Source organism: Capsicum annuum, chromosome 10, assembly GCF_002878395.1.
Source record: "Capsicum annuum cultivar UCD-10X-F1 chromosome 10, UCD10Xv1.1, whole genome shotgun sequence".
NCBI lineage: Eukaryota > Viridiplantae > Streptophyta > Magnoliopsida > Solanales > Solanaceae > Capsicum > Capsicum annuum.
In genome coordinates, this window is record NC_061120.1 from 53,740,218 (window position 1) to 53,884,396 (window position 144,179).

At 37.3% G+C, this 144,179-nt stretch overlaps 1 protein-coding gene across 9 annotated transcripts; it reads left to right on the forward strand.

Annotated features, from left to right (window-relative positions):
• Nucleotides 1-5,819: 5,819 nt before the first annotated feature.
• On the forward strand, nucleotides 5,820-116,927 carry LOC107845704 (protein MON2 homolog). 9 transcript variants are annotated; one of them, XR_007045658.1, is made up of 44 exons: nucleotides 5,820-6,121; nucleotides 6,224-6,409; nucleotides 7,093-7,182; nucleotides 7,922-7,995; nucleotides 8,092-8,247; nucleotides 8,807-8,927; nucleotides 9,084-9,139; nucleotides 10,770-10,824; nucleotides 10,895-10,954; nucleotides 11,081-11,182; nucleotides 16,622-16,702; nucleotides 16,852-16,904; nucleotides 19,873-19,942; nucleotides 26,867-26,930; nucleotides 46,333-46,481; nucleotides 46,590-46,717; nucleotides 46,799-46,856; nucleotides 59,009-59,106; nucleotides 63,053-63,137; nucleotides 63,275-63,340; nucleotides 63,421-63,480; nucleotides 69,289-69,375; nucleotides 69,463-69,649; nucleotides 74,873-74,916; nucleotides 74,995-75,126; nucleotides 75,223-75,354; nucleotides 75,473-75,525; nucleotides 75,619-75,667; nucleotides 79,577-79,635; nucleotides 79,904-80,055; nucleotides 80,146-80,294; nucleotides 92,614-92,742; nucleotides 92,820-92,905; nucleotides 93,002-93,117; nucleotides 93,209-93,321; nucleotides 93,467-93,590; nucleotides 94,520-94,641; nucleotides 113,690-113,864; nucleotides 113,951-114,176; nucleotides 114,778-115,087; nucleotides 115,833-115,972; nucleotides 116,063-116,155; nucleotides 116,282-116,483; nucleotides 116,679-116,821. XR_007045658.1 is itself a non-coding variant. In XM_047397911.1 (44 exons), the coding sequence occupies exons 1-44, from the start codon at nucleotides 6,017-6,019 to the stop codon at nucleotides 116,764-116,766; spliced, it is 4,911 nt and encodes a 1,636-aa protein (XP_047253867.1). In that variant the 5' UTR covers nucleotides 5,821-6,016; the 3' UTR covers nucleotides 116,767-116,927. The 9 variants fall into 9 exon arrangements, 8 of the variants coding, with proteins under 8 accessions (XP_047253867.1, XP_047253869.1, XP_047253870.1 ...); XM_047397911.1 differs by having other exon boundaries at nucleotides 5,821-6,121; nucleotides 116,063-116,181; nucleotides 116,679-116,927; XM_047397913.1 differs by having other exon boundaries at nucleotides 5,821-6,121; nucleotides 79,904-80,043; nucleotides 116,063-116,181; nucleotides 116,679-116,927.
• Nucleotides 116,928-144,179: the final 27,252 nt, after the last annotated feature.

Consider the following 144,179-nt stretch of genomic DNA (forward strand, 5'->3'; position numbering starts at 1 on the left):
AATTAGAATTTAATAATAATTGACTTTCTTTTAAATAAGTCCTCAAGTTTTATTTCTTACACTTTAACCTAAATTTTAACTAAAACCCTAATTTCTAAAAGGGGAAAAATAAGATTTTTTTCTCCTTTCTCTCGCAAAAATTTCTCGCGCATTTTTCTTCTTCTTCATTCTTCTTCTTCTTCTTCTTCTTCTTCTTCTTTTTCTCCTCCTCCTCCTCCTCCTCCTCCTACCCCTCCTCTTCCCCTTCCCTCTTCCCCTATTTTATTTTGTTGCTCTCTTCTTGGTGTTGTTGTTAATACTATTATTGTGCTTTTCTTATGTGAAAACTAGAAAAGAAAAAAGTTCTCAATTTGAACTAAATTTTGTTTGTGCAACATTGAGAATTACTTAAGAGTTGATTTTTGATCATTTTGAATTCGAACTTTATATTGTTGATCTTGCCATTGCAATATATGTTTCAGCAACTGCTGCAGCAGGTGCTGAAACAGATGCAACAACAATTGAAAAATATGTAGTAGTTATTGAATGGTTTATCCAGCAAATGCTTCATCAACTACAACAACTACTAAAAATATACAACAGTTGTTGAATATTTATTCAGCAAATACTTCATTAATCATAGCAATTGCTGCATATGTTTTTAGTAGTTGCTGCAATATATTCAACAATTGATGAAATAGAATGTTGTAGTTGTTGAATAATTTATAGCAATTTTTGTATCTTTTGCTGCAACTAATGAAGTAGTTGCTGAATAAATTACAACAATTGTGACATTTTGGTGTAATTATTTCTTCTTTATCATGATCAATTTATTTTATTCTAAATCATAATATCTTCAGGTAACTTCAAGATCATTAGCGATGGACAAAATAGCATTGGGGATTGATTGACACAGCGAATGAGTTGATTCTAATAATCTTTATATATTTGGCGTTGAAAAAAAATGGTCGAGACGATATCAATGATCGTGCATCGAGACTTGTTGTAGCATAATTCAGTAACTGCTATGAAACGTTCAGCAACTAATGTACTTGTTATAGCAAATTTCAGTAATTGTTATGAAATCCTAGCAACTAACTTTACTTGGTATGGCAAATTCAATGAAGATCACAACCATTCAGAAATGATGAAACATTCAGAAACTAATGTACTTGTTGTAGCATATTTAAGCAGTTGTTGTCAAACATTTAACAACTTACTTGCTTCAACAATTGTTGTTAAGCATTCAACAACTAACGTACTTGTTGTAGCACATTTCAATAATTGTTATGAAATTCCTAACAACTAACTTACTTGTTGTAGAAAATTCAATTAAAATCACAATCAAATCTAAATTTTACTCTTAAATTAGACTAACATCACGTCATTTATCATTAAATATGATTGATTTAATCAATTAGCAGTCATTTAACTCAATTTTAATTTATTACATTTACAGTCATTTATTTGATCATCTTGTGTATCTCAAAACACTATGTCATTGTATTGGATAACTATAAAATCTAAATTACACTAATATCACTCTATTTATCATTAAATATGATTAGTTCAATCAACTAACTGCCATTTAGCTCAGTTTTTAGTTGATTACATTTGCAATCGTTTAATTAATCGTCTACTGTATCTCAAATTACTATCTCATTGCATTTGATAACTATAAAATCTAAATTACACTAATATCACCCATTTATCATTAAAACAATCACTTAACTCAGTTTAATTATTTTAATGCAGTAATTGTTGTGGAACGTTCAACAAGTAACAAACTTGTTGTAGCATAATGCAACAATTGTTGTGCAATGTTCAACAACTAACGAACTTGTTGTACCATATTTAAGCAATTATTGTGGAATATTCAACAATTAACATACTTGTTGTACCATGTTTCAGCAATTGTTATGAAATTCCTAGCAACTAACTTACTTGCTGTAACAAATTCAATTAAAATCACAATGAAATCTGTAAATTATGCTCTTAGATTAGACTAATTTCACTCTATTTATATTAAATATGATTGATCCAATCAACTAGCGGCTTATTTAACTTGATTTTTGTTGATTACATTTACAATCGTTTAATTGATCATCTTGTGTATCTCGAAATACTATATCATTGCATTTGATAACTATAACATCTAAATTACACTTGTAAATTACACTAATATCACTCTATTTATCATTAAATATGATTGATTCAATCAACTAGCGGTCATTTAACTCGGCTTTTAGTTGATTACATTTGCAATCGTTTAATTGATCGTTTATTGTATCTCAAATTACTATCTTATTGCATTTGATAACTATAAAATCCAAATTACACTCTTAAATTACACTAATATCACTCCATTTATCATTAAAATGATCATTTAACTCAATTTTAGTTATTTTAATGTAGCAATTATTGTGGAACGTTCAGCAAGTAACATACTTGTTGTAGCATAATGCAGCAATTATTGTGCAATGTTCAACAACCAACGTATTTGTTATAGCACATTTAAGCAATTGTTGTGGAACATTCAGCATCTAATGTACTTATTGTACCATGTTTCAGCAATTGTTATGAAATTCTCAGCAACTAACTTACTTGTTGTAGCAAATTCAATTAAGATTACAATTAAATATGTAAATTACGCTCTTACATTAGACTAATTTCGCTCTATTTCTATTAAATATGATTGATTCAATCAACAAGCGGCCTATTTAACTCAGTTTTTGTTGTTACATTTGCAGTCGTTTAATTGAGCGTCTAGTATATTTCAAATTACTATCTCATTGCTTTTTATAACTATAAAATTTAAATTACACTCTTAAATTAGACTAATATCACTCTATTTATCATTAAATCATCAATAAATATGATTGATTCAATCAACTAGCGGTCATTTAATTCAGTTTTAGTTGACTACATTTGCAATCGTTTAATTGATCATCTAGTATATCTCAAATTATTACCTCATTTCATTTGATAACTATAAAATCTAAATTACACTCTTAAATTGGACTAATATCACTCTATTTATCATTAAATATGATTGATTCAATCACTTAAGGGTCATTTAACTCAGTTTTAGTTATTATAATGCAGCAATTGTTGTGAAACGTTCAACAACTAACATACTTGTTGTAGCACATTTAAGCAATTGTTGTGAAACATTCAGCGACTAACATACTTTTAGTACCATATTTCAACAATTGTTATGAAATTCCTAGAAACTAACATACTCGGTGTAGCATAATTCAGCAACTAACGTATTTGTTGTAGAAAATTTAAGTAATTGTTATGAAATTTTCAGCAACTAATGCATTTGCTGTAGCATAATGCAACAATTGCTATGAAACTGTCGGCAATAAATGTACTTGGTGTAGCATATTTTAGTTATTATTGTGAAAAATTCAGCAACTAACGTATTTGCGGTGAAATTTTAGCAACTAATGTAATAGTTGATGTTGCAAATAAATAAAATTTATACTAATAAAACATCATTTATGAATTCTAGCTCCCAACACATTATAAATACCAATTCAGATATGAGTCTCATTCACCACTATAAAAGTTTAACAAAACATAATTAAAAAGTTGAACAAGACATAACAAATCTATTATTAAAAAACTTAAAATTAGCCGTCATTAAATCAACTGGGAAACCAATTGCTTCTCAGTGATAGGCTCAACTTGTCTCTTTGTTTTTTTCTTGACACTTGACAATGCCTTCGAAATTATTTTTTCGCCCTTTTCGCCTTTTTGTATTTTAGTAGTAGCAGCAATTGTTGCTCTTCTTTTCCTTGGAGCCATTGAATTTACACCACATGAAATAAAATAGAAACATTAACTATTGCAACCAACAACAATAACAAAATAGTTAACATGAATAATTACAGTAAATCTACAGTCAAAAATTCAACAAAACAAGTTTTTGAACTCACTCAACTCAAAACTTAGATAAACATTACACTTTACAGTAAATTTATAGTAAGGGTGAAGTACATTTTTGCATTTCTTCTTCTCTCTTTTGTTGAACTAAAAAAGAGGAAATTCAAGAGGAATGTGCCTTTCAGCAAACTTGCCTCTATTTTCCAGTCACTAAACCAGGCTTGCTGGAGTTACCTATCTATTGTTGTAGGTCAACTTAATTCGATAGTGTGTAAAATCTCTATACATTGCTAATGTATAAAACTCGAGTTCTTCTTACTTTGAACAAGAAATATGCAACATGCATCAATAGTAAAAATTTGGAACACTACCTTGAATGCGCATCCAAGCGTGCATCAATTTACGAGCCAAAATTGATCCTATGAACAACCTCAAGCATTGATGCATAAATAAATTAAAGTAGAAAACTTGTTACACATTCTTTAAAATTGGAATCAAATTAAAAAAGAACATTTTTCTTAACTTTCATCCAAGTCGAGAAAATTATACAACATCTGAAAGCTCCACTCATAACACCATTCAATATTTCTTTAATGTCTAAATTTAGGTAACTCGAGGAAAGAGTAACGTGTAAGAACGTGCCCTTTGGGGAAAACAATAGCTGAAAACGGCAATTAATGATGTTGATTTTCTGATAGATACTATTAATCGAGAAATTCATCTTTAGAGCAAAATGAGTAACATCTCTATTATTCTAAATCAGTTTCTCTTCTTCAGCTGATGATACTAATAGAATTTAGTAACTGTTTATTACATAGAATACCAAGATGCATTTTCGCTTTAAGACACATTGTTTTGTAGATAACAAATTGGCTACATAAAAAGAAGATCGTGAAGAATTCAAAACTGAAATTGCTTATTTGCGTAACCTAACTAAATGAAGAGCCTGAGATAGATTTTTCTATTTACTCCCTTAAAAATTACTAGAATGAAAATTGCTCGAAGTTTTATACTGAATCAAAATATTACACTTCACAAATCATAATAAAACCAGAGTTAAAAATTTAATATTTCTATTAATTAAATAAGTTCTTGATTTCCCAACTCAAAATTTAGACATTATTACATTTCACAGTAAAATTACAGTTAAAGAATCAATTTTTTTGTTAATTAAATTGATTCTTGAATTCACCAAACTCAAAACTTAGGCAAACATTATACTTTTACAACAATGTTACAGCTAAAGATTCCATCTTTCTATCAATTGAACAAGTTGTTCAACAAATCTAAGAATTTAGATTATTTTCAGGTTAATTGGAATGGAAAATTAAAGATTTTAAACAAACTCAAAAGAGGGATCTTTATTTAATTTTTAATATAATCTTGATTAACCATTTCAAAAATAACAAAACCCAAAGAGGACACCACAAATCTCAAAAATCTAAACCCATTTTTTCAAAATCAACACATTCTTATAAATGAATGAAACCCACCATATTGAGAGTAAAGAAACTAATTTTACCTTGGAGAATAAATCCTAACTTAAATCGAAGATAGTGACAGAGATGATAATCACAATACAAGAAAATGAAGATAGCCACGGAGGTGTTTGAGAGAACCGAGAGAGAAAGGTGTATCGTCATTTTCTCTCTGTTTTAGAGAGAGAAAAAGAATTATGACACTAATTTTGAAAAAACTGACAGAGTGACCCATGTATTTTGATTGTTCTTATTTTATATTTTTGAAAAGTGTAAAGAATTTAAAAAATTACATGTTATACCCCAATTTACTTTAATCATTAATTAAAAAGAATTTGTTTTGAGTTGGTCAAACTTGTCACCAATTTTAATTTGAAAACTTATTTGTCACCCTACACTTAATTTTCTCTACTTAGTTATAATAATAATAATATATAATATATATAATATATATGATTAACACCGTAAAGAAAACGGAAAATCTAAAATAGTGAAACGGAGTTTGAATAGTGCAGCACCAATCTGAGTAAAACGACAGAGGATTTGCTTCTCTGCCAGTGTGTCTCACCTCACTGGTGGCATACGAAAGCAGAGAGAAGAGATCTCCAAAGCGTAATTGTTCCTTCAATTCAATTCAATTCAATTCAAGTAGAGAGAGACGAAAAGAGATGGCTTTAATGGCAGTGTTGGAGTCAGATCTTCGAGCTTTATCGGCAGAAGCTCGCCGGCGATATCCTGCCGTCAAAGATGCTGCCGAACACGCTATTTTGAAGGTTCTTTCTTCTTATTCATTTTCAGAAACATAGCAAACTTGAACACCAAATTGATGATAGCGTTTGTTTTTTTGTTGCATATATATGTGTGTATGTATGCAGTTAAGATGTTTGTCGAGTCCGAGTGAGATAGCGAATAACGAGGATATACTAAAGATATTTCTGATGGCATGTGAAGTTAGGACTGTAAAAATGAGCGTCATTGGACTTTCTTGTCTGCAAAAGCTCATTTCTCACGATGTAGTTGCTCCTTCAGCTTTGAAGGAGATTCTCCACACCCTCAAAGATGTAAGTTTCTCTTACCTTTTTCCATATTCAACTTGATAACTTAACATTGCTAGCCTACCTCAGGAAAACATCTATACTAGAATTGACTGTCAAGTTGATTGCAATATATCTGTAGTTGATTTTGGAGGAGCAAGGGTCATGTTAAAAGTTATCAGTGGAAATACAAAATCCGAACAAAGAATGTCTCATTGTAGACAAATCTTCAAATATGGAACTCCAAAGAGAATATTGTTGAAACTAATAAATAATTCCCGAGTAGAATCTATATTAGAAAAAGAAATTAAAAGCTCTCAAATTCTGCACAAGATTAGCAAGGAAACTCCATATTGAGCACTAATGTGACATAAAAGGAAGTCCCTTCTCAAGAAAAAAGAGAACTTTTTTGGATCAAAGAAGTATAAAAAGCAAATTATGCTGGATTTCAGGTAACCTAAAATAGTATCCCTGCTAGTTCTTCCCATGCAATTCCTGACACAATTAGCTTCCAAATTAGAAACCAATGCCGTAAGTGGATTCTGCGTTCAAACATAAAAAATTGCTCCTATACTACTATATGTTTGTATCATACCAAATTAGAAACCAATGCCGCAAGTGGATTCTGCGTTCAAACATAACAAATTGCTCCTATACTACTATGTGTTTGCATCATATATAAGTTGCCTCTTTTCTAAATCTTTTCACAGCACGGGGAAATGGCTGATGAGAGTCTCCAACTTAAGACCTTGCAGACAATCCTCATTATATTTCAATCTCGTTTACAACCTGATAATGAGGTAATTATTTATTTCTTGCCTATCTTGATTATTATCTTGATTATGACAGTAATTGGTTGGCTGTTCAATATGTGTTGCTGAAATATGGCTGAATCAGCGGTATAGGACATTGAACAACTAAGAGATTGCCTGAATATATTGAAGTAGAAAAGTGCAAACTTCTTATTCATGTATGCTTAATCTAGTTTTGTCTGTTCTTTTGAAAATAAAACTGGAATTTTTCAGACTTTTGAAGGCCTGTGATGGAAAACAATATCCTTTGTGGGCATCTTTCTGTTGCATCTCGTCTGTAAATATTGACTCTATGCGTAATATGGTTAGCTTTCTGTCTAATGTGAATGGCAGTATTATAAAGACATATCTTTGTTCTAACACCTCTTTTGTGAGTATGGAGTGTTGCTCAAAACTTATGTTCGTGGTTAATGACTTCAAAACATTAGTTTGATTGTGAAACATGATATGTATAAGTATGTATAACAGAAAAAACATACTGCTGTATATTATTTCAAAGAATGATGAAAAAACCTAGGTTATAGCTAGTGAGTATGTGATAACATGTAATACACTTCCTGGGAAGGTAGGGAGAGAAATGAAGGGAAGCAAGGTTAAGAAAATTCCTTCTTTTAATTCCTTCCACAGTTCCCGGTTTCCTCGTAAGGTGGGAAATGTTATTTTGAGAGAGTTCTGGTTGGTCTTCCTTTTCGAAATGGATATGCATTAACTTTTCTTTAACTTTCAGGAATATACTGCTCAAGCTCTTGATATCATTCTTCGCCTTCTTGAAAACAATAGATCCTCTGATAGTGTGCGAAAGTGAGTTTAAAGGATGAAAGTTCAATGCTTTCAGTTGGCTGTTCCCTTTCTATATCTGTTTTATTTTGGGTGCTCATACTTGACAAATTGTTTCAGTACTGCTGCTGCAACTTTTCGGCAAGCTGTGGCATTGATATTTGATTGCGTGATTTCCGCTGAGTCGCTTCCAGCCGGGAAGTATGGTTTTGGAGTGTACATTTCTCGTAGCAGTTCAGTTACTAGTGATGTCAACCGCAATATAAATCATCTAGAGTATGTATGCATCTTGATAACTATTTTTTTTTCAATGATTAGTACACATTCTGATAGAATAATGAACTTATTTTTTTCGGTCCTCTTCTCTGCATGTCTAGCAACTCATTGCTATATTCCACTCATGGTCATTCAGCAACTTAATAGATGTTTATTGGGTGGTCTGGCCGGTCTTTGCTTCTTGAAGTTGAACATACCTACTACATTAACTGTGTGTTATGTTCCCTCTGTCTATGCCTGCATATTTAGTCATTATTAGTATTGCACCTACACTAATCCATGAGAGATCATGAAGAACTCTTTCGTTTAAATCTTATATTTCAAGTATTTTGCCTCGAGGACATCTTGTCCTCTTGTTGTACTCTTCCTTCTTATCGACTAAATCTTCCTTTCTTAATGAAAGTACGTCTTTTGCTCTGTGTAAGCTATTTTACTGGCATTTAAAAAAGTGTATGCTAGTGGTTGATCTACTTGGGTAGTTTAAAGAAATTGCATACTTGTCTTATGAAGTCTGATGTTATGATTTATGAATTTCAATTTCTGCAACGTATTTGAACAGGTCATTGGAGCAAGAGTTTCCTTCCGGAGGTCCATCATTAATGAGGGATATCCTAACTAAATCTGGAAAGCTCGCACTTCGGTTGCTTGAGGACCTGACAGCTCTTGCTGCAGGTGGATCTGTATGTGGTGATATGAGTGGATCTTCTTCTTGTTTGAAAGATGTTCAAAATCTTTTGATTGTCTGCTTTCTGAAAGTGATCCATTATAATTGTGATTTCTGTTGTAAATAGGAGTTTTAGATTCATCCCTGATATTATGTCTGTTTTATACTTCAGGCTGTCTGGCTACGTGTCAGTTCCATTCAACGGACATTTGCACTTGATATACTTGAGTAATAATCTAACCTTTTGGATATTATACTTCTGTCCCTTAGATATGGATTCTGATTGATGCCTGTGAAGTGTATCAACATGAATGTGGATCCTTAATACTTTTATCCACATAGATATGGATTCTGCTTGCTGCTTGTGAAGTGTGTCAAATGAATGTGGAGCAGTATAATATTTACAACAACAACATACCCAGTATATTCCACAAAGTGGGGTTCGGGGAGGGTAAAGTGTACGCAGTTCATACCACTACCTCAAATGAAGTAGAGAGGGTATTTCCAATAGATCCTTGGCTCAGGACAGACACTAGTATAACAAACAAAAATATAAAAATACACAACCGAACGATACAAGAAACAAGACACCCATAGATTAATATTATAAACTATCTCTCCGAAATCACTAACAATACCAAAACTCCAGGAACAAGAATCTACAAGGCACATGCATAACACTATGACTATAGGCACAACTACCCACAAAGCCCTCCTCCCTACTAGTAAGGACACACTCCTACCCCCTAACCCTCTATCCTAATCTGTAGCCTCCCACATCTTCCTATCAAGGGTCATGTCCTCCGTAAGCTGCAACTGCTACATGTCATGCTTAATACTTACCTCTTCTAAAAAATGCTATACTTTCTAAATTGAGCTTGTAAAAACTGTTACTTTTTCAACTGTTGAGAAATACAGTAATTTCCTACTTCCTTTAACTAGTAGAGTTTTGAACGTCGATATATATATATATATATATATATATCGAGAAATTGTGGGCCAGCTGACACACTTTTAGAAACTCGGTGGATAATGGTCCCGTCCCTCACCCTTCTGCACCTAGTTGATTGATTTGAATGTCCATGACTTGAGAATCATGATGCTATATAAGAATAGCCCATACTTTAGAGCATAAGCCTAAGTAGAAGCTGTAGTATTTTGAGAAATACATTAATTTCCTACATCCCCTAGCTAGTAGAGTTTTGAAAGTCTGCCATTCTTTTCCAAAATGCAGATTAGGATTGAGTTATTGACATAAGTTGTTCTGTGTACACCATATATTTATATCGAGAATTTGTGCGCCAACTGATGCACGTTTCGAAACCCGGTGTATAATGGTCCCATCCTTCACCCTTCTGCACTTGTTGATTGATTTGATTGTCCGTGACTTGAGAACCATTATGCTATAGAAGAATTGGCGCACAATAGAGCATGAGCTAAAGTAACAGCTGTAGTATTTTATCTAGTCTAATGCAAGTGAATGAATCCCATCCCCTAGCGAGTGAAGTGTTTACGCCCCTTTAGAGATAGGGGTGAGCGAAGGAACTCATTCTTCCATTTTGAGATCTTTAGATTTGTAAGATCATAATGGAGCCCCTTTACTTTCTATTATGTTAAAGCACTAGTCCCCTACAAATAGCATAGTACAGCAGAGCAGCTAGCTTCAAAGCTTACCAGATTAAAATAAGAAGTATTCTTAAAAGAGAGAAAGGTTGGGGGGGGGGGGGGGGGGAGGAGGCTACTAAGGGAACCTGTTTATGTAGATGGCCTGAATGAGTCTGAAAGAGTTTGCTGTAGCTGTTGAGTAACTTATATAATAGGTTTCTATGATTTTGATTCTACTTATGTTGCTTTTCAGGTTTATCTTATCCAATTATGTGGTGGTGTTCAGAGCGTTGGGTCCTTATAAAGAGGTATAGGGATATCATCTTTTGTTCTAGTTTATTGATTATATCCATTCTCAAATTAGTAGCTTCTTAATAGCAGGTTCTCCGTTGCCAGATATGCTCACTTCTAATGACATCACTTCGTACTGACACTGAGGTGATAGTTCTTCCATCCGGAATTTAGTCTCAGTGAAACAGATTTAAGCATAAACTTTAAGCTGATGTCTTCGCAAGAATCTGCCTCATTATTTTCATTGTATCTTATGCATTATCCTGTGAGCAGATTGAAGGAGAATCTGGAGAACCTTATTTCCGGCGTCTGGTGTTGCGTTCAGTAGCCAACATAATCAGGCATTACAGTTCTTCACTTATCACTGAATCTGAGGTGGAATTTAAACCATTTTATGACATTTTCTGTCCTTTGTAGTGGTCATTATGGATTCTTTCTGATACGAAATTCCATCTATGCTGACAGTCTAATCACCTTATGTTAAGATTATTGTAAAGGACATTATTACTGTTTTTTCGTCTAAGAAAAAGAATATTGTACATGATACTGTGTATCAATTAGGACTAGTCAGAGTTAATCAGACTGTTTTGTTTCCTGTAGTTAGGTAGTCAGAGTGCTCTCTTTTTTATTGCATGGTTCTTACTTTCACTATTATGAGAAAATGACAAATATGGTCCTTTATGTTTGGGGTAGGTTCAACATGGTCCCTTAGATATACACCTAAGTAGTTTTGGTTCTTTAATTTCCTTTTTGGTTTATATCTGGAGTTTGGTGTGACATTTTAAGGTGCAGTTTCTGCTACTTATCTATTTTGGTGTCTGTATAGTTTTTGGTGTTGCATTTTATGATATTTGATGAAAGATGAGACTTGTCTGGAGCTTTTGATTAATTTTGTTTGACATTTTCCATAAAATCTAACAACCAAAGTTTGTGAAATATTTGACGGAGATCAAAAGGGCTCTCTGCTATGTTTCCATTTTATCCAAGTTGGTCTATCACATGGTCCAATTCATGCGATAGTGAACACATTGTTGATCTTTTTTAAGTATCCCACATTGAAAAAAGGATGGGTAATTGATCTCTTTATATGGACTTGGGCAATCCTCCCCTCATGAGCTAGCTTTTGAGGTTGAGTTAGGCCCAAGATCCATTCTTTAACATGGTGTCAGAGCTTGCGGTTCAAAGATCCAATGGTGTGGTGAGATGATTAAACAGGTTTAATAGCGGTTTCAAATCAAGATGCAACCAATTTGATGATAATGAAGATCTTTGTCTAGCTACATGTGGAGAAGGATTTTAAAACATATTTTTAACATTCCTGCCGCTGCATCTTTAAAAATAAAAATAAGATTTTTTTAAACCATTTTTAACTCATAATATTTTAAACTTTATTTTAACCATAACAAGCAACAATGATGAAGATTACGCAAAGCAAAAGATGATGATCAATTTTGTCAGAAAATTCTTGCCAAGGGGAGATTTGTCATTCTATCATAATTGTGTTTTACTTCGGAAAGGATTTCTTAGTGAAATACCCAGTAGGAAAAAATCTCCTTTCTATTAGGTTTATTCTTTCTTAGAGGAAGAGTTTTGTATCTCTATAAAGGCAAAATGGTTTAGTGAACCCCTGTACTAGGTCGGTTTTGTAAGTTGGGACACTTCTACTTACATGTTTATCATCTGGACCCTTGAATCCACTAAAAAGCTATATTTTAAACACTTTTTTGGCGAGTGTAACACTTTCGCCACGTCAACTGCCACATCACCTTCCACGTCATTTTTTAAAATAAAAAATATTAAATATTAAAATAAATAAATAAACCCCTCCCCCTTCCCCTCTCTTCCCCATTTTTCTTTTAACTGATTTGCATTTCTTCTTCTTCTTTTTTTTCGTATGGTTCTACCTCCTCTTCTCCTTCTTCTTTTCCTTCATCATTTTCATCTTCTTATTCTTCTTGCTCTGTGAAAAAATTGAAAAGAAATGCTCAAAGCACTAAGAGGCCAAAAAAAAGCACTATTTTTTCCTTTTGTTGCACAATTTCTGGCGGTTCTTGAAGCTTTTCGTTCACCTGGTTGTCTGTGTTTGAGCTTTTGGTTGTTGTTGAAGATGATGATGATCTCAGGATCTGTTTTAATTTTTGCCGAATTTGTAGTTTTGAATTTTTATTTTTTGCTTTTTTTCATGGAATTTGAAGTTGTTTTGGGTTTTGTATGAGCTGAATTTGAGATTGGAGCTGGCTAATGGTTTTTTGTGCCTTAATTATTGCATTTTGATGCAATTTTGAAGTATTTTAGGGTTTTGTATAAGCTGAATTTAGTATTGGACCTAGCTAATGGTTTTATTTGAATTTAGTAATCAATTGTAGCAAATATTATCTAGGACAATAGAGTGATAGTTCATCCGCTAGTGCTAATGAGTATCGTAGACCATTACAATAGAGTTGATAGGGATTCAAGGAAGCGTGTTGTTGGAGTTTTGCTTGGTACTTCATTCAAAGGCACTGTTGATGTTACTAATAGCTATGCAGGTATTATTGCTGCAAGCACTTTCCAGATCTGAAGGATTTTTTTGCTGAATTTGAAGTTTTTTTGGCTTATCTTTTGCTTTTTTATGGAATTTTGAAGTTGTTTAGGGCTTTGTATGAGCTGAATTTGAGATTGGAGCTAGCTAAAGGTTTTTTTAGCCCTAATTATTGCATTTTTATAGAATTTGAAGTATTTTAGTTTTTGTATGAGCTGAATTGCATTTATATTGCAATTGTGATTTTACAATGGCCATGGCAGCCGGTGGGGGTGGGGGATTGGTGGACGGCGGTGGGGTGGGGTGGGGGGTGCTGGACGGGGAGGGGTTAGGGGAGGGGTCTTTTTTATTTTATTTTTTAACTTTTAAAAATATATTTAAATTTAAAAAGTTGTAGTTGGAGGATTTTTTAAATTATTTTAATATAAAATTGGCTAAAAATTGACCCCCACTCGCACCCCAGGCGAGTGACTACACTCTCCTTGTCCTAGTCAGCCATTTAATGCCACATAGGCAAAGTCAACGGTCAAAGGGTTTAAAATATAGCTTTTTAGTGAGTTCAGGTTCCAGATGACAAATATATTAGTAGAAGTGTCCAACTTACAAAACCGACTAGTATAGGGGTTCATCGAACCATTTTGCCCTCTATAAATAGACAATAACATCCACAATGTAATCTCTTAAGAGTTTTGTTTAGGATGAGATTTTCTCTCTCATTAGTTTCTATGTTTTTTAATATTAGATTTTATATGTAGGCCAATTGACCGGAAAATATAATAATATTAAGCTTTTTAGTATTGTTTTACGTGTTTTCCGAATTGTTACCACAATGGTTTGCAACTAATAGCTTTCGCATGACGCCCTCTCGATTTCGAACCCAACAAGTGGTATCTGAGCCAGGTTCATCACAAGTCTTTATTCACCGATGTTGGGTTTCTGTATTATATATTGTCCACGCTTCAGTCAACGAGGCCTGGCGTGTGGAGGAGGCCTGGCGTGTGGAGGAGTGTTATGTATCCCTCATTGGAAAAGGGATGGGTAATTGGTCTCCTTATATGGACTTGGGCAATCCTCTCCTCATGAGCTAGCTTTTGAGGTTGAGTTAGGCCAAAGATCCATTCTTTAACAATCCTCTAAGAGACGGTAGATGTGAAGGTTCAGATCGAAGATCTTTGCGAGACAGCCTGGGTACCATGGCATGTCAGGAGTAAGAGGGACATAGTTGGCATAACCATTGGCCGTGATTCTCCTGTCCTTTCAATTTTTTATTTCCTGGGTCTTTTAGTGTGGTTTTGAGCAAGCGATTTTCATATTTTTAACCGATAAAACAAAGTCATATTGAAGCCGCCAAGAAGCATAATTGCCACCACCATCTAACTTTGTTGTAGTAATTGTAGGTGATGATGTGGAGGAAAAGATCGACTTTCCAACAATCTGATTTTCAACTCCCTTATTATCACCCATTAGAAGGAGAGAATGCCTATTCTTTGTAAAAGAGTAATGAAGAGAAGCAGGTGGAGAAGTATTGTGCAACTAGAAACTAGAAAAGTCATAAAATTCTCAAGTGCCGTGTGATATCAAGTACCGGAATAGCGTGAAAAGTAACCAACAACAAGAGAAATCTTTGCCGGAAAAGTGTACCTAACTGGTAAGTGGATTGACCTTCTAGGGATAGAGCTCTGGTGGTCAGAATGTTGTGGAAGGTGGATGGGTTGAGGTAGACCAGAGTGACACCCACAGTATAAAGAATCTCGCCGGAAAGTGGTCATAAGGGCTCACATGCGCTGGCCCGTGAGATAACTTTGCTGGAAAAGATAGAAGACCTCTGGGTTCACTTTGAGAGTTTTTAGTTTGTATTGCCATTATAGATGTATCATATGAATCTACTGCTTGTGCAGATGTTCGAAAATTTACATCTCGTTATCTCTCAAATTAGCTCGGGGAGCTACTGACATTGCTCCAACCCTACTCACTGATGAAGCCCACTTCATCCTATTAAGCCTCCTTTCTCTACTTCCAAATAAAAAAGACCAAATCCATGTGTAAACACTAAAATCTGGTTACGCGCATTCGAGGTTGTTAGAATATGCTACACTCGTTCCACATTGGTTGTGTAGGGGATTTCAAAGGAGTTATATGGTTCTGAGCTGCTCCACCCATTTTCTTGTTTTGGGTAGAATGCTCATATTCTTTTGCAAGTCAGAACTAATTAGATTTGATTCTTTCTGACAATTAGTTAGTCAGAGTAGTTTCTTTTTTATTTTAGGACTTGTACATTTACTATTTAAATACAATAGCTGGACGGAATCATCATTTCAGTTTTCTCAATATTCTTTCCGATGTGTTCTTTATTTCTCACACCTTAAAAGAAAGAGAAAAGGATAATGCTGATGTTGGGATACAGAGGAGCTATGTTGCTCGAACTCTTCGAAAATGTCAGCGGGTGCGTGTCGGATTCTCCAAAACTAGTGTATTTTTGGAGAATCCGATACGGGTGCGGCATCAAAAGTGAAGAGTTCGTGCAACTTAGCTCAGGAGAACCTAACAGAGAATACAGTATTGATAAAGAAATAGAGAGTAGTACACAAAGTGGAAGGAGGTTAGAACTTAGGATAATGAAAAGAGCTAGAAAGGGGATAGGAGGAAAGCATAGAGAACTGATGTAGAAGATGTGTGGCAAGATTTTGATTTTCACCGACTTGCAATATCTTCTATAATCGTGAATACCGTCCTACAATTGTGATGCTTAATATTAGATAAGAGGGGAAAGATGAAAGTAAATTACAATTAACCTTAAATCCATTATTGGAAACAAAAAAAAATTTAGAACCCTAACCTAAATCTTGTATAATCGTGAAGACTGTCTTACAACTGTGATGCATAATGTTAAGTACGAGGGGAAAGATGAAAATAAATTGATTAACCTTAAATCCCTTTTTGGAAAAACAAACAAACTTAGAACCCTAGCCTAAATCTTGGTAGATCTTTTTGATGAAGTATATTCATTCATTAAAGGATTTTCGACATGCTAGCACACAAATTACCAGTACTTGTGTTTCTTTCTTTCTTTCTTTCTTTAGTTCTATACTCCACGCTACTATGCACTTCTTATACTCATTCTCTAGTTTTGCAAAATGCATGCTTACTTTATCTGATGTCAAATTTATTAACAAATCTGCTGATCTTTTAGTCTTGCTTTATTTAAGCTATTATTTGTTATTTCTGATTGGCAACTTTATTTACTATTTATGAGTATCTTTTATCGCTAAACTAGGCAATCATCTTTCGGACAGGTATTTCTCAGCATGTTGGTGAGGGTTATATCTCTAGACTTACCATTGTGGCATCGCATTCTCGTTCTTGAAATCTTGAGGGTATTTCTCAAATCTTCTTCTTCTTACTTTTTTTTAAAAAAATAATTCTCCTGTTATTGCTTCCAACCTTTACATTGAATCTATGAAGTAGTCAAGTGAATACTAACTTCTATCTAATCTAATTCATAATAACTTTGCTTGTTTGGCAGGGTTTTTGTGTGGAAGCACGCACTATGCGAATTCTCTTCCATAATTTTGACATGTAAAGTTGACCACATTTTCATGCTTGAATTTTTCTTTGCTGATAAGTTTTTGGGTGAAACGTACTTTCACAAATATTTTTTTTTTGGATGAAACCTACTTTCTGCACATAATATGATCATGCTGTTATTTTTTTGCTTCACCCCCTAGATTGTGAAATTATGTGAACTACCTGTGTTTTTTCTGCACCATAAAGTGTGCATGGTGTGGATGTGTGGGCACTCTAACAGAGATGAGTTTAGGAACGAAGATATATGGGGCAAGGTGGGAGTGACCTCAATGGTGGACAAGATGCGGGAAGTGAGTCTGAAATGATTCGGGCATGTAAAGAGGAGCACATATGCCCCAATAAGTAGGTGCGAGAGGTTGACTATAATAGGTCTGAGAGGTAGAGGTAGACCGAGCAAGAATTGGAGAGAGGTGATTAGGCATGACATGACATATCTTCAATGCATCGAGGACATGATCCTAGGAAAGCGTGGGGGTTGAGGATTAGGGTAAAGGGTTACTATGTAGTCGAGCAATTTCTCTCTTTTCTATGGGAGAACAAGGTTCTAGCTTAGAGCACATTGTTTGCCCCCTCCTCCACTTATCAATATTATTATTATTATTATTATTATTTTATTATTATCCTATTCATCAATTGTATTATTACTGTTGTTTCTTTCAAGTAGGCTATATTTGCTGACTTTGTTAGCAATAATTTTCTTTCTACAATATTTTCACCATAGCTTTTACTCTTGTAATTGTCAGACCTATTTTTTTTCTTAGCCGAGGGTCTATTAGATGCCACCTCTTTACCTCACATTAGGTAGGGTAAAGTTTACATACACCTCACCCTCCCCAAACCCCACTTATGGGATCCCCCTGTGTGTGCTATTGTAAAGTATGTGGCTTTTGCATTTGTTTCACTAATCACATTCTCGTTTTGAGGAAGTTACCATTAACAAAAAAATCTGGTAGATACATACAACAACAACATATCCAGTGTATTCGCACAAAGTAGGGTCTGAGGAGGGTAAAATGTACGCAGTCTATACTACTACCTCAGATGAAGTAGAGAGGCTGTTTTCGATAGATCCCTGATTCAGGACAGATAACAGTATAACCAACTAAAAATATAAAAGAAAACCACAAAAAAGGATAGCCCTTCGGTAGATAATAAAGGAAACAAGACGCCCACAAGGTAATACTATAAACTAACTATTCGAAATCATTGACATCACCAAAACCCCACGAATAAGAGTCAGGGTCTATTTGGAGAGATTAAAGATGAAACTTGTGCGTGATAATGAGGTTGCACTTTACACTGCATCGACTTCAGTGTTCCATGAGAGGACCAAACACAGAGAAATTGAATGTCATTTTGTCGAAGAGAAGGTACATGAGGCATCATCTCGAAGTTCGTGTCAAATGATCAGCTTGCAAACATATTCACCAAGTTCCTAGCAGGTCTTATAATAAGTTGTATGTGTTTTAAGCTTGGTACATATAATTTGCATGCACCAACGGAGGGAGTGTTAGAATCCTTATACAACAACAACAACAAACCCAGTGTAATCCCATAAAATTGGGTCTGGGGAGGGTAAGATGTACGCAGTCCATACCGCTACCTCCGAAGAAGTAGAGAGGCTGTTTTGGATAGACCCCCGGCTCAAGATGAAGAACAGTAAACAAAGGGATGGATGGCATAATAGAGAAATCAGGAATAAGAAATAATAAAATAGACATCAGAGAAGCACGAACTACGAAACATACGGGCGACACGAAATAAGAAAAGTACTAAGACATAAGACAAAGGATACTTACCTAGTAGTAAGCTACACTAACATAACACGTCACCTATGAACACAAACCTAGGTTTACTAACCCGGCTACAAAGGAACTCACCTACCTGCATGCTGCACCCCACGCATACACCTTAGCCATCTACCCTTATCCGCGACCTCCACATCTTCCTATCTAGGGTCATGTCCTCAGTCAGCTGGAGCTGCTCCATGTCATGTCTAATCACCTCCCTTCAGTATTTCTTCGGCCTACCTCTACTCCTTTTGAAGCCATCCAAAGCTAGCCTCTCAAGTGTTAGAATCCTTATATTCTAGAATATATTTAAATATGGTAAGTGACTTTAATTTAATCCTATTGTAATTAGGTTATGATTTCCTTTCCTTTTTGGAACATGTAAACATAAACAAGTAATCCCAATAGCTTGAGGGAATAATTAAGCCAAGTTATCTTCTATTTTCTCTTCCATTTCACAAAAACAAATGATATGTGCCCAACTCCTCAAATCCACTTCTCAGTGCTCGCTTCTCCTCTCTCTTCTATTGAAAGCCAAATCAAACTCCTCCCGTCTCATGATACCACAGAAATTCAAAAAGTAGGTTGCTCAGTGGGGAAAAAGCGGAATTAGATTGTTTCATGCATCTCTTTTGTGGAGATCATGGAAATCGAAGTTGCAAGGAAGCTGCTTGTTATCTGGCTTTCGTCTTCTATCGTCGCATAGAGGTGATCACTACATGTAATATCAAGAAGCTGATCCTCCCACTCCTGAAGACTCTGAATTGGTTTGAAGGAATGTTGTGCCGTTGAGTTATCAACTGCATGGTTCACTTTATGTGCTGTGAAGTTTATGGCAAGAAAGCAGCAATAGGTTTTATGAATGGAAGTATGAATCTATACATAGTCTAACATATAATTGTTTAGCTTATCACTATGGTGTAAACAGAAAGCTACATCTGAATTGAACAATTTATTAAGAACCTTATACCATTTGCATGCCCAGTTTAGATTGTGTAAAAGTTTTGTAATCCTAGGCACCTACTTGGTGCTAGCTTCCATCATTAATACTGTTGATTTTACATGTTTAAAAAGTTACCATGTTCCTCTATTCTTCAGTTCTCCTTTTTATATATGTGTGTATTTTTTTTTTTTGAAACTTATGTGTTGGTGTATTTGATTGTTTGCAGGCATCCGAAAAACACAAATGTGGTTGAGAGTATGGTAAAAGCTCTTGCTCGTGTCGTTTCTAGTATCGAGGTACACAATATGGGCTCTACAATTCACTTTATTCCTAACCCATTTTTATTTACTTGTTTTATCTTTCTAATTCCGCTATCCTTAGAATAGAAAGAATAATGGTTAGACTCTGAAAAAGGGCAACCCGGTGCACTAAAGCTCCTGCTATGCCGGTTGGTTCCGGGGAAGGACCGGACCGTAAGGGTTTATTGTATGCCGCCTTACCTTGTATTTCTGAATGGCTAGACTCTGCTAGTTCAAATTTTCAATATTGTTTCCGTTACTATTGTTGCGTCATCCTTTTAAATTTGGTAATAGCCTAGCAATCTCTCCTTAGAGCTTATATTACTTTTATAAGTAGTGTGCGAGTTTTATTATTTGTGGCTTCAAGAGGGTGCCTTCCTTTATACACTAACGATTTCAAATACAAGGGAATGTAACATGTGGGCATCATTTACAGAAAAATTAGAAACAAATATCAAATTATCGTTTGGATGAGGACCATCTTTCACATACTATGTTAATGACATTTTTAATTTGAAGTTCTAATTCCTCTTACTCTCTCCGATTCTATAGTATGACTTTTCAGATCCTTCCACTTGTACACCTGCTTGGTTTGCATGGTTAGCATATCATTCTGAATTGTAGTCTTTGCCTAGATTGGATATACTTCTAATGTCGCCCAACTTTGCTTCGGAATCGAGATAAGCAGTCAATTTTTTTTTTTAACTTGAGAAGCAATCAATTGCAAATGTACATATTATTACCAGGTCCATTCTCTACCGGGAGCAAAATAAGTGAAAAGTTGGTTGTAGTTAGAAAATTCTCCTAAAAGCGCCGGTCAATATGGATTGAGAAGTGAATTTGTTGACTGAATTAAAACAAGTAAACTAATAACAAATGACAAAACTAAGAAATAATCGAAATGTTCATAAGGTGCTAGGGTAGATTGTTTGCTTCATTAGTGTGTCAATCTCTTGAAAAAGCGCTACCTGGTGCACTAAAGCTTCCGCTATGCACGAGGTTTGGGGAAAGACCGAACCACATGGGTTTATTGTATTAGCCTTATCTTGCATTTTTGCAAGAGGCTGTTTCCACGGGTTGAACCCCTAACCTCCAGGTCACAAGGCAATAACTTATTTTAGGCGAATTTATTTTGGATAATTAATATGGTTTCATGTTAAATTACTCAATAAGATTTTCTAATCCTATTGAATCTATCTCATTTAGCTTTCCCAAGTCAATTGAGATGCATTAAGACTCAATTGAGTATGCCAAGGTAGAAATTGGCTATTCCTGCTTATTTCCCCTAGTTGGATACTCCCTTTGTACTACTTTATGTGGTACAACTATTTTTTGGAGAATCAAGTTTTTCTTTTGTCGTGATTTTTTCATTTGCCTTTTAATTATTTTGAGTTGTTAATTATTATGACTTATAATATTTTTTATGTAGTTTCTAAATATATAAATAAAATGATCTACTGGACCCTTGTACTTGTCTGAGTTCGTATTATGGACACTTTTACTTAGTCCTTTGTCATCTAAGCCCCTAAGCCCTTCATAACACAGTATTTTAAACCCTTTTTCGACTACTTTGTTGAGCGTGAAATAATCCCAAAATAACACGTTGGAAATAACGTGGGATAGAGTTAAAAGACCTCAAAACCTTTTCATCTTCTAATTCATCCATTGTTCATATAGGCACCCCAACTTTTTATTTTCCACTTTCCCCTTCGTTTTCATTCAACTGTTCGAGTTTTTTTGTTCGATTTTCAAGCTATCTATGTAATTTTTTCAACTTATTTCCTAATTATTTGTTGTTCGAGTTTTGTTGTTTTTTTTCCTGAGTATTTGTATCGTTCTTTGATTTTAGGGTTGTTGATTAATTAACACTGATTTTTTTTTTGGAATTTCTTGGGGGTTTTGCTTTATTTCGTGCCTAATTTTAGTCTAAGATATTTTGTAGCAGTGTTATGCCTTCAATGGCATAAAGTCCACAATAGCAAAAATAAATTTTCATGGTTAAAATTGAAGGAAAAAATTAAACTGAAAATGCATGAAAAAGAGAGGTGTATAAGGACAAGCAAAAAAATTAATGGTGAAGAAATTTGAAGAGAGAAGATCGAGAAAGAGGCAAGAAAAAAGTTCAAAATTGTCCAACAATGTTGTTAGATGCAAATGGAGAAGAAAACGGCTGATATAAGGGCTTTAAATGACCATTGGGCCCTTTTTATAATGTCTCACGCTCCAAAAATGTTTGTAGCACATGCTCCTTGGCTGTTTATGCCACATAGGATGCCAAATCAAAGAAAGGGTTTAAAATAGTGTTATGAAGGGTTTAGGGGTTCAGATGACAAAGGGCTAAGTAGAAGTGTCCACAATACAAATTCAGACAAGTATAAGGGTCCAGTATATCATTTTGCCATTTTATTTTTTAAACTTGAAGATTCTATGGCCGAAATTAGATAAGAAACACACTTTTTTTCTCTTTTGGGAAATGAGCCATTTTTCAAAAATTTCACTTTTTCGGCTAGAGTTTCCCTTCCAGAGATTCCTTCTCCTCAACAATAGTGGAGAAGATATTCTTTTCTGCCGAAGAAAAATCTTGTGAGCTTCTTGATGTCAGCAAGATTCAGGTCCGATGGTTCCAATTTTACGAGCGAAGCAGGAGGTTCGTTGGAAATATTAGAGTTGGTGAAAACAGTCTAACCATCTCAAGTGGTTTTCAGTCTCCGACATTGTCGACAATCTGAATCTTCATCAGAATTTTCTCCTTTAGTCCTTAACTCTGATCCTTGCCCATCTCAAGTGGTTTTAATTTCCGTCTGTTCTTCAGTTTCTAACCAGCCCCAACTTCCGTCGCCTATTTTTTCCATCACCTTGCTGTTCCAGCGCTGTAATGGAAGCACTAGCATCCTTATCCAAAACCAGTCAAACTTTGTTTCATCAGGGAATGCTGCTTTTGTCGGTGACCACCAGTCAAGCTTCAAGATTGTATCTTGTCTCCTTTAATCACCTCTAATAATATGTTCAAAAATCTTCCTGGTGTGAAATTTGAATAAAATTAGATAGCCATTCATGTCATACACCTGAACTTTCTGAGCCCCCTTCAATGTCATACAAGCTTGACACCTGCGTAGAAGGCTGCTGTCATCAATGTCTTCAGCATTGAGTTCTCCTTAACTAAATCCATTTCTTTCTAGCTCCATTTACCCTATGTAGAGTTTCCTCATAGTTTCCCTTCCCAATGTTTGTATTGAGTTTAGCTCCCCTTATGTAATAAGTGCCTCCTTTTTGTCTGCATTTCTCTTAATGAAGTTATCTACTTTCGTTACAAAAATCCCCCAATAATAATCACTAATCTACTCTGGTCCTTCACAGAAATCAGAGATTTGATTCAGCCATATTTATTGAACTACTGTGTACAATAATCACTTTGTGGGAATACATTGGGTATGTTGTTGTTGTTGTTGCTGTGTACAATAAATGTTTGTCGAAATATCTTGATGTCTCCATGATTTGAAACTTTTTCCACTGAAATGTTTGTCGAAATATCTTGACGTCTCCATGATTTGAAACTTTTTCCACTGTTCTGGTGCTTCCTTTAACCTTTTGCATAGCCAAAGTAAAGGTTCCCTACTCAAAACCATACGTCTAATTGACAATCTAGCACTCTCCACCCTCTCAAACCATGCCTCTGAAGAAGAAATTGTCTCTGTTAGAAGAAATTTAAATGATTAGGAGATGGAGAGGATAGGTGCTTTCTACAATACTATGAAATCGTTTAACAATCTAACAGGGGAAGAGGACACAATAGTATGGAAGATTGGCAGTAAAGAGGTTTTTAGTGTAAACTCTGCATACGAAGATCTCATCATCTCACAAATAGGAGAAGAACTCTGGCAATTGAAGATGATATGGAGGGTCAAAATTCCTTACAAAGTCAACTGTTTCTCCTGGTTGTTGGCTAAGGAAGCAGTGCTAACACAAGAAAATATGAAGAAAAGGGATTTCCAACTATGTTCTAAATGCTATTTATGTGGGGAACAAGCTGAGACAGTTAACCATCTCTTTTTTACATTGTAAATGGGTGGATCAGCTTTGGAGGATATTCATCAGCCTAAGGAAGATTACTTGGGTAAAACCAAGGAACATTGAAGGTGTTCTTAAGTGTTGGATCAGAGTGGGAAATACTAATACTACAGAAAAGGAGGAGAGATGGTAGATTGTCCCAGCATGTATCTAGTGGACAATATGGAAAGAAAGCAATCAAAGGTGTTTTAAGGGAAAACAGAACAATTTACAAAATTTTAGGATGAATTGTTTAGCTCTTTATTATTTTTGGTGTGAACAGAAAGTGTTAGGATAGAAAGAAGATATTTTTGATGTTCTAGACTATTTGTAACAAAAAATACAAATAGGAATCAAATAGTTTCTGTAATACTTTTGGAAGGGGGACTACACATTTTTGATGTAGTACACCTATGGGTATATAGATAAAAAGTTATCTTTCTCACAAAAAAAATCGTATGATTTCCTCCCGTCTAAGGGACAACCTGTTCTCCATGGACTCTAAACAACCAGAAAAAAAGAAAGAAAAAATAAGGAAGATGATGTGCTGAGTTGCTCGGACACAGGTGCAGGTGTCCGATATGAGTGCGGATCTAGAGATTGGATTCTTCGTGGTCTCGTTTTTAAGATTAGGGGATATCAATCCGGGCATAAATACGGGTGAACATAATTCTAATACGCAAAAATAGAGTTATAAAACCTAAATTATGCGATATTATGTGGAAAACTTGAGAAAATATTGATCAAGAGGAGAATCCTGGAAAGAGATAAAAGGAAAAACAGTAACATAGGAATTTCTATATACAAGGCATTTCATTTTCTTTAATTTCACCTTAGTTTTTGTCTTGATTACAAAATTCATTAAATCTATCAGGATTTTTCCAGCCGATTTTGGTCAAAGTACCCAAAATTGGTTGATCAGATCGGGTACAGATCCCACACCCACACCCATCTCATGTCCACATGAGTGTGGCATCGAAAGTGAACAGTCCGAGTAACTTAGATGATGTATACTTCGATGGTAGAAGACCACCAGAGAAAGAGCTCTAGAAATTCGGAAGAAATCTCTAGAATCCACCTGGGAACAAATAGATTTACACAAACCCGATCAAACTATTGATCAGTATATCACGCTATTTAGTGTTGTAGGGCGTTGTAATTTCATATTAGAGCTTATACAACAACAACAACAACAAACCCAGTATATTCCCACATCGTGGGGTCTGAGGAGGGTAGAATGTACGCAGTCCATACCACTACCTCTAAAGAAGTAGAGAGGCTGTTTCCGATAGACCCCCGGCTCAAGACAAAAGACAGTATACAAAAAAACATCAAAAGCATGGGACATGATAAAATAACATACGCACGACATCCACAAAAATATTGTACATTGCCAAACAAAGGACACCAAAGCCTTCCTAACTACAGACTACGACTCACCCACGCACCTTAACCCTCTATCCTAATGTTTTTCCTCCCTACCTTCCTATATCTAGGGTCATGTCCTCAGCCAGCTGTAACTGCTCCATGTCATATTAGAGCTTATAATTTTGATAAAAGTTACCTTGAATTGCATCATGGGGATGGCTTGACCAAGATGGCCGCCTACACCTTAAGATGTCCATAAGGAGGTTAAAAAGATTTTTATCCTAATCGATGTTTTCTGTGTAGCAATTGCAGAAAGTGCGTAGCAATTGCAGAAAGTATCCACGTATTGTTGCATTCTGGAGATTTTCGTTGTGGTTATCTCGTATATTTGAGGAACCTTGCATCTTCCCACTGTATGTAGGAGATTTACTTCCACCCTATCGTGTTTTGGAGCTAAAATGGAAGTTTTGAGTTTTTCGTGCATATGATAGCACGTGGAAATTTGGTCAAATGTAGGAGGAGGTGTGAAAGGTTGGTCGATTTGAGGAGAAGTAGAGGTAGACCAAAGAAGTATCGGGAAGAAGTGATTAGACAGGCTATGACACACCTTCAACTTACTGAGGGCATGACCCTAGATAGTAGGTTACGGAGAGGTCGAGGATTAGGGTGGAAGTTTAGTAGGTAATCAAACGATTTCTTGCTTTCCTGTGCGAGAGGCATGATGATAGTTTGGAACACCTTGCCTGCCCCTTATTTTCCATATCAGTATTACAACAACAACAACAACAACAAACCCAGTGTATTCCCACACAGTGGGGTCTGGGGAGGGTAAAATGTACGCAGTCCATACTTTCCATATCAGTATTATTCTTTATTATTACTCTTCTATATCTTATTTTTCAATTTTTACTTTTACATGTTGTTTTCTTTGCTTCGGATATCATATTATTTTGCTGTTACTGCTCTCCATTATTTTCATTATGGCTTCTTCAATACTGCATTTCCTTTTCAAACCTGCTTTGAAATGGTTTACTTGAGCCGGGGGTCTACCAGAAACAACCCCTCTACCTTAAGAAGGTAGGGGTAAGGTCTGCTTACAAACCACCCTCCCCAGACCTCACTTGTGGGATTCCACTGGGCATGTTGTAGGAATTCTCAAATTCAAAGTTTTCTCCAATTCCAGTGCTTGCTATTTTGCGTATACATACATTGGTTTTCTTATTACAATTGTTGTATAAGGCAACACCTAACTTTGGTGCCTTGCAGTAATTTTTTTTAGTCATAGGGAAAAAAGAAACTGGTGGCCCTTCTCAACATCAATGTTTATGTGACTTCCTTTTTGATGTATAGATGAAGGTTGTCTTGGGGTCTTTTTTTGTAGACTAAACAGTCACATTGTTTGATTTTGCCTTCATTCTCCTTTCTTTGCTCATCTCTGATGTTGTCTTATATCATTATGGTTTCCTTGAGAATAGACTTTAAATTAATTCTCTCTTTTATGTCCAGTTTCGAGACACATGTGAGGAGAGTCTTGCTGCTGTAGCTGGAATGTTTAGTAGTAAAGCAAAAGGTAATTGCATCATTTGCTCTCTGATTGAATTATTGGTGGAGAATGGTACATAAAATCTATTGGACAGTAACAAATTTCGACTCGTTTGGCTTGTTGATTAGTTCAAATGAGTTAGACAGGATTAGCGATTACATTAATCATCTTTAAAGCGATCAGTGGACTCACTGGTTTGGTGATTGTTGTAAATGATTACGTAGATATGGTGAAGTAATATTACTTGGAAAAACAAAATATCCATTACTTCACCATTTCTGAGTCAAGAGAGAAAACTAAGAATGCTCCCAGGCACTTTTCCCAAGAATCGTCTCTCCTACTTCTTAGGAGGGTAGACCTTTTCCGGCAACTCTTTCAGCCGGAAAATCTTTCCTTCTATTTTCTCAGACCAAGCTAATACCTTCTGTGTTAGCTTTAACCGTTCTCTTTTTTTACCTCTTTCAGTTTATAGAATCGCAACTTTTCACATGGGAGAAGATGGGATTTGTTTTCATGCCGGGTTTAAATCTTGTGACATCTCTAAGTTCAGTTCTAAAGCAGAAACTTGGTTTGAATGGAGCGAGTGTAAGCAGGAATTTAATGAGGAAAGTAACTTTAAGTCTTAAAGTTATGAGATGGCTAGTTCATGTATTTATTGCAGCTTCGAAGGAGCAAAGAATGTCTGTCAGAAGATGGAAAACAAGAGACCACTATGCTGAACTCTTTTGCACTCTTAAATACAATGAAAATGTTAGCTATAGCAGTTTTATTGCATTACAGATCAGTGATTATAATTCCTGAGATTACATTAACTGCTGGATGGTCAGCAATAGCAGAGAGAATCTCAAAGTTCATTATTGTTCCAGAGAAGGGAGAGAGAGCAGCAGCTGTCAGACCCCATCAGACCCAGTCTTTGTTTGCTGAACCCATGAGAAGCAACAAATGGCCACAGAAGCATCAAAAGGGTTCACACCTCAGATCATTAACTCCAGAATCAGCATCCCCGGTAGTTCTATGGTCTCAGAAGATGATGTGCTGGGAAGATGCATTGTGTGGAATTTTTTGGACTCGAGCCAAGAAATTCCAACTCTGAATGACATCTGAAGATGGATATGCAGTGTTTGGAACTTCTCTCATGGAATCAATATTTATGTGATGAACGACTCACACTTTCTGTTTGAGCTTCCATCCAGAAAGGAGGCAGAGCATGTGCTTAAAGGAGAATGGAGATGGAAGAAGTCCAAGCTGACACTAGATTGGTGGTCACCCATTGTAGGATGCTGGCCGAAAAATGTGACAAGAAGTTGGGCGTGGATCCGTGTATATGGTTTACCTTTGAATTTGTCGTCACAAACCACATTCAAGCAGATCGGAGATGCATGTGGTGGATGGATCGAAACAGAGGAGGAAACCACACTCAAAAACCATCTTCACTGGGCCCGGATTAAAGTTAAAGGTGATGGAGATGTCCCAAGAGAGGTGGAGATGGGAAGCGATGGCTATATCTTCAAAATGCCGATTTGGTGTGAAGTTCTGGCAACCGTGAAAAGGAAAAAAAAATGATTGGAGAGGAAGAAACCTCAAGACCGTTGGGTAATAGAGTTACCGTGTGTCTTTTTGAAAAACGCAGTACTATATTGATGGATTTCACGCCAAAACAGGCTTTTGGGCACGTGGGTGCATCAATAGACTGCTGGAGCCAATTATAAAAATCCCCCACGTGAGAGACACACTGGAGCCACAGAGATCTTTAAAACAAAAGATCCAACTCTGAAGAAAGATTTGGGCGATAGAAATTAATTAGGCCCAGACCCAATTCAATTATTGAGAAACAATACTGATAAACTCAAGCCCAAGGAAAGAGACTCAATGATTTTTGAACTCCAGGCATTCAGTGCTAAAAACAACCAACTCCATTCGATACCTCTAATTTCCTACCTGGAGGTAGTCGAACACTAACATGAACATCATTGCAACAACAGTGCAAAGGGTACAGGGATTCTGGCAGGGGGAAAAGGACACACTTTGACAAGTGAAGAAGCAGAACAAGAGTACAATAACTCTCCTATTTCTATCATGCAAGCGATGGATTTTTCTGAAGAGATTGAAGAGATTCCTTTGCTGTTAAAGGATGCCGAACCAGTAAATACTCTTTCTTCAGTTTATGGCATGGATATGACCTTTTAGGGATGTTCCAAATAATACAACAACAACATACCCAGTGTATTCCCACAAAGTGGGGTCTGGGTAGGGTAAAGTGTACGCAATCCATATCACTACCTCAGATAAAGTAGAGAGGTCGTTTTCGATAGACCTTCGGCTCAGGACAGGTAACAGTATAACCAACCAACAAATAGAAAACATAAAAGCACACAACAAAAATGGGATAACACACTGCTAGATAATAATAAAAGCAAGTAGAGCTGTCAATACGGGTCTGCCCAGCCCATCTGGGCTTTGAGTTTGACGAGGCCGGGCCGGGCCGGGCTGACCCATCAAAATGATGGCCAAAAAACACCAAGCCCACACCATTACTCTATGGGCTGCGGGCCTCACGAGCCAGCCCACTTTTTAAAATAATATATTATAATTTAATTTTAGAATGTTAATAAACATAAATATTACCAAACAATATTACATAGTGTTAATACTTGTTAATCAAGTCTCCAACACCCCAAAAAATACTCCTAATAGCGAAATTAAATAACTTTTGACATGATATCCTTCGAACCAAATAAAAATACTAATAAAAAATCTAAATAGTTGCATGTATTTGACTTACGGGCTGGCCCATGGGCTAGTCCAACCCACATTGCTCAAGCCCCACAGGCCATGGGCTTATTCGGACCGGGCTAGAAAGCCGTGTTCTTAAATGGGCTGCAAAAACTGAAGCCCAACTCCATCAAATTACAGGTCGGGTCGGCCCAGCCCAACGGGCATAGCCCATATTGACGGCTCTAAAAGCAAGGCACCCACAAGGTAATACAGTAATACTGTGGACTACTTTTTTTTTTTAAACTGGTAACATTGTATTCCTTAGCATAAGGGATATGCTGGCCACCACCAAAAGTATTACAAAGAAAGTAAGAGAAGAAATACTTACAGAGCTCCTATAAAGTCCACTAATTGGATCTCATCATCTATATCTTGTTCTTTACACCAAAAACCTAAGGAAGTGATAACTTTCCATTTAATATTTTCTATAGTACATTCTTTCCCTTCAAAGATTCTCCGGTTTCTTTCTTTCCAAATGGTCCACCAAATGCTAGTTGGGACTGATCTCCACCATTTCTTCTAGCTCTTACTGCCCCCCGTCCTAATCCGGCAGCTTTGTAGATCTGCTGTGTGTTCTGGCATGATCCAATTAATGTTGGCAATGCTAGTAAAAAGGGACCAGACCTGGGCTGTCACTTTACAGTGAAGGAAAAGGTGTTTGTTGGTCTCTAGGGCCTCTATGCACAAAAAACATCTTGAGGCTATGTTAATGCCCCTTTTCTGCATTGCTTCATGTGTCAAACAAGTTCTTTTAGCAATTAACCAAGTGAAGCATTTCACTTTGGTTGTAGCCACACTCTTCCAGATTGCCTTCCGTGGGCTAACAGATCTGCTTGCCCTTCCAGACAACCCCCATTTATAATATTTATTTACGGAGAAACTTCTATCTTCATGATGTGCCCATTTCAGTCTATCTGATTCTAGATTAGCACCAGGCCCTCCATTTATCATCTTTAAAAGTTTCGCAACCTCAACTATTTTCGAGAAGTCCTCTAAAAACTATGTTCCACCCTTGGGGAAACCACATCTCCTCTTTTCTGTAATTTGGATTTGAACTTATAGAATAAAGTCTAGGGAACAAATTCAAAGTTCCTTGATCACACCACTTATCCGTCCAAAACTTTGCCTTATCTCCCCTCCCCACAAAGATCTTAGTGTTGTCTTTTAGGTCTGTCCAGAGATTTTTAATGGTCTTCCATACTCCTACTCCCTAAGTGTTTGTCACCTCTCTAGTGCACCAATTATCTTCTTGCCCATATTCGTGTCGTATTATCTCTTTCCAGAAAGCTTGGTCCTCATGAACATACCTCCATAGCCATTTGGTTAACAAACTCTTGTTCTGTAACTGCAAGTTTTAACTCCCAGACCCCCACTTTCCTTGCTTTGTTGAGCTACCACCCATTTTACCAAATTAAAACCCTTCTCAATTTTGTTTCCTTGCCACGAGAAGTTCCTTCTCAGGGCATCCAAAGCATTCACCACCTCACCTGGAATTGGGAATAAAGACATCACATACGTTGGCATAGAGTCTAGCACTGAATTGATCAAAGTTACTCTCCCTCCCAAAGACAAATACTGGGATTTCCATATTGCTATTTTTTTCTCAGATCTTTCTATAATCCCATCCTAAATCTCTAATGCTTTGTGTTTTGATCCTAATGGCATCCCAAGGTAAACTGTTGGCAATTTTTCTATCTTGCACTTCAAGATGTTTGCGAGAGTTTTAATCTGCAAGACCTCCTTTATTGGAAAAATGCTACTTTTCCTCCAATTTACTTTGAGACCTGAGCATGCTTAAAAAATGATCAATATTACCTTGAGATAACAAATCTGCTCCTGTGCTGCTTCACAAAAGACTATTGTATCATCAACATACAGTAGATGAGTCATATACATGATTTCATCTGCCCTGTTCTTGATGCCAAACCCCCTTATCCAGTTATTTAGGGAATCCAAACTTTCCATGGCTATTATGAACAAGAAAGGGGACAAAGGATCCCCTAGCCTTAGCCCTCTTTCTGCCAGAAAAAAACAGCTGGTTCTCCATTTACAAGAATGGAGAACTTAGTGGTTTTGATCCAAAAAGATATCCATTTGAGCCATCTCCATCCAAATCCCATCTGCCTGAGGGTGTTGATTAGAAAATCCCAGATTAGGTGATCATAAGCCTTCTCAATGTCTAATTTGCACATTACCCCAGGTGTTGTTCCTCTCATTCTGGTATCAACACATTCGCTTGCTGTTAGAGCAGCATCCATGATCTGCCGCCCCTTGATGAAAGCCATTTGATACTTGTTCACTACTTTACTGATAACCTTCTTTAACCTCTGCCAAAACTTTTGCAATTATTTTGTATACTTCGGTAATTAAACTTATAGGTCAAATCCTTCAGCTCATCAACCCCTACTTTCTTAGGAATTAATGCTACAAAGGTAGCATTGAAACTCTTCTCAAATACTTGCTGGGAGTGAAAGTTGTGGAATGTTTGCCTCAGATCCTCTTTTATCAGTTCCCAAAAAGCTTGAAAAAATGCCATAGTATAACCATCTGGATCGGGTGCCTTGTCAACTGCACATAGCCTAATTCCTTCCCTTATTTCCTCCTCTTCAAAACCCCTTGATATCCAGTCTTGTTCCTCCCCTGAGATAGATTGAGCTTCCATCATGTTCAGAGAAGGTCTCCATCTTTCAATTTCTCTATACAAGTTTTGATAGAACTCCACAACTGAACGTTTGATTGCCACAGGATCTGAGGTCACTGCATCATTGATCTTCAGGGTGTCAATGGTATTGATCCTTTTATGAACTGTAGCCATTCTGTGAAAGAATTTGGTGTTCTTATCCCCACTCTTAATCCACTGGGTCCTAGATCTTTGTCTCTAGTGAATCTCCTCATTCTTTGCAACCTCTTCATATTCTATTGCTAGATTAGCTCTCATCAGTTGTTCATCATCAGTTAACGGACTGAGCTCCTGGATAGCCTCTAAACTGCCAATCTGCTCCATAATCTTATTTTTTCTCACTCTCCTATTACCCTTATTATTTTTGCTCCATTCTTTGAGATTTTTCTTAAGAAGATTGAGCTTAGTAGCAAGCTTGAAGTCAAGTCTGCCAACCACATTAAAAGAATCCCACCACTCCTAAACTTTGTCTCTGAACCCTTCAACATTCAACCACCAATTCTCAAATTTGAAATATGATTTTTGAATGCATCATCCCCACAAGTCAGCACTACAGGGTTTTGATCAAACCCTAAGTTTGGTAATATGCTTTGTCTAACTTGAGTGAACAATTCATTCCAAGGAAAAGAATAAAGGAACCTATCTAATCTTGAAGCATTCCTCTGATTTGCTCCTCCCCTCCATGTGTAGGACCCCCCAAATAAAGGGGGTCTATAAGTTCCAACTTATTTATGCATCTGGAAAAATGACATAGCTCCTGATATTCTGCTGCAATTTGTCTGTTAGGAATCTAGTGGTATTGAAGTCCCCACAAACAACCCATGGTCCTTCATAGAAACTTCTCATGGCACCCAATTCTTCCCATAGCCCCCTTCTTTCATTTCTATCACAGGATGCATAGACTGCGGTAAGAAACCAAGTAAAATCCTGATTTATGCTAATCAGCTTGCAGGTGATACATTGTTTTCCATATTCCACCTCTCCGTTCCAAAATCTCTTATCCCACATCACCATTATACTTCCTTTACTTCCAATGGACTCAAGCCATACACCCCCATCCACCTATTCCCCCCAACTGTTGTACATAGTCTCTTGCTACCCCTCTCAACTTCGTCTCTATTAACACAATGATGTCAACCCCCTCTTGCTGAATTCTACTACTCACTAGATCTCTTTTATTCTCCCTGTTAAGCTGTTAAGCTCCCTTACGTTCCATGAAAGAATTTTCATCTTCACGATGAATGAACGGATGAATTCCTCCCTCTACTTCTTGATTCACTCCTTGGTTCCTTTTCTTTAAATTTGACATCAAAGATCAGGTTTCTAATTTCTTTTGGGACAATTTGTTTATCAAATTTTTCAACAGTAACTTTTGTTAAGTTTACCTCCCTTTCCCTTTCCCTTTCCCTTTTCTGGTCAATCTTGAGAAGTAGAGTTTGAGCCTCATTTGTGCACCTCTCAAATGTTGCTCCAAACTCCTTGTCGAAACTTAAAATATTGTGCTGCACCCACACATTGGCTCTCCCCTCGGCTTCTTCGGAACAATCTGAAGCAACAGACTGAATGGGAGTTGGGTCTCCCAGCAGAGTAATTTGTTTTCAAACTTGCTGCTCCCCCAATTCAATATTTTCTTCCGTAACTGGGATAGGGACCGCGATCTCTGCATGCATCGAATTATCATCTTCCTCAATAATTATGTGGCTCTGTAATCATTCTCTCAGCTTCCTCCATTAAAATACAATCTGTTAAGGAAAAGAATTGCTCTTGGGCCTTATCCCAAGAGTTTAGTTCATTTAAAAAAGGTTCAGGTCCTTTCTTTACATTACTAGATATTTGGGACAGCTGTTGGCCCAAAATAAGAGACCCATCTTTTGAAATAAGTGGAATATGAATCTCTGCAGATGTGGGGTCCCTGAACATGTGCTCCCCAACGTGACTACTTTCACCTTTTTGACCCCTGACTTCTCTGCATAAATCCTCTAGCTGCACTTCAGTTCCTTTCCTATCTCTGAACCTTAAAACCTCTTGACCAGTCTGCTTCTCGAAGACCACCCCTTTCTCTTACCTCTTTTGTACTCTCCTCCACCTCTGACCTCCTCTGATATGTCACCGGAGTTTCCACCCAGATGGGTAAAGAAAAAATAGTGTTCTCATCTGCAACCTCAATAGATGTCGTAATTTTGTTCGCCGGTCCTCTTACTCGGATTCTGGCCCATCGGAGATGATTTTTCTATTTCATCTCTTCTTCAGTCTCAATCCAACCCCCACTCCTCTCTCCTATCTTCTTCAAAACAGATTGATACCAAAGATGGAGCGGTATCCCTAGAATTCGAATCCATAACCATTGAAAATTATGGGACTTTGGAAAAGCTCTTGCTTTTGGTGTCCACCACTGCAAATTTAGTTTGCTTCCTTGTCTCCACCATTCTCCTATCAGTACGTGTTCAGTTGCTTTCCTTGACTGGAATTCAAACAAGAATAGAGATTCGTTGATGTCATACACTTGAATTTCTTGCGATCCTTTCCAAGTCTGGTGAGCCCAACTTCTGACTTCATTTCTTGTGGGAGCATCTTTTTGCCAGAAAAGTTCCCAACCAAACATCTCCCCAAAAGATCTTTCTCCTCCAACTAAGTTTCTGCTTTCAGAACTCCATTGTCTCCCGTTTCTTTAGCGGCGCCTCTGTCTCTCTTCGTGTCCATTTATTTTTGTGCAATATTTGTAGATAATTGCCTTTCTCCGTGTTTGCAGTTAGATCTGCCTCCCTTTTGCATTTAATTTCCATAGAGATGGTTGTATTCCTATTAATGAATGTGTCTATTTTCTTTGCTAGTCTCTCCCAACCTTCATTAAATGTGTTCTCTGGGATGATAATAGATGATAATAACTGCTCTGTCGCTGCCTTTAACTGAAATCAATGATAAAAACCTCCTATACTGATTGTAATTTAAGGATAGGAAAATGCTTGTGGAGAAATCTCTGACTCTCCATGACTTAAATGTCCTCCCTTTGATCCCTGATGCTTCGGAGAATCTCTTGCAAATCCACATCAATGCTCCCTTGCTCAACACCATTCTCCTCATGAGATTTCTAGTACTTTCCTCCCAATCGTAGCATATTTCTGCTTTAGAACTCGACTCCGTGATATCGTAAGACTTCCCCCGATCGGAGATATATTTTGTTGTCCAACATAGTAGCTAGGCCTAATACTGTAAACTCTCTATTCGAAATCGAAGACAACACTGAAACACCGCGAACAAGCAGCATAGGCGTAGATACAAACAAAAGCACTCTTACCTACTAATACGGACGGACTCCTGCTCACTAACCCCCTACCCTAATCTGCGTCCTCCACACCTTCGTATCAAGGGTCATGCCCTCCATAAGCAAAATATTAGCAAAATATGCAAACAATTTGGGGTCAGTTATAATGATTGTGAGAAAGAGACTCAAGCATTATTTTTGAAGATTGATAGCATGAGAACCACTAAGAATCTTCTAACGATTCCAGAAAGCTCTGGAACACCAAGATGGAAAGGAATACAGGAAATCAAAGACCTAATCTTTGACATGAACTTCAAAAGCAATGGTAGCAGAGCTAGGGGGAGATTGACACTTGAAGGTGGATCATGAAAATAAATATCATCTCACGGAATGTGAGGGGTATTAATGGTAGGGGAGAGAGAACTACTTTAAAAAGCCTTGTTCACCAATGGGGAACAGACATTTACTGTTTTCAGGAGATAAAAATTGTTGGGAACATATCTTCGTATGCGAAAGAGATATGGGCTAAATATATGGGTAAATTTTGAATGTTTGCAAGCAAAAGGCACAAGAGGGGGAACTCTCTTCATGTGGGATAGTCGAATTTGGAAGGGAGAGCTTATCTGCACTGGAGTACATTCTCTGACGTGTGGCTTCAAGGATTAAATCAAGATTTTGTGTGGAGCTTGACTGGAGTTTATGGCCCAAACTCCAGGAAAGATAGGTTGGAACTTTGGGAAGTGATTGGTGGATCCAGGGGATTATGTGAAGACCTTTGGTAGCTTGTGGTGATTTCAACACAACTAGGTTCATCTCTTAAAAGAAGAATGCAACCTCCCTGTCTAGAAGTATGAAAGATTTTCCAACTTCATTGAAGATGCAGAGTTGGTGGATCCACCTCTCAGTGGTGGACAATACACTTGGGCTAGGGGAGGCACTCAGAATCCAGCTCCAGGATAGACATATTTCTCTACTCCCTTAAATGGGATGATAAATTTAGAAACATCAAGCAGACAATCCTCCCATATGTCAGTTCAGATCATTGGTCTCTTTCTCTAAGATGTGGCAGCTTGGCAGCTGGGATGTTTCAAAATCTTATTTCAAGTTTGAAAGTTGGTGGTTAAGAGTGGATGGTTTCAAAGATCAATTTAAGGTTTGGTGGGGTTCTTTTGATGCTGTAGGCATGCCAGACTACATATTAGCAAGTAAGCTAAAAACCTTGAAGCTCAAGCTTAAAGAATGGAACCTAACTACACATGGTAACATAAGAATGAAGAAAATCAGCATCCTCAATCAAATTGAAGAACTGGATATTCTTCAGCAGTAAAGAGGCTTGGGAAGAGATGAAATGGCATTAAGAGACAAATTATCCATTGTATTTGAAGAACTGGCAGTAAATGAAGAGATTCATTGGAGGCAAAGGTCCAGAGTCCAATGGTTAAAAAAACAGGACAAAAATACAAAGTTTTTCAGAGAACAACAAATGGCTGTTTTGATTTGTGAATATTTAAGATTTGATTTTTGTAGGATCTTAATTGATCTGATAAAATCAGATCTGATTTGCTATAGATAGTTTAGGTAATTAGATCAAAAGAAAATCATATCTTGATTGCTTTCCTGTACTATAAATTTGTAGCTCTTAGATGAATAAAATGTACACTTTTGGTATCAATCTTGCACAGTATCAAGCAACTTTCTTCCTGTGTTGCTGATGAAAAACAACATTTACTGGGCTACGCCACCCAACGACATTAACAAAAGCCGAGAGTTCTGTTAACAAAGTTTCGATCGAGACAACAATGAACCAAGACGGCAATTCTTCTTATAAGAAAAAGAAGCCGTGGTGTGGTTTTTGCAAAAAATACTGGCATGTGAGACTTGCTGGAAAATTCATGGAAAACCGCCCAACTTGAACAAAAAAAGGACAAAAAACCATGGCAACCAGGCTTTTCAGTGTACCAGTGAAGAACCGGGGCTGGAATCTTCTTCAGAAATACCATCATTCACCAAAGAACAGCTAGAGCTACTGCACAAACTTCTCTAATCTAGTAAACCTAATCCTTCTATTTCCACTTGTTCTTTTACCCAATTAGGTAATGTGCCATGTGTTTTCTTAGTACAGATTCTACTAGTATAAGCTTTTAGATCTTGGATCCAGAGGCTAGTGATCCCATTTTTTCTTGACTCATACTCCTTATACTCCTTTAACAAGAAATAAGAAAGTCAAAATTGCTGATGGTTCCTTCTCAGCAATTGCGGGGAAAGGGACAGTCAAACTAACCCTTTTTTGACTCTTTTTGATGTCCATGTTCCAAAAGTGTCTCATAATCTTTTGTCCATCAGCAAGACTCAGAACCTTAATTGTCGTGATATCTTTGACAATATTTCATGTGTATTTCATGACAAGGTCTCGGGAGGATGATTGACAATGCTAAAGAGTGAAGGTCTCTATTTTCTTGAAGGTGGCGGCAATTCTGTAAATTTCAGTTCAACTCGTTTGAACTCTGTTCTAGTTGATAATAAAGTCATATTATGGCACTATAGACCTGGGCATCCTAGTTTACATTATTTGAAACTCTTGTTACCACAGTTGTTTATAAATATACCTACATCCTATTTTCAATGTGAGTTCTGTGAAATGGCTAAACACAGAAGTTCATCTTTTTCATCCCAAAGTTACCATGCCACAAAATCCTTTAAGTTAATCCATAGTGATGTTTGAGGACCTTCTAGGGTAGTAATTGTAAATGGAGAAAGATATTTGTGAGTTTCATAGATGATCACACTAGAGTAAATGGAGAAAGATATTTGTGAGTTTCATAGATGATCACACTAGACTAATTTGGGTGTACCTATTGAAAGACAAGGGGAAGTAGAACATATATTTGAGGCCTTCTATGTTATGGCTGAGACACAATTTCATGAGAAGATTCAAATATTTTGGAGTGATAATGGGAGAGTTTTTTAATGACCACCTAAGCAATTTTTTCACTTCTAATGGAATAGTGCACCAAAGTTCATGTCCTGATACACCCCAACAAATGGAATAGCGGAGAGAAAAAATAGGCATTTTATGGAAGTAACTAGAGCCTTAATGTTTACAAGCTGAGTTCCTACGTTTCTTTGGGGAGAAGCTCTTCTGACATCTACCTGTCTTATTAATAGGATGACTTCCCGTGTTCTAGGTTTTAAAACCCCTTTCAGTATGTTCACTTCTTCCCTACTTCTAGATTGACAACTGATCTATCTTTGAGAGTTTTTGGGTGTAGTGTATTTATTCATGTTTATTATCATAATAGGAGTAAATTGATCCACTTGCTAAAAAATGCGTTTTTGTTGGCTATGCCCCTAGTCAAAAGGGTTTCTAAGTGTTATAACCTAATTACTAGGAAGGTTATTGTCACAATGGATGTCACCTTTTTTAAATCACAACTATTTTTTGAAACTCATCTGCAAGGAAGGAACATAATGAAGATTCGAGGGATGATAAGGATCTTCTTGACCTCACATGTGAGAAACAAAAGGATCTAGGTTTTATGATATATATAAGAAATAGTTTTCTTTTGGTAATAACAACTAGATAAGGTAAGAGATCCCAACTTAAATAATGAAAATAAGGATACTGAGACAATAGAGCATTTTCATGATACAATTAGTGACAAGAATAGGGAACAAACAAAGGAATTACAAATTTACATGAGAAGAAACCGAAACCAAGAAAAAGAGATTAAGGACTCTCATCAGAACCAAATGTCCGCCCTGCAAGATCTCACTGATACACAAGGTAATTCTCTAGAATCTAATACTGATTTACCCCATTGTTAGTTTAGACCTTGATCTTCCAATTGCCAAGCGTAAAAGGGTAAGAAAAGTCACCTAACTATCCCATGTCAAATTTTGTGTCATATAGAAACTTGTCCTCTTCCTATATAGCTTTTCTTTCTTAATTATCTAGAATGGAGATATCGAGAAATGTGCAGGATGCTTTGAACGATCCCTGAGTGGAAGGAGGCAGTTCTTAAGAAGATGAATGCTCTGGAGAGAAATGAAACTTGGAAAATGGTGGAACTACCACGTGGAAAGAAAACAACAGTCTGCAAGTGGGTGTTCACTGTCAAATTTAAATCAGATGGGTCCTAGAGAGGTGTAAGGTATGTTTGGTTGTGAAAGGATTCACTTAGACTTACGGGATTGATGATCTTGCTATATTTGCTCCAGTTGCCAAATTAAATTCAATAAAGGTTTTTCTCACATTGCTACCAACCTTGATTGGCCCCTTCAATGACTAGACGTGAAGAATGCATTCTTGAACGGAAAACTCGAAGAAGTCTACATGTGAACCCTCTTCTAGGTTTTGAAGAACGGTATGGAACTAGAGTGTGCAAGCTAAAGAAATCTCTTTACGGGTTCAAACAATCTCCAAGAGCTTGGTTTGACAGGTTTACTCAGTTTGTAACAGGGTACACTCAAGGGCAAGCAAATCATACCATGTTCATTCGACATTCTCTTGATGGAATGACAACTATCCTGATAGTGTATGTCGATGATATTATACTTACAGGAGATGACTTGTCCGAAATGGAGAATTTAAAGAAACAGTTGGCCTTGGAGTTTGAGATTAAAGATTTTGGCCAATTGAAATATTTTCTTGTCATGGAAGTAGCGAGATCAAAAGAAGACATTATGGTGTCACAAAGGAAGTATGTACTAGATCTTCTAAAAGCGACAGGTGTGAGTGATTGTCATCCAGCTGAAACACCTATTGATCCAAATATAAAATTTGAAAATAAAGAAGGAAATTCAGTTGATCACAATCAATATCCAAGACTAGTGGGGAACTCGATCTACTTGACACATACTCGATCTTATATTGCTTTTTTTGTAAGCTTAGTCAGTTTATGCACTCTCCAAAGGAAGAGAACTAAGAAGCGGTCTGCTTCCTACAGGATCCTAAGATATCTTAAAAGTTCTTCGGAAAAAGGGTTGGTTTTCAGAAAAAGACAACATAGGGGCATTCAAAGCTTTACAGATGTAGATTGGGCAGGTTCTACTACTGACGTCATTTATCTGGGGAAATCTTGTGACCTGGAGGAGTAAAAGCAGAATGTTATAGCCCGCAACAGTGCTCAAGCTGAATACCGATCTATGGCCCATGGGATTTGTGAAATGATTTGGCTCAAGAAGATGATGGAAGAACTCATAAAACTGTTTGGTTTACCAATGAAGTTGTACTGGGACAATAAAGCGGCCATAAATATTGCTGTCAATCCAGTTCAACACGATAGAACAAAACATGTCGAAGTGGATAGGTACTTCATAAAAGAGAAGATTGAAGAAGGAAGTGTGTGCATGCCTTTCGTCCCAACAAATTATTAAATTGCAGATATTTTCACCAAAGGCTTATTTAAACCAAAATTTGAAATTTTTGTAAGCAAGTCAGGCATGATATATATTTACGTGCCAACTTGAGGGGGAGTGTTGATTTGTGAATATTTAAGATTTGATTTTTGTAGGATCTTAATTGATTTGATAAAAACAGATTTGATTTGCTATAGATAGTTTAGGTAATTAGATCTAAAGAAGATCATATCTTGGTTGTCATATATGCTAGAATCAAGCGATTTGATTCTGTGTGTGTTTGCTTTTAGTACTATAAATTTGTAGCTCTCAGATGAATAAAATGTACACTTTTCGTACCAATCTTATAGCCCACAAAAGAAATAACAACATTGACCATTTAGTATTTGAAGTAGTAGACGAGCCCAGAGTTATTAAGGAGGAAATAATCATTTTTTGTCCTTTTATTTGAGTTCATAATAATAATAACTGGCGGGTTTCATTAATGAAAAGAAAAGCGGAGGCCCGCCATCTGCTAATTCTTTAGGCAACTTTATTCAGAGACAGAAAGATGGAGAGCAGATTTCAATCAGATTGAAGGTCCTGAAATCAGTTCAAGAAAGAGATTGGCTACAGCGACCTTTTGAGGAACAAGTTGTTCTTTAGTATTAAACTTTGTGCTGTTGATACAGCATCAGGGCCAGATGGTTTCAACATGGGTTTCTACATCCACTGTTGGGAGGTGATCAAAGCAGACATAATGTGGGCAATCCAAAATTTTCACAATCGAGACTATTTTGAGAAAAGTTTTAATGTTACTTATATAGCCTTGATCCCTAAGAAAAATGATGCAAAGGGGTTGAGGGACTGTAGGTCTATCAGTTTAATAGGCAGTGTATATAAGATCATCTCCAAATTATTGACAGAACGACTCAAAGACAGTAATGCACACATTGGTGGACTCACATCAAATGGCTTTCATCGAAGGCAGGCAAATCAATCATGGATGCTGCACTAACTGCAAATGAATGTCTAGATTCCAGAATTAAGGAGAAGAAAGCTGGGATCCTTTGCGAGCTAGGCATATAAAAGGCCTTTGATTATGTGAATTGGGGTTTCCTTCTGAATATGCTGAAGAGAATGGGGTTTGGCTCAAAGTGGGTGAATTGGATTAGCTTTTGTATCAGTACTGTCAAGTTCTCAGTTTTGATCAATGGATCCCCGAAAGGTTTTTTCCCCTCACACCGAGGACTGAGGCAGGAAGATCCTCTCTCTCCATTCCTCTTTCTGTTGACCATGGCTTGAATAACATGTTACTTACAACTCAGAGGAATAGTTGCCTCAGAGGGTTCAAGGTCAATAACAAGCAACGCGATTGCATGGAAATTACACATTTATTGTATGCTGATGATGCAATCATCCTACGTGACGCAGATGCGGAACAAATGAAGATGTTGAGAATTACTCTAACTATCTTTGAAGGGGTTTCCGGATTACATGTTAACTGGAGAACAGTTCTATGTTTCCAATTAATGATCCTCAGCAGTTCCAACAATATGTGCGAATATTAGGAGGAGAAGCGGGATCTTTGCCTACAATTTACCTTGGCATGACACCTGGAGCAAATAGTAGATCCATAGAAATTTGGAATGAGGTGTTAGAGAAATGTGCGAAGAAACTTACCAGATGGAAGAGCCAGTATCTTTCTTTAGGTGGCAGGCTAATTCTCATAAACAGTGTCCTAGATGCTCTACCTACCTACATGATGTCTCTTTTCCCTATTCCACCTAGGGTTGACAAGAGAATGGATATGTTGAGAAGCAATTTTTTGTGGCAAGGTAACAAAGATAAAAGAGGCGTCCACCTTGTCAAATGGAAAATCCTGACACTCAGCAAACAACAAGGGGGTCTTGGTGTAAAGAGTCTAAGGAAGCAAAATCAAAGTTTGCTCGTGAAGTGAAGCGGCTATGGAGATATTCAAATGAAGACCAATCTCTCTGGAAGAAGGTGATTAAAGAAAAGTATGGAGAAGAAGATGCATGGAATACCAAACAGTTAACACTGTATATGGTGTCAGTGTCTGGAAGACTATTAGAAATCTATGGCAGATTTTCGGTATCAATATTGTATTCAAAGTTAGGAATGGTCACAAGATCTCTTTTTGGGAAGATAACTGGTTAGGATCTGCCCCCCTCAGACTTCAACACCCAGATGTTTTCTTACTAAATCAACAACAAAGAGCTAATATTAGTGATGTTTGGAATAATCAAGGTTTGGACCTTAATTTCAGGAGGCTTTTAAGTGATTGGGAGATGGACAGATCATAGGATTCCTCAACACTCTCAATCTCTTCAATGGAGTCTCACTAGAGCAAGATAGATTATGGTGGCTGAGAGACAGTTCAGGAGCTTTTTTGGCCAAAACAACATATCATACGAGGAGCCATAACAACAATCTTAATGTGCAGTGGCCTTGGAAGCAATTATGGAAGACCAAGATACCATACAAAGTGGCTTGTGTTTCTTGGTTGGTGTTAAGAGGGCTTGCTTGACACAAGACAGACTGCAGAGGAGGAGAATACACCTTTCCTCTATCTGCCATCTATGTGGAAGAAATGCAGAAACAAATAGTCATTTTTTTTTTTTTTTTTTGCATTGTAAGGTGACTTCTCAACTGTGGGATATATGTCTAGCAAGGACTAGTTTGAGCTGGACAGTGCCAGTGAATACACTAGATATGCTATCTAATTGGAGTAGGAAAGGAGGAACAAAAGCTCAAAAAACCAGTTGGAGTATGATCCCAGGCTGCATATGTTGGACTATCTGGAAGAAAAGGAATTCAAAATGTTTTGGGAACAAAAGCAACCCTATCCAAAAGATAAAACTTAATTGTATTTTGCCTTTGCATTTTTGGTGTAAACAAGAGTATATAATTAACGCAGAGACTCTCATGCAGTTCCTAGAGTCTCTATAGCTATCTAACAGACTTTTCTGTAGCTTTTACTTAGATTTCATTCCTTGTAACTTTGGCCACAACAGGCCCTGTTGACTTCAATACAAGAATGTTACCATTTCAAAAAAACCATGGTGAAGTAAAATGCTGGAGTGCCTGATGAGTGACCTTTATTTGACAAGGTAAATAATCTTATTAATGATGGAAATATTCCTCATATTCAAGCAGTAAAAAGTATGTCATCCATCCACTTTTTACTATCCTTTAGCTTGAGCCGAGGGTCTATCGGAAACAGTCTCTCTACTTCTTCGGAGGTAGCAGTATGGTCTGCGTACATCTTACCCTTGCGTACATCTTACCCTCCCCAGACCCCACTTTTTGGGAATACACTAGGTTTGTTGTTGTTGTTGTCAAGCAGTAAAAAGTAGAGAATCTACCACATTATGATTCTCCAGGAATCGATAACCAACTTATATACGCTGAAGAGTGATCTTTTTCAGTGGATCTTGTAATAAAATAGTTAACAGTAAAGAGAGTAAAATGGTAGCAACTTCTTAAAAAAGCTGGAGTGGCGAAGGCATATTTTGTTGCGGAATGGTTTTATGGTGGGTGTTAATTCTATTCGCGAGAACGTGTTGGCTTTTGTTCCACAATGTCCTGCATGGTTATCTATATTTTTGAAAATAAAACATCTAGATTAGGCGTGAAATTATATTAGATCTTCCCATAAGGATGTATAGGATGGACAGGACAACAGCGTGAACAGTTGATGGTAGGGATAAATAGAAAAGCTTTTCCATGAAAAAACTGTACCAGGAGAGCATACAAAAAAAGTGATGGTAGGGTATGACTAAACAAGACATACCTAGGAATAGAGTAAGAAAGACATGAGAAGAATATCAAGACTGAGAAAGTGACTTGTGAATAGTTCAAGTAGTTTGGCACTCAGCATCTGGTCTTTTTTATGCATAAAAGGAATAGTTACATCTTAAATTTGGACAATTATTGTTTCCACTGCGACACCAACTCCTATATGCTAAAGAATCATTTTACGTCAATTGTATATTCACTATTATCATCATTTCTTGTTCTTATGTTATATTAACTCTTCTTGTTCTTAATGACATATCAATTGCTAATGTCATGTTCAACACCCTATTTATTGGATAAGTGATTCTTGGCAAACTAGTTCAGAGATGGAAAATATGAACCAAATTGTTCATACTATGTCCCCAGGCTGTTTTAACAACATATCTTTTAGCATTTTTTTTGACACGTTATAGGAACTCAATGATGATTGATTTTCATCTGAAGTAATCTAAACTATTCCTTCTGTAGTTGGCTTGTCAAATTGTCATGATAATCCATTTATTCCCTGTTTTGATGTTTTAGGATAACCCTTGCCACACGACTCCTACCTATATTATCTTCTTAACAACTGGTGCACAGTTAAACTAGCATGCACTCTGTACTTTAGTCAATTGTCAGGATTTCCAATATGATAGGCTCTATGATGAATCATCTCTTCACTAACTTGATAGAATATTTTGGCACATCTATTTTGCATTTTTATTTAATAACTAGGTTCTTCTCTTTATAGAAAGTTTAGGCACAAACATTTTTTGATAACCATCTTATTTGATAATGATGAGAGTATCGAGGGGACTAGCTATAGACCAAAAGTAGAGAATCTTGAATTGTAAAATATGTATTCAACAGGCACACTGTCAAACCTCCTTAGTTGAGAAGCCACTGTAGGTTATTCCTACAACAAAACTCCATTCCCTTCGTTCTTATTTTATGTATTTGTTTTCAAATAAGTTACATGATTTTATCCCTCCTTTCTATGATTTATCGCTAGTCCCTCCTTGGTGTGCTAGGTGTAGGTTGAACTCATTGAACTGCAGTGCATCAATGAGAATATAGCCCCTGATTATTTTTCCCATTTGATAACTGTAATAGAAGACTGAATTCTTAACAGATGTTATGTACCTATGCTCTTGAAGTACAACTGCTGAAGCTTTGTTTAAATGCCGATACCACTCGGACTTCTATGGTCGCAAGCTCTAGGGAGTTCAGATATATACCTAATTCTGTTCTTGGTGGGAAAAGGAAATGGATGTGGATTTAGTTGAGTATCGTTGTAGTTAATGATGCAAAAATGCTACTTGATTAAATATCCTTTTGAATCCTCTATGAAAACAATAAATAGGTGTATTAGGTTTTACTTGTCTGTTTTCTCCTCTTTTTGATAGGTTGGGTAGACTTAGGAGCTCCATTTTGAAGGTGGGGCAGGGGATTATCTCCTCCTGTTGTACTTTGCTAACCTTATCACTGTCTTAGAGTCATATCTTGCAAAACCTTTATCACTAGGATATGTTCATTTTAACTAATAACACTAATCACTGAGCAATATGTTATAGGGATTGAGTGGAGCTTAGACAGCGACGCATCGAATTCTGCTGTTTTACTTGCAAGTGAAGCACATGCAATAACTTTAGCAATCGAGGGCCTACTAGGAGTTGTTTTCACTGTGGCTACTTTAACAGATGAGGCAGTTGACATGGGTGAGGTAATTAGTTGAGTTGCTGTTTTTCTCTTTGGCATTTCTTTATATATCTGAAAGGCAATTAGTCACATGACACACCTGCTATTTCATATTTTGTCTTGGAGTGACCAGCTTGACTCTCCAAGATGTGAGTCTGATCCACCCGCGAAATTGACCGGAGGAACTGCACTTCTTTGTGTATCAATGGTCGACTCATTCTGGTTGACTGTTCTTGATGCTTTATCGTTCATCTTAGCAAAGTATGTAAAATTTTTATATGTGTGAATGAACCTTTAAAAAATGCTATATGTACTTACTTTCGTATACGATGTACATTGAAGGTCTCAGGGGGAGGCTATTATTTTGGAAATACTAAAAGGCTATCAAGCATTTACTCAGGTAATATTTGATCAAATTTAGATCTCCACCTTTTTTTTTTTTTTGAGAAGGTTACATATTTGTATAGTTATATAAAGACTACACATAAACTGTGTAGTACCTTTTTTTTTTTTTTTTTGAGAAGGTAACATATTTGTATAGTTATATAAAGACTACACATAAACTGCGTAGTACCCCATAATTACAGATTACCAAAGTATAGAGCATCTGATCCTGTGTCATCTCACAAGGATTCTAATACATCGCACATTGTTTCTTGATATTCTAAACCTATTCTTTACACCAAAGAAAGAACAGCCCTAAGCACTTCATCTTACTCGTTAGGCCATGAAAATAATAATTTTCCGGAGTTGGAGTTGGTGTTGTGTTTGACCATGAATATAAATTGGAGTTGTTTTTGAAATTTTGTGAGAGAAATAGGAGTGAGAAAAATGAAAATAAGTAAAACTTGTTTTCACTTTTCCAAAAACAATTTTCACTAAAGTGAAATAATTTTTATAGCTAAACACCACTATTTTCACTTTTTTCACTAAGGTGAAATAATTTCCGAAAAAGTGAAAAAATTTCCATGGCCAAATGCCTACAATCTTCTGGAAATGGTTGGCTTTATTTTCAAAACATCTTTGGTTTCTTTCTTCCCAAACTGTCTACCAAATGCACTCTGGAATAATCTTCCATCTCATTTTTTGAATTGCATTACTGCCTTCTCTGTTCTAGCATGCTAGCACATCAACTATATTACTTGGCAAGGTCCATAAAATCCCCCTAAAGTTGAGGAACATCCTCCATAATTGTTTAGGCAGTTCACAGTGCAAAAACAGATGATTAATTGTCTCAGCTTTCTCCCCACATAAAAGACATCTGGAACATAGGTGATGATCCCCACTTGCAAAGATTGTCCTGTGTGGTGCTTTTCCTCTAGCTAATAGCCAAGTAAAAAAAGATGCGTTACGGGGAATTTTGACTTTCCACATCATCTTTCAACGCCAACACCCAACTGATGGTTGAACAAATTGAATTCATTGTAGGCTGATCTGACGGAGAGTTCTCCTTGATTATTTCATTGCCACTTGATGCTATCCTCAGAAGTTGTAATTCTTGTAAATAGCTCTAGAGTGTTGAGGAACTTTGTTAGCCTATCAATTTCCCAATCATTCAAGCATCTTCTAAAGATCAAATTCCATCCCTGGTTGCTCAATACCCTCCTATTGTTGCTTCTTGTTGTTGAGATATAATATGGAGATCTGCAAAGAGTTGTTTCAGAATTCCTCGACCTAGCCATTTATCCTCCCAAAAGGATATGTTCATGCCATTTCCAACTTTAAAGCTTACCTTGTTCATGAGTTTAGGCCACAGGTTCCTGATTGACTTCCACGGACTAACCCGATAAGGACCTCCAGTCTTGGTTGTCCATTTACCTTCCATGCCATACTTTTCCTTAATCATCTCTTTCATAATGATTCTTCATCACTAGCAAATCTCCACAACCATTTCAACATCAAACTTTGATTCTAGGATTTCAAATTTTTAATGCCTAGTGCCCCTTCCTTCTTGTTGACGATGATGGATGTTCATTTAACCAGGTGATAATTCTTTTTGTCACTGTTTCCTTCCCACAAGAAGTTCTTCTCAAGACATCTAGCTTACTTAAGACATTCCTAGCTATTGGAAATAATGACATCATATATTGTAGGAATAACATCAAGGACTGAATTGATCAAAATTAGCCTACTACCCATTAAGAGATATTGAGTCTTCCTAACTTGTTAGCTTCTTTGTAATTTTCTCCAAGACGCCATTCCAAATTTCTATCGACTTACTTTTGGCCCCCGAAAGCATCCCTAAATATAATGTTGGTAATTCTCCTATTTTACTTCCAAGGTATCAACCAAGGATTGAATCTGGTTTACCTTATTAACTGGATAAATAAAACTTTTGGTTCAGTTAATATTTAAACCAGACGTAGCTTCAAACAAAATAAAGATTACCCTCATTATTGACACCTGTTCAGAATCGGCCTCGTAGAATACAACAATATCATCAACGTATTGTAGATTTGAAATCTCTAACTCTCAGTACTTAACTTTACCTTGAATCCCCATATCCATTTGTTTGCCTGACCCCTCCTAGCAATGACAAAAAAGAAAGGAGATAGAGGATCTCCTTGTCTCAAGACCCTCTGAGATTGTAAAAATCCCGCTGGTGAACCATTGATGAATATTAAGAATTTTACTGTGCTGATGCAGTACTTAATTTGGCTGACCCATCTACCACCAAATTGCTACTTCCTTAAAGTTCCTAGTAGGTAATTGTAATGTTTTGACCTCTACATGAATCCCTATGGACAACAAAATTTTCTTCCGCCTTGGGGGCAAATCCTATGACATCACAGAATTGAAATCCAAATCAGGAACTTGGTATGACTGGATCGAAAGTGCATGATACCACATGAGTAGGCTAATACTCAGTTTGGAGCCATGTCTTGGATTTGCAAAAGATTCAGGGAAGCGACGGGAAACAGGGGAAAGACCTTCAAGTCTTGGAAATGCAAAGATAAAACAACCAACTTTTTTTTAGTGCAAAAGTTCAATCAATATAAGTGATTACTGTCAAAGGAAATGACATAGCAGTAATTATCTTGCCAGAAAACGCATTGAATGAGGGTTGGAATATTCTAGTTTCAAAAATAGAGAACTTCATTAATAGGAATCGTACAACTTTTAATACAACAGTGAATACTAGTGAGCGACTTAGACCCTTGGACCATATCAGAGGGAAGAAGAGCTACAAGGAGATACTATACAAGGGCAAATGGACCCGGAGAAACACCGAGGATAATGGACTACTAGATAGATGTTTGGTTGGGAGTTTCACCGGAGATGAAGACGTCCCAACTCGTAATGACGTTACAACAAGCTTGGAATGGAGCATAGGGAGTCCAAGTCTACGACATGGATGAATCTCAATTCCTATTCGAATTTCATTCAATTGCAGCAACAGAACATTTCGAACATTGCTTAATGGGGAACTGGCCAATGGTGGTATCCAACTGCCAGAACCCTATCTAGTAGCAGAAAAACTGACTGGTTATGGATTCGTGTTATGGGCCTACCTCTACATCTTTGGTTCAATTCCATCTTCAGGTAGATCGGACAGAGATGTGGTGGATGGTTAGAAACAGAGGAAGAAACGGAGCTAAAGAACCACCTACGATGGGATAGGATCCACGTCAAGGGCCCACATGAAAAGATTCCGGCGATCATCGATATTGGAGATGAAGATCTGATCTTCTCACTCCCAATTTGGCCGGAGCTATCGCCAACCCATTGGAAAATGGAGAGAGGAAAAAGGAGCTCTGTGGAAGAGAGTGAACATCGTACTTTTCGAGGCGAAGTACAACCTGCTATGTTAGCAAGGTATGATGGCAGTGGACCTTCCATGGAAATGGAAACTAGATCTGAATGTATTAAGGTCAACAATGACCTTTATGCTGGAAAAGGAAAGGGGATAACTCACACACCCATATGTGACTCTCCGAAAAGGGGGTCCACCTTTTTTCCTCTTGGGCCTCTGAATAAGGAGAGGGTTATGGGCTTCAATGATGGGCCAACTTTTGGCCCAAAAAAGCTTTTCCGACGAGCCCTTTGTCTCTCTTAATTTCCAGAACAAAGTGCCTGAAGCTTTGTAGAAGAGAGAGATCGACTCTTGCATGGAAATGGAATTGGAAGGCACAATCCAACACAATAAAGATGATCGAAGCATAATTCCAATAGAAGAGGTGGGAAATTCTCTTGATAGTTCAATGCCTCTAACTGTGAGCGATGGGAGAGACGAAATAAGGGAGGTTTTAGACATACAATTGTTGAATTACGATGAGCCCATTCCAATTCAATCCTACTTAAGTGAATGCTGCCTGGAGGTTGAAGCCAGGTCAACGGAATGGGTCCAAAACAACATCATCAAGCTTAGCAAAGAATTTGGAGTTTTGTTTAACGTCTGCCACAAAGAAACAGAAGCATTGTTTATGAAACTGGACCAAAGAAGGGGGGCAGAAAAGACACTAGCCATCACAGCTGCGCCAAATAGCACCAACCAATAGGTCCCAAAAGAGGTCAGGAATTTAATTTGCGAAATTAGATGCAAAGATGGGGAGCCAAGGAGTGAATCAAGAAGCAGGGGGAGAACCACAGCTACAATGCAATCATGAAGATAAAAATCTTAACATGGAATGTCAGGGGGTTGAACAACGAGGACAAAAGGAGACAAATAAGATCCTTAGTTCATCAATGGGGAGCAGACATCTGCATGTTCGTAGAAACTAAATTACAGGGGTCAGTGGAAAATTATTTTCAACAACTTTGGGGCAGCAGATGGGTTGGAATGGGTCTGGATGAACTCCATTGGAAGAAGTGGTGGGATCATTGTCTTATGGGATAAGAGAGTGGAAAGGTGAACTCATTGATAGTGTCAATCAGATGCTCACTTGTAAACTATCCGAGATCAACCAAGACTTGAACTGGTACCTTACTGCTGTATATGCAGTGTGTGACAGGAAAGAAAGAAAGGAGTTGTGGTGGGATCTTTCAGCTATCAGAGGAATAGAGGAATATGTGAAGGGCCTTGGGATCTCTGTGGGGACTTTAATATCTCCAAATTTCCCTCTGAAAGGACGAACTGCAATAGAATAAGTATAGCCATGGCTGATTTTAACCATTGCATAAATGATTTGGAACTTTTGGATCCTCCTCTTTCTGGAGGAAATTACACATCAAAGATTAATTTCTATCTAGATTATATATCTATATTAAGTAGATTGTAGATTTCGATGTATATCTATCAGATTGTGGCTTCATGTAACAAATATTTCAATATCGTTGCATCCGGTATCATAAATGGGTTGCCTCCTCTCTGATGATCTTTTCTATAGGTAGAACTACTGTGAGCGGTCTAAACTTCTTCCCTTATTTCTTTCTTCATATTGTAAAGGGGATCACATTGGTGGGAATATAGGCCGATACGTCTCCAGCTTGTGTTTCAATGACGGGTAGGAGAGGTCAAAATCATAGCTGTGCTTCGAATAGATAGATTTGTATTCTCACCTCAATGGGATGAAAGTTTTTCCAAAATCAACCTAAGTGTCCTTCCACATCTTGGCTCCGATCATAGCCCCATTTTATTATCTTGTGGTGACTGGAAACACAGGAAATTCTATTTTAAATTCGAAAATTGGTGGCTTAAGGAGGAGGGATTCATAGACAAGGTGAAAGACTGGTGGAGCAGTTTCAATGCTATCGGCTGACCTGATTTTCAACTGGCTTCTAAGCTTAGTCAGTTGAAAGTCAAACTTAAAGAATGGAGCAAAGCCAACAGGAACAACGGGAAGGAAAGGAAGGATCAGATTCTCTCCCAATTGGGAAATCTGGAATCCATCCAAGATCTTAGGCTTTTGACAAATGATGAACAACTGCAAAAAATTCATCTGGCTATGTAGTTTGATAAGGTGTCTAGAAATGAGGAGATTGCTTGGAGACAGAGATCCAGGGTACAATGGAACAAAAATGGCGATAAAAACACCAAGCACTTCCACAAGATGGCCAATGCCCATTGAAGAGTCAACTCTATTGACATGCTGAAGGTGGAGGGGGTAGAAGTCACTGATCCTGAAAGCATAAAAAACTCCATTGTGAGCTTTTATTGGAAACTATACAAGGAATCCGAGAGAACTGGAGACCTGATTTCATCCTTCAAAGGAATACCGGGATATCTACAAGAGAGCAAGTATGATTGGAAAGGCAATTTGAAGAAGAAGTACTAAAGGGGCTTAACCAGTGTGCATCAGACAAAGTTCTAGGCCCTGGCGGGTTTCCAATGTCATTCTTCATTATTTCCTGGGAACTATTGAAATCAGACATTCTACTCACTCTATAGAACTTTCACTCATGACAGGTCTTTGAAAAGAGCTTCAATGCAACATTTGTAGCTCTAATCCCAAAGAAGGTGGGCGCTACTGAATTGAGAGATTTCAAACCAATAAGTCTCATCACTAAAATGTACGAGATTATTGCCAAGGTACTAGCTAAAAGGTTGAAGAAGGTGATAGACAAGCTGATCAACCCACACCAAATGACCTTTATTAAAAGAAGGCAAATCATGGATGCAACTTTGATAGCAAGTGAGTGTGCTGACACTAGACTGAGAGGCACAGAACTAGGGGTGATGTGCAAACTAGACAATGAGAAAGCATTTGATCATATCAATTGGAAATTCTTACTCAACATTCTGGGGCAAATGGGCTTCGGAAGAAGATGACTAAATTGGATTAGTTTTTGCATTAAAATCACCCGGTTCTTAATTTTGGTGAATGGAGAACCAATTGTTTTTTTTCCAGCAAGAAGAGGGCTAAGACAAGGGGATCCCCTTCCTCTTTTCTATTCATCATAGCCATGGAAGGGCTGAATAACATGATAAAGATTGCAATACAAAAAAATGGCTAAAAAATTTTAAAGTAGACAGGGACAGAGGAGGTGCTGGAGATACGTCATTTACTTTATGCGGATGACACATTAGTTTTTTTGTGATGCTACCAGTGAGCAAATCAGTTTCTTGAGACTAATGTTAGTCATATTTGAAGCAGTCTCAGGCCTAAAGATAAACTGTACGAAAATCAACATCTTTCCTATAAATGAGGTTACACAAATTCAGACTTAAGCCAATATTTTGAGCTGCAGCGTAGGAAAACTTCCTACGATTTACCTGGGATGGGACTTCCACTTGGGGCAAAACACAAAGGCATTAGAGATTTGGGCAACATCATAGTGAAAACAGAAAATGAGCTTGCTATGTGGAAGGCACAATACCTATCTCTAGGGGGCCGACTTATCCTAATCAATTCTGTGCTAAATTCTTTACCAACTTATGTAATGTTGCTTTTTCCAATGTCTACTAAAGTTTTCAAAGCTTTAGACAGGTTGAGAAGAAACTTCTTATGGCATGGCAACAAGGAGCACAAAGGTTTCAACCTGGTGAAATGAAACATTGTTCAACAGATCAAAAATCATGGAGTTATGGGGTCAGGAGTCTGAAACTACAAATAATAGCCTACTCAAGAAATGGCTATAGAGATATGTTTAGGACAGACCCACCTTATGGAAGAATGTAATACAATAGAAATATGGTCAAAATGGTCAGTGGTGTACTAATGAAGCCACTGACTCTTGTGCAGTTGGGTTATGGAGAACCATAAGATCTTTTTGGACCAGCCTAGGGAAAGACATTACCTTTCAAGTGGGTATGGTAGCAAAATCCTTTTTTGGAAGGATAAGTGGGATGTACATGGCACATTACAAGCAGCTTTCCCCAACCTATTCATCATCAGCACCAACCAAAACACCACAATAGAGGACATATCTGGACAACTCAGGGATGGAACTTAATTTTCAGAAGGCTTTTGAATGATTGGGAAGTAGAACAAGGGGCTGCTCTACTTGGTAGAATAGGTACCTTCACAGGGAGTATCAATAAGTTTGATACCATCAGATGGAGGCACAACATAGATAGCAAATTCTCAGTTAACAAAGTTTACAAGATGAGTGTAACCAGAAGAAGTAGTGGGCCCTGGAAAACCACTTGGGGAAGCATGGCACCTGCAAAAGTGAGATGCTTTTCCTAGCTGGTAGTGAGAAAGGCATGTCTCATCTATGAGGCATCACAGAAAAGGAAATTTCATTTAGCTTCTATATGCCCTCTTTGTATGAAAGCCAATGAAACAAATAACCACCTTTTCCTCCACTGTAAGGTGACCTTTCAAGTCTGGTCCCTATTCATCACCTTGGCTGGAGAAAACTGGACAATGCCAGAACACACTGCTGATTTGTTGAGTTACTGGATTAGAAGGGGAGTAGCAAAAGCCAAAAAAGATGGTGGAAAACTGTTTCGACGTGTATATGGTGGACTATATAGAAGGAGAGAAATAAGAGAATATTCAAAGGAAGATCAAACTCCATCCAGAAGATCAAAGGAAAATGTATTTCTACTTTATGTTTTTGGTGTAAAGAACAGTGTATAGTAGATGAAATACAAATAGTGGATTTCCTAGGTCTTTTGTAATTAGCTATCTATGTAATCACACTTTTGGAGGTGGCCAACATGCCCTTAATTCTGATGGATACATGCTACCAGTTTCAAAAAAAAAAATTGTAATTCCAGTTCAAGTGATCATGCGCTTTTTCAATGTCAATTTTACGCGCAATTCCAGGTTCTTGGCTTTTAAATCTTGCATCTACACATTCATTTGCAATTAAAATTGCATCCATAATTTGTCTACCTTTGATGAAGTTCATCTTTTGGGTACCCACCGATTTGTTCATCATTTTCTTGAGTCTTTCGATTAGTATTTTAGCAAAACCTTGTTCATAGAAATTTTGTATTGCCGCAACCACTTCTGTTTTTACCACCTCTTAACATTGAGTAGAAAATGCCTTGGAAAATCCATCGGGTCCTCGAGTTTTGTCTCTCGCACAAGACTTCACACTTTCCCAAATTTCTTGTTCACCGAAAGGGCTTTGTAACAACTGATTCTCCATTTGAGTAATTCTAGGGCAGTTACCAAGATTACCTAGTGGTCCCCAATTCTCCTTCTCAGTGTAAAGCTTTTGGTAAAAAGAAACAATCTCCCTTGTAATATCAACTAGATTGTCCACAATATTCCTTTCAATTATCAACCTGTCAATGTTGTTATATCTCTTGTGAGCATTAGCAGTCCTATGGAAGAATTTTGTGTTTTTATCCCCTTGTTTAAACCAAAGAGGCCTAGATCTTTGTTTCCAGGCTACCTCCTTATGTTTTGTGATTTCCTCAAATTCAATTGGTAAGGATGTTTTTGCATACAACTTTTCCTTGGTTAATCTCCTTTGATCATGAATCTTCTCCAATTCTGCAAGTTGATTGAGTACGCTAATCTTCTGTAATATAAAGTTTCCTTGTAGTGTTTTGCTTCACTGCTTAAGCTTGTCCTTCGAAGCTTTTAGTTTATAAGCCAAAACAAAATCAAGCCTCCCTTCACGCACAAATGAATCCCACCACCCTTTTATCCTATCATTGAAGCCCTCAGTCTGTAACCACCAGTTCTCAAACTTAAAATAGGATTTGATAGCATCCCGATTACCACATTGCAGCATCATAGGGAAATGATCAAAATTGATTTTGTGCATTGTTGATTGTTTTATGTTTCTAAAGCCCTTATTCCAATCCATAGAAATCAGGAGTCTGTCCAGTCTGGTAGCGGTTGCTTGTCTATCATCCTCTCTCCAAGTGTATTTTCCTTCAAAATCATATATATTATCTGCTTTTCTCCAAGAAAAAAAAAAGTCTATCAGAACCGTATCTTCAATAAACTCAGAAAAGTCATTCGTTGCCTTAGTGATTCTGTTTCCATTCTTCTTTTCCGATGGGAGTCTGGCAGTATTAAAATGCCCACACACCACCCATGGCCCGATACATAGTCCTCTATCACCTGCTAATTCCCATCAAACCTCCTCCCTTTCTGTGATGTTGTTTGGAACATATACACTGGACAAATGCCAATTGAGTTCTTGAGTGCCAGAGAACTTGCTTGTTATGGAATATGAACCCAAGCTGCTCCTAATATTACAATGCCCCCTCTAGTCCCACTAGCCTCCAATTGTACATACTTGCCCCATCTATTAGGCCATAATTCTTTGATAATGGCACTAATATCCCCTTCAATCTTTGATTCTTGAAAACATAAAATATCAACTTTCCACATGTGAATTAACTTTTTAATCAACAACCTTTTTGATTGTTGATTCAACCCCTTAACGTTCCATTATAGAATGTTGACTTTCATTGATCTTGGTTAATGAAACACCCCCTTTTACTTCTTTTTTCAGTGCTCACAAAACAGCTCCCCCTCTCAAGGCTTTTGAGTTCTTTGATTGATTCCTTTTCTTTTTGGAGTTCCCGGTTCTTGTGTTACTGAAACTACATGTCACTTGCTATCAATTTCCATGAAAAGCTCCAGAGTTTCCTTCTCATTATCTATGAAATACCAACCCAAATTCCTTAACCATTTTGATTATAATTTGGTGAACCCTTATTGTCGCATAAAATTCCACATCCCTCTCATCTACCACGTTCGCAGAAATTTAGGTGCCCAACCCACTGTTTTGTTGAGATTCTGTGGTTGCATGTGCATGTTTCCATCCACCTGAGAAGCTTATGCCTGTTTTCCCCTATTTTCAATTAGCAATATTTGATTTTCTTCCTTTGCGACTTGTTGGTCTTCTCCAATTTCTTCACTCTCTGTATCCATTTCTTTATCATAAGGACTGACTTCTTGTCTTGTAAGTTGTGGTTCCAGAATTGAAGTAAAAGCGTTAGCTTTTAATTCCTCCTCTAATGGGTCAGTTCTAGGCTCATTGTAGCATGGCCTCTTAATATTCCAATCTGCATAACTTTGGGCCAACCGATCTGGGCTCAATTTCTTTTTAAGGGCAGCCTCTTTATTAAAAAAGAGGGGTTTTGACTGCTTACTATCCCAAGTGGTAAATCATGTGAGTATTCCAACCTAGGGAAAGCCTCCTTATCTGTTGAATACCCCACGTGCTCCATCATGCTTTTAACACCTTGAAATCCTCCCCCTGTACGATATGAGTCTTTTGTTGCCCGTTTTTTCATAGTTCTCTCTTGTGTGCCTTCTTTTACCCGCTGGTCCGTTATTCTGTCTCTTCGTACAACTCCGGTACTGGTTCTCACCGGAGCTGCTCACGAGATATGGATTTCATAGATTAAACTTTCACTTTCCACCACCACCACTTTTGGGACGTTGTCACTGTTGCCCAAAACCATTATTCTCGCCCATCTCAAGTGGTTTCTCAGCTCCATCTCTTCTTCAGTTTGAATCCAGCCGCCACAAAAGTCTCCGATCTCCTTGAACACCTTTTGGGACCATAACTGAAGGGGAAGGCTGATCAATCTAACCCAAACTTGATTTACCTTTTCATGTCTTGAAACAGATCCGACTGTCGGAGACCATCATTGTAGGTTGAATTTGTGTTTCTTCCACTGCAAGTCGCCTATCACAACATGCTCTGCAGTTACCTTCACGGAGAATTCAAACAGGAATTAGTTATGACTGCTTCCTGGAGCTATTCGCCCCATCTTCGTATTTCACACAAAGTAGGGATGTTGGGAATGTCTTCTGTGAGAGAGCCCAGCAAGCTTCTGCTTAGCAATTCATTCTGGTTTGGGTTGTCCCCTCCATCTATATGGATGATTCCACTTTCTTCTTGGACTGTGGCTGAGCTCATTTCTCTAGATTGGCCGTTTAAACTGTCTGACTGACTGTCTCTGAATAGAGAAGGTCCTCCGTATTTTAAAACACATTAATGTCTGTTTTGTTGGGTTTTGTAGTTAATGAACCTCTCAATCTTGACTGCAATACCCAACCACCCTGCATTAAATGCCATTTCAGGGATGATGAGTACTGATCTCCTCCTTCCTTGAATGCTGATAATTGTTATGTAACGCCCATATTTGTTAAACTTTCTTGCAAATAAGTACTCTGAAGAATGATTGTGGAACTTCCATCTTTTTAAAAATTACCCTTAACTTTCGATGCCTCATCAGCGCATAGCCAAAGCATTGTCTTCCTGCTGAAAGTAGTTCTTCTGATTAAGATCTGTCCTCGTTCAGTCCGCTCAAACCATTCCTCTGCTCTTGTTACACTTCTGATGATTTCGTACAACTTAAACCCCATCACAAAGTATATTGTGTTATCTTGCATTACCCCAAATCTGGAAAGAGGGAAAGAAAAAGAAAGAGGAAAAGAGATAAAAGAAAGAAGAAGATATTCAACAGAAAACACAGTGGGTGAAATCTGAGCTACCAAGCAGCCTGAAGTTCGGCGAAAGCACCAGTGGAAGGCTGTTCTGTAATCTAAGAAGTAGGAAAGAGAAAAGCCTCGAAGACCGTGCCTAGGAGCATTTTTTACCTATTGTATTTGTTCCAGCAATATTGACCTTTAGTCTACTTATGTGCATTTTTTGAGATCAAGAGAATTTGGTGTTTTGTTCTTTGCAAACTACTTAGTTTGCTATGATTCGTGATGATGACCGGAACTTCTTGTTGCTTAGGCCTGTGGAATACTTCATGCCGTAGAACCTTTGAATTCCTTCCTTGCATCCCTTTGCAAATTCACAATTGGCGTACCTGTTGAAGTAGAGAAGAGGAGGTAAGTTCTAATGCAAACTTTTCCATTTTTGGCCACGACTTTCTTTACTTGTTACAAAATGAATTTACTGAACCTTCTCTGCCATCATCATGATTGATGGGGTAGTGGATCTTGTAATTTTTTTTTTTTGCATATATCAATCATGCTTTGTAATCTTCTGTAAGTTGTCAAGGTGCTTGCCAACATTTGCACTTGCTGTATGCTTTGTTCTTCGGAGAGTTGTATGTGCATCCTAGTTAATTGGTTGCTTACTTCTGTATATCTTACGCCCAAGCCCAAGTGTCTCAAAGGTGTCTTCACTTGGAAAATGTCTTGCACAATATCCCTGAAAGATTAATTTCCATTGTATAAGAGGTGAAAGGAAGAATAAAATTGGGGATGAATGTACAATTTGGTTATCGATAATGGATCAATTGGATAAAATTTTGCATCTCAATTGTGAAGCTATCCTTATTAATGGGGCTCCAAAAGGTTTTCTTTAGTGCACACAGAGGGATTAAACATAAGCTCAACATTGGTGAAATCCTCAAATCAACTCCAAATCAAACCAAATTCGAGATTCATAGTCCAAATGAGGTGGAGAACAAATCTCAATCACTTTTGACCCTTGATTTTCACCCAAAAGCTTCAGATCTGAAAGCTCACTTTAAAATCTCAAACTTAACAATGGTAGAAGGCTCAAAACAACCCGGAATGATTCGTAACTCAAGATCTAGACCTGAAAGCAAATCTAGTATTAGAAACTCAAGGACTCAAAATCAATAAAATATTTTTGGATTTTTCTTTAAAACGTTTTAAACTTTTTTTTTTTGCTTTTCAGATTTTTAACACCAAAACCCCAAGATAGATTCGTGGGAACAAATTAAACCTGCCTTTTATACCAAGATGATAATGATCCCAGTCGAAGGTGACTAAAATTAATATCGGAACGCGGAATTAAACAACAAATTAAATGATAGTTGAGAAATAAGAGATGAGAAGTGAAGAAAGAAAGACTCGATTGAACAACAATTAAGCCAAGGGAGAAAAAGAGCTTAATCAAATGCACAAGAAACCAAATCGAATCCACGATATGATAACTCGATGATCAATCATGCAATGAAGAAAACACAAGCAATTAGGTAATCCACCCCAATCACTCGATCTAAGCTAACAATTGGAATTGAATCTAATTACTACCCTAACCTAGAGTAACTAAATATCAAGTGTATTCAAGACAATTTAATCATCAAAAATCTAAGTAATGTAAATGGCTAAGAAAACTATTTATAGCATTGTCTTTACAAAAATAGCCTATTACAAAAATAGCCAAAAAGTGACTATTTTACAAATAACCCCGAAGGGACCTTCTTGATTGCCCAAATGACATCTTGGTTGCCCATGACCTTATGTATTTGTTTGTTCATGCCTTCCTACGGGTTCCAAGCTATCATCCACATATGGAAGTCCCTCTTAATGTGCTCCAAGCTAACCGTGCTCGTATCAGATCTACTATCATCTGTGTCTGTTAGGAACACAAGAGAAGCTCTTTCTCATCCAGGCTAGCAACAAGCTATGATTGAGGAGATGTCTGCCTTGCACTCTAGTGGTATTTGAGATCCCGTTCCTCTACCTCTAGGTAAGTCTAGTCTACAGTTGTTTGTCGCTGATTATATACAATAAAGGTTTCTCGAGGGGCAGATTGATCGCCTAAAGGCTCGACTAGTGGTCAAGGGTTATGCACAAATTTTTGGTCTTGTGGTGATACATTCTCTCCCGTGGCTAAGATTGTTTCAGTTCGTCTCTTTTTATCCATGGTTGCTGTTCGCCCTTGGCCTCTCTACCAGTTGAATATAAAAAATGCCTTTCTTCAAGGAGACCTCAAAGATGAGGTATTTATGGAGCAACTGCCTGGTTTTGTTGCTCGAGTCTAGTAACATGGTGTTAACTACGATGAGTACTTTGTGGCCTGAAGCCGTCTCCTCGAGTATGGTTTGGGAAGTTTAGTATGGTTATTCCGGAGTTTGGCATGGTGCGAAGTGAAGCAGATCATTATGTGTTTTATTATCACTCTGCTCCAGGTTTATGCTTGTATTTGGTGGTGTACGTTGATGACATAGTTATCACAGGTAATGATGATGAGGGAATTACCAAATTGAAACTTCACCTTTTTCAACACTTTCAAACTAAGGATCTTGGTTGATTGAAGTACTTCGTGGCCATGGGGGTTGCTCAATCCGAATCAATTCTTTGCCATTTCACAGAGAAAGCATGCACTTGATATTCTTGAGGAGGTAGAATGACAAATTGTAGGCCTATTGATTCTCTAAGGGATTCAAATGTTAAAGTCAGGGGAGCCTCTTGGCGATCCCGGAATATATAGAAGGCTAGTAGGAAAGTTGAATTATTTGACAGTGAGTCGACCTGATAGTACCTTCCCGGTTAGTGTTGTAAGTTAGTTCTTGAATTCTCATTGCGGCAGTCATTGGAATGCAGTTATTCGCATTCTTCGATACATAAAATCTGTTACGGGGAAAGGACTACTTTACGAAGACCGAGGATATGAGAAACTTGTTGGATATTTAGATGCAGATTGGGCAGGGTCACCCTTTGATAGACACGATTCACTTCTGGATACTGTGTTCTAGTTGGGGTAAATTTGGTGTCTTGGAAAAGTAAGAAACAAAATGTGGTTGCTAGATCTAGTGCAGAAGCAAAATATCGGGCTATGGTGGTGACAACATGTGAACTCACATGGATCAAGCACATAGAGAATGACTACTGCAGGAGTTGAAATTTGGAGATACTAAAGAAATGGAACTCTTATGTGATATGAAGTCACCAGAGGACCCACGTAGAGAATGATTGTCATTTTGTCAGAGAAATTCGTGCGGTCAAATGATCAACTTGCAGTCATATTCACCAAGTCCCTAGCCGGTCCTAGAATGAGTCATTTATGTAACAAGCTTGGTACATATAATTTGTTTGCACCAGCTTGAGCTTGAGGGAGAGTGTTAGAATCCTATGAATATTCTATAGCATATATAAATATAGTAGGTAGCTTGATTTACTTCTGTTATAATTAGGTATTAATTAGATATTGATTTGTCTAATTAGGTATTGATTTCCTTTCCTTTGAGGGCATCTAAGCTATTTAAACCCCAATAGCTTGAGGAATAATCAATCTGAGTTTTCTCTTATTTCTCTTCCAATTCACAGAAGTTTTTATACCTCCCTCTTTTGTAAAAATGGGTTTTCCAGTACTACCCAAGTACTAATTTTAATACAAATGTTACCAGTTTCCAAAAAAAATAAAAAAATAAAAAAATTTGGTGTGTAAGTTAACTTTACCTTTATCAAAATAAAAATAAATTGGTGTGTAAGTTAGGACAGTCGTAGTGTTCCCCATAATCAATCCTCATAATATGCAATTAAAGAACTGCTATTGTATAGGAAAGCTGATATTGAAGAGCTTTCCTGTTGCAGTGATACTTTTCATATTCTCCTATCTTAACCTGGATATTATTTATCCTTCCTACCATAGGTAGATACTTTTCTTTATAATAAAAAATCAGAAAATAAAATTTTTGCTTTTATTTCCAGAGGGCCTAGTGTTCTAATCTGAAAACATTTATCATATTCCATCCACTGAACCCCTCAGTAACTGTGTAGGTAGCCGAGTTACTAAAGATAATGATGAACTATCCTCTCCCTCTCCTATGTTTGTAGAGAAACAGTTAATGTAATGATTTATCGGAACCTACACTAAGGAGTTTCACTCTGTAGCCCAAAGGCTTCAGCTGCTCAACTAAATGCACAAGTTCATGGAGAAGTGGTTATTTATTTATATTTTTGGTTGGCACACATTAAGCTGGATTAAATTAGGATGATGTACGATGATATTTAATTTTTCTTTGAAAATTTATGTGCTATTTGTTGGATTAACGTGCTCATTAACAATCTACAGTGTGATGCAATCTCCTGGGTCTAAGCGGTCAGAGGCATTGCTTGAGCCAAGGGAAACTGTTGTTCTTACGTCTAAGAATGTGCAGGTTTTTGTTGTTTGTCGTGTTTGTAGTATCCATTGCAAAAATTCTTTTACAGTTTGCTTTTGGAGGACCAATTTTATTTAATGATATATGGTTTGTGAGCAACTTATGATTTTATTATTAATGCTTCTGTATCTCAGGCACTAAGAACACTATTCAACATATCTCATCGGCTGCATAATGTTTTAGGTCCTTCATGGAGTTTGGTGAGTTGGTCCACTTTCTGCATCTACCGGAAGCTTAAAACTATATGCTCTTAGTATTTGCTCTCTCTAAATATGTACAGGTACTGGAGACTCTGGCTTCTCTTGACCGAGCTATTCATTCTCCACATGCAACTACACAGGTAGCGTTGGGTGTCATCAAAAGAAAGGGCTAGTTGCACTTGGGTTATAGTTTTTGCCTTTTGGAGAACAATTTAAAATAAATTGACCTTCTTCAACAATGGTAGGCTAGTTCCCTTAAAAAGTTACACTGTAGTATAGAAAAGCTTAGGATTAATCAATGAAAATCTAGTAGGAAATTGTAGTTCCTAATGTTTACTTAATTTCCTTTTGGTCTTTGTCCTGTTTTGCTTTTCATGGGCTATTTCATGGCTTGTAGTCTAATTATGAGTAAAATATGGAAAAGATAAATAGAATGATATAATGTCAATTAAGATGGGAAAGAACAGCAGATTTCGGTAGCTCTAAGGTTCTCTGTATATTTTTTTTTTTTTTGGAAACTGGTAATGTTTTATTCCTTAGTATTAAGGAGTATGATATGCTGGAGACCGCCAAAAACGAACAAAAGACAAGATCCTGATAAATCTATAATCACATCTACATTTCTATACATTGTTCTTTACATAACAACATAACAACATACCCAGTGTGATCCCACAAGTGGGGTTTGTACATTGTTCTTTTCACCAAACGTAAAGAGATAAGATACAATACTACTTTACTTTCTGAATGGAATTGGACTTATCTTCAAAACATGATGGAATTATCCTCCTCCATTTCTTTTGGCGCTTACTTCCCTGTATTCTAATCCAAGCAGCTCAGTTCTGGCATTGTCCAATTCACTTTAGTAAGACTAAAAAAGATTGCTCAGATTTTGGGTGGTGAATCGGCAATCTAGAAAGAGGTAATTTTTTGTTTCTATAGCTTCCGTACACAGGAAACTTTTGGGAACAAGTGGTAGACCTTTTTTCTGTAATACCTTCTGAGTAAGGCAGACCCTTTTGGCAACTAACCAAGACAAGCATTTTACCTCGGTAGGTGCTTTGTTTTCCCATATATTCCTCCATAGAACCTAGTAATGCTCGGCACCACCCTTGAGAACTCTCATGTGAGGCCTGTTGACAGTGAAAAATCCATCACTGTTGTGTCTCCATGTGATAGTGTCAGCCAAATTAACTGTATCAGTATCTATCAAGAGCTTGGCCACTCTTTCTATCTCCCAGACATTTAAATTTCTCCTAAAATGTAGGTTCTATCCTGGAGGAGACTAGCAGTCATTCACTGTTTCATTCTTGTTAGAGCATATGGAGAATAAATCAGGATAAGAGTCCTCCATGGAAACTTGATCTAACCAAACATCCCTTGCCATCTTTGTTGTCCATATTTACACTCGATTGCATCCCTAAGTAGAGATAGTTCTTCATTATACCTCGATAACTACTTCATCAACCAACTATTACTGTGTATCCTCAAGTTTTGATACCCACCTCCCTTGTTTCATGCTAAGTTGGACTGTTTTCCATCACAGATTGCCATCTTTGTTGCCTTACCCCAGAAATTGTAAGCAATGATATCTTATAAGTAGGCAATGAATCTAGAACAAAGTTGATCAGTGCGAGTCTACACCCTAAAGAGAGATATTGGGCCTTCCACCTTGCGAATTTGTTCTATGGCTTCTCTATGATTCCGTCACAAATTTGCACTGCCTTGTGTGTTGTCTCTGTGTCTCAGAGGCATCCCAAGATAGAAAGCTGGCAGTCTCCGCCCTACACCCTAAAATGCCAGCCACGCTTTGGATATTAGGAACTTCCTTAATGGGGAAAAGGTTGCTCTTTCACCAATTCACACTTAATCCAGAACAAGCTTCAAAAATAACCAGAATCATTCTGATATACATGGTTTGTTTAGCCTTAGGTTCACTAAAGTGTGTCATTTACATAGACTAAATGACGATTACCATATTGTCTTCTTCCTGGCTTGCTAACTTGAAGTTTGTCACCCATCTGATCTGAGGGGCAATTCGCATCTCACTGTCAAAACCCTCCATAATTACAACAACAACAAACCCAGTGTATTCCCACCTAGTGGGGTCTGGGGGGTAAGATGTACGCAGTCCATACCTCTACCTTTAAAGAAGTAGAAAGGCTGTTTCCGATAGACCCCCGGCTCAAGTCACGAGATACCACACAAACTCATAGTAAAGCACAGAACTAGATTACATAATATAAATGCAGCACCCATAAGTATTAGAAAACAGTGGAAAGCACCCAGATTCGTAATAAAACATGGAACACGGAATCATAACAAGAATAAAACCCCCACCAAGTAATTCCCTACACTAGCGACCCAAACCGGCCCTAGTCTTCTGCCCTAATTCGCGTCCTCCGGACCTTCCTATCTAGGGTCATGTCCTCGGTGAGCTGTAACTGCTCCATGTCCCGCCTAATCACCTCACCCCAGTACTTCTTCGGCCTACCCCTACCCCGCCTAAAACCATCCAACGCTAGCCTCTCACACCTACGAACCGGGGCATCCATGCCCCTCCTCTTCACGTGTCCGAACCATCTCAATCGGGCTTCCCGCATCTTGCACTCCACTGGAGTCACACCAACCTTCTCCCGGATAGTCTCATTCCGAACTCTATCCCCTCTAGTCAGCCCACACATCCAGTGCAACATCCGCATTTCTGCCACCTTCATTTTTTGGATGTGGGAGTTCTTAACTGGCCAACACTCCGCTCCATACAACATGGCCGGACGGACTACCACCCTGTAGAATTTGCCTTTCAGCTTGGGCGGCACCTTCTTATCACACAACACCCCCGACGCGAGCTTCCACTTCATCCATCCTGCCCCAATACGGTGCGAGACATCCTCGTTAATCTCACCGTTACTCTGGATCACGGACCCGAGATACTTGAAACTATCCCTCTTACCTACCTCCTGTGATTCCAGCTTCACTACTACCTCATTCTCCCGCCTCACGTCATTAAACTTGCATTCCACATACTCTGTCTTGCTTCTGCTCACCCTGAACCCTTTAGACTCAAGAGTTTGCCTCCACACCTCTAATTTGTCATTCACACCCCCTCGAGTCTCATCTAGGATAAACAAAAAAGAAGATAAAGGATTTCCTTGTCCGTGCCCCATTCCTCCCCTTCCTGAGTGAAAGAAACCAAAAGGTTCCCCATTTACAGTGATTGAGAACCTGACTTTCTTGATGCAAAACCTGATCTATCTCACCCACCTCTTACCAGAACCCATTTTCCTGAGGATGTTGAGCAGAGAGTTCCAGCTAAAATGGTCTAGGCCTTATCTATTTCCAGTTTGCACATAATTCCAGGAACCTCTCTCCTTAGCCTAGGCATCCCCATTAAGAGTCAAAATTTCATTATCCTCTCCTGAAGATAGGGATAGGAAATTCTGCAATGAATTATCTTCAAGCACCAAATTGTCTTCGTGCTCAGAGTCCAGACTTGGAATCTTCGCCATCACAATGAATGTTTCCAAGGCCTCCAAAATCGATGTGAATTTTGATGGCAAAATAGATGGACTTTGGGCTACATTGATGAGCTCAATAAATGGGGGCTAGAAGTAGAGCAGGCCCAAGAGAGTTTTTTGACTGGTCTAGATATGGTAGCAATGGTGAGTTTAAAAGAGTTGGTTTTGGCCCCACAGGCTCTTTTAAGCTAGCGTTTGGCCATAGATTCCCAAATATTTTTGGCAAACCAGTTTTGGTGAAGTTTCAGTGTTCGGCCATATTTTTTTGGGAATCATATTCCACTCTTTTTATAAAAACATGAAACATGATTTATACCCATAAGTACTAAAAACTTTTAAATACCCATAAGTTTGACACAAAATTATCATTTTTATAATGAACTAGATAATACATTATGCAAAACTCATCACACGATATTTTGATAAAACTACTTATACAATTACCAACTATTCTAATTTGTCAAATTACAATTAATTACAGAAATCCATTGATGCAAAAAACAAATAATAACAACGGTGGTAACTAGATATTCTTTAATATAATCTTCCCATATTTCACGACAATCTCTTTAATAAAAATGCGTTTAATGAGGGGTTGGGTAGATAGAATTATAGTTGAAGTCATAATTGATGGGCTTTTAAATAAAATATATAAGTTTGGGTCTAAAATTTTTAGAAGAACCCAAAAACTAGATTTTGGCCTACAAACCTCTTTTTCCTAGTTTTTGGGATGTTGGGGTTCTTACTAAATTTTTTTGTATGGCCATGCAAAATATGCCAAGAATATTCCTAAAAGCTACTTGCAATATCTATGGCCAAACGGGTCCTAAATTTGACAACTCAGCACTACTTGCTACGTGGCCTGTCTCCATCACTTCTTGCTGAGTATCCAACACAACAATATCTGTTGGATAAAAATCTTCAGCTCTTTACCTTTTTGTGAAAAGTCTGCTCATGCTTTCCTCGAGCTTTATCTTCTGATACTCCCCTTTTCCTTCAATTAGCAGCTGTCACCTATATCTGGTACAATGCCGGTGACTCAACCCATATCGTCGGTGAGAAAATTAAAGGCCCATCATTGACATCAATAGACAAAGTTATCTAGTCCTTCGAACCCCTAATCCTACTGCACGCCCATCACAAGTGGTTTTTAAGCTTTGTTTCTTCTTCATTTTCTAACCAGCCTCCCCATGTGTCACCCATCTCTTTCATGACTTTCATGGACTATATGTGTAAAGGAAGTTCATATACTCTAATCCAAAACCAGTCAAACTTGGATCGGGAAGGAGGCCTTCGTCGAAGACCACCAGTCGAGTTTCAAGCTGACCTCCTGTCTCCTGTAGTCACCCATATAAGAATTTGTTCAACTGCTTTCCTCAATTGAAACCCAGAGAAAAAGGAAACCATTTATGTCATGGACTTGAGTGGTCTGAGTCCCTTTCCATGTCTGCTGATCCCATCTCCTCACATCATTGCGAGTAGGGGTTTCATCCCCACCACATAGGCAACCAACTAGAGAGCTTTGCAAGAGATCTTTATCATCCTCCTAAGATTTCACAAAGAGCTGGTTCTTCTCCACTGCAATTTCAGTCTCATTTAATATCCATTTGCTTTTATGAAGAGCATCTTTGAAGCTGCCTTTCTCCTTTAATAGTTTCTCTGTTGTAACTCCATTCATAATAATGTACCTCGAGTGCTAGTTTTCACTGTAATAAATTCTTCAATCTTCATAGCTAACAGTCCCCATCCCTCAATAAATGAACTTTCTGAATGATGATCACAACTCTATTTGAACCTCCCATACTTGCTGAACTTTTGAGAAAAATAAATGTCGGTGGACAAGTCTCTGCACCTCCATGCTTTAAAGTTCTTCAGCATATTTTCTGATGCATCCCTTATTATCCGGCAAATCCAGAGTAAGGATCCTTTACTCAGAGTTGGCCTTCTAATAGAGCTTCTGGCATTTTCCACCCAATCGAACCGAAATTCTGACTCTGATGAGTACATAGTAACGTCGTATGTCTTGTCCCCCGATCTGAAATAAAGCCTATTATACTTTGAAAAGGTTACTGGGACAAAGACAGAGAAAAGAAAGTAAAGGAAAATCCGGTGATCTAATATTGCTGTTAAAAGGAGTATAGAGGCCTCTCAAAAAAGTTACCTAGGGAAAATGCTTGGGAGAGAAAAGGAAAAGGTCAAGTTTTTTCTTATCTATGTTTTCTCTCTATTATTAGAGCAAACAATTCTGAGTAAGAAGCGAATGAATTCTGGAAATAACGTAGTAGCCAATAAGCATATTGTATGAGTTAATTTACAACTCGAGCCTGTAGAATTTTTTTAGTTCTCCTTATCATGAAGGCTTAATCTGTATTTGTCACCATTAAAAGTTGAACAATCTACTGATTTATACTCATAAATACCGTGATGCAGGAGGTCTCCACAGCTGTGCCAAAGCTCACGAGAGATTCTTCTGGTCAATATAGTGATTTTCATATTCTTTCTTCCCTAAATTCTCAGGTGCTCAAGTTCCCCTTTTCTTCTCATTTTCAACGTTAACTTATTATTTATTTGTATATAAAGATAAAATTTCACTTGTTTATGTAGCTGTTTGAGAGCTCAGCTCTGATGCATGTATCTGCGGTCAAGTCACTGCTTTCTGCTCTACGTCAGTTGTCACATCAGTGTATGTCCGCAGCTATGAGTGGCTTTGGATCAGCATCAACTCAAAAAAGTGGAAGCATCAGCTTCTCAGTAGAAAGAATGTTATCAATCCTAGTCAATAACGTGCACAGTATGTCCTGACCACTATGTTCCCCATGTTTGTTGTTTCCTTTGCTGTTGTTACACATTAAGGTGAAAGTAGCCATCAAACATGCACTTTATGGTCTGAATTACTACTATCTGTTTCAATATTTTGGAAGGTGCCATCAAGTATAATATCTCACTTATTTATTAGTTTATTTATTCTTCTGAAATTGTTTGATGTATTGTAGTTGAAATGCTATAAGATCATATATTTTAGCTATCTGGTAAGATGTAAATGATTTTGACTTCTCTATCACTATCTTGGTTGTTGAATGTATGATGATTAAATAAAGAAGTGTATTTTTTGTAATACTTTAAGCTTTTGGAAAACGTGGACCATTCAATTTTAAAGTGGTGATAACTTGAATGCAATGATAATATTATTTAGTAAGTACGTGTGTTAGAATATGAGTAGGAATAAGAATAGTATATAGAATCCTACTTAGAAAACGATTGTAATGTAGTGTCGTATTTGGAAAAGGATTAGAATGTGTAGTGTCTATAAATAGGGTCACAGTCTAATAAAGTAGTTACAACAATTCAATAATGTTCTTCATCTATATTTCTGATATGGTGTCTGAGCCTGTGCAATTTGGTAGAGTTTTGCGTTGTCGGGCGGCTATAACCCATATATGCACCCATCTGACCAATGATCATCTCATCGAAGAGAAGCACGGTGGCCCAATCTTTTGGTAGCATGATCATTGGCCAGACGGGCGGCATATATGGGTTATAGCCGCCCGCCGGCAGCGGAAGCTCTTTGATTCTCTACCAAGATCGTAGAGGCTCCGATACCATGTAGGGTTGTGCCGTCATTTCGACTTGTACTCCTAATTTCTCTTTTACAGTAGGGTTGTGTCGTCATTCCGACCCATCCCATATAATTTCTCTTTTTTAATAGGGTCGTGCCATCACTTTGACCCTACCTATATAATTTCTATTTTTCAGTAGGGTCGTGTTGTCATTACGACCCTGCCCATATAATTTCTATTTCACAGTAGGGTCGTGCCTTCATTCCAACCCGACCTATATAATTCTCTTTCTCAATAGGGTAGAATATGAGTAGGAATAGTATATCGAATCCTACTATGAAAAGGATTGCAATGTAGTGTCCTATTTGGAAAAGGATTCGAATGCCGTGTCTATACGTAGGGTCTCAGTGTAATAAAGTTGTTACAACAATTCAATAATATTCTTCACCTATATTTCTCAGAACATGCATAATTCTGTGGAATATGCAGTTGTTTCACATTTTTGTTTCTAGATTATTATTAGACTAACAAGAACCAAAATAAAGTTTACATGAGCTATGAGACATATCTCTCGAAGAGCCTACTGTGGGAATGTTCAGACTTCACCCCTTATAGCTTTCTAAATTGATTTCTTGTTCACCCGTTATAACTTTCTAAATTATTTTCTTATTCACAATCATGATTACCCAATACACATGAGTTGGCCTGATAGTTGAAGACTAGGATATATGTCGGAAATCCAAAATAAAAGATGGGCTTAAGTCACTGACGACCCCTTAGAGCCGTCCGTAGAATTCACAGATACCTCAACCCAACCTTTTACCTATTAGACACTCCATCTTAAAAAACTGTATACCTATTAATCATCTCATACATATGTGTCACAACAAGTGAAATTCACTTACTGTTGAGTGCGTGAAATCAATTTTATAAAAGAAGAGAAAGAGGAGTTTCCGTGGTCCTTCTCACCGTATTCTTCTGCCTAAGATGTGGTGCCACGATGTATTTGATTTGAGAGTACCTATCGGACAAAGGGTTTTTATTGAATATTCCTCTCTATACCTGAATTCAATCGCTAAGAAAAGAAATATGGAATAAAGAGTGAAATTCCATAAAACATGTTCCACAAGGCACCTGTTCAATAAATCAAGACAAACCGATTGATTTAGTTGGGAGCGTAGCGTAGGAGACATGTAAGATGACTATCAACGGACAAAAGCCTCTCATTATTATTATTTCAATTTTATGTTTCAATCAGGTCTATGAAATGAAACATGACCATTTAAAGATTTAGTCCTCAACTCTGTAGCTCGTATCGACCTAAAGGCATCCACAGACTGTATGGGTCCGGCTCCCCCTGTCAGAAGGGCCCTGATCCATGTTAGCCCCATGTAGCAAGGAAATGGCTAAAGACACCAAGGCGATAGCCGTCCAAAATATACCGTGTAAACAGACACTATAAATATTATTATAAGAAAGGTTACTACTATGAGAAAGGTAAACAAGTACTCTTTGGAGAAAAAATATGAAATTCCATAGTATATTATCCCTATGCTTTCACCTATTTTTAGTTTTTATTGGTCAATAGTTATAATGACATTTTACCTTTTTCTTTTTTATCCCTCCTTATTTCATGTGTTGCCATTTTTTTTTTGGGTTCGTCTAAAAAAAATGTCATCTTTCCTTATTTTGTAAAGTGCCATCATGACCCTTGGTTTTTGGGTCATGACAAATAGGTATCAGAGCAACCAGGTTCATTGGTCTCATCAATGTAAGAACGGGGCGTCTAGTAGAGTCTCGTGAATCGGTACGTAGCCGTTCACATCTGTATTCGAGAGGCTATAAGATATCTTTAAGGAGCTTTCCTATGTGGGAGCTCTCTTCTCCAACTTTTCAACCCCTCCCCCCCTTTTTTTATTGATTTTTGAGAAGAGAAAGGTATTTATGAAAAGAAAGGACATGTTCGAACTGAAAATCCGGTGCAGTATCTGGAGAAAAATCCCCAAGTACCGATCTAATTGGTATTGATAGAAAATTATTGGTTGGCCATGACACTGAAGGTGAGGGAGAAGGGAAGTAGGCTGTGAAGAAGGAGGAGGAGTCTAATTGCGACCGTAGAGGTTGGAGAGAACATAGGAAGGAAAAGAGGAAGTAGAGGGAGCTATTGTTCATTTCTATGAACAGTTATTCAAGATAAAGCAGACTAGAGGCCTAATTTTGGGGGGGGGGGGGTGTTTCTATTATATTGTAGAGGAAGGTCCTTCTAGCATCGGGGACTACATACCTATTAGTCTAGTGAGAAATATATATAAGATTATTTCTAAGGTGCTTTCTAATAGACTTAAGAGAGTTTTGGACTAGATTGTTTCTTCATCACAAAATGCTTTTGTCAAAGAAAGACATATCATGTTTGAAACTTTGGTGGCTAATGAAGTCGTAGGTTCGAGAATGAAAAAATGTGTGTCGTGTATTTTGTGCAAGCTAGATCTTGAGAAGTCTTATGACCATGTAATTAGAAGTTCTTAGATTTCATTTTGTTGAAGATGTGTTTTGGGGAGAAATGGAAGAAATGAGTCAGTTTTTGCATCTCTTTTGTGAGATACTCGGTTTTGGTGAATGGCAATCCATGTGGCGTTTTAGCACGAGGGGTTTGAGGCAGGGGAATCCCTTATCACCTATGCTTTTCGTCTTGGTGATGGAAGCTTGTGAGTAAGATGATAGACCTAGCTCTTTTGGGAGATCATTTCAAGACTTTGTTTAGTGGTGGTGGAACCATGTCGGTCACCCATTTCTTATTTATAGATGATACTTTGGATGTTTGATGATGCTAATGGGATCCAGCTGGACTACGTTGGACAAGTGTTAACTTGGTTCCAGGGCTTAAAATTACGTTCAGTAAATGTGAGATCATGCCGGTTGGTGGTAGATAATATGGACATGCTTGCCCAAGTTTTGCAGTGCAGGATAGGGACTCTCCTTACTACCTACCTAGGATTACATTTGGGCACGTCGAGCTAGGATTGGACCATTGAGAATCTGGTCTTCTAGAGGTGAAGTTGTTGGCAGAAAAGATACTTGTCCAAAGGAGGCAAATAAGTGCTTGTTAAGAGAACGTTATCAAGTATCCCTACATATTACACGTCCTTATACAACACACCTGCCTAGGTTATAGATAAGATAGAGAGTTGCAAAAAAATTTTCTTCGTGATGCGACAGACAGAAAGTAGTTTTAGTTAGTTTGATGGGAGTCTAGGACATCTCCTAAATGGTGGGGAGAACATGGGGTTAAAGACTTGAAGACTTTCAAAAAAACTATTATGGGTAAATTATTGTAGAGATTTGGGGTGGAGGGGAATCTTCATGGGTGATAACGGAAAAATATGAAGAAATGGTAGGGGGAAGGAGAACAAATGTGATCAATACTCCTTTCAGGTTTGGTGTGTGGAGGAATATAGTGGAGGAGTGGAATTCTTTCGTTGATGACACTACTTTTAGGTTGGGGAGGGGAGCAGAGTTAGTTTTTGGGAGCAAAAGCGTTGTGGAAGTTAATTCCCTGTAATTTATAAGGTTTCATGCCAAAGGAAATTATCTGTTCAACAAGTTAGGAGGACACAAATGGATGGGACTTTTTGGGATTTGAGGTGCAAGAGAAACTTCCAACTCTCAAGTCCTATGAGAAGCTTTTGGTGAAGGAGGATGATATTTTTCCCATATGGTGCGGAATGGATATCAAAGGTGTCGAGGAAGGTGTGCTTCTTCATGTGGTTAGCTACTAAAGGGGTGATTTTGATGTGTTCAGTCTATAGTGACAAATGGAACGTTTCCATCGGAGCCATGGAAAAAGTATTCACTACTGCTCACAACGCCTTCATTCACTCGTCTTGCTACTTCGGAACTGTTAGCGAAAGGTTGTCTACATGAGTTGGTGTTTCCTATGTAAGGAGACTGGTGAGGATGTGATGTGAATCATATTCTGTTACATTGCAAATTAGCCACACGTTTAGGGGTAAGGGGTAGATATGCTTACATGGTTTGACGTCACTTGTGTAATACCAAGATCCGTGAAGGAGTTGATATTCAGCTAGAGAGTCAAGCTAGGGAAAGGAGGCGAATGTTACTCCTCAAGCTCTAATGTTGGTCGTTTGGAAAGAGGGTGATAGGAGAGTTTTTGAAGAGGTGGAGATGAGCTTTGCTCAATTGAGAAGTAGTCTCCTATCCCTTATTGTCTTTGGTACACCCATGTAGTTCCTGTTTGTATAGAGGATGGGTGTCTTTTCACGAGAACCATATTTTGTAGGCCTCTCTTTTGGTTTATCTCGTGTACAACCAAGATGGCCTTGTTATTATCAATGAAAAGCCTTACTTGAAAAAAAAGGTATGGTTTGTGAACATTAAATTTTTTTCTTTTCTTTTATTGCTCGTTGCTATGGCTAAATTATGATCGTATTCTATAACAGGGGTGTGGCCATTGTGGGATGAAGTAATTGGCCACTTTATTGAGGTAATCTAAGCCCAAATTTCATAAAATATTATGGTTGCACTTATTATATATTTTTCTAATATCTTCTTGTTTTTGTAGCTTACTGATAGTTCAAATCAACATGTGAGAATTATTGCACTGAATGCAATGGATCAATCTATTTCTGCTGTTTTAGGATCTAATGAGTTCCAGGAATGTGCATCATCCAAGCTCCGGGGAGCATTCGATGATGTGAGAATTAACCTTCCATTGAGAGTTCATGAGTTTTTGCATGCAAGGTGGTAGTATTCCTTAACCTTGACAAATTAACCTTGACAAACTCTCTAGGTACAAACTGAGAATACAGAGTTGAGGTCACTGGAGTGTGTTGTCATATCTCCACTGAAAGTGCTATTTTCTTCAGCTCAAAACATTGATGTTCGTGCTGCATCTCTGAAAATTCTTCTTCACGTTTTAGAGGTAATGTGATCCAAGTTACTAATATACTCCATAGCATTGATACAGAGATGCAGAACTCTCTTCTTGTAATCCTCTCTCACTACTCTTTCTATCTTTTTGATGATGTATATTTTCTCAGAGACATGGGGAAAAGCTCCATTATAGCTGGCCTAATATTCTTGAATTGTTAAGGTGCTCATCCAGTATTTCAAATTGCTTTTGGTCTTTAGAGCCATAGATTTTTCCATTTAAGAGAACTCTAAAATCTTGGAATGATGCTTTCAGGTCTGTAGCAGATGCGGCTGAGAAGGATCTCGTTACTCTTGGATTTCAGGTGACAATCCTAAACATTCATCAAAATTTAGGGTGCAAGTGATCTAGGCCATCGCATGAGATATGCGAGCCTGGTCGAATTTTTCTCAACCTGCTCTCCATTTATTTTGCTTAATGTTGATCGACTCAAGCCAGCTCAAGTAACAGGTCATCCACCAGACAATTTTGTTCTTTTTTCCAATACAAAAAAGAGGATTGTTGATGTAGTCTCTGGGGATCTCTTTGAAAATTATCATTAGGAAATATTTAGTGACCCGGACTATGTTTGCATTTGGTGGATTGTGGATCTTGGGTAGAGGTTTACCAAACAAACCAAATATTAAGTACAACTTGATATTTCTCATTTTCCAGATTCTTCTCATTCTTTGACTAAATTTCCTTTTTATTGTCCTATATCTTTTAAAGGCATTTTGGGGGAAATTAAAAATCTCGACCCAAAATGATTACCCTTTCATCTTTTCTGAAATACTACTTGAATGTTTAATTTATGAAGATGGGTGGTGTACTAATTTCCCTTTTTATGAATGTTTAATTTATGTTCAGTACATATAATCTCAATTACTCCCTCTGTCCTGTTTTATGTGTCGTCATTTCCTTTTTTGTCCGTCCCCAAAAGAATGTCACCTTTCCTTATTTGGTAACTATTTAAACACATAATTCCACTTTTATCGATATTGGTCCCACCTACTTAATTAAAGATAATAATAGTACATTTTTTTAATAGGGACAATATGGTTGACATCATCAAGTCTTTCCTTATTTTTTAAACTCCGTTCCTTGTCAAACTATGACACATAAAATTGGACGGAGGGAGTATATTGCTATCGCTCCTACTTGCTTCATTTTGGGTCCGATAGGAGGAGATTAATAAGGAGCTTTTGATGGAGTTGGGACTACTTTGTACAGTTAAAGAATAGCCTCTTCTTTATAATTGCTTTTTGATGCACCCATGAGGTACCTATCTGTATGGAAAATTTGTTGTATTTTGTAGAGAACCATTGTTTGTATAGGTTCTTTATCTGTTAGTATACTTCTTGCTTTCAAGAATTTCTCCCACATCTATAGAACTGCTTTATAAAAATGAATGGGCGTATAACAATATTGAGAGCTAAATGTGGGTGGGGAAACTGTCACAGATCCTGAAGCTATAAAGATAGAAATAGTGGACTTCTACCAAAAATGATATACTGAAACTGAGACATGGAGACCTTCAGGTGGGTGCAGGGAGGGGCACAAAATTTCTGAAGAAGATAATCTTATTCTACAAAAGGAGTTTTGAGGACAAAAGGAGTTTGAGGAGCAAGAGATATGGGATAGTATGAAGCTTTGTGCTGGAGGCAAAGCTCCTGGGCCTGATGGCTATACCATGGCCTTCTATATTCATTGCTTGGAGGTAGTAGGTGTGGAGGTGATTGTTGCTATTAGGAATTTCCATGAGAGATATGTTTTTGAGAAAAACTTCCGACTCTTTTTGTTGCTTTAATTCCCAAAAAGGTGCATGCAAAGGAGCTCACTGATTTCAGACCAATCAGACTAATTGGTAGTATGTATAAGATCATCCCCAAACTCCTCACTGAAAGACTCAAAAAGGTGATGCACAAGTTTGTGGAGACTCAACAATTGGCCTTTATTAAAGGAAGACAAATAATGGATGCTATCCCCATGGCAAATGAATGTGTAGATTCTAGAATCAGAAGCAATGCTCCAGGTATTGCTAGCTGGACATACAGAAGGCATACGATCACCTTAATTGGCAGTTTTGTTGGAAACCCTCTCTAGAAGAGGTTTTGGCGGCGGATGGCTAAGATGGATGAAGTTCTGCATTACAACTCCCAACTTTTCAGTTCTTATTAATGGCTCTCCTACCGGCTTTTTCTGGGTTCAGAGAGATTTAAGACGAGGTGACCCGCTATCTCCTTTTCTTTTCATCATTGCTATGAAAGGACTAAATGAGATGTTGAAGATTGCTTAAGAAAACCTTTGGTTAAAGGGCTTCAGAGTATCAAATAGAGTTGGATTTGAATTGGAGATCACACATTTACAATACACGGCCGAATACTTTCATCTTCTGCGATGCCAACAGTGAAAATTGAGGATTCTGAGAGTAGTTTTTATTCTTTTTGAAGCAAATCTGGACTTCATATTAGCTGGAACAAGAGTTTCTATTATCCGGTTAATGTAGTTCCTAATCTACCATCTCTGGCCAGGATCCTTGGTGGAAGAATTGGTGACCTTCCTGCTGCGTATTTGGGGATGCCTCTTGGAGCTAAAAGTGGGTCTATGAGTTTTTGGAATGGGGTGATTGAAAAATGTGAAAAAAGATTGGTGAATTGGAAGAGTCAATACCTGTCCTTGGGGGAAAACTAACACTAATCAATATTGTCCTGAATTCTATACCCACCTACATGATGTCCCTTTTCATATTCCTGGTTATGTTATTGATAGACTGGATGCTATGAGAAGAAACTTTCTTTGGGAAGGAAGCAGTGAGACCCAAATATTCCATTTGGTTAAATAGAAGGTTTTGATTGGGAGCAAACATGCTGGAGGTATGGGGTGAGAAATTGAAAAATCTAAACCATTATTTATTGATGAAATGGCTTTGGAGGTTAGCATCAAATGAACAAGCTCCGTGGAAGGAGCTAATCCAGTTAAAATATGAAATAGAAGACCACTGGTGTTCTAAAATGGTTACCGGCACTTATGGAACTAGTCTTTGGAGATCCATAAGAAATCTCTAGCCAAAGCTAAGAGGAAACTGTAGAATCAAGATTAGAAATGGTGTGAAGTTATCCTTCTGGGAAGATAGTTGACTGGAATAGGGCTCTTTGAAAGACCTTTATCCAGATATATTTAACATCAACCAATAGCAGAGGGCCTCCGTGGAAGAGGTCTGGTCAAACCAAGGATGAAATTTGAGCTATAGAAGGTCTTTAAATGATCGGGAGATCCACAGATTAGTAGATTTCTATAGAACTTTGGAACAGTGCAGAGGTGATAGTACTGTCCAAGACTGTTTGGAAAGGCAGCGTCACAAGCAAGGTAGTTTCAGTGTCAGAAGGGCTTACAAGAAGTTCAATCCTTGTATTAGTCTGATCAATGGGTGGCCCTGGAAACTGATTTGGAAACCCAAAATTCCCTATAAAGTGTCTTGTTTTACAGGTTACTTGCTAAACTGGCTGTTTTGACTCAGGAAAACCTCATGAAGAGGGGTTTCCATTTGAGTCCTAGATGTTTCCTCTGTGGGGAAGAGACTGAGACTGTTACTCACCTGTTTCTTCACTGTAGGATTACCAATCTTTTGTGGGATCTTTTCATCAATGTGAAGGGACTGAACTGGGTGATGCCAAGGAGAGTAACACAGACCCTGAAGATATGGAGTAGTTATGCCAACATCTCTGGAGATAAAGATAGATGGAAAATCAATCCTGCTTGTTTATGGTGGTCAGTGTTGCAAGAAAGAAACCTTAGATGTTTTCAGAACAAGAGCAACACTATCCAGAAGTTGAAGATGAAATGCTTGGTGTTGTTTCATTTTTGGTGTAAGCAGGAGTATATGGAAGATCTAGAGTTATGAATGTTTTAGGCTCTTTGTAATATTTGCTATAGGGTTGAAGATCTTCATGTATACTCTTTCTCTATTGTAATTAGGAACCTGTAACATGTTGTGGCAGGTTTGTTTTTTTTGGAAATAGAAGTTCAAGTTGTTACTCTATCAAAAAATAAATAAATATGAATGGGTTGGACAGAGTGCTTCACATAATTGATGGTTGCTCACTGATGCAACAATCCGTATTGGTTATGTTCTACCTTCTCAATGTTTATACTGTGAATGGTGCTACATTCTTGAACACGAAGCTTTAGTTTACATCTATATTAATGTGGATTGACTGGTGTAATTGTTTCGCAGAATCTTCGTGTCATCATGAATGATGGCCTTTCAACAGTACCTGCTGACTGCCTTCACGTGTAAGCTACTTTATGTTCCTCGACTTTGTCTATTTCTTCTCTTCGTTTTTGCAGCTTCGTCAGTACGTTTGAGCACACCATGCGCATAATTTCTGGAAACTGTGATCAATATGGAAACTGTGGTTTATGTGTTAAAATGAGAAAAAAGAGGAACTCGTTGGAGAGGCTCTCAGATGGCACAAAGGAACAAACTTTAAAACGAGGAATGAGCAAAAGAAAACCAGTAGCAGTAAAGTACTATTATATAATAATGTTATTTCCTTTGCAGATGCATTGATGTGACTGGGGCATATAGTGCTCAGAATACAGAACTGAATATCAGTTTGACAGCAATTGGCCTTTTATGGACTTCCACTGATTTCATCGTTAAGGGGTTTCTGCATAGACAAAAAGAAGAAAAAGAATCAGGTAGAACCACAGGTTGGTTCTCCTCTCCTATTAAACGAATGTACTTAGTTCTTTTGTCTCTTCTAACTGCTAGATGAAAACTGGATGTTTATCTGCTTCCAGATGGTAATGGAGTGAAGGAAGAACAGGGTCACAGTTTCTCTGGGAAAGTTAATGACCAAGCACTCCAAATGAATATTGTTGACCGTGACAAATTGCTCTTTTCAGTTTTTTCTTTATTACAAAATCTCAGTGCTGATGAAAGACCAGAGGTATTCATATTTTCTTTGGAGTTAAGCTTTTCATTTTTTGAGCAAACAATCTGCTATGCAACTAATTCATAGGCTTTCAAGACCGTTTCTTGTTTCTTCTCAATCATCCGTAGGTGATTGATCAGAAACTTAGTACATGATATCATTGGGGAAGATATGGGAGATACAGAAATCTGCTTTGCGGCAGGTTTTAAAATCATATTAAATATGTAAAACAGTCACAGGGAATGAAGTCTGATTTGAATGGGTGCAGAGGAGGAGACAACAGATGCGGTGAGTGCCTTTTAGTGCTAATATAATGCAGTGGATAGTGGGGATATTAAATATGGCATCAAAGATACTAGGGGGAAGTAATTAAGAGATGGAGGTTGCAAGATCGTTTTGCAGCCATATTCTGTTCACTAAATAACAGATATGGGTTGAAGGTATATTAGTATAGTGGTGAATGTTAATCAATCCTGATAGTGCCAGAGACAACATTTAATGCAGGGTGGGGGCATATAGCATTAAAGATCGGAAAATTTATTAATACTAGAAGGAGGGATGCATCAATTACTTTTCTTGTCTTTTCTTTATTCGTTTACTTTTCTTTTGAATATTATATATTACACTAATTAATCCCTAATTAACCATTTTAATTCTCCATAATTATATCCACCCCACCCATCTCTCATCTTACCGAAAAAACCATGTGCGGCCATTACCACCATATCACCTTCAATTCCTCTTCTTATTCGCCAGCCACCACCGTTATCACTGTTAATTTATTCTTCTTCACCACCTTCAATTCCTTTTTTTGCTACCCACCACCAACAGACCCACCACCATATTTTATTTTTTAAAAAGTTTAAAAAAGAAAATCGAAATTCGGAATTAGTTCATAGAAGAGGTGGGTGTAAAAATCAACCATAGTCCCGTTATTTTCAGATTTCAAATATTTTATTACTTTCTATCATCCATTATCCTGGTTCTCTTCGAATAATTCCAAACAATATCACGACTTCTTTTCCGTTTGACGATTGGAAGGTAAAATTTTTTTAATTACGATCTTTACCATTTCTGGGATAAATATACAGATTTAGGGCTTAATTTTTTAAATTGATTAAAGAGCTGAAAGGACGGGATGGTGATATACAGTAGTCAAGGTGGTATTCCGATGAAAATGGAGGAACACAAAGAAGAAGAGGAAAAAAATAGAGAAAGACGGGAAGAAAAGAAGTGAACAGAAAAGTATATCCCCCAAAAATGTACTTTGCTAGAGTGACGATGAAGAAGAAGAAGAGGAGGGAGTGGGATATCCCAAAAATATGTATTTTATAAAGAAAAAGAAGAAAAAAAGCTCAACAAAATGCGCCTCTTTTTAAATTGTTTTTATTTTTTGTGCCACATCAACTTGTAGGACGGTATTAAATTCACTTTTGACATGTATAGGGGTGGGCGTAATAGGTTGTCGGATTAGTTTGTGTGTGAAATTGACTTTTCGGGACAAGTTCAGGGTGTATTTGATGTCTTTTCTCAAATAATAAATACTAAAACCTAACCCGGAAACTTTTAAATCAGGAAGCTTTAAGCTAGGAAAACATGTAAAAATAATATCAAAATTCTTCTCTAACTAAACAAGCAAAAGTCGCCAACTAAGTTTCTCGGACTCTTCAAAAAATGTCTACGGTTGCGTGTCGGATCCTCCAAAAATAGTGTATTTCTAAAGGATCCGACACGGGTGCGGCAACATTTTTGTAGAGTCCGAGCAACTTAGGTCGCCAAAACTTCTACCATAATATATAAAAGAGGGGAATGGTTGTTAGGGTGATGATGCTATATGGGAATGAATGTTGGGCCTCTAAGGTCCTATATATCTACAATATGAGTGTCATAGAATTGCAAATTTTAAGTGAGATGTGCAATCCTATATAATTAGACAAAATTTGATGATTCACATTAAACATTGGATTAATATAGCGCATAAGGATAAAATGAGAGGTCATTTGAGATGGTATGGTCATGTCCTTCTAGACCTCCAGAAAAACACGGTCCTTGGGAGTGAAGCCATGATTGAAGATTTTAAAAGGGAATGAGCTAGACCTAAAATTCACTTTGTTACAGAGTCGCAACAAATATGTATAGGATTGTATATGATAGCGTAGCCGATTTATAAGGATTTCACTACCTAGTTACTACCCAGTGTTGGATCGTCATTTCTAGCATAGCCCAAGTATTCTCTGATGTTGAATCACTATTTGGAGGGTTTTTCGTCACTTTTGGGTTAATTTTTCCCTGTAGCTTCTTCACTTAGATCTAGTCTTTTGTTGCAGATTTGGTCTTGTGTTTGTTCTGCTGCGATTACTGATTTCTAATTTAATATCCAATTAATATTGCTTTGTGGATGGTTGTTCCTCATTGCCAGTTCCTTTGTTCCTTGTTGCTTTGTTTGAAATCTGGTATTTGAATCTCGACCGCAATCATTTCGTTGGTATTGGCTATTGGTTTGTTTGTTGGCATCTGTATTCTTTTGGGAATTTGAGTTGGAAAATATAACTCAAATAATTACAAAGGAAGAAATATGGCTACAAAGCAAAAGGGTAAGACAATTTTGGTTTCGGTTAAGGAGTTTATTATATTCTCTCAATAACCACTTCAGTTAGTACATTTTGCTGGGTCAGATAAATCATGTCTTATCTCCTTTATCAATAAATGGGTGATTGATTCAGGTGCCACAAATCATATGACAGGTAATCCTATTTTTTTTTAGCTTTCAATCACACAAAGCACCCTCTCCGATTATTGTAGCTGATGGATCAGCTTGTAACATTGTTGGATATGGAACTATTCAACCTACCTCGTCTATAACTCTGTCATCTATATTGAGTCTACCAAAACTGGCCTTCAATTTGATTTTAGTTAAATTATCAGAGGTTAATCGTTAGATTTCATTCTTTCCCGATTATTGTCTGTTTCTAGTGGCGGAGCCACCTTTGCTCCAGGGGGCTCATCCGAATCCCGTTCGACGAAAAATTATACTGTTTTTTATACTATTTTTACATGGTTAAATTTTTTTTTATGCATATATAGTAGATGTTGAACCCCCTTTGACTACTTTGTATATATACTTCGGAACCCCTTCAATGAAAATCCTGACTACGCCACTGTCTGTTTCGTGATCTTGTGAAATCAGGTTATTGGTAAAAGACATGTGGCATATGATCTTTATATTCTTGATGAGTGAGAGTCTCCGTCTGTTGCCTGCTCTAGTTGTCTCCCTTTAAGGCACATTGTCTACTAGGACATCCTTCACTACCTTTGTTGAAAAAGCTTTTGTCTTCAGTTAAATATTTCTTCATTGGAATATGAGTCTTGTTGATTTGCAAAACACCACCGCAACTCAGTAGGTCCAAGGGTTAATAAGCGAGTTGAGTCAGCTTTTGAATCAGTTCATTCTGATGTTTGGGGACTATGATGTCCTTTTGTTTTGAAAACTGGACATAAGTACTTTTGTCACTTTTGAAGATGATTTCTCTCAAATGACTTGAATTTATTTTATGAAGAATCACTTTGAAGTGTTTACTCATTTTTTTGCTTTGCTTCAGTACGTACTCTGAGAAGTGATAATGCTAAAGAATACATGTTAGAATTATTTGGGACATGCATGAGACAACAAGGTAAGGCTGCGTACGATACACCCTTGTGGTGGGGCCCTTCCCTGGACACTGCACATAGTGGTAGCTTTAGTGCACTGGGCTGCCCTATGTATGAGACAACAAGGTATTCTTCATCAATTTTCATGTGTTGATACACCTCTCAAATTGGGGTTGCTGAGAGGAAGAATAGACATCTACTTGACACATCCCAAGCTCTCATTTCTGTTTTGTAAACCATTTTGGGCAGATGCTGTCTCTATGGCTTGCTTTCTAATTAATTGCATGCCATCTTCTGTGTAGGATGGTGATGTGCCTTATAATGTTCTTTTTTCAAACAAGTCACTATTTTTGGTGGAACCTAAGGTATTTGGAAAGATATACTATGTTCGAGATATCCGATTGTTTGTTATCAAGTTGGATCCCAAGGCATTGAAGTGTGTTTTTCTAGGTTATTCTCGCCTTCAGAAGGGATATTGGTGTTATTTTACTGAACTTGGCAAGTGTTTGGCGTCAACTGATGTGGTATTTTGAGGGACTTCACCATTTTTCTATGCACCTCCTATTTCTACCTCTATAAGTCAAGAGGAGGAAAATGAGTGGTTAGTCTATCATGTTACTCGTACTTCGATAGAACAATCATATGATGTTCCTGTGTCTCTTAGTTCTTCCATTGAGTCTCGATCGACTATTATGCCTTTAGCACCTCTTTCAACTGCATCAACAAGACCTCTATTTTGATGAAGTTTACTCGAGGAAGAAAGAGGCTAACAATATGTCTTGCACGATCCTCTTCCGGTTGATCCTTCAGAAAATCCTGACCTTCCTATTGCTCTTCGCGAAGGTATACATAATTGCAAGTCCACATATTCCATTGCTAATTTTGTTTCCTATGACTGCTTATCTTGTACGTCTAGATCTTCGATTGCATCTCTAGACTCCATTTGTGTACCCCAAAACTGTGAAGGCGGCTTTGAATCATTCTGAATGGTCTGATGCAATGCTTGATGAAATACAATCCTTAGAGGAAACACACGTGGGATTTGGTGGATTTACCTAAAGGAAAGAAACAATAGGATGTAAGTGGGTCTTCATAGTTAAAGTTAATCCAGATGGTGCCGTTGCAAGACTTAAGGCCGGACTTATGGCCAGACTTGTGCTCAGACTTATGGGGTAGATTATTCAAACACCTTTTCCTCGGTTGCCGAACTCGCGTCTATCGCCTGTTCATTTCTCTAAGTGCTTTCAAGAATTGGCCTTTACATCACTTGAATATCAAGAATCTGTTTCTTCATGGTGATTTAGGAAGTGTATATGGAAAAACTATCCAGTTTTGTTGCTTAGGGGGAGTATGGGAAAGTCTGTTATTTGAGAAGTCCTTGTATGGCTTGAAAAAGAGTCATGGGCTTGGTTTGGCAAGTTCACTGAGGTAGTTCAGGATTTTGGGCTGAAAATGAGTAAATGTGATCACTCAGTCTTCTATCGACAATCAACCACTGGTACTATCCTTCTTGTTGTATATATTGATGTCATGTCATCACAAGAAATGATTTTGGGGGGATCTCTTCCCTCAAGTCTTTCCTGCATATTAGGTTTCATGCAAAGGAGTTGGGTCAGTTGAAATACTTTTTGTGAGTGAAAGTAAAAAGAAGCAAGAAGGGAATTTTTCTGTCTCAAAGAAAGTATATTCTGGACCTACTTGCAGACATGGGAAAGTTAGCAGCCAAACCTTGCAGTACTCCAGTGACTCTCAATGTGCATATTTTGAAAGACGTTGATGATCCTTTGATGACCCAAAGAAATATGGGAGGTTAGTTGGGAAGCTAAACTACCTTACTGTGATTTGTTCAGATATTGCTTTTGCGATAAGTGTTGTTAGCCAGGTCATATCTGCACCCACAATCAATCATTGGGAAGCTTTAGAATAGATTCTATATTACTTGAAATGAGCTTTTGGACTTGGCATATCGTATAGCAATCATGGTCATACTCGTGTTGAGTGCATTGCAGATGCTGACTATGCTGGATCCAAGATTGACAGGAGGTCGACTACAGGTTATTGTGTCTTCGTTGGAGGGAACCTAGTTCATGGAGGAGTAAAAACCTATGTCACAGTCTACATGTGAGATTATGTGGATAATTATGATGCTTTATGGCGGGAGGTGGGGAATAATGTAATGTTCTCAGTCAAGTCAGGTAGGGAATAATGTAATGTTCTCAGTCAAGTCTTTTTTATGGAAAACTTAGTCAAGTCTTTTTATGGAAAATTTCTGGTTGGAGAGGTGGATGTTTTTCCTTGTAATACTGTTTGAATTTCTAAGGCACTGAGGAAGGTGTGTTTCTTCGTTTGGCTAACCACTCATTGGGTGATCTTGACAGCAGAAAACTTAGAAAGCGAAAGGTTGGTTGCATCAGTTGGTGCTATATGTGCTAGAAAACAGGTGAGGGTGTGGATCATCTTTTTCATTGTGATTTACCGTGAGGTTATGGTGGGATATGTTTAGGTGGTTTGATACTTCATGGGCAATGCTTAGAACTGTGAACGAATTGATGATTAGTTGGAAAAGCGGGAGAATGAGGAGAAGACGTAAGGCTTGGAACGTGGTTCCACTCGCGTTGATGTGGGTGGTGTGAAGAGAAAGAAATATGAGTGCTTTTGAGGAGGTAGAATCGAGATTTTCTCATTTAAGGAGTAGCCTCTGGTTCCTTATTTTCTTTTGGTGCACCCATAGAATTCCAACTTGTATAGGGGATTCGGCGGAGTTTGTAGAAAATCCTTTATTATTGTAGATTCTTTGCTTTTTGTGTACTCATTGTATACAACCAATTGTGTGGCCATGATTATGAATAAAAATACGTTTACCTGATGAAAAATGAAAATTAGTCTAAAGCATCATACACCAAAACTCTGGTGTGATAATCAAGCTGCTCTTCATATTGCCTCAAATCAAGTGTATCATGAAAGAACTAAACACATTAAGGTTGACTGTCATTTTGTTTGTGAGAAGATTCAGGAAAATTTTATTTCCATTGGCTTATTCTTGTTGGTACACTAACGTTGAGTCAATATTTACTAGGACCTAGGAGGATTCTTTATCTTGTTTGGTTTGTGAGAAATAATGGAAAAAAATATTATTGAATTATGTATCTACATAATTACATTGAGATCCTATTTATAGACACTATATTACAATCTTTTTTCAATTAGGATTTTATATACTATTCCTATCCTGCTTATATTCTAACACTCCCCTTAAGCTTGTGCAGACAAGTCATATGTATCTAGCTTGTTACAAGTATAATTAATATGAGGACTAGTGCGAGACTTGGTGAAGATATCTGCAAGTTGATCACTTGACTTTGCAAATTTTGTAACAATATCTCCTGAGAGTATCTTTTCTTTGACAAATTGACAATCAATCTCTATGTGCTTAGTCTTTTCATGAAACATTGGATTTGATGTGATATGAAGGGTTGCTTGATTATTACATACAAGTTCCATTGTTTGATCCAAACTAGCTCACAAGTTGCTACAACCGTTGCTCGATATTCTGCTTCCGCACTATATCAAACAACCACACTCGATTTCTTACTCTTTCAGGAGACCAAATTGTCTCGTACTAAAACACAATATCCGGATATAGAACGTCTATCAAAGGGTGATCCTGCCTAATCAACATCCGTATATCCAATGATATGCTCATGACCTCAATCCTCAAAGAGTAGTCTTTTACCTAGAGCTGATTTTATGTCGCAGAATACAAACAACTGCTTCCCAATGACTATCATTGGGGAAGTCATAACTGACTTACAACACTCATAGGAAAAGTTATGTCAGGTCAAGGCACTGTGAGATAATTCAACTTTCCAACCAACCGTTTATACCTTCTTAGATCACTGAGTGGCTCCCTTTATCCTAGCAGAAGTTTAATGGGTATGCATCCCATCATTGTTGTCTCCTCAAGAATGTCTAAGGCATACTTCCGTTGAGAAATAACAATATCTGATCTGGATTGAGCCACCTCAGTACCTCAAAAATATTTCAGTCTGTTGAGGTCTTTAGTTTGGAATGTTGAAAGAGATGTTGCTTTAAATTAGTGGTACCATCTTGATCATCACCGGTGATAACAATATCGGCAATATAAACCACCAAATAAATACATAGATTTGGTTTAGAATACCGATAAAACACTTGAGTGATTAACTCCATTACGAATCATGGCAAACTCCTGAATTACTGTGCTAAACTTCCCAAACCAGGCTCGAGAGGACTGTTTTAGACCATAGAATGACTTGCACAATCGACATACAAGGCTACTAGACTCCCTCTGAGCTACAAAATCGGGTGGTTGCTTTATATAGACTTTTTCTTTCAATCAGTGTGCAGAAAAGCATGCTTAATGTCCAATTGATAAAGTGGCCAACGACGAATAACAACCATAGATAAGACAGACATATGCTATTTTAGCCACATGAGAGAAAGTGTCACTATAATCAAGCCCAAATATCTGCGTATATCCTTTGGCAACAATGCGAGCCTCAAGTCTATCAATCTGATCGGCAGGACCAACTTTGTCTGCATAAATCCAATGACAACCAACAACAGATTTTTAGCTGTAGGAAGGAAAATAAGCTCCTTAGTACCACTCATATATAAAGCAAAAATCTCATCAATCATAGCCTGCTTCCATCTTGAATGAGAAAGTGCTTTACCTGTAGTCTTAGGGATGAAAATATAGGACAAAGATGATACAAAAGCATAATGGGTGATGATAGACGATGACAACTCAAAAAAGTAGGTTAGCATTACGAGTGAAGCGTATACCTTTTTGAAGTGCAATCGATTGGCTAGGAGGAGTCAAGTCCATAGTAGGAGCAACGTCGACGCATGGCATGAATCATCTGGGACTAATATTGGATGATGACGACGATGATAAGTGGTGGCACTGCTGAAGATGTAGAAGTAACCATCGATTCCTCAAAGGCTGGTGTAGGTAAGACTGGAGGTATGAGTAAGACCTCAGAGATATCATGATATCAGAAGATGTGTAGTAAGGTTTAGTAAGGTTGAGATTCAAAGAATGTATCATCGACAGATATAAGGTAGCAACGAAGATCAGGTGAATAATAACGAACCTTTTTTGAACTTAAAAGTAACAAAGGAAGACACATTTGAGAGCACGAGGGGCTAATTTATCATTTCCTGTGGCTAAGTTATGAACAAAACATGTGCTACCAAAGACATGTATGGGAATAGAGTAAAGATGTGACTGAGGAAATAGTATGGAATGGGGAACCTGATTCTGAATAGAGGATGATATAGGAAGATGCGAGGACTGCACCGCCCAAAAAATGTAATGGAACATGTGATTTAATTAGAGTAGTGCGAGCAGTCTCAATGATATGCCTATTCTTCCTTTCAGCTATGCCATTCTGATGAGGGGTGTACGAACACGATGTCTGGTGAAGATTCCGTGGCGAGTCAAAAACTCGTGAAACTGGGAGGATAAATATTCTAAGACATTATCACTATGAAAAGTACGAATAGAAACACCAAATTGATTTTGTATTTCAGTACAAAAACTACTTTTGAATGTAGAATATAACTCAAGACAATCTGTCATTAAAAAAACAAGTACATTTTGAAAAATTATCACTAAAACTAACAAAATAACGAAATCTCAAGGGTGAACTGACTCTACTAGGACCCCAAATATTAGAATCAACTAGTGAGAAAATAGACTTTAAACGACTCTCAATACTACATGAAAACGTAGCAAGGGTGTGTTTCCTAAGTTGACACGACGCACAATGTAATGTGGATAAATTAGACAAACTAGGCACCATCTTCTGTGGCTTGGATAGACTCGGATGTCCCAAACGTTTGTGAATTAGGTTTGGAGGGTCTATAGCGGAGCATGCTGTGAAGGAATTTGAAGAGGTAAGATGGTAATAGCCTTGTGATTCATTTCCTGTGCCAATCCTTAGTCCCGTACTGTGGCCTTTCACTAGAAAAATAATCATAAAAAAAGTAATACTACTATTAAGGGCGCATGTCAAATGGCTAACAAATGCAAGATTAAAAGGACAATCAGGGACAAAGAACAGTGTAGAGAGAAGACAAGGGTTTGGCTTGTCCAACTCCTTTTGAATTTTTTTGGATCCCATTAGCTAAAGTAATAACAGGAAGAGATTTTTAAACAATAGCAGATAGAAGTAAGTGATTTGTTACCAGAAATATGATCAGAAACACTTGAGTCTACGACCCATGATCCAAGAATACTAGACTGTGAAACACAAGCAAAAGAATAAGCAGCAACAAAAGCATCAGAGGCTACTTGTGGAGACGTTTGCTTACTTGCTCGATACCGAAGGAAATCATCATATTCTTTCTGTGCAATATGAGCATTATTGGATGGTTGATTAGGCTGTGGAGATGAGATGTCTGCTTAGTCGTTCGATTCCGAAGGAACTCATTATATTCCCTTATAGCAATAGATCATAACTGGGTGGTTGACCATGCAAAATATGACATATATCCCTAGTGTGTCCACACTTATGACATTAACTACATTTAGATCGAGATTTTCCAGAACGACCTCCTCCTCGCCGATTTTCTATAGGCTAATATGTTTGTTTTTCTGTGGTTTGAGATGCGAGGATAGAGGAGTTAACAATGGGTGATGAAATTACTTTGTGACTAGGAGGCACAACACGACGAAGTAGACGAGAGAATAACTCATCAATTGTAGGAACTGTAGGACTAGCTAAAACTAGTCACGTATTAAATCATGGTCAGTAGAAAGTCTAGCAAGGGTATGAACTAGAAACAACATTTATCTGTGCTCTTGTTGTTTTTCCACATCTTCAGTGACGGGCATCAATGTTTCAAATTCCTCCTTGACTGCTTGTACCTGTCCCAAGTAAGTAAAAATATCGGATTCTTGTTTCTTTAAGTTGGTCATTCAAGATATTGTATCATAAGGACAAGATATGTCATCAGTGTATAAAGCATGGGCCTTTGCCCAAATTCAATAACATGTCTGGAATGGGCGAAACAAGGGTATCAACTGGGAATCAATAGATCGCCATAAGAGACTACATAATTGAGTGTCAACCTTCTCCCATCATTCTTTGGCTTTCACATCTTCCTCACTAGATTTTGCCTTTTCATCTACCACACTAGCCTTGATCTTTAAGTGATCTTGGACACCTTGACCTTTGCACCACAACTCAATTTAGAAAGCCCAAGCTAAGTAATTTGAACTTCCCATTAATGGTTCAGAAGTGATCGTAGGGCTTGAACTTTTAATTCGTGTATTTTTGGAGCCAAAAATAGCACGCCCAAAAGACATATTGTGAAATTTGCCTAGAAAGCAACAAAAAATAGTAATCTTGTAAAGAAACAGTAATGAATGAGTTCTGAAATAAGATTGTAATCTGGAAAGAATTCTAAAAGTTGCTGGAAAAATTTCTGAATGTCGCCATAATCATAATTTCGGCGATTGGAATCTGGAAAAATACTGCCGGAATCTGGAACTGTTGTTGGAGTCTGGTCGGAAGATCTGGATGACTCCTGAGAGTCAACAAAAGCTTAAAAAAACGATTGGAATCTCTGGTGCGTGACACAGATCTTGCTGGAAAATTGCACCGTCTCCGGCGTGTGAGAGCACGTGAGATGCTGTTTTCCAATGGTTCTTGTTGGGGTTTCATCGCCTGAGATTTTCTAGACTCGCGTAGTGTTTGTTTTTCACACAATACTGACCAAAGAAGATGACACATATCAATCACCGGAAATTGACGCGTAGTGACTGACGAGTTTTCTTTTCCCTGAAGTTCCTCACCAATGCTCTGATACCATGTTAGAAACAATGGAGAAAAAATATTATTGAATTGTGTATCTACATAATTACATTGAGGCTCTACTTATAAGCATTATATTATATTCCTTTTCCAAGTAGGATTTTATATACTCTTCCTATTCCTACTCATATTAAATAGGGTTATCGTATGCAACTTAGATATCCATGCAAACTTAGACAAAATAAACCACAATGGAAGCAAATAAATCCTTATAGGCAATACCAACCAAGTGAGGTTAAGGCTTAGTCTTGTTGGCACACCAACATTAATTCAATATTTTCTAGGGACTTGGGTTATCTTCATTTTGTTGGGTTTTTGTATGTAACTTAGAGAATGTTTTGAGTTGAGGAACCTAATTTATTGAGTGTTCGAATGAGATGGGTCTACATGGACCACAATGATGGTGAGGGTTAGTATTGCCGACCTGGCTACCTTGGATTGACACTCAGTAATAGTAGTAGTTGTTATTGTAGGATGAAAAATAAGAGTTCCCTGCAGTAAATTATGGTACCTAATTCTTCTCATGTGTTCTATTTTGGCCTCATCAGCCATTTCTTGGTAAAAGCTCTTTATGATGTCTCTCTGTGAATGTTGAGAAAAATCCTAGTGTGTAACTGTTTTTAGGATTTCAGTGCAGCCAGCTAATTGAAGGTTTCCTTCTGTTCCTGTGACTCTGTTAAAGTTACATTATAAAGTCATACTTGGTTACTTCTTAAGTAGACAGGAGCTGAAGCTACTCCTAATCATGATGATAATTATGTGGTCTTTTGATGCTTTTTTAAGTAGAGGACATAATTATGTGTTTGAAGCATTCTATTTTTTAGGTTAGGAACTCTGCTGTTCGGACACTTTTTCAAATTCTTGGAAGCCATGGGCAAAAGCTTTCAAAGAGTATGTGGGAGGATTGTCTATGGAATTATATTTTCCCTACACTAGATCGCTCTTCTCACATGGTAGGTTGAAATGTCTCCAATTTATTTTAGGGACTTTCCTGTGGCTTTGCTTGACCAATCAGATATATTTTGCTTAGGCTGCAACATCTTCAAAGATAGAATGGCAAGGAAAAGAACTAGGAACACGTGGAGGGAAAGCCGTTCATATGCTTATACACCATAGGTGTGCCAATTTTTGTATGACCATTCATTGTCAATATATTATTTCTATTTTTTTTTAGTTGAATGTCTCTGTTGAGTGAATTAATTGGTTCTGCAGTCGTAACACAGCTCAGAAACAATGGGATGAGACACTTGTGCTTGTACTTGGGGGCATAGCTCGAATTTTACGTTCTTTTTTCCCTTTCTTGAGAAGTTTAGACAATTTCCAGTCTGGTAATATTCACAAAAACCTTTTTATTTTTTTTTCATGGTCTTTACCTAGAGACATTTGCAGTGATCATAGAAGAATTCTGTGTTTATGCAGGATGGGAGACTTTGCTTCTCTTTGTAAGAAACAGCATATTTAATGGTAGTAAAGAAGTAGCTCTTGCAGCTGTGAATTGTTTACAGTCCACCATAGTTTCTCATTCCCCAAAGGTAATAATGTGATTCACTGTATTTATGCAAATAGCATTTCTTCATGCATAGAAATAAGGCTACAGATGTTTATCAGTTTGATGAATATTACTAAATACATGTAGATTTTAACTTATTTTCAATGCATAAATTCCCTATGAAGCAGGGAAATTTGCCTATGCCTTATCTTACTTCGGTGCTTGATGTCTATGAGCTTGTGCTGCACAAGTCGCCAAACTACAACGGGAATATGGCATACAAGTTGAAGCAGGAGATCTTACACGGTCTTGGTAAGTCTAAATATGTGTAATAATTGACATTGCTCAATAAGGGGCCGTTTGGGAGCTTGAAGGCCAGATTAGAATTTGATCTGCTCTTATGAAATCTAAATAGAAATTTGTCTCGATTAGCTGAATCTAGTTTGCATTTAGTGTTGTGTTTGATCAAACTGGATGTTAAGAAGTATTTTATATGATTTCTATTTGGAAAATTTATTACTCTACACTAATTTTAAAAATACTTGGATGACAATAATTCTAAATAGCTTTAGTTCTATTTTATTTTGTAAATGATGTGGATATTATATGCATATGTATAATATATATAATAAAATATCAGAACAGACTTTCTAGGACCACTCAGTTTGACTTGGAGAAAACTCAAATCAACCAAATTAGAATTTTAACTTTTCTCAAAACTAGGATTTGCTGTTACCAGTTTCAAAAATAAGAAGGGACAAAAAACTAGGATTTGGAATAAGATGACGCTGAATTCAGATTAGGTAAGTTCTCAGCTGGTGCAATGAATTTGAGCACCATGAGTTTTAACATCACATGAAGTTTGCTGCTGAGAAACAGTGTCTATGACGCTTAAAATTGTATAAGAGAAATACTGTAAATAGTATAGTGCATCTTTCCTTTTCAGGCTAGAGAGGCCAAAAAAAGCAGAATTGTTTTTGTCCCATGTCCTGGTTTTTTTAAGTCCCTCATACATCAATTGCTTTGTCCCTTGTATCTGTAGGTCGGGCAGCCTGGAATGCTTATTGTTTGAGTTTATATGTCCATGATCACAAACCCTAATTACATTGTGAAATCCATAAGTTTGGACTTGAATTATTAAATTCTTTAATTTCACCCAGATTATGAAACTGATGTTGAAGCTTTTATTTACTTATTTGTACTCTATCAGTCATATGCAATGAGTACCTTTTTATTGGCAGGTGAATTGTATGTTCAAGCACAAGGGATGTTTGATAGTGGCACATACCTAAAGCTGCTGGCAGTTGTAGATTCAGGGATTAAACAAGCCAACGTCGTCAATAGTAACTTTGAAGCCGAATATGTGAGTACTTGCATTTCATGTGATATAATTGGCATGCCTCAAGATCCCCTGGCCCTATGAATGGAACCTGACAACCCCCTCATTGACAATCATAAATAGTAGCAAAAAAACCCAAAACCGAATCTAAGTCCAACATATAAACGATAACATAGCTAAATCCAATAACAGTATCTAAATACAACACTGAATATGAAAATAGGTCCAGACCCATCCCAGCTTATGGCATCTTAGCGTTTATAAGTACATAGCATTGTCTGAAGTGGAAACAGACAATATTGGAGAAAACTCCTAGCAACCACACAACGAAGCAGTTGGCTCATCTATGAAATCAGCAATTCCTATTATTAATCAACTTCGAAGCTTGCTAGTGCTTGAATTGTGTCTGCAATAAATGCAAGGAAAGAAAAGGAAGAGTGAGTATGGAGAGTACTCTAAGTATCACCGGCTCCTGACAATTTAGTGGCAAGAGTGGTGATACGAATGTAATCTTCTATCAATACTGTGTACATATATTATACTCAGCAATAATAAACATAATAAAGCATATGACAATATGCATATGGTCCAGCATATACATTAAGGAAGCATATGACAGTATGCATCATATAGTCCAGCATATACATTAAGGAAGCATATGACGATATGCATCATAAAGATCACAACTTATCACAATAATCTACGTGCTCAATAACTTGCGTGCACACTGTTCTGGGGTCCACCTAGACTAAAGACTCGTGAGGGACGACCCAGTACACACGTCCGAAACTGAAATAACTCAAACATGAATCCATTAGTGTTGTCAAAGACTCATTTAAGCCGCACTTAAGCCCTGAAGCTCGAAAAAGCTTAGGGAGGGCACATCACCTCGCTTAAGCTGTACTTCAGTATAGGTAAGACACTAAGGAGTGAGCCTCATTGATAATTGACACACCTTAGTCAAAATTCAGAAATGCTCCCAGGCACTCTTCCAAGGCAACTTTCTGAAGGTCCCTTCCAGACCGATAGACCTCTTTTCTATATCTGCAGGGAAATCTTACGAGCCTAGTGAAACCATTTCAGAATCTGAAGTTTGGTACAATTGGGTGGAAAGTACGAGGCCCAACTGATAAAATACATTAGGACATAGACATAGCTGATGGGAATAATTGCAAAAAAGCAGGATCTGTTGAGTTGAGACTTTAGGTCAATTAGTCTCATCTTTGGAGCGTACAAAATAATTGCAAAAGTTCTAGCAGAAATGATGAAACGTAGAAGGGCCTAAAATACCCTTCAAATATTGAAATTGGCTCTAAAATATCCTCTGTTAACCTGATGGCTCTAAAATACCCTTCCATCCACCTTTATGGCCCAACTTTACCCTTACCACTAACGGACCTAAGTTAAACCTTAATTACAAAATTGCATTTATTACGTAAAAGCTTTCTATTGGTAAAAAATTAAATCAATTAAAATGTTGTCATCCCTTATAACCAAAGCCAGATCCAACTTCTACCCAACCCAACCTACTAAATTAAGCAGCACATCGATCCTCTCGATCCTCTGCTCTTCTATTCCATGCTGTGTAAGGGTCACTGCCCTGTTGTACCAATTTCTTGTTTTGTCTACTTTCCTTCATGCCAAAACAGCTTAGCCCAGAAACTGTTTACTACTCCTACCCGAATTCTCGACCATCATAGGAATAAGTGAGGGACATGCACACATGTGGCTCATCAGACCCATTAGAGCAACAACAATAAACCCAGTGTATTCCCATAAAGTGGGGTCTGGGGAGGGTAAAATGTACGCAGTCTATACCGTTATCTCCAAAGAAGTAGAGAGGCTGTTTCCGATAGACCCCCGGCTCAAGATAGGGAATAGTAAACAAGAGTGTAATGAAACATGCAGCATGATGGATGGCATAACATAAAAAGGAATAAGACATACTAAAATAAAATAGAAATCAGAGCAATACAAAATATGATAAATAAGCGCCATATGAAATAAGAGATAAGAAATAGGGCATCCGGAAAATGACACCCACCTAGTAGTAACAAACACTCACTGACCAGAGGCTCCCGCCACACCCAAACCCTCCTGACTAGGGGCTCCTACCTATGGACACAGTCCTAGGATTACTAACCCGGCTATACATGAACTCTTCTAACTACTTGTTACAACCCACGCACGCGTTCTAGCCTTCTACCCTTATCCGCGACCTCCACACCCATCAGAGCAGTCACAAAAATTATCATTGAGCTTAGCCTTGTAAATTTCTTTGATCCATCTTTGCATTTTATAGCACCATATGATAAAGTCTTGTAAATAATACTTATCTGCAATCAATTAAAAATCTTGATGAGTATTTTATATTGAATGTTAGCAAAATCACAAATGGGTCATCTTCACCTCCATCAAAACAAAAAAATTAACAGTCATTGTACAAAAAAATAAATCTAAAATAAGGAAATGGGTTATCTCCATCTCCATCAAAACTGCAGAATAAACAATATTTCTACATAAAATTATAAAATCACGAGACGGGTCACCAAAACATAGCAAATTGACAATAATTTCTACAAAAAATGTTAAAATCACGAAGTGGGTAAGCTCCATTTCCATCAAAACAACAAAATTTAATGATCATTTCTAATGAAATCGAAATGGGTCATCTACAATTCCATCAAAATAGCAAAAACTAAAAATCATTTCTATAGAAAAATTCGGAAATCACAAAATGGGTCATCCAAGTTCCATTAAAAACAACTCAATTAACAATTATTTCTACGAAAAAAATAAAAAATAACAAAATTGGTCATCTTTAATTCAATCACATCAAAATTACCAATTATTTCTACATCAAAATTCAAAATAGAGAAATGGGTCATTCACAATCTCATTAAATATCAATATCCAACAATAGTATTAACGAAAAAATAGAAATCACAAAATCGGTGGAGTTTGCCCCTTTATTTAGTAGGTTGGGTCAGGTAGATTTAAGTAGGATCCAAGTTTGGTTATAAAGGAGTTTGGTTATAAAGGATAATAACATTTTAATTAATTTAATTTTCGACCAATAGAAAGCTTCCACATAATAAATGAAATTTTTAATTAAGGTTTAAATTAGGTCTGTTAGTGGTAAGGGTAAAGTTGGGTCATAACGGTGGATGAAGGAGTATTTTAGAGCCAATAGGTTAACAAAGGGTATTTTAGAATCAATTTCAATACTTGAAGGGTATGTTAGGTTCATCTCCAAAAATGAAAAGGGTGATAGACAGTTTGGTGAACAAGCATCAAATGGGTTTTGTCAAGGGGAGTCAGATCATGGATGCAACTCTTATAGGTTAGTGAATATGTTGACTCAAGAACTAACTTGACATTGAAAAAGCCTGTGATTATTTTAATTGGGGCTATCTTCTAATCTTTTTTAAGCAAATGGGATTTGGATATGGATGGTTGAATTGGATAGATTTATGTATTAAAACTGGTAGGTTCTCTGTTGTAGTAAATGGAGAACCTGTTGGTTTTTTCCCTTTAGGAGGGGCCATAGACAGGGTGACCCTTTATCTCCATTTCTATTTGTTTTAGCCTCAGAAGGATTTAATAGCATGGTGAGGAGTAGGGGTGTTCATGGATCTATTTTTAATTAAAATAAAAAATAAACCAATTTAATTGGTTCTTTTAAAATTTCTAAAATCAAACTAAACCAAATAAAATAAAAACCATCGGTTTGGTTTGGTTTTACCCAACTAATGATAAATTGGTAATGGTAAAACAACGGAGACATGAGACAACTATTTCAAATGAACATTAGGAATCAACAAATTCCTTTTATTATCACAAGGTGAATGTATGAATCTTCTAGTATTTTTCAATAGGCATAATATATAAATAGGATCTTTAACTTGACACCAAATTATAACTATGGCCTTTATCTTTACCAATGCACAAGTAGGCCCTTTAACCATACAAAGGCTGAACAAGAAAATACTCCAATCTTACCTGGCGAAATGCGTGTATACTCTCAAAACCAAGTGCATTAGAGTTAGAATTAAAATGCTTTTTTGTTCAGCTTTTGTATAGTTAAGGGGCTTACTTGTGCATTGACAAAGTTAAAAGGTCATAGTTATAATGTGTCTTTTCTATTAGGTAGGTGGCAGCATCTGAGTGGATTACTAATCCACGTAAGAACGATTGAGTTTCATACATGTAAGTTGCAGAATTGGAGTGTTTTTTTGTTTAGCTTTTATATAGTTAAAGGGCCTACTTGTGCACTGGCAAAGTTAAAGAGCATAGTTATAATTTAGTGTCAAGTTAAAGGTTATGTTTATGTATTATGCCTTTTCAATACTATTTCAATGTTTTAGCTTGTTTAAGTTAAATAACTGTAGAGGTTATTCCACATCACATGTCTAACATCCACAAAACTAAGATCCAACATTAAATAGAATGATTAACCCTACAAAAAAACAAAGAGGCCAGGCATTGAAGAGTAGATGAATGTCTTACCAAAGAAAATTATAAATTGGCAAAATACCACACTGCATATAGACAATTAGATTTAGAGCGTTGGCTTTGAACATATCCTTTTAAGAAATGTCGTGCATATGAAATAAGTAGACTAAAATCAAACTAATAATTAAAAGATATCAAATATTTATAATTATTGTATTCAAAAAATTATAAAAGGGAAAAAACATCAAATACACCATGAATTTGTCCTGAAATGTCGATGACACACTCAAACTATTATGGCAACCTATTACACACCTATACTTTTTTGAACTGAATTTATTTCCACCCTAGCGCATATATAACCTGTCACATGACGGGAGGTGTATGTCACTCGCGTCATATCATTGCAAAAAGGTCTATGACACTCAAACTATTATGACAACCTATTACACACCTATACTTTTTTTAACTGAATTTATTTTCACTCTAGCGCATATATAACTAGTCACATGGCGGGAAATGTATGCCGCTCGAGCCATATCATCGCAATGTCACTGCTACATGAGATGCTATGTCATATTTCAAGTTTTTTTTTTCCTCTTAATATCACTTAATTGCTGAAACAAGGGGATACAAACTCTCTTAAGTTTTTTCACAATAGCAGCATCTCATAAAAGGTATAAGACTGTAGAGACATTGAAGGTGAATGGGAACATTATGGAGGACCCTGTCATAATCAAAGAGTCTATCAAGAATTTTTTTTAGAATTTGTATGAAGAAACAGAGATCTAGAGACCTGAACTACTGGTACAAGGAGCGACAAACATCAATGTGGAGAGCAAGCTGAACTAGAAGAGCTTTTTGAAGAGGACGAGATCCTGGGATGCTTAAAGCTATGTGTTATGGAGAAAGCTTCAGGGCCTAATGGCTTCCCCATGTCATTTTATCTAACATTTTGGGAGCTACTGAAAGACGATCTCAAGAAAACCATCCATGAGTTTTATGGTAAACAGAAGACCGAGAAGAGTTTCGATGCTACCTTTGTAGCACTCATTTCCAAGAAAATCGTAGCTACTGAATTAAAAGAGTTCAGGCCCATTAGTCCGATCACTGGAGTCAACAAAATAATTGCAAAGTTGTTGGCAGAAAGACTTAAGAGTGTGATGGATAAGCTAGTCAATAAGCCTCAGATGACCTTTATAAAAGGAAGGTAGATAATGGATGTGGCTCTTATTGCAAGTGAATGTATAGACTACAGAATGAAAGGGACTAGCCCAGGTGGAATGTGTAAACTAGCCATTGAAAAAGCTTATGATCATTTCATTTGGAGCTTCTTGCTGAACACTTTGAAACAAATGGGCTTTAGAGAAAGGTGTTGGGGATTGTTTAGGTTTTGTATTAGCATTGTGAGGTTCTCCATTCTTATAAATAATGAACTTGTGGGTTTTTCCTCATCAGGAAGGGGTGGAAGGAGTATCAGACAGGGTAATCCTTTATGTCCTTTTTTTGTTTATTTTGGTAATGGAGGGGTTTGGCAACATGATGATTATTGCAATACAAAATAGGTGGACCAGAGGCTTCCGGCTCAATGGACACAATGGTGACACTAAAGAGATGTGTCATCTACTCTATGTTGATGACACAGTTATTTTTTGTGAGCCACAAGTGGAACAAATAAGTTTCATCAAACTAGTCTTATTGTTTTTTGAAGGTTCTGCATGTCTGAAAACCAATCGAGGAAAGAGTAGTTTATTCCCTATTCAAGAGGCGACAAATATCCAACAACTAGCAAATATATTAAGATGCAAAATGGAGAAACTACCAACAACTTACTTAGGCATGCCGTTGGGGAACAAACACAAGGAAGTGGTGATTTGGGATAATATCTTGTAGAAGATGGAAAAGAGACTTATGAGATGGAAGGCTCAATACATATCACTTGGAGGTAGCCATAGACTCTCTCCCAACCTATGTTATGTCTCTTTTTCATTTACCTGCAACAGTGGTAAAGAAATTGGACAAACTTAGGAGAGATTTCTTATGGCATGGCTTCAAGGCAACCAAAGGATACAACTTGGTTAGGTGGAAAATGGTTCTTCTACATAGCAAAGAGAGGCAGGGGATGGGCCTCAGGGATCTGAGGAAGCATACTAACAGATTGATGTTGAAATGACTGTGGAGATACAATGGGGAGAGGCAATCCTTGTGGAAAGAGTTGATGAAGTGCAAATACGGGGAAGATGGTTTTCGGTGCAACAATGCAACACCGAAGTGTATGGAGAACAGTAAGAAACCTGTGGCCAAAATTGGAGTCAGATTTGCAAATTAGGGAGGGAGATGGTAGGAAAATTAGCTTTTAGCTGGATATCTGGCTCAAACGGTCTACCTTGAAGGACTTATTTCCTGACCTATTCAACCTTTGTACTAGCCCTGAGGCCAAGATTAGTGAATGTTGGACAGAGCAGGGATGAGACCTTTCTTTCTTAAGGCGTCTTAATGTCGGGGAAATAGAGATAACTGGCAAACTATTGGAGGAGCTGGGGAGCTTTGCCGGCACCAACAATAGTCCTGTAAGATGGGTCCGTAGCAAGGATGAAATTTTCTCAGTTGGCAAGGCTTATAGGAGGGAGATCAATGAACTAGGTTGCAGTAATAAGAAAATGTGGAAGAGAGTTTGAAGGAATCTAGCACCAACTATAGTCAAATGTTTTATTTGGTTGGTTGTTAGGAATGCATGCCTAGCACATGAAGTTCTGAGGATGAAAGGAAAGATAATTCTACCCTGGTGTTCTCTTTGTGGGAAGATGGGGGAGACTAACAGTTATTTGTTTCTACACTGCTCTTTCACATCCCAAATTTGGTCTATGTTCTTAAAATATCAGAAGTGAAATGGACTATGCCTGAGCACACAACAGATTTACTGAGTTGCTAGATCAAAAGAGGAAGGAGAAAGAAACAGAAGATTCGGTGGAACCTAATTCCACATTGCATCTGGTGGACTGTGTGGAAGGAAAGAAATAGCAGAAATTTTGAAGATAGGTTTAATTCCACTCATAAGATCAAATGGAGTTGCATTATATCTTTGTTTTTTTTGGTGTAAACAGTTTGGGCTAGAGGAGTCTGATCAATTTAAAGAATGTGAGAAATAATGGAGAAAAATATTATTGAATTATTGTCTCTAAATTATTACATTGAGACCTTATTTATAGACACTACATTCTAATCCTATTCCTAATAGGACACTACATTACAATCCTTTTCCAAGTAGAATTCAATATGTTATTCCTATTCATATTCTAACACTCCCCCTCATGCTGGTGCATACAAGTCATGCACCAAGCTTGTCACAAATTTTATTAATATGAGGACTGGTGAGGGACTTGATGAAAATATCTGCAAGTTGATCACTTGACTTCACAAATTTTGTAACAATATCTCCCGAGAGTATCTTTTCTCTAACAAAGTGACAATCAATCTCTATGTGCTTGGTACTTTCATGGAACATTGGATTAGATGCAATATGAAGGGCTGCCTGATTATCACATACAAGTTCCATCTTACCATTTTCTCCAAATTTTAATTCTCTCAGCAATTGCTTGATCCAAACTAGCTCGCAAGTTGCTGCAGCCATTGATCGATACTCTGCTTCGGCAGTAGATCGAGCAACCGCACTCTGTTTCTTACTCTTCCAGGATACCAAATTACCTCCTCCTAAAACATAATATCCAGATGTAGAACGTCTATCAGAGGGTGATCCTGCCCAATCAACATCTGTATATCCAATGATATGCTCATGGCCTCGATCCTCGAAGAGTAGTCCTTTACCCGGAGATGACTTTATACATCACAAAATTCGAACAACTGCATCCCCATGACTATCATAGGGAGAAGTCATAAACTGATTTACAACACACAGGAAAGGAGATGTCAGGTCTAGTCACTGTGAGATAATTCAACTTTCCAACCAACCGCCTATAACTTCCAGGGTCACTGAGAGGCTTCCCCTGTCCTGGCAGAAGTTTAGCATTTGGATTCATAGGAGTGTCAATGGGTCGACATCCCATCATTCCTGTTTCCTCAAGAATGTATAAAGCATACTTGCGTTGCGAAATAACAATACCTGAGCTGGATTGAGCAACCTCAATCCCTAGAAAGTATTTCAATCTGCCAAGGTCTTTAGTCTAAAATGCTGAAAGAGATGTTGCTTCAAGTTAGTGATACCATCTTGATCATTGCCGGTGATAACAATATCGTCAACATAAACCACCAAATAAATACACATATTTGGTTCAAAATGGCGATAAAACATTGAATGATTAGCTCCACTACGAATCATGCCAAACTCCTGAATAACTGTGCTAAACTTTCCGAACCAGGCTCAAGGGGATTGTTTCAAACCATAGAGTGACTTGCGCAATCGACATACAAGGTTACTAGACTCCCCCTGAGCAATAAAACCAGGTGGTTGCTCCATATAAACTTCTTCCTCAAGATCTCCATGCAGAAAAAATATTCTTAATGTCCAACTGATAAAGAGGCCAATGACGAACGGCAGCCATAGAGAGAAAAGACGGACTGATGCTATTTTAGCCATGGGAGAGAAAGTGTCACTAGAATCAAGCCCAAATATCTGTGTATATCCTTTGGCAAGCCTTCAGGCGATCAACCTAACCATCTGGACCATTTGACTGTATAAATCCAACGACAATCAACAATAGATTTACCTACCATTCGTATGTAAAGCAGTCATCTCATCAATCATAGCCTGTTTCCATCTTGAATGGGAAAGTGCTTCATCTGTAGTCTTAGGAACGGAAATAGAGGACAAAGATGATACAAAAGCATAATGGGGTAATGACAAACGATGATAACTCAAGAAAGTATAATGTGGGTTACCATTACGAGTGGATCTTATACCTTTTTGAAGTGCAACTGATTCACTAGGAAAAGGCAGGTCCGCAGTAGAGGAAGCGTCAGGCGTAGGACATGAATCATCTGGGACTGATACTGGACGTGGGCGCCGGTGATAAGTCAAAAGTGGTGGCACTGTGGCTGGAGATGGAGAAGTAACCGTAGATTCCTCAAAGATTGGTGTGGGTAAGACTGGAGGTATGGATAAAACCTCAGAGATATTAAGATGATCAGAAAATTTATAGTAAGGTTGAGATTCAAAGAATGTGACATCAGCGGACATAAGGTAGCAACCCAGATCAGGTGAATAACATCGATACCCTTTTGAACTCGAGAGTAACCAAGGAAGACACATTTGAGAGCACGAGGGGCTAATTTATCTTTTTCTGGGGCTAAGTTATGAACAAAACATGTGCTCTAAAAAACACGAGGGGGGATAGAGTAGAGATGTGATTGAGGAAATAGTATGGAATGCGGAACCTTATTCTGGATCGAAGATGATGACATTCTGATAATGAGATAGCAAGATGTGAGGATCGCATCGCCCCAAAAACGCAGTGGAACATGGGATTCAATGAGAAAAGTGCGAGCAGTCTCAATGAGATGCCTATTTTTTCTTTCTGCTATACCATTCTGCTGAGGGGTATATGGACATGATGTTTGGTGAATGATTCCTTGATGAGTCATAAACTCCTGAAATTGGGAGAATAAGTATTCTAAGACATTATCATTACGAAAAGCACGAATAGAAACGCCAAATTGATTTTGTATTTCAGCACAAAAACTTGTGAATATAGAGAATAACTCGGAACGATCTTTCATTAAGTAAACCTAAGTAAATTTTGAAAAATTATCGATGAAAGTAACAAAGTAACGAAATCCTAATGGTGAATTGACTCTACTAGGGCCCCAAATATCGGAATGAGCTAATGGGAAAATAGACTCTGAGCGACTCTCAATACTATGTGAAAATGTAGCACGGGTGTGTTTCTCAAGTTGAAATGACTCACAATCTAATGTGGATAGGCGACAAACTAGGCACCATCTTTTGTAGCTTGGATAGACTAGGATGTCTCAAACGTTTGTGAATAAGGTTGGGAGAATCTGTAGCGGAGCATGCTGTGAAGGAATTTGAAACAGTAAGATGGTAAAGGCCTTGTGATTCATGTCCTATGCCAATTGTCTGTCTCGTTTTGCGGTCCTGCATTAGAAAAGAATCATCAAAAAGAGTTATACTACAATCAAGGGCATGTGTCAAACGACTAATAGATGCATGGTTAAAAGGACAACCAGGGACATAAAGAACAGAGTCTAGAGTGACAGAAGATAGGAGTTTGGCTTGTCCAACTCCTTTTGGCTCTGTTCGAATTCCATTAGTTAAAGTAATAGCGGAAAGAGATTGTGAATAAACAATATCAGACAAAAGTGATTTATCACCAGAAATATGATCAGAAGCACTTGAGTTCAAAACCCATGATCCAAAGGTAGGAGATTGTGCAGGCTATTGGTAGAAATACATGTTTACTTGCTTGATACTAAAGATACTCATTATATTCCTTGTCTGATAAATACACCGGTTGATCACCTGTGGTGTTAGACTGCGCAATATAAGCATTTTTAGTTGGTCGACCATGCAAAGAATAACATATTCCACGAGTATGTCCAAGCCTATTACAATAACTACACTTAGGTCTAGAATAACATATGCCACGAGTATGTCCAAGCCTTTTACAATAACTACACCTAGGACGAGATCTTCCAAATCGACCTACCCCTTGTCGATTCTTCATGGACTGTGACGTTTGATTTTTTGATCTTCTCATTAAGGGCTCAGATTTAATCATAGGACTTGAACTTTCGATTTCAATATTTTTGGAGGAAAAAAACATATCATGCCCAAAAAATATCTTGGGAATTTGACTTGAAAATCTCAAGAACCAGATCTGAATTTCTGAAAAAAAAATCCCCGAAAAAGAAAAAAGCTGATGTCGCCGGAATTAGGGTTCGGCGGTCGGAATGTCAAAATAATTGTCGGAATCTGGAAAGGAGCAAGTGGTCGGAGTCATAATAGACTGGCGACCCCAACAGAAAAAGAAACAACTAAAAAATCGACCGGAGATGGGCTCACGTGCCGGCGAGTGACGCAGATCTCGCCGGAATTTCTGGATTCCGGCTGGCGCGTGGAGGGTAATTTTACGGCGGTTTTCATTGGGTTTTTGTCGCTTGATCTTTTCGATCCTTTTGGTAGTGTTGTATTTTTCACACAACCCACAAAATAAAAATTGACCCAAATCAGTCACTGGAATTGACGCACGGTGATTGAGTTATCTTTTCTGATATTTCTAACCTGCTTTGATACCATGTGAGAAATAATGGAGAAATATTATTGAATTGTCGTCTCTAAATTATTACATTGAGACCCTATTTATAGACACTACATTCCAATTCTATTCCTAATAGGACACTACATTACAATCCTTTTCCAAGTAGAATTCAATATGTTATTCCTATTCATATTCTAACAAAGAATTGCTAGGAGCTCTGTAAGTATTTTTATAGCTCTTTTTTTCCCTGTTTTTGTTCTCCCTTCTCCAGCATATCCTTAAATGCTGAAGAATACAAATTACCAATTCTAAAAAAAAAAAAAAAAAAAAAAAAACCTAAACAGGCAGACGAAGCACAATCACTCTTTGAAAACAAAAAAAAAAAAAAAGCTAAACAGGCTGACTAGGGACTTTTTGTGGAAAAGGAAACAAAGAGGGAGGAGGCTGCAACTTAGTGAAATGGGAAGTAGCACAAATGAGCAAAGCCAGTGTTGACTTGGCATCAGAAATTTAAAGATACAAGATAACTGCCCTTTGATGAAGTGGTTATGGAGGTTCAGTGGAGAGGAATCAAGTTGGTGGAGAGGTTATTCTGCATAGAAATGGCCCAATCGGTACTTGGTACTCCAATGAGGTTACAGTTACACCACATATGTTGTGGGAGCCTGGAGAATGGAGAACAATCAGAAGCTTTATTGACAAACCTACAGGGGGATACTATTAAGGTGGGAAATGACAACAAAACAAAGGTGCGCAAGCTGGCCTGGACACTATGGGTATATAGAATAAATAAACTATGTTGTGAAAGGATGTCTGGGAGCCTCAATACATAACTCCTTTCCTGATCTAGTGGTTCTGCGCAGCACTCCTGAAGCTACTATCAATGTGTGATGGACTCTTCAAGGATGAGACTTTTCATTCTTGGGGGGGGGGGGGGGGTGAATGATTGGAAGTAGAGAGGTGAAGGCACACCTTGGATGGAGTTTTTCCAATTGTCAGGGTTTATAAGATGGAGAGCTTGGTACAGCAGGGGAGGGTACCAGAGCATGGAAGAATATCTAGAAAAGTTAGGCACCAACAAAAAGTGAAATGCTTCACATGGCTAGTGGCAAAGATGGTCTGCCTCACACATAAGTCCTACGGAAGAAGTGGATGCCTGTAGTAACCAAGTGCTTTTTGTGCAATGAAATTGGTGAAACAAACCTCTTATTCCTTCACTGCAAATTTATAGCTCAACTTTGAAATCTGTTCTTTAGTTTCATAGCAAGTGGACAATGCATGAACATACAATAGATCTAATGAGCTCTTGTCTTAGAAGAGGGGGCAGTATGAGTTGGAAAATATTGTGGAGGATAATACCTTCCTGCATATGGTGATAGTATGGAAGGAGAGAAATTGGAGATGCTTTGAAGATAAAATTATGACCATTCATGATGTGAAATGGAACTACATTGTTTCTTTATTTATTTATTTTTTTTGGTGTAAGAAAATTGTGTAGAGGAAGTCGATTGTCTTGTAGTTTCTTTGGCTATGTTGCTCGGGCTCTTTAAAATGTTGACGGGTGCGTGTCGGATCCTCTAAAAGTAGTGTATTTTTGAGTATCAAACATGGGTACGACATCAATTTTAGAGAGTCCAAGCAACATAGTTCTTTTTAGGTACCTTGTAAATCAAGTTTCATACTCTTTTTTGCCCATGAGTTCTATCTCTAATCTAGCGGTACTTTACAACTATAAATGACAAATAAGTATATTAGTGAGGAAAATATTATGAATAAATTTTTTTACCTTTTCCTTGAATTGCATATATATGTTTTCCCCTTTATTATGCGTTTTCTTAAAATCTAAAACCCATACTTACGTTGTTTTTGCGCTTTTGGAGAAATATAAGATAAGAATATTATTGAATTGTTCTAACTATATTATTACATTGATACCCTATTTTTAGACACTATTCTAATCCTTTTCCAAGTAGGACACTACATTACAATCCTTTTCTTAGTAAGATTCTGTATACTATTCCTTTTCCTACTCATATTCCACTATTCCACTCCCTCTCAGGCTGGTGTATTCAAGTCATATGCCAAGCTTGTTACAAATGTAATTAACATGAGGACCGATGAGGGACCTGATAAAGCTATCTGCAAGTTGATCACTCGACTTACACAAATTTTGTAACAATATCTCTTGAGAGTATCTTTTCTCTAACAAAGTGACAATCAATCTCAATTTACTTAGATCTCTCTGATAAACTTGGGCAAATAGTGATTTGGACTCTTTGCCCATCTCATGACAAAGTGATATTTGATTTTTTGATCTCCTCCTAAAGGGTTTAGACGTAATAATTGGACTAAACCAAAATCAGCGATGCACGTTTGTAGAAATTGTGAAAGATCTCTATGGAAAACTAATAAAGGAGGCCGGATTAGGGTTCCATTGATCTAAATTCAAAACAAAACTAATGGAAAGGCTCGTAAGGAATGGGGAAACCTATCAGAAAAAGAATTGCTCGAAAAACTAGTTGGGATGGGTCTAGAATCACCATAACAGTATTGAAGCGATGTACTATTAGTTTTGACTACTGAAAAAGGGTCAAAATCTGAGAAAATTATATGGGTAGGTTCAGAGTGATGGTGAGACCTTATTGAAACTATGTGAAACAATTTGTGGAGTCATCGGAAAGACGCACGGAACTACACAAATCAGATTTGTGGAGTCATCGAAAAGACACATGGAACTGTAAATCAGATCCGAGGAATCAACGGAAAGACGCATGGTGCTACGAAACTCAGATATGAGAAAATTGTCCGAAAATATGCATGGTGCAAATAGAAAGTAGTTTGAAATGATGCATGGTCCTAAGCATATAAGATTTGAGAAAGTAGTCATCAGAAAGATGTATAGTGTTACATATTAGATATGAGAAGCCACCGGAAAGAAGCACGGTTACCCAACTTTTGCTAACATAATCATTGCATGACGGGTGGCTATATGAGTTATAACCGCCCGCCGACTGTGGAAGTTTTTTTTTTGATTCTCTACCAAGATCGTAAAAGCTCGGATACCATGTGAAGAAATATAAGATGAGAATATTATTGAACTGTTGTAACTACATTATTATATTGAGACCCTATCTATGGACACTACATTCCAATCCTTTTTCAAGTAGGACATTACATTACAATCATTTTCCAAGTAGGATTCCGCAGTGTTATCAAAACCGAAAAGTGCAAAAAAGCTCTAAGGTTTGTTTGGCTATTTAAGCGCAAAATGTGATAACGGGTGGGCTTTAATGAAAAAAGCGCAAAGGGAGAAAAAAATACAAATATATATATATGTTTAGTCCTAGATTAATAATTATAAGCTTGAATGACAAATATTTGAACAAGGAAATTGATAAAAATATTGCAATAAAGTGAAATATCAATTGTTTAGTGTCGCCTCTCCAGAAGACGTTCATTGGCAAGGAAAGTCTTAAAAAATTGATGACGACACTGATGCACACATTAATCGAGGCGAAGCGCTCAACATGTTTTGAGCCTCTCTTTAGGGCTTAAGCGCGCCTTTGATAACACTGGGGTTTTGTATACTTTTTCTTCTTCTACTCATATTCTGACATGCTTAAACCCCAATAGACCTGGAGCTCTACAACTCTGGAATCCATAAACTAGTAGCTGATAACAAGAATATGACTCCACGTGCTCGTCAACACAATTCAACATAGCCTACGTGAATCAAATATGTAAATCAACATATATATAAGCAATGCTCATGACAGTCCCAGTACCACCATGTAAATCTGCATGAATACCATAATGTTATTCTAGCTTGTATCATTTGCTTCACTCTGGATCTTCAGTAAAGCTGAGAAATTCCAAGTGCATTACCTTAACTCACTCTTATGCTTTTTGAAGCCATGTCAGGACTCCACATTAACATGTCTAAAAGTATTATTTATCCTGTTAATGACTGAGGGGCGTTCAGCCACCTGACTATAAAGGAAGGGGGGGTTCAGCCACCTGACTTGGAGAATTTGGCAGGCATAATGTGTTGCTTAATTGGTTCTTCTACCACTACCTATTTGGGGTCACCACAGGGTGCCAGTTACAAATTAGTTGGGGCTTGGAATGTTATTGTGGAAAAGCTTGAAAGAAGAGCAGTTTCCTGGCAGCAACAATATCTCTGACTAGGGGGCAGGGTAACACTCATGAGTAGTGTCTTGGATGGTATTCCCACCTATTTTATGTTCCTCTTCCCTATGCCAGCTGAGGTGCAAAAGAAACTTGACAAGATTAGGAGAGACTTCCATTGGGAAGGCGGCAATAGTAAGGATCACAAATTCCACCTTGTGAATTGGTCCAAAGTCACTACGCCAAAGCAGTTTGGAGGCTTAGGGATTAAAGACTTTGCTTTTACGTAACAAGAGTATGCTATTGACGTGGAACTGTACAATCATGAGACAACTGGTCTATGGAAGGAGGTTATCCAGCAAAATGTTGTGGCACAAGTCACTGGTACTCTAATGAAGTCACAACCTCTTAAGACATCGGGGTCGGGAAAGCTATCAGGAAGTTGTGGAAGGTCTTCTCTAGTAATGCTTCTCTCAAGGTAGGAAGTAGGGAGCATGTCAAGTTCTGAAACTACGCGTGGTTGGATACATTCCTCTTATGAATGTATTTCTAAGCATTTTAGATTGCGTACAATCCAGACTCAACCATCTCCCAATGTAGTGAAGAAGGAATGTGACTTTGAGGAAAAATCTAAATGACTGTGAGTTGGAAGTATTTATGGCTCTTATGGCCACCATTCAGATCAATCCAGTCCACATTTAACGCAGGGACAGACTCACTTGGGGAAGTTACAGGGATGACTTCTATTAGGTCAAAGAAGGCTACTTGCATCTAAGCTCAAGGAACACACTTATTGATCTATGGCCCTGGAAACTTACTTGGAGAATTAAGATGCCTCCAGTAATCATTTGGTTCAGCTGGGTCAATGTTGTAGGATCTTGCTTAACTTGAGATAATCTTATGTCGAGGAAGTTCCATTTAGCCAACAGATGCTACATGTTCTTGTGCAACTCAGAGTCTATCTATCATCTGTTTCTTTTTTGCACTGTTGCCACAGACCATTGGAACATGTTCTGTCTCCTTTTGGACTGACTTGGGCCATGCCAGGCTCTTTGAAAGAGGCTTTTGTGTTTTGGAGCTCCTGGAGAGTTGGGAAGTCCATCAAAATGATCTGATCTTTGGTTCCTGCTTGTATTTTCTGGTGCTTATATATGGAAAGGAACTAAAGGTGTTTTGATGGCATTCCAACTCCCACTCCTTTTAAGGCAAGATGTTTGTCTTTATAGTTAGGTCAACCACTCTGTAATTACTGTTGATTCTTTCCTAGAATTTATCAACTCCATAGATCTAATGTTGATAGCCGTGATAGCTTTTTTTTTTTGGCTTTCCTGGGAGCTGATAATTTCTTTCTTTGTAATGCTTGCATCTTCTTGATGCTTTTTGTTAATGACATCCTTCATATTTCATCAAAGAAAAATTTACATGCACAACAAAGTAGCAATTATACAACTTGTGTCTTACCATAAGTTAAGATTTGCTCAAAGTCAAAGTCGACCCTAAAACTCAAATACGGTTAACATAGTCAAACATTAAAAAAAAAAAAATTTCAAATCCAAGTTACTCTTAACCCCACGAGTCCAACTTTATGCTTAGATTTCCATTTGGAGTCCATTTAGCCCATCAAATCCATAATTTATTGTGTCTAGGGTATAGGCCTGAAATCCCCTTTTCCGCCTTTAGGTCCGCTATAAAGCCTACCGGCCGGCCAGCTTTCCGATCGCTTTTTGAGGCCGGTTTGGATGAGCAAAGGAAAGAAAAAAGAAATAAGGATTTCCCCTTTGCTTTGACAATGAAATTCTGCCCCCCGTCCCCTTCATAAAAAGAGAAAGATTTATATTGGATCCGTCGGGACTGACGGGGCTCGAACCCGCAGCTTCCGCCTTGACAGGGCGTTCCATGTTTTAATGGTTAATCTTCAAATAAAAGCAAGTATAATCACCATGAAGGAGTTAAGAATAATTACCTTGAAGTATTATGAAGTTTCCCAGTCGAAATCCCTCAATTCCCGTTGCTAGTGGTGAAAGTTGTGTTTGAAATTATGGACCAGACCATATATACTTGTTAGCATTGTGATCGTTGCACATACGTCGCTATCGTGGTACTGGTCCTGGCCCTAGACCCGCTATATTGCTATCGCGAGAACTCACTTGATCAACAAAGCTTGCCATTGACCTCACAATCATACTAAAGGTCAACTGTCCCAGGTAAAATATTCCTCTGCAAATGTGACATAAGCCACCACAAATGGTGACCTTTGCCCAGACATCCTCTCCTGCAATCATGACACTCCCTCCGCAAACACGAGAAACACCAAAAATTACACGTTGCATTTTTCAATTTCAATCTTTTTTGGAGCATGTCCTAACCCCTTGAGTATCAAACCAAACCAAACCTACAGGTCACAAATGACTGTATTAATATATGTGCATGCTTAAAATGCAATTTAGAATGCAAATGGCCAAAATGAGGGGTTGTGTTATGACATTAATTCTCTTAGAACGTCTGTACATTTTAATATCATATAAATTTGTGAGAACTGTATGAGTTGTTCTGAAGTGTTGAGTATATATATATGAGTAGATCCAAGTGTCGTTCTTTTTTATCTTTTCAATAAAATTTTATGACAAAAAGAGAGTATACTTTATACAATATGAATTTAACAACCCTCTAGGCTAGAGGTTCCCTTGTTATTAATTGTACGAAAGACCATCTTCACTTGATTACCAGAAGCAGTCAGTCAGAAAGAACTGCACCTTCTTTCTAGTAAACTCACTTGGCTGTTCTATGCATCTATAATTGTGGTGATTGTATTATGGAGTTCCATCCCTCACCGAGGTTCATAATCGTTCATCTGGCAGCTACCCAACTTTTAGCTAATTATCAAACTTGCCACAAGATCCGGATATCTTTAATTATCTCGTGTTTTGTTTTAATTTGGATTCTAACTAATGTTCTGTATCATTTCTTGAACATTCAATCAATCAACCATTTCTCAAGCTCTCATTACCAAACTAATAGGAGTTGGTTATATGAATTCCGTATAACTATTCCACTGTATTCGTGTTCATTTCATTCTAATTCAAAATAATTTGTCCTAAGAAAGACTAGTTGGGGCTTTCTAACTCTGCATTCTTTCTGAAACATGGTAGACGGAAAATTGTTGGGTGTACTCAGCTAGATACTGCAATAAACCTTACAGTTTAACTGTTTGCTTATGATTTTAAATTTTTCTGCAATGAAATTTCTTTCTCTAGGGTCATATTCCACCTCTGCAACGTTCTGCACTGGAAATACTTCCGCAACTGCGTCCAGCAGAACATCTTTCTGCCATGTGGTCACCGCTGCTTACAAAATTATTGTTGTATCTTCCAAGCTCCGTTTCCTGTATGGGAAGCATTGAAGATGAGAATGACCACGAGTCCAGTGAGAGTAGTTACTTGTTTGGAATCAAGACATTTCTTTGAGCTGTTTTATATTCTTAAACAAAGTTTATTTTGTTTGATATTGTGGCCCAGGGACCAAAGATAATGCTGAGATCAGTTATGGAATTGCTTCAGAATCCCAAGGGGAAGTAGAAGCTTCACCTAAGAATCCTGAATTATCTACAGCGTCAACTACAGTGATTGTCTCAAATCATCTTTTCGCGGAAAAACTTGTCCCTGTGTTAGTGGCTCTCTTCTTGCAGGCTCCACCTGCAGAGAAATACAAAATTTTACCTGATATTATTCAAACTCTTGGAAGGTGAGAGTTTATCATGTATGATAGATCCTCTAGTTTCTTTTCCCGTCTTATCATTAAAATCTGGTCATGAATGAAAGATTCTCTTGTTTCTTTTTTCCCACCATCATCAACAGCTGCTCATAATGTTTGGTTAAAAATACTACGCTGAAGTATATTCTCTTACAGAAGGGAACTATCTTTAAGAGTTGGCTAGGATGTGCAAGATATTGTAACCTTGTTATGCAATTGGAAGAAAAGGCTTCTAATCCGATCTTATTATGAAGTTGGGGGAGGAAGGGAACTGATAATACCATTCTCATGCTCTCTTTAGTTAATCATACAAAAGTACCACGGAATACTGGCATGATATTATGACAAAAATAAGAAATGATCTGCTTTTGACGTAATTCTTTCTCATTTCTCTCTGAATTTGTAGGCTTTTATTGTATTTTTGCTTAATTTTATTTTGGCTCACATGTCAATGATACGTAAGTCATTCTGTATGGATCAAAGCTGGAAGTGCTTATACTTCTTTTATTGATTGTGTTCATCTTTCAAGGAGATTAATATGCTCGAAGAATTTGGAGCTTCTTATAAACTGAGGTCTGCATTTCTTTCGTAGATGTATGATAACAAGAAGAGACAATCCTGATGGCTCACTTTGGAGACTAGCAGTTGAAGGATTCAGTTGCATTCTGCTTGATGATATCAGCAAATTGACAGAGAATGCAGGGCCTGAGTTGACTATCACCAGACCTGCAAGATTGCGTATCTGGAAAGAAGTTGCTGACATTTTTGAGATATTTCTAATAGGCTACTGTGGTCGTGCACTTTCAGTGATGGTGGACAGTGCTGATGAATCTCTCGAGATGAATCTCTTGGATATTCTAGGAGACAATATTCTCAAATTGCAGATTGATGCGCCTCTTGAAGTAACTGTCTAACCCAAATCTTTTTAGATATTGAAACTCTAGTTCGTTCACTTTACAGCTGCACGTACTTGGTATCATTTCGCAAACACTTCATTTTGGGCCACTTGGTACCTCCCATGTTAATGAACCTAGTCCAATTTTGGAACTTCTGTACGCGAGATGTGCTTGTGCGTTTCAGAAGTTCAAAGGTGTAGAATTTTCATGTCTACTCTTCTCCGAAAAAGAATTAAATGCTATCTATCACGTGTTTCTCTCAATCGATTGCATGCCATTAGGCATTAGCCAATAAAGTTTTTCTAAATGTCCCCAATTTCTCTTTGATTTTTCTAAATACCAACTCCAACGAATAGCCAACCACCACCATCTTTAGGACCCTTGTTTTTGTAAACAATTCAACAACTAATAGATACCTTTCCAAGGAACTGAATTCTCGAAAATAGGCTACGGAAAATGAACATATGCATATCAGGTGACACAGATCTGATCAATAAGATGTGAGATAATCAGATTGTTTATGGCCTTCTGCATAAATATGGAAATCAGCCATAAATTAATAACCCAGATTGGTGTCTTGAGAAGTTCAGCAGACGATAAAATATGATGTTTATCCATTTTTACAGCTCAGACAATTTACTTACTAGCCACTTGAAGTTGTATTTATGTTTCTTTGAATTCATGTATTTTAATTATGCATTGAAGAAAACTTCGAGATCAAGTATAATGTTGATGATCATGTTAATTGCAGATTCTGGAACGTCTAATCACCACTCTGGATCGGTGTGCATCACGTACATGTTCCTTGCCGCTTGAGACTGTTGAACTGATGCCTTCACATTGTAGCAGGTTCTCCTTGACCTGTTTGCAAAAGCTGTTCCTTCTGTGCAGGTGTATATAATACTCAGTAATTGACATTTCCTTTCTTATTTTCCATGTTTGCTGTGATTGTCATTTCACACTCATTTCACTTGGTTTCAGCCAAGGAACCGGTGAATGGAATTCAACTAGATGTGAAGTGAGCAACATATCAATAAAAATATTGATAAGCAGATGTGAATTCATTCTGGAAAGGTACTTGATGGACGAGATCAAATTGGGTGGGTGATCTATTTCTGTTGATAGGGATTTCAAATGCTTCTCTTCTTGTTATTCTTGTGTTCTTCTGCTTATTTCTCAAATCATACAACTATGTCTCAGGAGAAAATCCATTGCCAGCGGCACGTGTGGAAGAAGTTATCTTTACCCTCCAAGAGCTTGCACTTCTTGTGATTCATTCAGACACAGTTTCCCAACTTCCTTTAAATCCTTGCTTAAAACAATGCCTTACAGGCGAGAATCAAGCTAGGCGTTCACATTTACTTGTTCTTTTCCCATCCTTATGTGAACTTGTCATATCAAGGTAAGCGATTGAAAGGACAAAAGAGAATGTGGTGGTTAAAGTGGTTTTACTCAGGATTCTTCTTTCTAGGCATCTTTTGGTTAAAGCATCTATTGCAACATAGTATGGTTATTTCATAGCGAACTTTTGACTCTTCCTTTCTATTGTTGTTTTTCTTAATGAAGTGGATATCTAATATGACTCTTTTATTCGCAGGGAAGCTACAGTGAGAGAGCTGGTGCAACAGTTGCTAAGATACATCACAACTGAGTTAGGATTACGGAACTCTAGTTTAGCAATTTGAGAAATGGAAAATGGTTGCATTTTCTAACAGTTGGCTCCTAATATTTGTCTATACGTGAGGAATTGTTTTCGTCTTCCTCCAATTTTTGGTGTTTTATAATGGTATGTGTGTATTATGCGAAAATAATGTCTTGTTCGTTATGATATGCATCTTTTCCTTTACTCTGAGGTGGTATCCTTATTCTATCAGCCTTTGGCAAACCTGCCACTATTATTCGATTAAGTTGCTTTTCTCCCTTAGTTACTGTTCTGTTGAAACTTTACATAATCTTGTCGTGTTCAAGTTATTTTTTAACAGACTTGTTCTAATTTACTTTTATATCATGTGCCTCCCAGTCGTTCACATGGACTGTGGCAGAACAATTTTAGATGTGAAAGGAGTTGTGGTCTAGTGTGAGTGTGGAGGTTGCGGATAAAGGTAGAAGGCTAGTGTGAGTGTGTGGGTTGTAGCAAGCAGTCAGGAGAGATCTTGTGTAGCCGGGTTAGTAATCCTAGGACTGTTTACATAGGTGTCTTTGGTGTGTGAGTGCATGTTATTACTAGGTGGGTGTCCTATTTCTTATTTCTTAGTTCCTATTTTCTCTTTTCATGTTGCTGTTATTTCTCGTATTTCGTATTTCTCTGATTTCTATTTTATTATTTCTTATTCCTTATTTCTGTTATATCATCCATCCCCTTGTTTACTATTCTTTATCTTGAGTCGGGGGTCTATCGGAAACAACTTCTCTACTTCTTCGGAGGTAGTGGTATGGATTGCGTACATCTTACCCTCCCCAGACCCCACTTTGTGGGAATACACTGGGTTTGTTGTTGTTGTAAAGGAGTTGTGGTCTGTCAAGAATAGACAATTATTGTGTGAACAGCTGTACCGGCACGTTTGCCTCCTAATCTTATCCCCCAGCTCAGGCAAATGCTTTTAGGAATTCAAAAAACACTAAGCTATGCTTCCCCAATCTCTAGACCTTCCGAATCAAGATTTGACACCACCTAACCATGGCTGAAGTTATGGCTGAGAAATGCAAGCTGACCATTATGGGGATGCTTTTAAGGACTCGACAAAATATTGAGCTCATTAGTGCTGTCCTTGCAGAAAGGTGTCATCGAGAGGCACAGTTAAAATAAGGGATTTTGATGACAGAACAATTTTTGTAGGCATCAGTAGAGAAGCTGATTGCAAGTGTGTATTCCCTGTGTATGGAAATTGATGTTCAAAAGTCGTTTCCAGACTTTAAGCTTGATCATGGCATCCATTTTGCTCCTGTTTGACTTATATTACAGGTTGATCATGGTATCCATTTTGCTCCTGTTTGACTTATATTACTTCAACTACCATTTCATGAATATTTGAAGCAAATTTTAGCACATGTACCACAGCTTTATCCATATACTACTGCTACTATAGGTCGGAATGGATATACTAGAAAAACATGCGTTATATCTGTATCAGTTGATATTCATAATTTAACTTCTATACATTGTATACTGTTTGATTTTCTTATCTGCTCCTTTATGTGATGTTGTGGACCTGAGATTTGGAGGATTGGGAACTGTGTGAGTTCAATGTTCATAGTGTTAGGGATCAAAGATGTAGTTGATTCAACCGTGCCAAGTGCTTCTTTGTGGCACGAGTTTAATACAAAGTTGGAAAACAACTCCTGTTCATGCTTGTGGCTGTTTCATTTCATGATCCTAGGCAAACTAAATGTGGAGGGAAAAGAAAGGGCTGAAGCCAAAGGGTGTGGCTACCGAAGTGGGTTCTAAACAGAAAAAGTTAACCCCCTTACAATTGGTATCAAAACTGTGTTGCGATGGGTGGTTGAAGTAATTACAATGAGTTGTGCGAAAAAGTTGCAGGGCTAGAGGCCCTTGTTAGACGATGTAGACGAACTGGTTGATGTCATGACTCAAATCCATTAAGACAGAACTGGCTAGTTATTGTGTTGTTGTTGACAGTTAGTTGGCTGGTTTGTCACTTTTAGTGCGATTCTGGGTACACAAATTGAGGGTCTGTTGTAAGAAAATGAAGATCTTAAGGATGAGGTGGTGATCCTTCATCAGGCTATTGCTGGTTCGTCAATTAAGATCCCAGAGCAAAAGTACTTTTATGGTGTTCCGGGTGCTAAGGAACTGAAATTTTTTATGTGCGACTTGAAGAAATTTTTTGCTACTGCTCATGTGCCTGCAAATGACAAATTGACCATGGCAGTTCGCTATTTTAGGAACGATGTAGTCTTGCGGTGGCGTACAAAGAATCTTGATGATGAAAGTGCCCATAGTGTGACACGTGGGAAAAACTAAGGGATGCATTTCATGAAAAAATTTTGCCTTGCAATTCGTCTTGTGTTGCTAGGGATATATTGAAGCTGTTGAAGCAAGTTGGTTTCATTTCGGACTATGTGAAGGAATTTTCGTTTTTGATGCTTGATATTTAGAACATGTATGATGAAGATAAGTTGCACAACTTCATTGGAATGCAATGCTGGGCACAAAATGAACTATGTTGGTAGAAATTTTAAGATCTGGCTAGTGCCATTGCGGCGGTATGTGCATTAGTTGATTTTTGTTCTAACAGTGCTACCCCTTGTAAGACAAAGAAGAAGGAAAAGGATAGAGTCTGCAAGAAGGACAATCGAAGGCAAGAGGGAAATGACAAAGGCAAGGGTAAGATGGATGTTGCTCCATCTAAATAAAGCAAGCAGGCTGGTGAAAAGGTCAGTTGGACTTGTGAAAAATGAATGCATCAGGCAAGGAACTGTCCAAAGCAAGGGAAGGTCAATTCTCTTCTTCCTGAAGAGGAGTAACAAGGCAAGGGACAGGAAATTGCTGCCTATGTGAATCCACTACATTTGCTGAATACACTATCTAGCATGAATGTGGTGGAAATAGAGAACGGTTCTACTGCTGGAAAGGTTGCCGTGATCAATATTGCTAAAGGTGTTGAAGATCTATCAGTTGCCAATGGTACTTTGATATATGTTGACATGAAAATACGGGACAAAAGTGTAGTGACAATGGTAGATGCCTGCACTACTGACACTTTTATGGCCTCCAAAATTGTGCAGGCATATGGACCGGTGGTGACTACATGTGCAATGAGAATAAAGGCTGTAAATTCTGCAGTGCAGCCAACCCATGGCATAGCGCTGGATGTCCCACTAACCATAGGTCATTGAACTGAAACGTATTACTTAATTATGGTGCCGCTTGATGACTTTAATCTTCTGCTTGGAATTGATATCATGAAGAAATTTAAGGTTGCTTCAATTCCTCACTTGGCTGGTTTGACGTTCATGAGGAAAAATGACCCCGAATTTGTGAAAGTATTCGACCCTTTGATGTGGAAAGACGAGGAAACACTTTGGAATTACTGCTATGTTGTCTACTGTGACTTTTGAAAAAGGCTTGAAGAAAGGTGAGACTGCTTGTCTTGCTGTCTTTGTTGAAATGAAGCCTGATGTGCAGATTGAAGTCCCTAACAATGTTGCTTAGTTGCTGGTAGAATTGAAGGATGTGATGCCCACTAGAACTGCCTAAAGAGTGTCCTCCACGAAGAGAAATTGATCACAAGATTGAACAGATTCCTGAATCAGTGCCACCAACACGCCTTCTTTATCGCATGTCTGCATTGGAGTTGGCAGAATTAGCTGTTGTCTGAATTGCTTGATGCTGGAGTGATACAACCTTCAAAGGCTCCCTATAGTGCCTCAATTCTGTTCCAAAGGAAGATGGATGGAAGTCTACGAATGTGTGTTGACTATAGTTCACTAAACAAAGTGATTGATTGTGAATCCGATGCTGCTGGTTCAAGACTTGATGGATAGGCTGTCTAAAGCTAGTTTATTTTCTAAGTCAGACGTAAGATCTGACTATTGGAAAGTGCACATAGCTGAAGGGGATGCCCAACGACCACTTTTGTAAGTATATATGATAGTTATGAATTTCTTGTAATGCGATTTGGGTTGATTAATTCTCCGGCTGCTTTCTGTAACTTAATAAATAAGTACCTTGAGGACTTTGTAGCTGTTTACTTAGATGATATAGTCATTTATAGTAGAACACAAGAAGATCATTTGCTGCATTTGAGAATGGTGCTGTGATGACTTAGAGAGTATTCACTCTACGTCAAGATGAAAAAAATGTGGGTTTGCTTGTCGCAAGATTAAATTTCTGGGCCATTTGATTAGTGAAACCATTTGCGGATTGACCCAAAGAAAGTGCAGGCTATTATTGATTGGCAGGCACTAAAGCAGGGTTAAAGAATCGGGATCCTTTTTGGTGTTAGCAAACTATTATTAGAAGTTCATTGCTGGTTATTCAAACAAGGCTGCCTCATCGACAAATTTGTTGAAGGAACATGTTAAGTGGGTTTGTCCGAAGCAAGTGGCAAGGCTTTCAAGTCCGTAAAGAAGTCCCTTGCTTCTGAACTAATATTATAGTTGCCTGATTTTGATTTGCCATTTGAAGTTCACATCGATGCTTCTGATTATGTAGTCGGTGGTGTGCTGTGGAAAAATATCATCCGGTTGCATTTGAAAGCAGAAAATTAAATCTTGCAAAGCAAAGGTATTTTGCTCAAGAAAAAGTTCTCCATTGTCTTCAAATTTGGCAGATATAATTGCTGGGACTGAAGTTTGTTGTAAAGACGAACAATGTGGCTAATACTTACTTCAAAACTCAATAGAAATTGAGTCTAAAGTAGGCCCATTTCCAAGAGATACTTATTGAATATGACTTTGTTTCGATACGCAAACTAGACAAAAAAAATCAAGTTGCGAATGCATTGAGTCGCAAAAGGTATTTGCTGCTGTTTATGCAATCACTAGACATGAATCTGATTTATTAGATAAGATAGAGTTTAGTGTTGCCTTTGATTTATTATATGTGAAATTGATGAATTAACTGAAAGAGGGGACAATTAGACGATATTAGATCAAGGACGATCTGCTGTATTTTAAGGAGGAGGAAGGGGAATCGTTGTGCCTCAAAGTGATGTGTTGCGTTAAAAACTCCTAACATAAACACATGATATTGTCAATGCTGGCCATTAGAGTGTCGAAAGTCTGATGACATTGTTGTCTAGAAATTATTTATGGCCAAAAATAGAAGATGAGATGAAGCGTATGTGAGGTCTTTGATTTGTTTGTCAAGTTGATAAGACTTGAAAAAGGAAAGAAGCTGGGTTGCTGCAACCTCTACTTGTTGCAGAGCGTCCATGGGCTTCTGTTTCTATGTATTTCATTAGTAGATTTTCAAAGGTTGATGGCAAACCGTCGATCATGGTTGTGGGTGACAAGTTTTCAAAGTACGCTGTTTTTATTGCCGCTCCTACTCTTTGTTCTTTGGAGATAACTGCTGAATTATTCTACAAGTTCACGGTGAAGAGTTTTGGGCTTTCACTTGATATTGTGAGTGTCGGAATACTCGGTTGACAGGTCGGTTTTGGATGCATTGTTCAACATAGTGGGTATTGAATTGAAGTTCCCAACTGCGAATCATCTATAAACTAATGGACAGACTGAAAGAATCAATCATCTACTTGAAGAGAATTTGAGGAACTATGTAACTGCTAGTCAGAGGAACTGAGAAAAACCCCTTTGAACTAGTGTTGAGAATGCAGCCTAACATTCCGCTGGAAGTCACTAAATCCAAGATAGAGGGGAAGTGTATTGCTGCCTACAAGTATGCACGAGACAAGCAAGAGTTGCTAGATGAAGCACAAGACATTTGATAAGGCAACAAAATAAATGAAGAAGTATGTTGACAGACATCAACGTGCTTTAGAATATCAGGTTGGTGACAAGGTGTTGTTGAATCTTACTCCTTAAATATGGAAGAAAATTAGTAGCAGGACAATTCATCATGGGCTGATTTCAAAGTATAATGGACCCTTTGAAGTGATAGAACAGATGGGTGAAGTATCTGATCGGTTGAATCTGCAGAAAAGGCTAAAGATTGATCCCACTTTCCATATGAGTTTTCTGAAGCCATTTCATAAAGATGCTGAAGATCCATTAATGTCAGCAACAAGACGTGCTCCTCCTGTTGTGAGGCAGTAATATGAAGAGGGGATTGGAAAGATCACGGATCATCGGAATTTAGGACAAGGCAAAAAGAATAGGCGAATAGAATTTCTGGTCCATTGGAAGGGCAAGCAAATGTGTGATGCTACTTCGGAGAAAGGACCATCATTGTGGTAGTTTGAAAATGAAGTCAAGGCCTACTTAGATTCTACCTTGTTGAGGACGACAAGCTCATCTGGTGGGGGAAGTTTGTTAGACCCTTATCTTGATGGCTCGAGCGGCTCAGACTTCGCTAGGAATTTACATAATGAATCTAGCCAAGAATCATGGCGTCGATTAAGATCAAATTCACTTGAGGCCAGTCTGTCAACATATGCATGTCGGCAGGGGGTTGGCAAGACCCTGGTAGTGGCGTGGCTAAGGCATGCAAGGTGTGGCTAAGGCATGACAAGGGTTGGCAAGATGAGTCAAGGCAAGACTACGATATGGACTGATCATGTCTAAGTCAAGTGTGTGGGATATGAGCTGAGCAAGGGAGACGACTATGGAAAATGGGCACCAATGGCATACTACGAGGGCAGAACCTGCACACGAGGCATGCATGAGGGAAAGCAACAAATGGGCGCCAAAGATGTTTGGCACGAGAATTTGATGGCTACATGTGTGTTCCTTGCACGTGTGACAATTTGGGCAATTGTAATCATTTTTGGCTCTTGTCAACATATAAGATAATCTTATAATTTGAATTGGCCTATCAATTCGGGATGTCAACTGATTTAGGATATAGGGACATATGCTGGACATCTGCCTTGCATGAGACAGGGTTGTGGCCTATAAATAGGCATATGCAAGCTGTCACAAGCTAGATTTGACTAAGTGGGCTAAATTTTGTGAAGGTTGTATTTGTGTGCTTCTTTGTGGCATGAGTTTAATATAAAGTTGGGAAGCGGTACCTTCACATACTTGTGTATATTTTATTTCACGAGTCTAGCTAAGTGTCAAGGGAAAAGAGAGGGCTGAAGCCAACGTGTGTAGTTGCCGAAGTGGGTTCTAACCAGAAAAAGTTGACCCCCTTACAGTTGGTATAGTGGGTTTTCATCATGGCTAAGGGTATTTGGGGCATTACAAAGTGGTATCAAAGCCCTGGTTTATAGATCTTGAAAGTCATGAGTTGTGTCTAATAGTATCCTCGAGATTTGGAAAGAAACGGCTATACTATCTTAAAGAGGCTACAATGATACTTAGAAAAACTTCCTTTATTTCTTTGTATTCTTTGACAAACGATGAGGACACTCTCTTCCACTTTGGGGTACGGGGGATAGTACCAGATGTTGGGGGTATCACTAGAGGTAAGGGTAGGTAGAGGGGATGGACTTGTGCTCATCTAGGACTCTCATCGCGGCATAGACTTGGGCCAATGCACCTACTGCTACTCCGGGATGAGCTTACAGTCATATCGCAGTTAATCAACCTATTGTTCTAGAGGCCTCTCTTGCACTGTTGGTTTTAATTTAGAAATTAGGGAAAAAAAATTAAAAATATACCTTTAAAAAATTTATTTAAATTTACATAGCCCATAAAATTAATTAAACCCTCATATCCTCATTTTACGTGATATACAACTTTATACAACTTTGTTCAATTTTATTCAACTTTATACCACTTTATAAAAGTTTATACACAAATATATAGACTTGTATAATAGAGGTGTTTATTTATACGTTTACATTATAATATGGTGGAGTTGGCGGTGCTACTGGTGGTTGTCGGGTAATTTAATTTTTACCTATCAAAAATTTCTCAAAAAATATGGCCGCTGCCATTGTCGATGCAAAATTTTGGCGGAACACAAGGACACTGCCAACTTTTTGTCAGAAAATATGACCGATGAAGAAAAATCATGGAGTAATTCCATTTTCACTGGTATCTTAATAGAAAACAGTCCCCTTTATCTAGTTTTGCTAGTAAACTTCATAGTCATTTTACTAACTTCACAATATCCGGCCACCACTAAATGTAACACTCTATGGAAGATAAAGCATAAATGGGAAACCCATCATCCCTCAACTCATGGATGTCTACTTCGTGATGCAGTTGGTCGAAAAATCGTGTGCGATGACAAAGTCACCAGAAAAAGGCAATCTAGAAGATAGAAAAAAAAAAACAAAAAAAGAAACTGAAAAAGAAAAAGTATCGGAGGAAGAATAAAATAACACAAATTGGGCTACTCAGTGTAATTTTGAAAAGTTAAGCCCAAAGGGATAATTATTTTATCTCAATGTTCATACAATGTAATTATCCTAAGAAATTACGAAAATAATAGAGAAAAACCTTAGGGAAAAAAATATTCTAGTTGTGTTATCAAAAGAAGTTACTTATTAATAACTCAAAGACATATATTTATAGCTACAATTTCTAACTTGAACATATAAAAAATAATCTATTAAACTTATCTGCAAATTCAAATAAAAAGATAAAGAGGAAATAACTACTAATTCAAGCCACACATGACTAATAAAAGTAATTTAAAGATTCTAAAAGTTAGCTACTCATAAACTAAATTTCAGTAAAATAAATCTTTTATAGATAATCGACCTAGTAGTTTTATTTCTTCAACATCATGAGATATTTTCAACACTCCTCATTAGATCAGGAATTATAGATTATAGACTCGATTGAAATTGATGTTGTGAATAAATCTGTCAATTCATCTTTGATCTTGCAAGACGTGTGTACATATTTTAACTTAAACTCTTCCTAGCGAACATAGTCAATTTCCCTAACACCTCATAATACAATCTTTCTTGTTTATCAACTGACATCACACCTCTAAGTTCATATCTTTACTCAAAATCACCGGAGAATAAAGCTTTACTAAGATACCCATCACTATCCATCTCTAATCCCTCGATTTATCTCCACACCTAGAACTCAAAGATATTAACTTGGAACATATAACACTTAGTCATCTTAGAATGTCATGTAGCCACACATCACCTTAGGTTCACTTCTATATTCCTTAAGAATCTCCTTTATATATTGACTTAGTCACCATTTATAGTCTCACTTAGGGATCACATCAATATCATACCTGCACCATCACACTTACTGAAAATTAAATTTCTACATATGCGATTTCAAGCCTACTAAATAAATTTCATAAAACCAAAATTACTAACTCCAAACTATCATTTGTTTCCACCTTTCGGATCATTTACAATTCAAACTTAGTGTCTAGCAGCAAATATGCATAATAACACAACTTCACATACTATCATGGCTTAGCTGCTACTAGATAAAAGTTGAAAAACGCTAGTCTACTAAAATCTCATGATAATTATAGTCGATATTAATCTTATTGTCTATCTAATCGTAGTACATTAGCATATCTTCTATTCACACAACTCTATTACTTATCCATCCTTACGTCTATACTACATTCATAGCCATATAAGCATCAAATGACTCCTTTCCGAAATCATAATGTGCAACATAGATCTATCAGTCCTAAACCACTGTATACTTTCATTAATGACCTATAGTTTTCTAACAAAATGATACGCTATCATAAAACCCTTTCATAGTTCAAGCATAATCTAAGTCATATTAACCAATAATTCTTTCTGTATCTTCTATCATGAATAATTACCACACTTACTATCTATTAGTTAACACCTAAAGACTTATCACCTCAATTAACTTAATGGATCTATCAATATACTATGCTTTAATAAACCACTATCCCCACCCACCTTTATGGCTACTATACTACTAGATTCATATTTTTAATTCTGGAGGCATTTTATTACTAATCATAACCTCCTAAATTACACTAGATCTCAGCTGACATTACTAACTAAGAATCCAAAAATATACTTTATCCTTTCATGAGTGTCGTCTGTAATGAAGGGTTAGAGAAGAATCCGAATAAATTCTATCCCAACAACATGATTCACATAAATAAGGATATAAACTTCGAATCACTGGACTTAAATGCAATGATGTCCTCTTCTCAAGCCCTTTGTGCACTTTCTAAAATTTATGCTAGTTCTATTAGAGAGCACCATATTAGTAGGTAACTAAGCTTTATTACTTCTATCACCTCAAAGATGAGCCATAGTTGGAGGAATTTGTTGCATTGCATGAATCAGAAAAAAATTTGTAAGAGACAACTCTACTACATGATCTAAAGTATGAAAGAAGAAAAAGTATTTTCTAAACTCTTTATAGCCTCCCCATTATAAGTGTGTGTCACACACTTAAAAAAGACTTCAGTGAACATTGCTTTTCAGATATTCTAGGACACTTAAACCTAGTGCTACCAAGTTTTCCACGACACGAGACTACCCCTAATTGAGATACAGTATCTGGATCCACAAGTGATCTTAAGTTAACCCCTGGCATGACATACTAAGCATAATGTAAGATATATTTAAATAGAAGCTATAATGAGATCATAAGATAAATTCTAAAACATTTCTAAAATTCTTAATGAACAACGCACCGAGCCTGAAGGACCAACATAAACCATACTCGAATGTCTGATAGCCTCTAAACTAAATAGCATAATTTGCTGGGACAAAGCCCCCAGCTAACTATGAAGCAATGTATAAAGCTAACAAAAAAACAACTTCACTAAGTCCCCGAATAATGAGGACTTACCACAATTAGATTTCGAGTTTATAAAACACTAGTCTCATGGGTGAGAGTGAGCGCCTGAATCTACATCACCAAAAAAATGTAGGAAAAAGAAGTATGTAATCAATATATTTGATTGGAATGAGCATGTAGGGAATAACCAAATGACATAATGAAATAGTATTAATGTGCATTAATAAAATGACAAGAGCTATAAATTTCATAAGATTTTCATATCAACAAAAAGTAAAAATAGTCTAAAGACTAAAAGAGGATTTTTTTTGAAACAATGCATGTCAAGATTCATATCATACTAAGACGTATAAGTATCATAAAATTAAAAGAATAAATGTGAAGTTAAATCTAATAAATGGGAGTTTCTTATAACCGACATAAACCACGTGAGCATTATGGAGTCCAGTGTCATACATCCACACTAAAAAAGATTGTTCTAACTTTGAATGTGAAGTTAAATCTCATAAATGAGAGTTTCTTATAACCGACATAAACCACATGAGCATTATGGAGTCCAGTGTCATACATCCACACTAAAAAAGATTGTTCTAACCTACCAAAGTTAGAACAATAAATATAAGGATCCTGCAAATGTGCTTAAAAGGGTGAAATGTGTCAACCTCAACTAATGAAAGACCCTCATCCTATGATGGGATGTAGTTATGGAACTTGGATTTATTGTGAACCTTGTTCTCTCGGTGCTAAATATTACTCCAATAAATGCTTCATAACATATGCTTAGATCGTACATAAATCATGCTTATTCATATATAACACTTGAATCTTTTCACAAGTTCATATTTCATAACTATCATAGAATTCACTCTTCTTTGGATTCATTCAAAAAACTTAAGGATTCATATTGTCATAGGGATTCTAAAATCATGTTTGAGATGTCAATTTCAAGAAAACCTATATTCAAGATTCATATAAATTAGTTTAGATCATTCTAAAATCATATAATGATTGCTATATCATAAAATATTATGTCAAGGCTAACTATTCATAAATCAGAAGTGCAAGTATATGAATAGAGTTGTAAATAAACTATAAAGTTCATGAATTCTAATAAGAATGTATAAATAAACCCATAAGGAGACATAAAATTAAAGATCATATCTTAAGTTCATAAATCATTAAAGAAAACAAAGTTTTAGGTACAAGGACAAAAAGAAGTCCTTGTTGAAACCCCAATATCTAGACTTACACATTTCTTGAGAGAATGCTTTAACTAGAGCCTTGTAACTTGTATTTTGGGTAAAACCATTTCTAGAGTTTCTTTAAAGCTGAGAGGAGAAAGAATGATTGTTTTGCTTAATGTGCTGAGAGGAGAAAGAATGATTGTTTTGCTTAATGTGTTGAGGGAAATAAGGTTATTATCAGTTATATAAGTGTTTGGGGGTCAAAATACCAATTTACCCTTGAAAAATAGAAGCAAAACAAAGTCGGGCCACCCTAGCATGGAACGAGACCAATACAGAGCCTAAACTCCATGGCATGGATCCATCAAGGAGACTAAGCTCCATGACGCATATCCTTCACGAACCCCTACTATTTTGGTGTACTCAGCATGAATCCTCTCTAGTAAATTGGTCATAGCTTTTTACTCCCATACTGGATTAATGAATGGTTGGTGGCATTGGAAAGATAATGCAAAGATCTTTAATTTAATGGGTTTTTAGCTACAAAAATATTAATATTTTAGGACTAATGCTCATTTGAAGTTGACCCTAGAAAAATCTTATACGAAAACTCAATTAGTAAAGAAGCTTTCAACTTAACTTTGTGCTAGATGTTCTTGATGACCTTAATTGATATCAAAGCTCTTCTTAAACTAAGGAATTAATATTAAGACACATGTACATTGAGATATTATTGGACTTGGGTCTATAAACATTCTAAGAATGACTTGGATCATAGTTTAAAATATTTAGGGTGTTACATCTAGTACTCCCTGTGTTTTATTGGCTTTTGTACTGGCTATACCATGTATTGGGGGAATTATGTTATAGGTTTTTCCTTTCCTATCTCTTTGTATGCATGTTTTATACTTTTTGTATCTCACCTTTTTTTCTATCTCTTCCACCTGTTAGCCCATTACTCACCGTTTTGAGCTATAGCTTTGACTTAACTATTGGAGGGTTATAATAGGTGACATAATGATATGATTTTTTGGGTTATGAAAACGTGTTATCCGATACTAGGTTCATCAGTATCATTTGTACAAGAGAAAATATCAGTCATGCGAATTGGTATGATGACGTCCGTATCCTATCTTAGGGAGGCTATAGAACATTCTTAAGAAAATATCACCTTTTGATTATATATATCATATGTGGTAGCTATATTAGATTTTGGATTCTCATTTGTTTTAATATTTCTTAGATAGATAGGATGAGGGCCATAGTGGTCAAAGGTGAGGTTCTTGCGCTAACAACTAGGGCTCTAATTAGGTCTAGAGGTAGAGGTTGACGTTGATGTCGAGTTAGGATATATCTATGGCAACAGATTATGTCCAGGATAGAGAGCCTTCACTAGAGCCAATATGTGATTAGAAGCCAAATATTGCACCAGAGGATCTGCCACTACGACATCCAGTGGTCTAGGGACCAGCCAAGGCTCCATGCAGATTTATAGTCGCGTTCGTTCTTTAATATGCCATAGTCTTGTTATTGGGTATGATTGGAGGTCAACCAATAGATGGGGCCCAAAAATCCGCTCTAGGTACAACATATGGTGGGCCAGGTACAATGGCATAACCTACAGCTATGGATCCCGAACAAAGGTTCCACCGGCATGTTTAGTTACACAACTGGCGACAATCTGACCAATTATGACTCCAAGAAGAAGATGATGTTGGGTTAATTTTTTAGATTAGTTTCACTAAGGTTTTTAGTAGTCCTAGGAGAGCATGCATATGAGTTCCTTAACAACTGCAAAGAAAGTTGTATAGTCTTGGTTTAGTGGATTCTCGGGGTGCGTATTTCACTATATTTTAAATTGATAGTACAATGAGGTAGTGTTAAATAACGTACCTTGATTTACAGACTACTCGGTCCATTACTATGACATGGGTTTAGTTCTCTGAAGCATTTTAGAGAAGTATATACCTCACAACATGCGTGAACATATGAAGGATGGGTTTTTGAGGTTGGAGTAAGGTTTTATGATGTCTTGAGTATGAGGATATGTTTCACGAGTTATCCAGATATGCAACAATGATTCTATCTACCGAGAATGAGAGAGTGCAATGCTTCATAGAGGATTGAGACTCTAACTCTACATAGCTACCAAATCATGGTATTTTTGGGTAGATCATTTATAGATATTGTTGATTATTCTTGTATTATAGAGGATGTTGGATTTTAGCCTTGCCCTTATTATACTTATTATACTAATGTTTTGATGATTGACAAAGTTCATCACTAGAACCCAATCCATGCATGTCTGGCTATCATTCATGTTCCGATGATTTCCTATCCTAGTAGAAGGGCCAATTACAACAACTCGTGTCCCAGTGTAGAGTTTTGCAGCTTCACGTGTTTGTCTTATGTGCCAGCTATCTAGTACATTTTTGGACAATGTCAGTGTATTAGTTGGTTAAATTTTTAGTGGTCCTTTCCAGCATCCATGAATAAGGAAGCTTCTCTCACAATTGTCATCATATATATGCACATCTTTCTTGAGGAGAGAAGCTCAAGATTTTACACAAACACAAAAAGAATTTTCTCATGCAAAGGACTCAAATAATATTGCAAGAATAAAAAATTTTAAAAACTTTCTACAATCTTATTTTGATGATGATCGGTTGACAACAAGGGACCAGGTCCCTCGGCCATCATGGAAAATTACAGCTTACGCAAGGTCTGTGTAGTTTTGTCCTTTTGTGTAACAAACTGTGCAGATGAGCCTATACCCATCAGGATACATGGTCCAATCAGGTTTCTACCCTAATCATTATCCAACTATAAAAAGAAAAGATGCTTCTCAAATTAGTAAGTTTTCACAATCCGAATTATTCTAAAAGTGAAAGCGATGGAGACTCAATTACTCAAGTATTGCTCAGGTGCTTATTTTCTGAATGTGCTGAAAAGAGTGAGTGTTCTTGAGTCGAGTCCTGAATTATAACTGAATTACTCATGCTATAATTATAATGCTTTCTTTGCTTTCTTGAGTGAGCTTAGGTAAAGTTACCCAAGGTTGATATTGGTTAGATTTAATCAGTATCAAGGTGTGTTCATGATAGAGTTTTCAAGATAGGCTTGTAGTAGAGTTAGTACAAGTAGTTGAAGCCTAGATTTTGGTGTGTTCTTGGCAGAGTTGTTAAGATAGGCTTGTAGTAGAGTTATTACCAGCAAGAGGAACCTTGATTTAGGTTCGTTGGATTCTGTATTCAAGAGTTTGATTATAGTGAATTGTTGGTTGCTTGTGAGGGCAAGCCGTGGTTTTTCCTCACTTGAGGAAGGAGGTTTACACGTTAAATCTTTGTGTTTCACATTCCTGTAAAGTCTTTAGTTTTCTAGTGCTTTACTATTTGATTACTTGTGACAGACTCTAAGGGACCTGGTCTCTCACTGTGTGGTGATACCCGTCTAAGTTTCATCAATTGGTATCAGAGCCATAACACTCTAAAAGGTTAACACCTAAAGTGATTTGGTTATTATGGCTGCTCCACCAAATTTGGAAGAAGGGCAATCCACCACTAGACCACCTAGATTTAATGGGCAGTTTTATGGGTGGTGGAAAACAAGGATGTTTGACTTCATTATGGCTGAGGATAGTGAGCTAATGGATAAATACTACATAGTCCTCATGTACCAGTTAAAGAGGTCAAAGAAGGAGAAATAACCAGAATGGTTGTTAAATGTAGGAGAGAGTATAATGATGAAGATAGAAGAAAAGTTTGAGAAAAATTATAAGGCCAAAAAATTGCTAGTTTGTGGCATAAGGCCTGATGAATATAATAGGATTTTTGCATGTGAAAATGCAAAAGAAATTTGGGATTTCTTGAAAACTACTCATGAAGGAACCACTGATGTGAGGGATTCAAAATTTGATATGCTGACTACTCAGTATAAAACCTTTACCATGAGAGAAGGAGAAACTATCTGAGAGATACATACAAAATTCACTTCAATCACCAATGAGTTGCACTATTTAGGAGAAGTGATTCCTATATATAAACAAATGAGAAAAATTTTAGGGGTTCTACCTAAATCCTGGGAAAGCAAAGTACATGCTATTACCAAGGCAAGGAACCTCAAAACTCTCACTGTGGATGAGCTTATTGGAAATCTAAAGACACACGAACTCAAGAAGCAACAAGAATAAGAGAAGAAGGAAACAAAAAGGAAAAAATCTCTGGCACTGAAGGCATGAAAACCTCACTCTAATGAATAAGACACTAATGTTGCCTTTAGAAAAAAAGAATTGTTAGAGCTAAGAAGAAAAATGACCAGTTTCAAAGAAGTGGAAGTAGCAACAAAAGGGGAGGCACTATGGAGGTTTGTCATAAATGTGAAAGTGCAAAGCATTTCATTAAGGATTGTTTAATGCACAAAATTGATTATTAGCAATATCTCAAGACTGGAGGTGGCAAAGGAAAGAATAGGGACAAGTCCCTGTAAAGTCAAGAAGAAAGGCTGCAACTAATCTTGCAGTAACACAAGCCTTAACTGTCTGGGGAGATTTCTCCAATGAATCTGAGGAAGATGGGAAGCTTGAGGATATTTCCATGTCAGTAGTGGTGGATGAGAAAGTGACTTTTGATTCATTGTTTGCTCCTAGGTCAAAATGAACAAAAAATGAGCTAACTCTCTCAGACATTAAGAAAATTTAGATAATTACTCTGCCAGAAAGATAACGAAGCTAGCAAATATGTTGATTAATTTAGTGTGTAAATCGACTACTGAGAAAAATACTTTAGAAGAGAAAATTTGAGAGTCAGGAGCTTGAATTAATATCCCTAACTCTCCAAATTTCTAAAATAGAAAAATAGTTTGCTAAGTTAAAAATTTGATAATCTGAGTTTGGTGAGTCAACTAGAGAAAGTAGATGCTTTTGATAGTAAAGGGAAGAAAGAAGCCTCAAAGCTTCAAATTAAGATTGAATAAAAATTAAGGGATTCTTAAAAGCACCTTATGACTACACTCTAGAAGAATGAAAAGTTAGAAAGTAACCTAGTCCGTCTGAGAGAAGAACTTAGTAAATCTGTACAATGGACCACATCCTTACAGATCCTTTCTAACTTAACTAGTCAAGGTGTCAGAAATGGTAAGGGCCTTGGGTATCAATACAAAAATCAATCACTTGTATCTCAAGGTAAGTTTGTTCAAGATGTCAAAGACAAACTCCGCAAACCTCTATGCACACATTGTGGAAGAGATGGTCACATGCAAGAAACCTGTCAAAATTAGATGAGAGCTAGAATAAATAGTGTTAAATACATTCAGCAAGGGAGTTCTTATCCTAAGGGTTCCAGAATTTTGAATATGAAGAATCTCTCATTACCAAGATGGGTAAAAAAGAAATTGATTACACCTTTGTCCTCCCAACGGGCACTCAAACTCAAGTGGGTTCTCAAATCTAACAAATGATTTTATTTTTAGGAGGAAGAAAGGGTTTGCAGCCAGAACAGGTTCACTGATAGTAGTTATTCAATGCTTATGACAAGAAGATCTAGCTATATTCTCTCTATCAAGACACTTCAAGGTAGAAGTGTCTCATGTGGAAATGGTATAAAGGATTAAAATATATGTAGTTGTTGTGAAGTAACCTATCTTGGAGTTTAACTTAAAGATGTTGACTTATGAGACATATGATGAGGAAGATTCTGATAGTGAAGAACTTATTCTTGTTCAAAGGGATGTCATTGCTGAAGAGAATAGTCAAGATAGAAAAGATACAGATGAGAATGATGAAAATGATGGTAATCTAGACTCAATATTATAAACTCTTTCTCTAGCTGAAAGAATATTGAGGAGGGTCCAGTTAAAATTAACAGGGACCTGGTCCCTATAAAACTCATCTCAGAAAGCCAAACCAAAAAGATAGATGCTCCCACTCTTATGATATTCTGAAAATAAAGTGTAAACAAGAGCTTAATTCCGACACTACATGGATTTCTAAGCATTTGTGTCCAAATGTAAGCCCAAAAATATGAAAGTTTTCAGAAAGGTGTTGACTTGTTTATTGAAATACAGAAAGAACCCTGGCAATTTAAAGGATGTTAAGTCTGGGAGCTGGTCCTTAGACCTATGTTTAGGAAAACTTCTAAAATGAAATAGTGTATTGAAAGTAACAAGAGGGTTTGGGATTCAAAAAGATACCTTTTAATTGTCAAACGTTCACCTCCATTAATTACAAAATCAAATATTTTTATTCTCATACTTCTTTGAATTAACTCAAATCATCTTCTCAAATTGTCCTCTTCTCTAAAACTAACCTGGTCCTTTTCACCCATCCTGCCTTCGCTCAAAGTTCTAAACACCCTAAATAAGCCAAACTTAGAAAATCCCCAAATCGAGCAATTTGATTCTTTAAACCCTAGGATTTTAGAAGAAATCACTTTAAGTCCTTAACAAGAACCTGTATTAATTCAGTCAACTGAGTTCTTTCCAAAAAATCTAGAAACCTTAAATAAGTTTGTCCCTATTGAAACACCCTCAACTACTGAAATTTTTGCTGAATCAACCTTGGTGGAGAATCTAAATCAAGGGTTTGGTTTGCCAATTGAAAAGAAACTTCTCAATCCAAAATTCTTCCTTCTCTAGAAAAACAAAAACCCTCTGATGTTTCTCAAATTCCTCTTCCCTCAAAAGAATTAGAAGGTACTAAAATGTTAGAAAACTTACAAGTACCTAGTTCCTCTACTCCTTATGATTCAAATTGAACTTTTTCTCAACTATTTGATGAATAAATACCTTTAAAAAGGAATGATCTATCCAGCAACGTAGATTGGGTGGTTGAGAATTTATTTTTTCTCGTATATTATCCCAAGAAAAGTTCAGTCATAGTAGAAGAGCAAACAATGGGAGAAGATAATGAAGTATTTAAGGATAAAGAAGTTGTATTATCTGCTTATGAGGAGAATGAGAAAGATGAGGATGAACCACTTCTGAGATGGTCCATGAAGAAACAAAGGGGAAGCAAAGAAAAGGAGAAGCTGAGTGATTTTGGTGTAAAAGTTGCTAGATCCTATTCTACAAGGGGTCTAAAAAAGCTGATGGTGGATGCAATAAAGACAAGTAAGTCTCCAACAATTAAGAGAAGAAGACTTAAGAAAGATGCTTAATAGAAGTAGAGGAGACTATTGAAATAGTAGAGGTTGGAGAGGATGATGACATTGATCCGAATATTGCTGCTGGAACTAAGAAAATAAGAAAAGATATTCATATTGCTGGAAGGTTCATGTCCTCTAGCTCAAAGTCTAGTAGTCCTGCAGGAATGAAACAGAAATTCATAGATGTCAAAAAAAAGAAAGTCTCTACAAGACCTGGTCCCAAGAATATAAAAGTTGGTGAAAAGAATCAAGTAGTGATTCAAAAAAAGAAGAAAAGAGGAGGAAAAGAAGGATTTGTCTAGAGGCCAAAGAAATGAGACACTGAAAACACAAAAGGTTCTATCAGGAAGGATTTTTGATCCCATGATATATGAGAAGCTTTGAATGGTAGAGTTGGCAGAGTATGTGATACATAAGGGTTGGTTGCACTTTTTAGAGAAACCAACTTCTATGGTTTTAAGGGTGAGGTAAGAGAATTCTATTACAATATGGAATTCTCAGATAACGGTTTAAGTCTGACTGGATAGGTGTAGGGAAAACATGTTAAGATGGATGAAGAAATACTTGCAAATTTTTTGAATGTTCCTGGTATTAGTGTGAGGACTGTTGTAAAGCAACAACTCCCAACATAATTAATGATTTTAAGGTGGGAGGGACATCAATAGCCAATGTGAGAGAAAAGTTTCTCACTAGTGAGTTGCAGTTGTGTTTTAATTTATAAACAGAGACATTTAGCCATGGTTGGAGAAAAGAACTATAACCTCTGTATTTGATCTATTTCTGATAGAATTCTTGAGCAAGTTTGAGATGATTAGTTTGCCTGCTCTAATGATAGAGAATATGAACAAAGTGATTTGTGAGATAGAAGGAAAACATAGAATACCATATAGATATTTCTTGAACAAAGTGTTTCAATATTTTGGAGTAGCTGGAACAAAAGGGACCTAGGAACTGTCAAACAAATATTTAGGTTAACAATATTGGTGTAGAATGAATGCATAGAGGGAAAACTAGAAACTGTTTCCCAGGTGTCTGAGCTACTGGTTGTTCAGTAAAATCTAAGCAGGAAAATGGAGGAGTTGAGGATTAAGTTAGTCTTTAAGGTTGCTGAGATAGTGCAATTGAAGATAAAAAATCAGAAGCTATATTCCTGAGGGACCAGGTACTTCTAAAGAACTTGTAGTAGAAAATTCTAAGCTCCAGGTCAAGGTTGCAGAACTTAGTGGTGAAGTTCAGGGACTAAATCCAGATGTAAAGAACCTTACCAAGAAGTTACTAGATGCCATGCTGTAGAGCATACAAGAATGAAGATGTTGATTAAGTTCCTCTCCCCTAAGCTTACCTCTACCTAAGTCCTATTATCCCTATCCTCGTATTATATCTGTGTTAGTTTCCAATTTTTGTGGTCATGTTAGCTTTTGAAGGCAGGTATTTTGTTTTTTTTGGTATAATGTAATGGTACTAATCTTCTTATCAATGAGTAAATCTCCTATTTGTGTTCTCTAACTATTCTTTTCTTTATAAAAAAACTATTCTTCATATTAGTGTTACCCAGTGGTCATGAGTTAACTATCTTATGGTTTCCATGATTGATATTATTGATAATGATGTAGAGACTATGGCCGTTGAAAAAAGGCTTAGGGTTGAGGCACTATCAACAATCATTATGAATTTTGATAGTGATGACGTCAATGAATATGAAGAGATAGTTAAGGCATTGTATGGTAGAGGTTCCTACAAGTATGCACTAAAAAAAATAGACCTTGATTTGAAGAATAGAACCACTTTTCCTGCATGGCCATCTATTAAGGAGCCATTAATTTTGGAATTGAAGACCCTCTGATCTCACTTGCGGTATGCATTCTTGGGGGCTGACAATACTTTACCGGTTATTATTTTTGTAAATTTGGTAGAGACGCAGATTGAATCATTGATGTCATATTATAGAGGTTCAAAAGGTCCATTAGATTGACCATTAAGATGCTGTGGGGATTCCACTCGATATTTGCACTTATAAGATACTGTTTGAATCAGATTGTGTTCCCGACATTTAGCATCAACTTCGATTAGATCCTTCTATACAGGAGGTAGTGAAGAAGAAAATTATTAAGTGGTTAAATGCTGAAGTGATTTGTCTCATTACGAATAACAAGTGGGTTAGCCCAGTGCAATGTGTGCCTAAGAATGGTAGGATAACAGTGGTTCCTAATGAAAAGAATAAACTTGTACCCATGAGACCAGTTACTGGTTGAAGAGTTTGCACAGATTATAGAAAGCTGAACACTTGGACCAGAAGGACCATTTCCTTATGTCGTCATAGATCAGATGCTCGATAAACTAGCAGGCAAGGGTCGGCACTTTCTATCTTAACCAGTAATAAGGATATAATTAGATTGCTATTGCTCATGAGGACCAAGAAAAGATGAATTTTACTTGCCCTTATGAGACTTTTCCATTCAAGAAGATGTCGTTCGGATTATGCAATGTTCCCACTACCTTTCGGAGATGTATAGTGTCCATATTTTTTGACATGGTGGAAGACACTATAGAGGTATTCATGGATGAATTTTTAGTATTTAGGGACTCATTTGATGATTGTTTGTCCTATCTAGCCAATGTACTATAGAGATGTGAGGAGTGCAACCTGATGCTGAATTAGAAGTAGTGTGATTTTATGGCAAAAGAAGGTATTATTCTCGATCACAAATCTCCAAATAGGGTATTGAGGTGGATAGAGAAAAGATTGAGGTGATTGAAAAGTTACCTTCTTCGATCTCAGTTAAAGGTATCTAAAGTTTTTTGGGTCATGCTAACTTTTATAGGAGGTTCATCAAGGACTCCTAAAATTGTAAATCCTTTATGCAAGCTTTTAGAGAAGAAGGTGAAATTTATAGTTGATGATGCATATTCAAGGCCTTTGAGTGCGTTTGAGGTTTTGTGTGATGCTAGAGGAGTAGCCTTGGGTGCTGTCCTAGGACAAAGACGCGAGAAAATGCTTCACTTAGTCTGTTTTGCTAGCAAGGCATTAAACCCCGCAAAGAAGAAATACACAGTCATTGAGAAGGAGTTGCTTGCAATGGTTTTTGCCTTTGAGAAGTTTCAATCTTATTTGATTAAGACCAAAGTCATTGTTCATACCGATCATGCAGCTTTGAGGTAAGTAATATCGAAGAAGGATGAAAAACTGAGGTTAATACATTGGGTCCTCTTTTTGCGAGAATTTGACTTTGAGGTGAAATACAAAAAAGGCACAGAGAATCAGGTTGCTGATCACTTGTCTTGCCTTGAGGAGGAGGCAATGCAGAAATTAGGGGATGATCTTAACATAGATGATACTTTTCTAGATGAGTGGGTCTGGGCCGCATCTTAAGACTTAATCCTTTGTTTTGCTAATTTTGCCAATTTTTTGGCAAGTGATTTTATTCCAGAATATTTATCATTCTAGCAGAGAAAGTGGTTTATGCATGAGGTTAGGAATTTTTTTAGGATGAGCCTTATCTTTTTTTGGATTTGTATGAATGGTGAAATTTGTAGATGTATTCATGAGGTAGATATAACGAGAATCCTTGAGGCTTGTCGTTCCTTGTAAATTGGGGGTTACTATCAGATGGATATTATTGGCCTACTATCTTCGTGGATGCTTATGACTATGTGCAAGCCTGTAACCATTATCAACATTATGTAATATTTCACAAAGGTATGAACTCCTCATGATACCTATCTTGGAGTCGTAGTTTTTTGATGTATAGGATTGACTTCATTGGTTTGTTTGTGAGCTCCTATGGTATGAAATACATTCTAGTGGCAGTTTACTATATTTTAAAGTAGGTGAAAGCGGTTGCCCTTCCAAAAAATGAGGGTCAAAGTTTCACTACGTTCTTGAAAAAGAACAAATGTTATAGATTTGGAAATCCACATGCTATTGTAAGTGATGGTGGGTTTCACTTCCACAATCATCTTTTTAAATCCCTTCTTGAAAATTATGGTGTGAAGTATAAGGTGGAAACACCTTACTGTCCTAAAACAAGTGGACAGTTTAAGGTCTCAAAAAGAGAGATCAAGTCAATATTGGCAAAGACTGTGAATGATAACAAGACAAACTGGTCAAGAAAGTTAGACTATATGTTGTGGTTTTATCGAACATCTTTTAAGACCCCATAGGTACCTCTTCATATCAGCTTGTGCATGACACAACATGCTATTTTCCCATCTCACTTAAGCATAAGGCACTATAGGAATCTAAAAAGATCAATTTGGAGTGGTATGATGCAACTACATTAAGGTTGAGAAAGGTGAATGAGTTGGATGAATTATAGCTTTGTTATTTTGAGAGTTTTTCTCCATACAAAGAAAGGATAAAGCTGTATCATGATAAGAAATTGAGAAAAAAATGTTTGAGCCCGGTGATTTGGTCTTGGTGTATAATTGAAGACATTATTTGTTTCCTAGCAAGTTCAAGTGTTGATGGTATGAACCATTCACCATGGTTCGGGTATTCTGACATGGTGCTATTGAGCTGAAGTGTGATGGTAAAGCCTCATTCAAGGTGAATGGGCAGCGGGTGAAGCACTATATAGGAAACCTTGATGTGGTAAAAGTATGTATAGAATAGACCTTGGCGAAGTCTGAGTATCCAAGGCAACCGAGTCATGTCGCAATGGTAAATTAGGTGCTGCTTGGGAGGCAGCCTAAGCTATTTTTTTTATATTTGCATCTATGTTAGTCACGTACTCCTAGTACATCCCAAGTATGTCCTTATTCTCTTATTTTATATTATTCTCATGCACTAGGGACAATTCGTAGTCTTTTAGTTAGGGGTGGGGTATACACAACCATCTTGGATTTTTGTTGCCATGCTTCTTTTCTCGTCGGTTGAGGTATGATTGTAGAACCCACATGTTTAGGAAATACTGTGTCATATTGTGTTTTGTTTGTATTATGTTATGTTTTTATGTAACTAGGAGAAAAAATAAGTATCTAAGGCAGTTGATGTGTTTTGTTTTAATTTTCTTAAAAAATGATACCCTCCTAAAAATTTGTTTAAGCTATGTGATATGTATATATATGTGACCATTGTGAATCTCGTTATGACATTAGGATTAGTGACATAATAATCATAGCTATAATTGCACTAGCCGGATATATAGTAGCTTGTGATGCAAACTTGTGCCATCTGTGTGTGAGATGCTCACTTTGTTCCCTTTGTGTATGAAATCCATAACTTGTCGAGTTGGTCTTACCTCGGTTGTAGGATAGTCGGTTAGGAAAGGATCATAGGTTTTTATTGATATTAGTCCACTTTTATTCTAAATGACATTCCAAATGTGAATAAGTATCCTTGATTCCTATTTTGAGATTGTATAGACTATTTTTCTTCTTTCACCTTTTACCTTCTAATTTTTGTTACAATGAACCTATTTTGGCCCTGGTTCTCCTTCGACATTATGCACCTCAACTCAGACAAATCACCTAAGTTGAGGGTGGCTATCATAGGGGTACGTAATATGAAATGGGTATAAAAAAGGGTAAATAAGAGAAAAAAAAAGTAGGGCTGGGTGTGGTAGAAAAAGTAGAAAAGGAAAAAAAGAAAAGAAAAGAAAAAATTGCAAAAGAAAATAAAGAATAAAAGAAACCACACCCAACCTGAATGAACTGTAAAAGAATAAAATGGGAGAAGAAAAAGATGGAGTAAAAGTAAAGGTTGGTTGATAAGTGGACCCCTAACGTAAGTGTAGTGCCAAGGAGGCTTAGTCACTAAATTTCCATATGTACCATACTAGCCCCCAAGTCTACATTATAAGATGAATAAAGTCCTATAGTGATCCTAGCCCGACTTTCTAAAAACTAAGGTAAAGAAAATAAGGGCAAGCCTATGGTATTCTGTGCACATTGCTGGAACTTCTTTGTGAGTGTGAGAATCTCATGATCATCCCTGCACTAACATGCATGATTCTATTAAGTGAGTGGGACTCCTTTGCTATGAGGGTACAAAGGTTGTGTTGCTAGCTACTTATTTGTTTGGGTAGTGTAACTTGTATATATGCAAGATGTTTATTGCTAATGTAATGCCATATCTTAATTCCCTTGTGTCACATTGTTGATCTTCATTGATACACACAATTGGTTTTGAAAAAGTAAAGTAGTAGGGGGTGATGTCGTTGAGCATAAATTTGATGATTGACAACCATAGGTATCTTAGGTTTCTCCTGGTTAAGCGTTATTGTGTTATTTAGTTGTGTTTTGTTGCCTGAGGACATGAAAACGTTCTAAGTTGAGGGTTATGATATGCTATGGTTTCATAACACTTTTGAAGCTTAAAACTACAAAGATATGCAATTACTTCGTCCATTTTGTTAGATATGATTTGTTTTGTGTTGTGTTTTGCAGGAAACCAGGTTCTGGGAGTTAAATTGGAGAAAAAAGTGAAAAATTGAGTTTTGGACCACTTATGTTGGAACCTACGACCCATAGGTACTACCTATGTTGCGTAGGTGCCAGAACAAATGTCAGGATGATGAGATTCAGAAGCTAGAATTTTGGTCCCTGCTACCTTTAATGGGAGCCTATGGCCTATAGGTACCACCTACGGCCTATAAGTACTAGATGAAGTTTCCAAAGATGAAGTTTAGTGAGTCCTACGGGAGTTTTAGAAATCTGGCACCTACCTAGAGCTACCTACGACCTGTAAGTGGCTCCACAGGTGGCCACTGTTTCCAGTTTTCCTCTTTTATGGACCATGTAATCTATAAATACTCTTTCGCTGTTTTTAGTTAGTTTGCACACTCTTAACATTCAGAAACATATATTTTGTTTATGAGATTAGAATTTGATCTTGGGATCCTTGTGTTCTTGGATTTTGGTTGATTTATTTATTTGAGACTTTGGATTTTCTTCATACATTATTGTCATATTGATTCTACGTTTTCAACTACGAATTCCATGGATTGTTTCTCAACTATGAGCAACTAATTCCTTTTAACTAGGGTTGTAGGAACTCTGGATGAATGACAAAGTAGGAGAAGTTCAACATGGGTAGGCTAGGTGTAAGGTTCTTGAGGCTAGTTTTTCAACCAAACCTTAAAATTATCACCCATGGACCCTTTAGGATACATCATGGGTGTGGCAAGAAAAGCCAACCAATAGCTCAATAGGGCATCCCTATTTCTAGGAAGATGCCCAAGATCTAGCCAATTCTCAATCCACCTTTATTTCTAAGTTAATGAAAAGGGAACAAGCCATATTTACCTATTGTTCATTAATGCTTTGTTACCCATATTCCTTTTTTAAGGATGACATAAGATCCAAAAGTAAGCTCACATCCCTCTTTCAAGAAAGATGTGAGATTTTTGGGAATTTAGGGTTTTCACCCACAAATTCCTGCACAATCAAACAAGCATTAGTAAAACCCATTGTCATTAACCAATGATATACACTAATACATCACAACCCACATATATTTTCACCCTATTTGATATAATCCCAAGATAGATTGTTTAAATACTCATGAAGTTAGGGAAAATATATATACCAAATTGATTATTTAATACTTCCATTGAAATTGCAATCCAGAATATTCTCCAATTTTAACTTCAATTATAACAATAGTCAAATTGAAAAATTAACAACAAGAGTTTCCTAATTTGGTAGGGTTTCCAATGTCTCACACTTTCAATTTTCAATGATGATAATCCCAAATAAGAAAAGGTTTTTGCCTTGTAAAATATTTGGGATCGGCTACATAAAGTTACACAATTTCCCATGGGCATAAACCCATGATGCCGTGATCTCTGCATCTTGTCTGCAATTGCAGCCACCACGACCGCCGTAGAATTATTGTGATCACTGATGGTTGAACAAGATTAACTTATCATGACCGTGGCCCTCAGACCGCGATCGTAGTAACTGAGGGTCAGATCCTCCTCTATTTCTCCTGATTTTGTCCTTCTCTTTCCCTTTTTATCCCTTTTCAGGTTATCTCACTCCTTTTCTTCTAATCATATCTATTCCAACAAAATGTGGGAATTAGTGCATTCAAATGACAAACTTGTCTCATTCATATCATTAAATCATCGTAGTGTGCACGAATTTGGACGTATATGAGTGGTAAATTTACCACTCATCAACATCCCAAGTTAAACCTTTGCTTGTCCACAGGCAGCACTACCTCTTACTCAATGAGACAATGCAAATTTAAGCCCATTTATACAACCAAATGATCATAATTAATTCAAACTTGATTAACACCACAAGTATCTCTCAAGCATGGACAAAGCTATTCTCACAACTCCCCTTGACATGAGACATAATCTCAAAGATGCAAAGGACTTAAGGAACAACAATGCAACAATCACTAACACTATATAAGTGACTCTCTATCAACATCAACTCCACTATACTCCTTTTGCCTCATTTTTCAAAAGATGACAATTTCACCCATCTCAATTTGTCCACATGCTTTGT

What these genes read in the sequence shown, in the direction of transcription:
- LOC107845704 (XM_047397911.1), top strand. Translation starts at nt 6,017, where the DNA reads ATGGCTTTAATGGCAGTGTTGGAGTCAGATCTTCGAGCTTTATCGGCA. An exon ending in TAGGTCCTTCATGGAGTTTG is followed by an intron (nt 63,341 to 63,420) that starts GTGAGTTGGTCC and finishes AAATATGTACAG; the next exon opens with GTACTGGAGACTCTGGCTTC. An exon ending in GTGCTGATGAAAGACCAGAG is followed by an intron (nt 80,295 to 92,613) that starts GTATTCATATTT and finishes TCTATTTTTTAG; the next exon opens with GTTAGGAACTCTGCTGTTCG.